The sequence below is a fragment of the Blennius ocellaris genome (assembly GCF_963422515.1).
Source record: "Blennius ocellaris genome assembly, chromosome: 13".
NCBI classification, from domain to species: domain Eukaryota; kingdom Metazoa; phylum Chordata; class Actinopteri; order Blenniiformes; family Blenniidae; genus Blennius; species Blennius ocellaris.
Window position 1 is genome coordinate 9,161,570 of NC_137662.1, and position 143,158 is coordinate 9,304,727.

Consider the following 143,158-nt stretch of genomic DNA (forward strand, 5'->3'; position numbering starts at 1 on the left):
CTTTAAGGCAATGTTTGTGGCACTTCTCCACGTCATGCCAGACATTTATTCAAAGCCCTTAAGTGAAGACCATGCTGGCTGCTGAGGAATGATGGACTGGGATGTTTGCTGCTTGATCATTCTCTACCCTGGGTACAACAATCTGTGCAAGACTACCCAGTCTGTCTCTCTGGGAACTGTGTAGGAGCAGAAGTTCACCCCCTGTTTCGGGATCCTGATGTGCTCCGTGTTTGCACACAGTGTTTCAACACCATGAAAACATGAACATATTTACATGTTGAACATTTGAGGTGTATTTCAATCAATCAATCAATCAATCAATCAATCAATCAATCAATGAAGGTGAAGGACTGGAAGGTTTGAATGGGATACATCAAGTTTTCCTTTTGGGAGCTTTGTTCATTAACTAATCCTCATCATCCATGTCACACCTCATCTCAACGTCACATTCTTAATAACTGAAAAACTTTGTGAATGAAGGAAACTCTCGCCGGGTGCGGTGGCGCGTGCCTGTAATCCAAGTTACTGGGAGGCTGAGGCTGGAGGATCGTTTGAGCTCAGGAGCTCTGAGCTGCAGTGGACTATGTTGATCGGGTGTCCGCACTAAGTTCGGGATCGACATGGTGCTCTTGGGGGAGCCCGGGACCACCAGGTCGTCTAAGGAGGGGGGCACCGGCCCAGGTCGGGAAAGGAGCAGGTCAAATCCCCCATGTCGCTCAGTAGTGGGATCGCGCCTGTTAATAGACGCTGTAGTTCAGCCTGAATAATACAACGAGACACAGTCTTTTAGAGTATGTTCATGAGTCACGTCCCCATTATGTCTATGTACATGTTCCGCTCTCATTTTTGGTGACATTTTTATAATTGCCAAAACAATTAATCAGCTTGTTCAATGCTACAATACGTCCACCTGGACCAAAGAAGAAACTGTGGAGAAGAGACATCAATAATGCATGTGGATTTGTATTCTTTCTTGAACAGTCTTTGCTCGTGGTTCTTCATCGGAAAAGGTTTTGCCTAACCAAGACTTTAACTGGGGAAATTCTCTCAATACTAACAGGACATCACCAGGTGACATCTCTTCAGACTAATATTGGAAAAAGTCTGTGAATACTAAATTATATCTGCAGCATTTTTTTCTCATCACCATTCTCATTGTATAAACTATGATACAAGTATGAATGTGTTTTGTTTTATACTGTTATATGCAAAGTATGATTGAAAGTGATTACATATATTTACAAAAAAAAAAACACTATAACTCACTGTTATAGTAATAAACAATTAAATAAATAAATAAATAAATAAATAAATAAATAAATAAATAAATAAATAAATAAATAAATAAATAAATAAATAAATAAATAAATAAAATCTACCATGATTTTTCGCACCTGTTCCTTGAACGCCTCAATTCAGACGTCATTTACCCGGCCATCTGGCTCTCCACTATGATTGGTCTGCACCTCCGTCACTCACGCAGTCCGCGCTCTGATTGGTTCACACCTCCGTCACTCAGGAAGTGAGCGGGGGTCGTTCCAGTCCAGCTGACAGTTCGTGTGGGGTCAGTCTGCCAGTACCTGAAGAAGCTCCAGCATGGCGGGACGTGTTTTACTCCGAACCTGTTCTGCGGCAGTGCAGCTGCGGGGCAGCGCTGCGGCTCGGCCGCTGCAGCGGGCCATGGCCACAGGGAGAGGTAAGAGTCCGGTTATGACCCAGGAAGAGAAGACTTTGCGCCGAAATACTTTTTTTCCCCCTCCCCTTCATTTTAACGGAGGGTAGATCATGTCTGTTCAGACGAGTTAAAAAGTTTAGGCTTTCACTCGCAGTATTAAGACGTTGTTTGTGCCTGGTTTTAAGTGTGAGCACAGTATATGAAATAAACAATGAAGGTCATTTGGACTGTAATGCTGAGGCCTTTGGTGGATCCACCTCCTCTGGGTTGATGCCAGGTTCCTGATAGGGGACGTGATCGTGTTGCTGTGGGAGGCGTCAGCTTTATCACACGCCATGTCATAGAAACATTACAACATGCAACAGCTTGGGGAAATCAGCCTCCGTCTTTCATTTGCTTAAAAAAAAAAAAAATCTGTCCAAAAGGCCTACAGGTAAATGAACTTTAACTGTAAACACAAGAAGTGCTGGTTATATAGTGTGTGACACCCCTCCCATGTTTTACAACTTTTCAGGAATACCAACAGATGAGGAGCAGGCCACTGGACTCGAGCGACGTGCCATGCAGGCCTTAAAACAGGGAAAGGTAAGGCCACGGTCGATGCACGCGTACTGTATTTAAGCGGCACATGCACTGATGTGCTCCAACTTTCACATTGCAGGACCCTTACAGTATCCTGAAACCCAAGCACTATGCTGGGACGAAGGAGGACCCTCACATTGTGCCGTGCATTGGAAACAAAAGGCTGGTGGGCTGCCTTTGTAAGTAACGGCACCAAACGGGAAGGATGTGGTTTTTATATCAACTAGAAACACTTGAGAATTATATTTTGCAATGGGAAGCCAGGCGGCAGCGGGGATTTGTGTGTGCAAATGTACATTTGAAGAGCACTTTCAAATACTTATTTTGTACCTATTGTAGAAGGTGACGTAACCCAACTTGACACGTGGGCGATGATTGTGTGAGGAAACTTTACTGTTCTCCGTTGCAGGCGAGGAAGACAACACTGCCATCGTTTGGTTCTGGCTTCACGAGGGGAATGCCCAGCGCTGTCCTTCTTGTGGTTCCCACTATAAACTGGTCCACCACGAGCTCCCCCACTGATCCCGATCCGACTACAGCACATAAATCTTCTGGCCTATTTCTTGGCCCTATACTGCATCGTGTGCCCATCATGTACCCTGTCCAGTTTAAACATTAAAATGTGAACCTGCACTGGACTGTCTTTATGGAAATCAAGTCTTCAATGAGTGAGAAAGGGCAGCTTGTCAAATGATTAAGGAGCAGCATTGCCACCTTCTAGTTGACACTTTTATGGCTGAAGTAATGTGTTTCACCAACTTTGTTCATGTTAAAATTTCTTTAAAGACTAATGACTCGACCAACAGGATCTTGCCTTATTTTCAATGTTACCAGGTTTATTTTAGTGGCTGCACTTTGTTCGTTTGTGGATTATTTAAGGCATACAGCCAAGAACATCCACTCGGCATCTAAAGCAAACATTTCACACTGCTCTCAATCAACACAACTGGAAAAAAAAACAAAAGTTTACATGTCTAGATAAAGCACAAGAGGTCACTGCAACAGTTTGAATTCCTGTAAAATCCAGTGTGACTAACTGCTCTAGCCATTAAGAAAAACTACCAGAATCCAGCAGGAAATGTATTTTTGTTGAGACCGTCTTATTCAAATTAGCATCTTTTGCCATTCGGTCATGCCAGTTGTCAATCGGTATCAACAAAAGCACATCCGTTACATCTTGAGGTTCAGAAACTTGGTCTTACTGCATGTCAGTGCATTTTACAGGAGTGTGTGTTACTGTAGACAAGCCCCTGTGCTGTGTAAGTTTTGCTCCATCATAGTTGTCGTATCCAAACATGAATAAAACATGTCTACATATCTAATAGGAGCAAAATTGAATGATGTGTAATCTGGCATGAAATATCGTGACGTCAAAAGAAAAAGTGATTAAAAAAAAAATAATAATAATTTCATGTGAAAGTCAAGACATTCCTCAACGTTAAGTTAAGCTCTCTGGCTTATGTATTCAGAACCACTGCACAGTTCTCACTGCGACGTCTTCGGAACCAAACATTTGGGAATGGTGTTGCCGTCAACGGTCCCAACGGGGGAATTTTCTTGCCATTTCTGTGCACCGTTAGGCAAGATTGAAGCCTTGATTGTGATCTATAGCCTGCAGAAGCTTCTGGCTGAGCGTCTCTCGACTCGTGTACTTGGGCAGGTCCAGCAGGTTGAAGCAGGTGTGGGCAACGGGTAAGTAATGCTCGCCTCCACCGGTGGGTTGGATCACCAGCTTCAGGCTTTTCATGCCGAGGATGGGTATACGGTCGCTTCCTGTGAGGAACACTGTACAGGTGGAAGATTTTTTATTTTATTTTTTGTCATTTAAACCATTTACCTTTCTGAAGCAAATGCTTTTACTGTGATTTTTGAAATACTTACAGAGAAACTGCTTCTTCTTTTCTAATGGAAGATTGTGGAACACATCCCAAAAGAGCCTGATGGTAGGATGATCAGTCCAGTACTCCCCTTTATATTCGGTACTCTGAGGGGAAACAATAGCATTCAGTTTGTCATCTTTTAACAAAGCAAGACGAGGGTTGATCATTTCAAAACCGACCTTTTCAAGCTCCGTCCAGTCGTAGTTGGTGTTGCCAATGACCATGGCTTGTAGTTCGTTTGGTTGGAAGAGCTCCAACACCTTTCCACCGCACACTTTGTGGAATCCTGCATAGAAGCCATCGAACAGCGGCGCCACTGATGCGTTGAAGATGTAGTCCACGTAAGCACTGACAAAGTCCTGCCTAGAAGAAGAATAAACCTTATCAATCAAAAATGTTGGATCAGGAGGGGAGAACAAAGGTGATCCTGAAAACAAGTCATCTACTAATTAGCGTCAATGGGAAATAAAGAGCATTTTACCTGTTTGCCTTATTGACATTGATATCTTCCCCATTAGGCACAAGTTCCAGAACCTCTGTGGCACCGTAGTTTTCCTCTGTGATCTGTAAAGACACAACCACCATCTACTGAAGGATTCTGCTCAGATGATGGATTGAATGGCACAACTCATAGCTATGAAGGTTATCTCACCGTGAAATTAAGGCAGAAGGTTTCCTCAAAGTCATCTTCTGAGTAGTCCAGTAAATGCTGCAAACTCCTGATTCAAGCAGACAGTATTTAGTGAGTCTGATGAGGCAACAAGGTTTACATGAACATGACGTGTGGCAGTGCGACTGCAACGGCTGGAAGCTTTGTCGGCAGCTTCGACAATTCCAAGTTCAAGTACCACTCATGGGCATGAGAAATGGAAAACGCGGATGATCGGATCGGGGTCTGACCTTCCCACATCTGGCCTGAGCTCTTTCAGGTCATCGAGTGTCGGTTTCCTCTTCAACAGCTTCTTGTAGAGCGCCACCGGGAAGTTGAGCTCCACTATGGTCAGATTGTAGATGGCCAGCCCGCAGATGACCCCGATGAGGTTGAACAAGTCGATGTCCTCGAACGTCTAGGAGACATTAGAAGAGGCGTGTTCTACGACCTGCTGTCGTTTCATTTGCCAAGTATAGTCGAGCTTAGTAGTGACCGTATTCATGGCAACCCCACACTTTTGTCACAGTCATCCTGCAATTAACATCGACTGATTTTGTATATAGAAACTGAAAACCATCCAAACACAATGCACTCACAAAATGAGTTTTGAAATGTGATCCAACAACGATTAAATTCCCCCATCTCCAATTATTGTGATGTGTGATCTATAAAGTTGGAACTCGTCTCGTCTGGACTCATCATTATCACACAAAACATACATACAATACATATTTCCGCAACAAGGATAAAGAAAAGGGAACATAAATACAGGAAAGTACCTTGTTTGAAAACCAGATGAGCCTCGACTCCTCATAATACCGAAACATCCCGTATTTGGGATCCAGCAGTTCTTTCATGATCAGGAGGAAAAACTCTTTTCTCACGCCGCCGGCGTCAACGGCCTCTTCTCCCACAAAGATCACCTGCCATGAACGCAAGTCAGTGTTTGGAATACATTAAATACCAACTTCTGTATTTTATTTTATTTCATTATTTTTTTTTAAACATGACAATTTAGTTTTTAAAGCGTTCACCTTGAGGGGCTTCTTGTAGTCGACATTTTTGGACTTCCTGAGGACTTCCATGGTGTCTCCCACGATATTTTCCCTCCTAACGATGAGGATGAGGCACGGATTGACGGACTCGACCGCTGGGAGGAACATGGAGTTGAAGTTTTGCATCTGTGCCTGGTCCACGGCCATCTGTCGACACAAGTGGAGCGCATGAGCAATGAGCGACCACGCTGCTTTCAACGGAGCCGCTACGCATGAAGAGATCCACTGCGAACAACCTGCATCTGTATGACGGCGTCCGTCTGAAGCAGCGTCGTCTTCGCCGGCGCATCAAACACGAAGGGATACCTGCAGAGAGTCACCACGCCGTCATGGCCCTGTGGATACAATTTTTTGTTTTTGTTTTGTTTGAATTAAAAAGGTGACAGATGAACACATTTAACAAATTGAATCATGGTGACAAACGGCCGCCTCACCATCGGGTACATCTGCCTCTGAATCCATGTGACGTAGTCGTTTCTGATGTCGATCAGCTCATCCAACTCGTGAATGTAGAATTTGTCGTACTGAATGATGTGTCCTCCTCTTTCATTTACCTGAAGTGACCAGAGAGCAAATGTTAACGGTTTAAGGTACGACATTAAAAAAACACAAAAAAAAACCAACAAATCCAGCATGTCTCACCGCGTGCAGCAGCTCCAGGAGCCGCAGCGACGTGTCCAGGAAACAGGTGAAGATCCTCTGCTCCATCGAGGGAATGCCCACCTTGTGCATTTGGAGCAGATACACCACAACTTCCTTGTAGAGCTTGACCAACCGCTGGAAGATCGGTGGCTCGAACGTGGCCCACCAGTTCCCTGGTGCAAACACGACACGCGGCATACAGATGAACTGGCACCAAACTGCAAAATACGAGCGCTCAGCAAACCATCCCCCCCTCTTACCCAACACCTTCAGCGGAGCCTCCTTCAAGCTGATGAGTGATTTGGCGAATCGGATGGTGAGAGTGACGTAGTTATTCCGGTCGGTGAAGAGAGGGCATTCTGGGAGAGTGAGGTAGAGTCTCAGTGCTTCGATGTCTGGAGGGGAGCTGCTCAGCCGGGGAATCAGGTGCTTCTCCAGACTGGCAGCGATCTTTAACAGACAAAAGAAACGTGGGCAACCCGTTAACAGATTAAGCAAAGCCCGAACTGTATTAGTATATATGGCCACTCTGAACATCTTGCATTATAATCAAACGTCAATTTAAGAGAAGCTTTTTCAGCCAAGTTTTAAAATGGCATGAATATTTCTTAAAGGCAGTGACACTGATCTGCTGAGTCCAGTTTAGACGTACTATGGAAACAGCTGCAAGAAAGCTTTTTGTGAGGCCGCTGACCTGCTGGGTGAGCTCTGGGTGATCTTGTCGAATTAATCTGTGGAACAGTAGGCGAGCCATGTTCATATCCACCCCAGAACACTTGCTGCTGGTACTGTAGTGATCTGGATGACTGCGGAAATAAAAACAGAACATTTATACGCGGCTGCGTTGCAAGAACGTTCAACGCATCCATGTAGTCTTTACACAGGTTGATGTGACGCCACGTCACTTAATGCCACAGTTTACCTCGCAGGCTTATGACAGGCCGAAAATATCCCTTAAAAAGAGATTTAACATAAAATGAGATTACCCCGTTGACAAGAAGGAGCCGTTGAGGCAGCTCGCTGAGGAGAACATGAGGTCAATCTCACTAGAGGAGACATAAAAACAAGTTATTAGTAAAATTTCACAATCTAATTTCTATTGAGAGAATATGATGTCATGACAATACATGTGACCGATTTCACTCGGTCCAACAGTGAATTCAAACGAGCAGTAGCACCGATACGTCAAAGACTTTACTTGGAGACTTCTTGTGGGAGTCTGCCAGGTGAGCAGTTCAGCCACTTCTGTATGATTTCCTCATTCAAGGTGCAAATCTTTCTTTGGAGATCCTGTATCTTCACGTCATCTGTATTCTCAAGGTTCTACAATGCAGAGAGCGAGAGAGAGAGTTCATCTAAATAAACAATAAATTCTGTTGGTAGCAATGTTGGGTCAAAGACTGGTGGAATTGTTTGGGGGGGGGGGGGGGGGGGGGGGGGGGGGGGGGTATTTAAATAAACTCTGTGACACATTGAAAAACACTTACATTGGCAGTACGATAGTGAGCAAAGCTCTGGTCTCCTCCGGCATAAATTCTCTTGACAACACAGTGCGGGTCTGCGAAGTGACAGAAAGCACGAAATAGGTTTAAATACCTGGAGCGTAGCTGTACAACAAGTCGGTGTGAAAATACACCCAAGTAATGTGGTTGATTTCAACATTTCAAATAATAAAAAAATAAATAAAAATGTAAATTCTTTGAATATAAAACTAAGCGTTTATGTAAGCAGTGATGCAACGATGGGAAAAAAAAACAGGACTTCTGCTCAATATTACCAAAATAAAACACAGTCTCTACTTGATAAAGTAGTTCATGCTCTCTTGATCTTCAGAAACGTTATTTACCGGTGTGGTCTGCATCTGTTGACGCGCTGGCGCTGACCCAGGGTCCTTTGACCAGCGCCGGGCTTTTTCTGTTGCAAGTGGAGCGCGTGCCGAGCTGGCCGTTACCGCCGAGCCCGATGGCGTCCATCTTTCCCGAGGAGGGAGTAAAAGCCAGCGTATGCTGCCTTTTAGGTGCAGGGCAATTTGGAAAAATGGTAATTAGGTTAGTGGTGACATTTCAGTAATAACTCCATTACACACCTGATTAATATTACATTGTGCACAGTGGGGCAAAGAACGTGAAATTTAACGTGGAGAAAGTGAAGACAGTAAATCATACCTTCCGCACGCGATCTGCGTGACCACATTCCCCATGAGCTCAAACACTTTCCTCGGGTTGATTTCATGGTTTGTGGAGTTATGTCCCAGCTGCCCGTATCCCCCGGCTCCGAAGGTAAACACGCCGCCCTCCTGTAAGAACAGCAGCAGCAGATTGAGAAAAAGATACGAGCAACAAATAAAGCAAAAAAAAACCAAAACAAAACCCTGTGACCCAATTGCCTTCGTCACAACATCGCGAGTCCGTAAACTGTATGGATGTAGTATAGATTTCAAAATTAAATAAATAAATGGCGGCACATTTTATCCACAAGAAGCTGTAAGCTGAGAGGTGACAAGTCGGTGGATTGGTCAAAACTCTTCTCTGTAGAAACCACTTGGCCGTGACCACTTGGTCACACTGACCACGGCCATCGGAATAACGGCCGAGAGCGGACTTGTCTTCCATTACTTCCACTCCACAAGAATGAAATCTTCTCGCATTCGCACGTCGGAGGCAAATGGGGAACAGGATTGGGACAGAGATAGGAATCGGCGAATGTTGCAGTCATGTTAGTCACTTCAATCGACTCGCAGCCTAAAGAAGTAAATCGCTATAAGCTGCTAAAACCAAAAGGCAAAAATCCTCCTCTTCAGCCTGCCGCCAAAACACAAACTTACTGTGGTCTGGGCATGAAACAGGCCTCTCATCTTCCATCTATAGTGATATTAAATATTCACAACTTAATGATCCAAAGCGTGTTTCGGTTTGTGACCGACGGTGGCCGTTTAGCCAAAGTGTGACGAAGTGTCTCTGGTGACAAAAATGAAAGGATTGGATTTTGTTTCCATCAAACTTGCGTGTTAGTTCAATAAAATCATATCAACTTGTCCTCTTCACGGTAACGCCGTTATTCATTCATTATTCATCATCTCAATCACTGAGAGAAAAGTAGAAAACAAAACATAACACTGCCTGGATTTGCTTTTTTTACAATTTACAATGGCGACTCCGTCAGATCGGGTATCCCGCCTCCTCATTTCCTGATAATTGATTTTAATAGCTTGATCAGTTGTAAAGCCTGTCACTAAAACCTCAATTGATAAATATGCTCAACACTGAATGTTATATAATTACTCTCTCTGAAGTCTTTATAATAAAATGCAATAATGTAACTGGCCAAAAAGTTACTGTTGGGGGAAAAAAAAAGGTTGAGACACAAATCAAATAGCAGCTTGCCTTGGTCAGTGCCGCAGTGTGATCTTCTCCACAGCAGACGTAAATCACTCTCTGCGATCTCAGAGACTTCAGGAGAGACGGGTAATACCGATCTGAAAACGAGACCCCGTGAACGTCAGCGTGTCTTTCGGTTTTAAACCGGGACGGTCAAACATTCGGCCCGCCAGAGGGTCCGGCCTGCCGTTTTGTTCCGACGACCCACCGTTGCAGTCATTGAGGCCGAGCTGACCGAACTTGTTGCGCCCCCAGCCGAACACCGCTCCCGAGAGGGTGAGGGCGAAGCTGTGAGCGCCCCCTGCTGATATCTGAGCAAAGGGAATGCCCTGCAGGGACTGGATGAGCTGGGGCGTGGCGATGCTCTGACCGTTCGCTCCTAACCCGAGCTGACCGTAGCGATTCTGGCCCCAGGAGAAGACTTGGCCTCCTGTACAAAAAAAAACAAAACACAGACATGATGAAAACGGCTCAACGTTTTGGCACCATAACAAAAAAAACAAAAAAAAAACCTGGAATGACATGGTTACAAATAATCCTTACCTCTTGAAAGTGCATGGGAGTGCCAGTACCCACAGGCGACCTGAGCAATTTGTACATCTGACAAACTCTTGATGTTTCTGGGGGGGGGTAATTTAAAAAAAAAAAGTGTTTGGTCGGAGTTTAAATACAATTTTATATAAATCCTATCATACGCTCTATATGTGCAAGATCGCGTCATTCGTAGGAAAGATTCTTGCAAGTCAGGTCCAATGAGAACACAGACAGAAGAGACCAGCCTTCATTAGCACACAATATTAATGAAGGTTTTGGAGCAACATTTGCTCCCATCCACATCATGCCTTTTGTGAAGAAACAGCTTGATGTGTCAGTAATACAATCCTAAAGGCCACTCTGCACATATTATAGCATGTATAGAATGTCGTTACTAAAAAAAGAAAAAAAAGAAATGCAGCACAGATGCTTATTATTGAAAGACAAATATATTTGTAATTCGTCAGGTTTTTGAAAACAGGGTTGTAAACACGTGTCACAGTCCTCATGGTTAGAACAATTAATAACATATCTTCTGAACGAATAAATCACCTTCTTCTTTTTTTTTTTTTAGCGTTATGCAATTTTCTAGGCAGTTCTGCGGCAGAGACGGTGGAATTGTTTATAAAGGACACAGAAGATTAACAATTCAACAGATGTGGAATGAAAAACAAAGACTTTTGAAACACATTTTGTTTCGCAAGAAATCCTGTTATTCTGTGTGCCTGCCTCTTTAAGAGGCTAAGTGTAAAGATTAATATGCTAGGATAACAATAGTGTTCATGATACAGAAAACCATTTTGCAAAATTTACAAAAAACTGCTTAAATATTTGCCAGCCACAGTGGATGGGATTTTGGTGAAAAGCATTAAATGGAGCAGATACTGTTCATCCGAAATATTCTAAGTTTACACTATTATAATTATAATAACTGGACTTAAGTTGAATGAGCTCAGGCAGCATTAAAATAGGTCTTCTAAATAGGGTTGTTTAACAGAATACACCAATGCAATTTATTTTATTTTTTTTCTTCTTCTTCTGCATGAATCATTGAAGACAGTCTGACCTATATTCTATAATATGGTACAACACTGATTGTGTTCACTTCTGCAGCCTTCTCACATATTAAATCACAAGTAAACTTAAAAACGAAAAAACAAAAAACAGTAAAAGGAGTCAGTCCTGAATGTTAAAAAAAAATTGTAGAAATACTGACCGAGGCACACGAACACATTCTTCAAAGTTGTTCAAACCCAACTGCCCGTCTGAACCGAGACCCCACGAGAAGACCTGTCCCTTGTCATTGAGAGCCAGAGTGTGGGACTCTCCGCAGGACACTGCCACGATGATCTGGGCATCCAAGGCCACGACCTGCTCTGATGAGACGACAAAAGAACGTGACGCTGGCTCACGCGCGCCGTCACGGCGACCAAACAAACCGACTCCACAAAACAACAAGGAGCAAAACGTCACCAACCTGGTTTCTTTCTGGACTTCTCGTGTCCCAGCTGGCCCAGGTCGTTGCAGCCACAGGTGTACACCGTCCCGTCCTCCAGCAGGAAAGCCGTGTGTCTGCGGCCACACCCCACGTCACGCACTTGCTTGCCGTGGAAGAACTCGCATCTTCGCGGCTCCACCACGATCTCGTCATCAATCCCACCCAAGCCGAGCTGTCCGTAGGAGGCATTCCCCCAGCACAGCATGGTGGCTCTGCCCACTGGCTACAACACGCCAAGTCTCTGCAGAAAAAGACACTCCGAGGAATAACGCAGCCCCCAAAAAAGGAGCACGTTCACATATTCATAGTTTCTGTAGTTGCGGGATACACTTCGGATACTGTCGCCTAGCAAGGCAGCGGCCACATAACAGCACGGCTAGACACGCGCGCGCCACAGCTGCATGTCGGTGCGACCAGCTCCAGGCATATGCCTTCTTTTAGGGGGTCAGATCTTTAATAAATAAATTAAAAGAAAAAAAAAAAAGAAAAGAAAAAAAGCACAGGTCTGGACTCTAAGCCGACCTGGTGATGATGCGTAAACAGATTAGCCAAGTGAGCTACAGATAAATTAAGGGTGTCAGCGGAGTTGTGTTAAGTTGGAGAGGATGAGCCAACACCGACACATCCGCGGTGGGCGTCTAGGTTTACAAATTACAAGACACACCTAAAAATATGTTTAAACTCACGCGCTGCTAAAATTAGCACGTCACCGTCAAATTAAGATTCAGACGTTAGTACGATAACTCGACACTGTAATGAGAAGCTTTTGTAATGTCCCCAAGCTTCATGCAAGAGTGTTTTATTTTATTATATAAAGCGGAAGCAGAATGAGACAGGTGTTTCGGCTCGAGTGGTTTCCTTGTTAACTGGTGACCGACTTCCTTTATAACGTCCCTCATGGACGCTAATAACAACTTATGACAAAAACCCGAGAGAAGTCAATTTAATAGCATTTAAATGGTCGTACCTCTTGTAGGTCTTTAAAACAAAACAAACAAAAAAACATGTGCTGCTACAAGCAGCAACGGACGCCGTTCAAGGAATTCGGTCACCAGATAACAGGGAAATCAGATAATCCGAAAAACTGGAGGTAAACACGGATCCTCGTCGCGTCACTGAAGCGACATGCACCGACACAACTTCACCAACTCCATTTGTTTTAACTTAAACCGTGACCTCAAAGTTAACTAATGCTATCGACCATTTATTGAAACGTTTTAACAAAAATAAAGTGCTAGGCACGTGGTGACACTCCGTCGGGTGCAGTTAGCAAGCTAATATCAGCCACGTTATAATGTAATAATTGAGTATTTGATTAATATCTGTGGCCGTAAAACTGACGTATTTCTTACTAATCGTGCCACCGCGAGCTTGTCAAGTCACAGACAACTGCAACGACAAAGTTGAGATACAAATCTTACCAAAACCACCAGGTCTGACCACGTTACTGTCCGCCAGAGCTTTGCTTTTGTGAGCCGATGTGACAGTTAAAGAACCCCATGTCGGCACATTTTCATTACTTTAAGACACAGATCTACTGTAGACTAATACACGCGACTGAATTCCTCCAGTTTGACTGTCAACAACTGCTGCACGTCCACAGAAAAGCGTCAAGTGACTGGAACTGCCCCCTGGAGCAGCGCGTGAATAAAAGCACTTCCGGGAACAAAACTACGCGTTATGTGCAGATATATTCTTCAATTTCGGTACTTTACTTTCCGTTACTTTACTTAAGTGCTGGGGCCGCTCTCACAGTGGCCTGTATATTTTCCTAAGGTGACATTATCATACACAGTGTGGCGTATAGTTGCGAACGTTTCGGGTTTGTTTTTGAAGGTTCCTACTTTTAACCGGAAGTTGAAAATAAATATCGCGAACCATCCACAATGTTGGAGAGGGGCCTGGGCGCGCGCATGCGTGGACACACACACACACACACACACACACACACACACACACACACACACACACACACACACACACACACACACACACACACACACACACACACACACACACACACACACACACGGTTTATAGTTAAAATAAAGGAGATAATTTACGTAACATAAATAATTGTACTTGTTTTTCTGTACCACTTTGAGATTGTTTAAATGTTCTGATTTACAAATAAAATCTATGCTTATTGTTTTGTTATTATATTACCATTAGTTCATACTTAATCTCTCTTTCACTTTCTCTCCCAAGGTTTATTTCGACTTTGCTTCTGTAGCAAAAGTGAAACAATGAAGGATACTTAAAAACAACCACAGCTCAAACAGTTTCTTATCTAAATAGTCACTGAAACAGTAGAACGATAACAAAATGCCTTGATGAAGAGTAGAAGAACCCAAAGAAACACATACAGAGAAACAGCAAAAACAATAAAACAACAGCAGCAACATAACATCATAAAAAACCTCCAGATGCACGACTGTTTAATTTTGGTAAAGTAGGAATGCTTTCCTTTGTTTGAGTTTATGTATGAGTCTATTATGAAAAGGTTCACACTTCGTTTAATATTGTTTACTGTTGAAATGTACAAAGAAAATTATGTAACAACTTTGTGATATTATAAAAATACAACAATATATCACAAAACCGAGACGTGTATTTGAAAGCATTTTTCAGCCTCCATGTATTTACATGTATTTGCTCACAGTATGGTGGTGATGATACTTCACGAGCAATAGCTGGATTTCACTGCTGCAGCTACCAGATATTACAGTACATAAAATAATAGCAGGAGTTACCTTTAAAATACTCATTCCTATGGTCTTGTAAAGGCTTTCAGATTGTACAAATACACTTAAAGTAAAGAAGATAAGTCTACAAAACAGTTGCACTTAAAAGTACTTATACAACAATTGTACTGTGAGAACACCTTTAAGATGAATTAGGGTTGACATTAAATGTCAACAGTTTGATACTCCTACTCTTTATATACAATCAATCATACATTTGGTATTGTGTCGAGAAATGTCTCACTGGTGAGACGTTCCTGTGTACTGAATCTTTTTCAAGGTCAAAACTGATTTAAATGTTTACAGGATGGTAACTTCTGAGAACTTGTCACAATTTTATGTATTTGCTTTAAAAATATCTCCATTGTGTTGATCAGCATTTCACGTTTTAACTTGTATATATCATACTATCATTTTGAATTGTTTTCAGGCAGTTTCTCCTCATGAGGACACAAAAGACAGAACGGAGACATTCAAAGCTACTTTGTACCACTTTGCCAGTAAGATTAAGTCAGCTGTAAATCTTTAATATGAGTGAGTTGGTGAAAACATGCACACTGAAGGCTGCAGAATTTGTTCAGTGTGAGGAAACAACTCACTTTTGCCAATATTAGTTTCAATGGAATTTCAGGTTGTCCATAATAATAACTTATTGTGAGAAAGGCCAATTAATGTGAACATTTTTAGAATGTACTTGTCCTTTGCACTAGAAGAAACGTGAAAATACAGATTTCAAAGTGATGGGTATTCCCAGGCTATTATTATGCTCATACTACTGTTTGGGTCGCCTTTTCCCAATGTGGTCAACATGGCTGTATTTGAGTTTAACACAATTAGCGCCATCTTGTGGAACAGAGTGCGTAAAGGTTATTAAGGTAAACCAGAAATAATTTCACAATTCACCCTTGACAACGGATGAAGGAATAAAAACAAAATGGACTATCACATGATGTGCATGCCTTGACATATTTACTGAACAAAGTAGAAACGAGCAAACAGAAATAGACACATGCAGACCGTACTGTGGGGATAAAACAACATGATCTGCTCAACAAAGGCTGTCAAAGAAATATATCTTTATTTTTGTTTTCCCGGGATTTAATAGGAAATCACACATAATGACCATTCTGTCTTCTCTTCACTTGCTGTTTATGCATTTTAGAATTCATTTGAACATTATTTTATTTGTTTTTTTAATCTCTGAATGGTCTGGGCCCCGCCCTTCCTCTCTGAGCTGCTCATGCCATGCTTGATTGTGCCTGTTTTTCTTTGTTGTCAATCCTATTGTTTGTTTCACTACATTTTACTGTTTTTACTCTTCTATTGTCATTTTTGTTTTGTCTATCATGTGATGCACTTAGGCTTCAGCTACAGGGGTTTTAAAGTGCCATATAAATAAAGGTGACTTGACTTGAACAACGGTCTGTTTTGGTGAAGGCTGTTTAAATGATACAAAAAATATTAATATATAGAGGTAATCACTGTTCTTTGCTGCTGGTTTATTCCCCCCCCCCCCCCCCCCCCCCCCCCCACAAGACCCTCCAGCAAGTGAAAGTCCTGCTCAGGTCAGGACTGAGAAGAACGTGTTTGGAGGAAAAGAGGGAGCGGAGTCAAAACACAAGTGAACGCAGGAACATTCAACAGTTTGAATCTCCACTCTGCTGTGGTCGGCCCGGTCAGACAGTTATAGGAACCCCGCGATTGCACAAATCTCAAAGAGGGTCGTTACGCTCTTGTCCTGTGTTATGCTGTCATTTCACTATATGTTCTTGAATATGCCCTCGTTAGAGTTTGTTGACTGAAGATTTGGTTTTCTTGTGATTGTCTCATTCAGTGTGATCAGTCTGTACTTTACTTAGTTGTAGTAAACAAAAAGATGGATTGGCTTTGGACCAGGAACTGTACTCATCTTTTTTTTTTTTTTTGGTCACATATTTCAAGTCCCACAAATATAGAAAAACAAGGCCTTTGGGGCAGTGTGTGAGAGCATTCATCGTCTTTTTGTGAGTCACGTATTGCAGGTAATGACATGTTTCTGATGAAAAGGCAGTGGAATTTCCCTCCCATTTGATTCAAAAATGTACTCCTCTACTTTTCGGATCATTCAAACGACTATATTGTGAGGAAAAAAACATTCAATAACAAATCAGCATTCTTCATGCATATAATGCTTCGTACAGTCAGTGGGTGCAGTGAGTCAGTGGCCTCGATGTTCCGGAAGTATTGTTGAACCAGAAGTTTCCGGGTTTGAAATGCACTTTATATGGGTAAAGGGAAGGAACTGGTTTCTGATCAAGCTGCATGAGGAAGTGAATAAAGTGTAAACCTTTAAATGTGAGTCACGAGTAGAGCAGTTCATATGCTTTCTCTTTCTCATAGTCAGTTTGTGCATCAAGGGTCCAAGCCTAACTAAACTCAGGTGCTGTGATGTGATTAATTGCAGAATTTATACATTTTCAGTTAGTTGATTTGGAAATTGTATCTTTTCAAACTATGCAGGTTGAATAGTGACATAATAACGTTTAATTTAATCTTAAAAGTTTATCTTTGTTGTGGCGCAGAGTACATGTGACAAAAAATGTCTATCTTTTTTTCCCAAAACCAAACAATTACAACTGAAAATGACCACAATCTCAACATAAAGTCAATTTCCATGAAACCTTCTGGTGCAAAATAGTGTGAAATGTCCAAAAGACTTCTCCAATAGCTCTTGCATTATGCATGTTTTTTTCTAAACTCACTCTGACAAGCATAAATATACGGCTGGAGCTGATGAAAACTTCACTGATGTCTGAAACAGATTCAGACAGCACACTGATTGTTTTGTAGCATATAAGAATATGTATGTATGTTTTATAAAAAACAACAACAACAACAACAACATCCTGTTGAGAATGACAAGTACTTTAGAAATAACGAAAGCTGTCAAAAGCTGTTATGAAGTGCAACATTTCCCTCTGAAATGCTGCAGGGGTGGGAGGAGAAAGGAGACCAGACTGTAAATATTGCATTAAAACCTAAAACAGTACTGAACTGAACATACTTTAATATTCTACTTGTGGATGTATAAGAGCTGTGGTAATTATTTGTCATTGCTACTTGAAATTGTGAAGCGATGACCTAAGTATCTCTTTGTCTTAAACTGTTGCGATGAACTGACTGCGTCGAGGGATCCTTTTTAAACAATAACTCGCGTTAACAACAAAAGGAAATGATAGGCCTTTTTTCCTCCGAGTCTATACTTACTGGCACATTTACGTAACAGTGCCCTTGTCTTTTGAAAACCATCTCGCAGGCAGCTGACGGAGTGCGTCTTGAAAATGCGGTGTGTCCCGTTCAGCTGGTTCTGTGTGGGAGTTTTCGTCGTGCGACATACGCACAGTTTCCTCATGTGTCAGAGCCACAGGACCGACTTTAACTGACACCTCGGTAACAAAGCAGAGCACAGGCAGTCCGGAGCCGAGAGAAGCAAACATGCTGCACTTACTGGGGGTGAGTGAACGCCTGTTTCGTACGTTGTTTCGCTGTGAACGTTTCCCCCTGAAGAGGACTGTGACTTATATTATTCTGACATTAAGTCTCTACTGTGTTCAGGTGGTTGCTGGTCTACTTTTCATTATCGTGTGCTTTTCAAAAGGACTCAAAGAGGTGAGTTATCACGTGTCATTTCTATTGAAAAACACACGAATCCCCAGGAGACACCAATATATATTGACTCTACTTTTTAAAAACGTGGAAGAAATACTGTACGCAATACTGTTTATTTTTGTTTTTAACAGACAAATGCACCCCAGCCTTCTGAGTCCTCGGCAAACAACAAAAAGGTGAGTGTGTATCCAGATGAAACACTGTGGCTTGTTCCAGTATTGGGATGAAATATCAGACCTTTTATTTCTTCAGCAGAAAGATCTGACTGAACAAGACGTGGATTTGTTGGCAAAGATCCTCTCAGTGGGATTAGTGGATGCTGATCCCAACTACTTACAACATCTCAAAGCCTACAGGGACCTGCGGGGAGCTTGATCGCCTCCTGGAAATGACATCTGCAATTCTAGAACGAGTAAAACACACTTTCTTCCAGGAGTTTTCCTGGGACTCGTGAAGGCATTCAATCGAGCAATGCATCGTGTTTTGGGATTACGAGCTCCGAGCCCCTCCAGATGTTTCATCCTCTGTGGAAAAAATGAGGACTTTTCCCCGAGACGAGCATGACATCGGCAAAGATGGTGCTTATGTGAATGCGATAATGCTAAACGTGAACCTGCATGCTTTATTATTGCATGTATAGGTCATGGCTGTGCTGCTGATACCTTGTGGGCAAAGTTTGTAAAAGTCCACAACATCTCAAGAAATTTAAGATGGAAACATTAAAGACACAGAAAGTTTAACTCAGCCCATGTGAGCGGAATATGATTTATTATATATTTTTCATTGTGTCAGACACATTATACACTGGCTTTACAATAATAAATATACCCTTTGAGTTTTAATTTAAACATTTCTGTCAGATGTGTGAGCGTTTGATCTCGCCAGCTTCAGGATTCCCTGAAGGAGTCACAGAGCACACAATAGAAGAAGTGACATGTACACAGTCAAACTGAAGCCTGAATTCAGTCGCACCACATTTTATCACCTAATGTTTCTTCGTCCAAACATGGCTGTTGAGCTTGTCTCCCAGCAGGTAGAGCAGGGTCACCACAGTCATGTTAAAAAAGAAGAAGCCCACCAGGCCGGGAGTGCTGAAGCGCCCGAGAAGGGGATACACCCAAATCCCAACAGACAGATACACCCAGATAATCCTGCAGAACATGTTCGTACGGGAGAGAACAAAAGGTTTCAGAATCACTGTATCTATCAGGTCATCTCGTACTCTCTCATGGCTTGTGGAAATATTTGCTGTGACTGATTCTACCCTGATTATTGTAAAGACAAGCAAGAAGCGTAATAAAAATCTTTTAGATAACATGTGGCATGTGGTTGGTTTGTACTGTCAAACAAAAGAAGGAGATTTACAAACTACAAGCTGTTTGCATGATGCTCTGGGACATTGACATTTCTCTACTGGACTTGTCCAGGCTGGTTACAGTAGCAACATTCATACGCTGCTGTATTGAAATTAAGACTGAGACGGATTTGTGCATGTTACGTGTTAAACCTGCGCCTAAGGATGTTTTGCCATGATTGTACCACATGCTGAGTCAGCACTTACCAAGATAAATAAGCCAAACCCACGACTCCTAACGCTGCCAGAGCGTGTTTAGTCCGCGGGTAGGTGTGAGGCTGCACCAGCACCTCTCCCAGTAAAACAGGAAGGACTAAAGTGTGCTGAAAATGTAAAAAAAACCAAAAAAAAACTGTCACACATCAGCAGGACAACCAGGAACTACTGACTTCCAACAACTTCAAACGAGGAGTAATGTCCAATCAGAGGTTTACAAACCATTGCGTGGTTTATCCAGGGTGGGAAGAAGGAGTCGATGGAAGCTGGGTAGACGAGTTCTCTATCGTAGGCAAAGATTGACCAGAACAGAAGAACGACGAACTAAACAAAGAGCAATAACAGAGAGTTAGTGGATATTTCATTTTCATTCATTTCCCAAATCAGACAATTAAAATAACATGAACAAAACAAACAAACAAACAAAAAAAAAACTACATTTGAATTGGGAATATTGCCACTGTGAGGTTCTAACTACTAAACTAACTATCAACTAGGAGTTAAAGAACACAACGTTACAGTTATAAAAGTTTTCATTATAAATGTCCTCTATGTTGCACATCCTTTTTTACACAAGTTTGTTTCTGTCTTTAATCTATTAAAGCTACACACGGACATTCCTGTGGTGGGCTCTGCGGTGTGTGGAAAGCCGGCAAATAACAACAAACTCTTGAAATCTGTGTGTGAAAGCTGCTGAAGAAACAGTGTTGTTCCTAATACATCTAACGTGACAGAAAAAGGTTTAAATAGCGCAAGTTTATATTTAGAGAGACACTTTGACCTATCTAAATCTGAACTTTGCAGCTTGATGTCACTCAGTTGTCAGTGTTCATATAGTAAATAAAGCAAAGCTAAGTTACATCAAACTTTTACTGTAATTGTTTGAACTAATGCTGATTTGATGAAGTGATTTCGGTCAGAAATGTCGGCAGACGTGCCGACACTGTGATGTTTGGACATACAGTTACAGGAGGCCGAGTGTGATTTGAGCAATAAGCCAACGTGAACAAGAAAAACCAGAACCCTTCGTTAAAAGTGTGCAGGATGCGGTAAAAAGAGTTCCTCACCATGCCCACGGGGAAGGCAAAGACAGAGAAAAGAAAGTCTTTACATCTGTTCAGAGTGTGCTCTGCATTCTTCCCAGACTGGAGATCCAGCGCTGCTGCCAATCCAAAGAACACCATTTGCAACAACTGAAAGATAACATGTTGAAATTAAGATTGTTTTTTTTCTTCACACTTCTGAGGTCCAGCAGGGGGTCATAAAACTTCAGAGGCTAAACGCTGAAAATGTTCTCACCAAATTTAAAAAAGTGAGGTACTTCCAAGGTCCTCCATAAACAAAGATCCCTGCAGGCAGCTGCTCTCCTTCCTTCGCCAGGAGACTTTTTACAATAAACGCATACCAGCTGAATGCCGAGATGTGGTACGCTCTCCTCAGGATTGTTGTCATCCTGAATGCAACGCTACCGACTCACAAAAAGCTTCCCAAGAATTTTTTTTATAAATTAACAAGCAAAAAAAATGTGCCTGTAAAGTGGAGAGTTTCCCTTCAGGTGTTGAGGTTCTTCATGCAGCGAAAGTTCTTTAAAGATTAGTTTTGTTCAGCTCGAGCTTATCCTGGTATTTTTAAGCAGTGGAGACAAGAGAGCCACTGTTTCCCACGAAGCTTCTTTCATAACCAACACACTGTAGCATGTGAGGGGGGCAGCGAATTCATTCAGTCACAGCTAAAGCTGTTTGATAGAGTTTTGTAAGAGAAGCTTAAATAAGTTAGAGTTTAAATAAAGAAAAGTTTTGTTGAAAGACATTCGAACATATATTACTAGTTACATTATTACAACCACGAATGTGTTGTAACTACAGACTGAACTCAACAGCTGCAAACTTTTCAAGAGTTTCCTAATAGATCGTATCCTTTAATAAAGTCTGACAGTTATTAAATGTGCATTGCCTTTTGTTTTTTTGTCCTGGAGGTGGCGCAAGACGAGAGGCTGGGATTCATATAACTTTGACTTGTTGTTGATCTTTGTTAAAGAGGATTTATGGTTTTAATTACTTCAGCCGATTTTCTAAAATTAGTTTCACACAAATGTTGGATTTACTTCAACTGATGTCAAATAAACTTATTGTTAAAATCCTCAATGTTTTGCAATTCAATTCTTCTGTACCTTTTAATTTTAGGTTCAAACTGATGTTGATGAAAATGTTATTTGTTATCTTGTGCCGCTTGTACAATGTGAAAATCTCATTTCAGTATCAAAAACTCATTGAATAAACATTAAAATGTTAAGTTTATCAAACTATTTTGCTCAACTTCATCAGTTCAAATTAAAATTATTCAGACTTTAAGTACCTTGAGTATATACATGTATAAATCATCAACCAAGTTAGAGCAGACAGATTATATTGAGTGGAACAAGTTCTCATGTTCCACAGGGCAGTCACTAATACAATAAGCCATTACCAACGTTACCAAATCCACGAGTTACATATCTGTGGAATGGAAACATTACATAAAGCGGTCACGTATTCAGTTGTATAAATTGATTATGCATACATTTTGTAGGTTTGTTCATCAACATGCTGTAACTGTAAACAAGGTCAACATGTTTGTACACTTTAAATGTACTTTCTTACAATGAAAACAACCTGTGAAGCGCATTTTTCTCTCATGTAGAATGTTTCTATCTTTCTCGCACAAGAGGAACAGGAAAAGAGACCAAAAAATAGAAAAATAATGCAACAATAAATTTATGACATTTTATTCACAAATGGGCAGTGCCGCTGAAAACATAAATCTACAAAAACATAACTGTTGGAGTGCACACACCATCATGTAAATAACAGGAAGTTCCATATTTCAACATACAGACATAAAAACATTTTATTCACAAAATTGGCAGAGATAAGGCACATTCTTAAGACGAGGCTGCCTCCAGCAAATTAGAATCGTCATGCAGTTTGTTTCACAAATCATGTAAATGAAGTACTTTGGGTTACCTTCGGAATTTGTGTAACTAAAGCAGCCAGACGCAGCTGAGAACATCGACGTCCACCCTCGGTGACTTGCACGTTCAAAAGTGCGAGCCGAAATTAAACGACTGTTCCGCTTCAGAGTCCGATTTGTTCATCGTTTAACAGTTTCATGTTTACAAAAGTGACAGTTCGTCTACATCAGCACAGATATGAGTTTACATAGTCACTTCTTTCAAAGAAATGCATATGCAATGTATGAAAAAAAAACAAACACACAATCCCGCCATAATATAATACAAACTACAGTATATTACAGTGACTATATAGCATCAGGTGTCATAAAACCAGCCGACACTGCAGTCAGTGGTGTTAAAAATAAACAAAAAACAAAAAGGCAAGGACGGCCCAGCTCACAGTCACCATCTGTGGCGTGCATTGCACTTTACCCATGCAGTCAGTAAAAAAAACCCAAGTGAGCTCTTAAAAGTTTTTACACTGGGGAGGACACACCGATTTCATTTTAAGCTGGAAGCTCTTTGTCGAACATGGGAGATAAAACTGATTTATATATTACCGGTAGCTTCATTGATCAAATGTTCAGAGCTTCTGATACAGATGAAAAGAACAAATAGAAAAAAAAATCCCACTTCTATCAAATGCAGATTTTTTTTTTTTTTGTCGTTTTTTTTTTTTAAGCAGTTAAAACTCCTTTTTACACATACTGTGTCCACGCCATTAACATTTATGGAGCCATTGACGCAAAAGGAATCTTTACAACAAAGGTACACATTTCTGAAAACAATTGTGCCCAGTATGTTATTCATACCTCAAACCGACTGTAAACCTTCCTCTCCTTCCTCATACTCTGAATTCTCTCGAGCAGCTTCTCGCGCTCCGGAGCCGGCTTGTCCTGCCCTTTGTTAAGTGACCTGATGCCTCTTTCCTTCTGTATCTTGGCAAGTTTGTCAGCTTCGTCCTCTTTCTCGTCGTCGGTGACGGGCGACTCTTTAGCGGCCTCACTCCTGGTTTGGCTGTTGGCTGAAATCTGCTCCAGGAGCAGCTTGGTGTCGTCTCGGAGATTGCTGCTCGAGAGGACGTTGGCCGTTGACGAGTGGTAGCGAGACTGGGCTGATTTAGGCTGCTTGGCCGTCACATCAGCCGGCTCAGGGCAGATGATTTGCTTTACTTGGTCACTTGTTTTCTCACTACTGACAGATTCCCGACTACTATCTTCTTGGATCCTATTTGTGTTCTTAGTATCATTTGATTTTTGTTCATCGGTATCCAGCCTTGTTTTTCCATTTTCAGACACGACAGTTGGTTTTGAGGTGTGGCTTTCGGAAGCCTCCGATTCAGGTGTGCTGCACGGAGGATTAACCTTTATTGCTTCCGTAAAGGTCAGCTCAGTTGGGCTAGAGGGAGACTTTCCCGACGGGGGTTGTGGAGCTTCGGTTGAATCTGCTGGAGTCTCACTAGCATGGCGCACTGTGTCGGAGTTACTCTGCAATGCAGACTTGTTGGTTTCTGTTGTTTTGTCCTCAGGAGACAAATCTGAGTCAGTTGCCGTTGCACTGAGGTCAGATGGAGGGGTTGCTTGATTTGGTGCATCGAGAGAGGATTCAGTTGTTTCGGCCTGAGAAACCTTCACAGCTATGTCAGTTTGGACAGATGATACGGCTTCTGATGTCAAATTGTCAGTTGGCGTAACTTCTGCACTGGATACAAGAGTTGAAGTTCCTTTGAAGTCAGGTTTAGAAGTTGGGCTTTGCACTGGAAGAGAACTAGAGTCATGGCTAAGACCAGGAGACACGTCATCAGCCTTAATGTTTGAACCACGAGCCTCAGAATCATCTGCAACAGGATTTGGAAAGGAAGAAATCTCTGACTCAGAAGTATCTTTGCCTGAATGAGAAACAATTTCTTCTGATACAGAAATACTTTTTGTTTGAGACACACTGCCTCCTGATGGACACTCGGGACTCTCTCCAGTTGAAACAGAATCACCTTCTTCAGGCACAGAGTCACCATTATTTGATTCAGAAACATCTTTGCCAGATTTCAAATCTCCCTTTTCTGGTCCAGAAACCTTTTTATGCATATCAGAATCAAGTTTTTCTATTCCAGGAATGACTTCTGATTCGCAGACCTCATCCTTTGTATTATTTATGTCTCTTTGTGATTCTTTTGGTGAGGGTGCAGTGCTAGAAACCTCTTCAGGGTCTGGTCTTGTGGTGGACTGTGATGAAGATCTGTTGGGTTCTGAAGCAGGACCTGTAACCTGCACATTGGAATCTAAGGTTTCGGATTTTTGAGAGGTTTGCACAGCTGACTGAGCTGATTCTTGTGGTAAGGAGCTTGCAGACGCCGATGTTGTTTTTGTAGAAACAGTGGAGAGGTACATGCTGTAGGCAGGAGTTGAACTGGAAACTTTGGGGGTAATATTAGAAGATCCAGTTTCCTCTGGACTGGACACTGTGCAACATGTTTTATCAGAGGAAGATATTTCCACTGATGGGTTGGAAGAACTGACTTGTGATACAGTGTCTGGTTTATGTAGCAGAGAAGAGCTTACATTGGTGTCTGACTGAACTGAGTCTGGAGGACTGGAATCCAACACAGAGGATTCAATCGCCACTGGTGAACTAGATTCGACTGAATGACACTCCTTTGAGGTAGAATCAATGCTCAAGTTTTCACTTTTATCTGTACCTTGTGGAAGAGTAGTAACATTAGGGGGAGTCGAACCTGCTGCTGCAGGAGGAAGATCAGGTTTACTCTCTTTGCCTGTTGGGTTGGACAAGTTTGGTTGTTCGAGCGATTGAGAATTTTCCTTGTCTGGAAGAACTTCCGCTGAACTGCTGCTCTCCAGTTCAGTGATCTTTGAATCAGATGAAACCTTGGTTTGTTCTGCTTTAGCGCTTGAGGTGGCATTTGAAGTTTTTTTAACACAGTTATCCCGGTTCACCATCTGTTCAGTGGCATCTGAAGATGGACAATCCGATTTGTGTGCTTCTGCAGACACCAGTTTCACAGCACTCTCTGCACTGGCACATTTATCTAACGAACCTTCAGATGCCGAAGCCGTGTTTTCTGAGGGTTCTTCTGGAACAGGCTTGTCTTTATCGAGTGTAGAAACCACTTCCCTTGGACTCTCTGCACTTTTTTCTGTGTGTTTTTTCTGTGTGTTTTCTGTGGACTCATTTGCTTCTAGATCCTCTTTTTTGATATCAGCTGAAGGTTTCTCAGAGGACTTTCCTTTACTCTTTTCTGCTTCTGCAGCTTTGGCAGCTTTGCGTTTTGCAGCCAACTCTTTGAAAAACATGAGCCTGTTATCAGGATCACTCATATCTACAAATGGAGGCTGCAGTGCTGCTTCATCGCTTTTGGTTTGCTCTACATCGGGTTGTTTTATTGACTCTTGTGCTTTTGGGTTTTCTGAAAGCTCCTTGGAATCGTCTTCCTCGGGCAATTCTTTTTCACCTGTTTTACTGTCTCCATCACCAGGTTTTGAGGTTTCTGTGGACGACTGGTCAAACGTCGCAGATTTCATGAAACGACTCCATTCAATAGGTTCTCTCGCAGAATACCTTCTTTGTCCCAAAAGCTGGGAAAGAATGGGCAACTTGGTCTGTTCAGGTTCAGGTTTGTCACTTTCCTCATCTTGCTCATCTGATTTAGAAGTATTCTGTTGATCCAGAGAGCTGAAAATCAAAGAGGATCTTAACCTGGAACTTCTTGGTTGTGCAGCATTATATTTCCGACGAAAAGAATCCTCTCTTCGCAAAGCAGACACTTTTGGCTCCTTTTGCTCTGCCTCCTCCATTTTTTCTCCCTCTGTTGTGACCGATGAGTCTGGAGGTGTTGGCGTTGTCCTGGCGTCAGTCACTGCAGCAGGCTCCTCAGCCACTTGCTTTGGCGTCTCCTTTGTTATTGCTTTGATATAACTTGGCATTTGACTCGCTCTTGGTACAGCGGGGACTTTGAACTCTCGGACGTTAGGAATTTTCGGAAGTGACAAGTCAACTCTTGACGCCGGTTGCTGCATTGGATTTGAAGGCTCTTCGAAGGGATCTGATGCTTGGGGTGGGGCCATTGGAAGACCTTCTTCTCCAGGATTATCGTATGCACTGAGGTATGAGCTAATTCTCCAGTTTCTCAAACCGCGTTTCACTGCAGGATCTTTGCGGTCAGAGGTGAGGTCTTGTAAGAAACGTTGTTGTTCAGAGGGATTTGAAGGGGTAGGAGAGGTTTGACAGGCGTATGGATGGCCTAAACTCCGTCTTCTGGGATGAGGTGAACCAAAAGGCATATCTGCTGCAAGTAGTTTGTCCGAGTCCTGATCCAAGTCTGCAGGTTCGGTGGATGCTAAATAGTTAAGAACAGGGTCAAAGCCGTCAGGTGATACAATATCTTGGGGTAGACCAGGTTGAGGGTATACATCTGTTGAGAGATAATCTTGGTTCCAGAACTTGTCATAAGCACTGTAATCTGCTTCCTGCCCGGGTCCTGGATGAGGCTGCTGCCCCTTGGCAAAACGCCTTGCAGGACCCTCAGAATCCGGCATTCCCTGCTGCTGTAAGAATTGTCTATTGTATCTACCGTAAACACCTTCAGCATAAGAGGGACGTTTCAAAGCAGGATTCTCCATCATGGGAGTCCTGGAGGAACCCTGATCGAAGGGCGGATCCATCCGCAACTGCTGGGAAGGAAATCTATTGTATAAATCCGCTGGTCCATGCAGCTGCTCCTGCTTTTTAAGAGGCATCATCCTCCAATCTGGTTCATCGTAAGAATGTCTGATCCACTCATCTGGGGGACCTGTGTCCAGAAATTTCTTCGGCTCTCTGTAGAGTGACATTCTCTCACTTGGGTACTGCCTCTTTTGTGGATGGCCTAAGCTTTCCATTGGACCAGGAAAGTTTTCAACAATCAGAGGCTGAGACTGAGCATACAGGATCCTAAACTCCTCGTCAAAAGTCGTCACCAGCTGCCCAAGGAATAGATGTGCCAGACACCGGTGGAGCTTCTCATAAGACCACATGAAGCTGCACAAACACAGGATGAGTCAAATAAACAACAAAATCCACACAAAAATCTCAATACAGTAAGAGAACTTGATTATGAAGTTTGACACCTCAACATATTCACACATTTTCTCATCTAATGAGATGTTAAAGTACAACTTCCAGCACAAATGAGAATTTTCTCACCTGTAGTTTCCACTCAGAACTGCCCTGCAGTCAGTCAACAGGAAACGATCCATCATCTGACCTTTAAAGGATTTTCCTGAGCGGCACTGATACGTGATGCCAGGCACTGTTCTCACGCGTAAAAACTGCAAAACACACACAAAAAACCCAGGCACCAGGACATTAAGTATAAAGTCAAAGTAGCAGTTCTACCAACTGTTTTTAACTCTTATCGACTCTAGGTGGCAGCATTGCATGAGCATAGAAAGTTTGGAGGTAAAGTCTTAGAAAATGGCTCCATCCCAGTTCATAAAATCTCAATTGGTGCCATTTGTGGTACCATTAAGAGAGTAATCCACATTAATATGATGGAAATGGAAATGTTACAGATTCCTTAAAATATTTAAATTTCATTTTTGGTAGTAAAATATATGAAGTCACAGATTAAATAAAATGAATGAAATTAGTTCAGATCAGCTGTGGCTCAACGAGTAAAGCGGGAAGTCTTCTAATCCTAAAATTGGTGATTCGATCTCCCATCTCTCCATGTCTATGTGTAGAATTATCCATGAGTAACCGCAAGGCTTTCCCTGGATAGCAGCTGTCACCATTGATGTGTGTGAATGTGGCAAAGAGTGTAAAGCACCCTGAGACTGCTGAAGCTGTGAGGTCCATTCATTAAGTTACTATGTCTGTATGATAAAGTCAAATACACCAGCAGCTTCAATTTACATTAAAGTTTACAGCTCTAAACAGCATTTTTTTCTATGAACCACTCAGAAAATTAGAATGCAGCAGTTCCTGTGACAAAACAGTAAAGCAAGACACTTGTACTCACTTGGAGGCTCTGTAGATTCACTCTGCAGTTGGACACCATGTCCACAAAGTGATGTGCGTTCTGCTCGTCCAGAATGATGTACACGGCAACATTTCGCATGGCGGCATTGAGAACATCCGCAAACATGTCCACATCAGTAAACATGTCCATTGCTATTGCAATGACCTGAGGAGACGAAAGCCACAAACAAGACCAATGTGAAAACAAAACTGATGCAGGAGTCGGGAGTCGAAAGAAAGAAAGGAGGTTTGTCAGGTGTGTGACGAATGTGAGGCTCACCTGCTGAGCATTCTTTATAAGTCGCCGGGCCTGATCTTTAATGCTTGGCATGTCTGGCTCAGGAGGGTTTACCAAGGTTGTGACCTCTGTGGGCCCCAGGAAGTGATGCATCTGAGGCCAGCCGAGGTCCAAACCCGGGGCGTCCAAGTCGGAGTGAAGCGGCCAGTAGGTGTCAGAGGAGCCATCTTCCCCGACTTCCAGAACATTCTGCTCGGGGTGGCTGCTCTGGTGAGGGACGTGAATTGAGCTCTGAATGTGCTGGATTTCAGGCGTGCACAGAAAGTCCACCACATCTGCTTTTTGGAGGAACTGATAGTATCCCTCCAAGTCCTCCTCCACCAGTGCGTCGATAGCCAGGCGGTACTCTTCCCGATAGTGGGGAGGGAGATAGTTGGGGTGATTGGGGTTATCCCCCACAGACGAACACTGAGAGCGACGCGCCATTCTGTTGTCTGCGGAGAGGACGGGGACAAGACCAGACATTTAAATGGATTAGTAATTTTCACTCATCCCACAACAGCATCATTTACATCAGGTGCAACCAGCCCTCAAGCACCTGGTTGCTCGTAGCTCAAAAATCACTCATCAGAACAAAGTACACTGTGTGAAACTTTAATTATTCTGAAAGTTTGGAACAAGGAGGGTTTTGCAACACCGATGAAGTAACGCTCCGCTTCAAAAAGTATTTCTCCTGATCCCTGACTCACATAGCGGCAACTGATCATGCATGGCATGGTGAAATGACGGGTTGAGAACAGAAACGGCCAAAACTTCTCAAATATTTACATAAGCTGCTTTTACTTTATCTGATAGTACTTTGCCTGAAAACAAGACTTAAGAAGAAGTCATAACTCTGGGGCTTTGACTGTAAACTTTTCCTACAAATCCAACCCCTAGGTGCTCTCTTATAGTATGTGAATCTGTTAACCTGGTGCAGTAGTTTGTTTTATAGAGAGTGAATGGGTTTGGGTGTGATTGCAGGTCGTCTTTCTCTGTTGCCCCCTGGGATCTGCTGCTATGCTTTCTCTTCTCCAACAAGTTCCCTCTGGAATCAATAAAGTACTTCTATTCTATTATATCCTGCTCCATGACTTGTCAATTCAGGATCATTCGAATGAGACAATGAATGAATATATGATCACATCATGAAGTTTGTTAACAGAATGTTGTAGTTTAGGATTGGAAGGAGAGTTTGTGTCCTGTTGATAGTTTTCCCCGACATTTGTTACTGGGATAGATGTATAGAAATATCACCAGGACACACCCAACTCTGCAACTGGTGTTACATTAATCCTCATCATTGGATCTATAACAGAATCAGTGTTGAGAGAAAAGAAAGACAAATGAATGAGGGAAGAGTGAATGTAACCACAAGATAGATGGTTTTGGGTGCGGCTCCTCCCTCCGGCCCAAAAAAAAAAAAAAAGAAAAACCCGAAAAAAAGTCTCTGTTTGCACGTTTGTGTCATTCGAAGCTGCATGTAGCTCAAATGAGACATTTGAACAAAGACAGCAGGCGTTTGTAAAGACGGAGGAGTGGAAAAAACAGCAGGTAAATAAATGGCCGTTGGCTCTTCTTCCGCACAGCCTCGAAGTTCAAGTCAACTTTTTTTTTTCTTCTTCTTATCCGTCGCTCAGGAAATGAGGTGAGCCATATGTTCCACAAACTAACTCAAACTCTTCGGTAGTAAAAGTCAAGAGCACAGGTGGACCTACCTCGTTGATAGGATCTGCTTTCCGTCAGCTGCACTCCACGTCAGTCATGTTTTTTTTGCTGTTGCAGTTTTATTTATTTGTTTTTTTTTACTCCATGTTTGTCTTCTCCGTCCTCGTCTTGTCTCTCGGTCCGGGCGGCTGCTGGTCGAAATGTTTGCTGTCGCGTTCCTCCGTCGCCCAGATAAACCAGTTTTTGTGTCATGCTGGAGGCATGCTGACGACAGTCTGAACCTCGGAGCCGCGAGGGGAAGAGTGAGGACGGCGAGCACCGCTCGGCTGGCCCCGCCTCACCGGAGCTCCAGACACTGGAGTGTCCTCCTCTTCTTCCTCCCTCCTCTTCTTTCTCCCTCCCCCTCTTCCTCTTCATTCCCCCTGTTCCTCTTTCCTCTCCTCCTTCTCTTCTTCCTTATTCTCCTCTTTCTCCTCGTCCACTGACTCTGGACTCTGTTTTTAATTAACATATTTATAAACAACACCATTGATCATGCCAGTGGTATCCAAATAATATTATGAAATAACGATTACAGTAAAGATAAACAAACAAATAAACTCCTCTGGACTCTGCCCCCCTCTTATCTCACTGCCGACAGTCACTGCTCCTACTGATGTCATTAAAGAGAGATCATGAAACACTTGGGAGCTCCATAAAACACATCGCCCTTTAATTCACTTTGAAACATTGCTCTTTTTGTTGTTGTTGTTGGGGGGGGGGGCAGAACAGCGGAACATATCATCATTGCACAGGTTACAGTGGATGACTCAAAAATCTAATTATACACAGTGCTTTTAGATTCATAATAATCCTTAAATATTTGAATTATATATGAAATGTCTTGTGGGGGTGGGGGTGGGGTTGAGCTGGAACACGGGGTGAAGTTGGAACTTGATAAGTATTATTTGCCCTGTTGGTGCAATAAATGAAAGATGTGAACTAACCAAACCTTATTGTTCGCTTATTACCCATAGCCAGTGAGAATTTGGGAACACCTACACGCATGAAAAGAGGGTTTTTCACAATCACATCACAGTCACCTCAGAACACTTAACATATTCATAAAGTAGAGAAAGTGGCCGACACACCACCTCGCAGCAACATGCAGACGTCAGTAACTGAGCAAAGGGAAAAAACCCTTTCAAACAGGAAGAAGCCTCATGTGAGCCAAAAGTTAGAGGTGGCAACCATGTGCCTCTACTCTCGGCACGACAAATGTATTTATGTAGTACCAGTCAGACACAAGGCAATTCACAGCACATTACACTGAAATGAAAGAAATACATTGGCGCACGGCAATTAGCAAACTTAGTCTGAAGGGATTAGGATTATGAAAAACATTCAAACAAAGTGATTAAGAACAGCATAAAAGATGAGAATAAATAAAGTAAAAATCTTCATGAAGACAAAGGGAATAGAATAAGTAAAATCTATTGTATAATGGAAAGCAGGTAGTTTTTATGCCTGATTTAAAAGAAGTGAGAGTAGCAGGAAGTTTGTTCCACGTGTGACGAGTCTAGGAACTAAACGATGCTTCACCTTGTTTCTTCTGACTCTGAGAACTAAGTAAACGTCTTCCTGAGAACCTCGAGGGTCTAGATGTTTCATATTGTTTGAGTAAATCTGAGATCCATTGAGGCCCGAGACCTTTGAAAGCTTTATAGACGAGAAGCAGAATTGGAAGTGGGTCGTTTGACACTCAGGCAGCGAGTGCACAGGCTCTAGTAGTGTTAGTAAAGGTCGGGTGACCACATTTTCAAAATCAATCAATAAATGAAACATGATATCATCTTTAACAAACAAGCAAAGAAAACAAAACCCGAGATTTTTGATAGATTTAAAGTATGCCTCCACTGGGTGGGAGTAAATTTCAGTTATATAACAACCAAGCACACAGAGAGATCTAAGACTCTGGAGTCACATGCGGCTCTTCAGTGGCTCTCTGAGGGGTTCAGAAAATAATTTCTCTATTCTCACATTTTCTAAGTCACAAAAAACAACAACGTTAGGATTGGTTCTGGATGGGTTTGAGACGTCTGAATGGGCTGTGAGACTAAGAGAAAAAAAACGTGTTTTGAATTTCACGAACGTGTTAGAAATCCAACGTTTGTCTGGCTGTGCGACTTAAACAAAGACCTAAACAAAGCTATGCAAAGGTTTCAAAGTTTTTTGGAAACTCTCGCACGATATCTGAGACGTACAGCGAATTTTGCATTGATAAATCTATGCATGTTCTCCCTGTGCCTACGTGGATATTCCTCCTGTACACTCCAGCTGCCTTTCCACAATCCAAACATTGTCGGTCTGAATGCGTGTGGGTGATTGTTTGTGTCAGTGTGTGAGGCCTGGGAAAGGTTGTGACCCTCCACATTGGAAACACACAGAGAGGGTGCAGAAAATGAATGGACCTTTCAGCGCCACACACCGATCAGACTGACCGACCTGAGAAACAACGAACAGGGTTTACATGACGGGAAGCAGTGGACAGAAGAAGACAGAGCAGAGAGTCACCGACATCCTGCGCCACGAACTGAACCTGAACTCAGAGCAGCGATACGTTTGACGCTCATTGACTCACAGTTGTGTGTGCTTTTTCTGCGCCCAGTGTGAAGAAACAATGTTTACTCTGAGTAGATGAGGGAGATAGTGCCTTAAAAATGCACTGTATTCTGTCTTTTACCGATGGATGTATGATTGCTAATCAACAAAACAGATTGTGTTTGATCTTTGAGCTCATTACGCCTCATGTCATTAACCCTCCTTTGTGTCTTTGCATCTTTACTTAACTTCTCTGATCCTTCCAGTGAGCTTTTCCACTTTCCTGACTGCTAACCATGGAATAAGCAAACTATATATGCAGGCACCTACACTGCTTTTGTCTATGTTTTTGTGTTTGCATGGTATTAAGTTTCAGCCACAGGAGAACTGTATCGGATACTTTTTGCACAATTTCTGCTGACAGTTGGTTTTCCTGGCTTTTTTCTTCTAACTGTGCAAATTGTTTTCCATATAAAACTTGAAAGAAAAGAAATAAAATCAGTGTGACATGATTATGGACACATAGCGTGACTATCGTGCACTATTTTACTTGCATGAACACACACACACACACACACACACACACCCAAAATTAACTTTTGGGTCCGTCCACGACTGTTTAATCCCACCGTGTTCATGAACACAAACGCACCAATTTGGATCTAATAGTGGGTAAAATAGTGGCGCCTCTTTAAGAAATTAAACTTTATTGTGACAATGTGTGTGCTTATAGAGACAATTTCACTCCAAATATGACAAGAGTCATAATGAAGTGAGGCAGCTCCGGGAAATATTATATCACAGAGTAAACAGTGATGTTTTATGGCTGTAATGTACAGTGATAAGATTATTGGGTATCACAAAGACTGCCCTGCCACTGACACAGGTGCAGTTATGCAAACAAAAGAATAAGACCACACAAGGATGTTGGGAGTAAACCTCGAAGCCAGCAGGAATACATATATGACTTCCCCTTCCAACGCTGGGCCAGCGTTCATTTCTTTTGTTTCCTTTCACGTTGCAATAATAATCTCTCTTGTATAATTTACAGTTAGGTAGAATGTTACCATGTCAGACTGGATGTTACTCATCTTTCCTTTGTGTTTTGGTGAGAGCGCTCATGAGGAACTGTGTAGCCACTCACCTTGGACTTCTAAGATAGCTCGTGTTTTGTTAAACCTTTAAGGGAGAGAGAGATACAGTGAGAACTCAAGAGGTTCCTTTAAGGGTTGCCTCCTTACTCCAAACCTAAAATAGCTAAGTCAGGAGGACAGAATCTGATGTAACTGAACGGGAGGAAGTGAGGCAACCGGCCCAAGTGAAGACTTGAAGACAATCCCTCATTGTTTCCTTTAGGCACCACCCAAGGCACACAGAGGAGTATTCAGAATATAAACATCCAAATCAATGCTCACACAGTTCACCGCTAGTTGTTGAGCCACATACCAGCGAGTATCATTCAGCACTGCACTATTTCACCCGGCGTAGCTCTCCTCAAGATACATTCTTTGACCTTCCTTCTGGTTTGGCGACCGACAGCCATGATTATGAAACTTGAGGTTGACTAAACATCCTCTCAGAAATGCAGCTCTGAATACAGGAATAACTTTAATCAATGAAATGATGTGATAACACAATGTTAACCCAAAGCAGTGATTGTGAACGTTTTATCTATTGTGGCAAAAGGAGAATAAAATAAACTGAAACCAAAAGCCTGTATAGTTAATCTGGGGTTTGTTTAAAGTCTTTTAAGTGATACGCTTCATACTTTGTGCCCGGTGGACTGTGGCAGATGTAAGGCCACATTTCTGAGATTTAACTTTACTGCACAGATTCATTCGGAGCCTTTTCTTTTCGGAGAGTAACATATGCCCTATAAAGGAAAAGGGCCAGAAGGAGGGAACGTTTACAACAACAGTGTGGATTGGAGAGGCACTGAGCTGCAGCACCTTTCAAGAATGACGTGTTGCCGCACAGATTCCTGAACAGTAAGTGCAGCTCTTCTGGGCTTTGTGATGACTATTAACAGTGGAAATACTATTTTATTACTTTAAGGCAAGGTCTGACTGTAGAGTACTTTAAAAGTGTGCCGAAGAGCTTAGATTTAATTGAAGAGGTGGGGCTGGACTGGTAATGGCAAGTGTGTTTGTTTTTTTTAATGACAGAAACTGCATGTCCAAACCTATCATGAGTTTGGTCACACTTCCAACAGGCAACCAAATATGGCCAAGCGAGCCATTTAGTCCACATTATACAATCCCAGCAAAAATATTGATTTACATTGTTGGATGTATGTTGATTACTTCCACTGACTTTGGTGATCTGCAGTATCCACACGCTTTACTCTGAAATTCTAACACAGCCATTTCAAAGTATTTGAATTTAAGTTACAGTCCGACATGAGAAAGTTCTACTTGAGTGTAAATACTGAAGTATTATCATCACGTATACTAACACAGCCTCAACAGACACATACTAGAAGTCATGGGATGATTTATGGGAAATGAACAAAAAAAATGTTGAAGATTCACACTCAGTTCATTGAATCTTTGATTTTTTATTTCTTTGTGTGCTATTGTATCATTACAACACCATTCAAACAGTCTTTATTGAAGTTTAAATCACTGTTTTTTTCTATTATCAATAAAGAAACTGAAACTGGTCATATACAGGAAGTATGATGACTCATATATTTAGATGAAATGTGGAGTGGAAAATAGAAAGCTCCAGACAGGAAATACTAAAGTGAAGTAAAAGTGTTCAAAGTGAAATGTATCCAAATGTCCCACGATTTGTTGTCTTTCATCAGGTTGTTTGGCGGATTCCCGTTGCATTTATGTTCATCCAGGAAAGTATGTGTTCATCTTTTGTTCATAGCTCAATTAGGGTTATGCTCGTGCTGATAAAGAGAGAATGACAGGGGGGGGGGGGGATTGTCAACGGAGGAGGAAAAAGGATGGGAGGACAAAGGGGACAGGAAGAGCAGCAGCTGTAAAGTCTATTTCCGCGGCTTTGCTTGGTGAAGACGGTCAGGAAGGCCTGGCAGGCCTCAGGAAGGTGAGATTACCTCGAGAGATTACGAAGGTTGAACCTAAAGGGGATGACGAATGAATGTCGTTGTAAATGGAAATAAAGTGGGATCACGCACATTTCCCCACAAATGAGTCAATTACCGAGTTTGATTGAGAAGTTTGAATTAGCGGTCAATACATGACGGAGCACACATATCATAAGAGGAAAGCCTGGCTTCTCTATATTTGTCACCTCGACGGGGCGTGAGAAATTCCTCAGGCGACTGTATTCGCACAACATTTTGTGTCTCCAAGTGATGGCGAGCTCCCCTCAGCTCTCCGTCACTGGAATCACTCGGCAGGAGGTTCGGAGGAGGCCGAGGGCGTCCGGCCGGACATCATCACCTCGCTGGTGAAGAAAAGGAGCGGACATAAACACGCAGGTGACACAGAGCCGCAGCGGCAGAAACAACAGGCTGTTGTCAGGGGGGAATGTGTCGACACACAGCAGCAGGAAGGTGTGGAATGGCTGCGGGCTGTGTGGCGGGGACAGTGGAGGACACGCTGTGTAGGAGATGCATTATTCAGCAGCAGGTTGTGCATCTGATTTGAATGTCAGTTTTGCTCGTTGGCAGTGTTACGCAAGAGCTCGGATGCTTTTTGTAGGGCATGTGGGTTTTTTTACTTCATTGTATACAAGTGACCATATCTGGTAATAGGCTGTGGTTTCTTTTAAAGGAAATAAGTTAATGACTTTTTAAAGACACCCGTTGAGGATTAGATGTCATTTGGATTTAAAGTTGAGGAAAATCTTGTCATTTTTGTCAGTTTAGCACTTTCCAAAACATTGCTGTATTTATTTACACTGAATTGTAATGTCACATAACTTAAACAAAAATAATAATAATAATAATGGCACACCTAAGAGGACCGAAGCGTCTAAGGTTGACTTTAATGTAAAACACAGGCAGCTACCATAAGGTATGCAGATTGCCCTGATCTCTGACTTCCTAATTTCAGTGAAGAGGTTGAAGAGGCATAAGATATATTACACACTCTTGCTTCATATTGAGAAGATCATAGGTTTGTTTTAAAGCCACGTCTTTTGTGTGGATATTACCGGTACATGTTCTCCCTGTGTATTTGTGAGTTTCCTCCAGTTTCCTTCCATGGTTTAATAACATATCTCACTCTGATGCTGCCAGTAGTTGTGACTGTGTGTGTGTGTGTGTGTGTGTGTGTGTGTGTGTGTGTGTGTGTGTGTGTGTGTGTGTGTGTGTGTGTGTGTGTGTGTGTGTGTGTGTGTGTGTGTGTGTGTGTGTGTGTGTGTGTGTGTGTGTGTGTGTGTGTGTGTGTGTGTGTGTGTGTGTGTGTGTGTGTGTGTGTGTGTTTCTCCACTGATGGACTGGGATCCTGTCCAGGGTGTATCTTGTGTTTGCCCAGTGTAAGCTGGGATCAGCTGCAGTGCCCGACAATGCTGAACTGGACAAAGCAGTACAGATAGATGAAGATAGATTATTACAATGATCGCAAACACTGGCAGACACATCAACTCTACAACGCCCCAAACCATTGCATTTGAAATTAGATTAAGTGGTAATTTTCCAGGTCTTCTCTGATGTAAAGAAACTGTCTTAGTGTGCGTTTCATGTACATTTCTGACAACCACAGATCAGGGAAAGCCTTGCAGCCTCTGGTGGATCTCTGGTACGACTTCAGGGTGATCCTGGGCAATGTTGAGAAACACTCATGATGACAGAAGTAAATGACAAAAACAAAAAAAACCCCAACAGCTGAAATGCCACAAAAAAGAATTTCTTTGTTTTGTCTTGGTGGTGACATATTAATTTCCTCTCTTCCAGCATTAAAGACGATCTATCATGACACAGAGGTATTCATCACATTCACATGATACTTCTGTGTCTGTATTTGTCTGTGGCACGCTGCCATAGAAGTGGCAGTAAATAGAAACAATTGATATCACTCAATGCCACCATGCTACAGTGAAGGCAACCATAATATACGGGACGACAGACAAAACCTGAAAGAAAGAAAAAAAACAGACTCAACCAGTTCTTAGTCCAGATAAGACTGAAGCGCGTTGATCAAAGAGTGAGTTCACACAGTCGGGATTGAGTGGAGCAGTTTTTCCATGATGTCATTGTCGGTGTCTGACTGTACAAGCAGGTGAAAAGGAAAGAAACAGAGTGCAGCGACTGTGCTTTAGGATTTGCACTGCTCACTTGTTCACCTCAACATCTTATTTTAGAGCCATTTCCACTTCCATTGTGTTGTATGCTATGGCACATCCTGCAGCTGAAATGCATGCAGGAATGTCCTGGGCTGTGTCAGGGACACACACACATACACACGCACACACACACACACACACACTGGCAGACGTCATTTCCCCTCCCGGTACATACATCTGTGATGCACAGACACAACAATGTTTGCCTGATGGGAGAGGTGGTGGAGAGGTTGCATGGTTTATAAGGGGAAAATGCGTGTGACTTCCCGCTGACATCAGGGCACATTTTGTTCATGAGCTGCAGGACTCTGCAGCAGAGAAAACCTACAGAGGGCCGGATGGACAAACCACCCGGCCACATACAGTATCTGTCATTTGCCATTGCTGAGCTGACTTCCATTCATACTTTCAGTGACCTTTCAGGTTGCTCTTTTGCATGCCTTGTTTGCCTCGGCCTGTGGTGAACTGGTTCGTTGAAAGCTGTGCTGGCAAACCCTCAATCAAAAGCAAAAGCAGCATAGCGAGCTGCTGAGCCACCGAGCTGGGCCAAGATACCTGCCTTATGCTTCTGGGTAAAACTTGTAAAACTTGGATTATCTTACACACGAACGGCCCGCCTCAGGCCAGGCCAAAGAATGTGAAACAATGTCCAATATAAAGAAGAATGTTGAGTCAAAAATATTCTGTTACTGCATGGGAAAGCGAGCCGGGTCTATTTCTCACCTTGACTGAAACATCAACAAAACCTTTGTGAAGTTCTCAAGTCATGTTTGGTTTGACGACTCGGGTTCTGTTGCCACGGTTCTTTCAGGCTTGCGACGCTTTTTGAAAAGCTGCATGGCTTCTTGGCTTTTTTTCCCCCCCGTTCATTTTCATTCTTACTTGCATATACAGTTCAATGTCAAATATGATGAGAAAGTACAGTAATTAAAGTACACATGTGCTTCAGGATGCAATCATCTTTCACCTGTTGTCATAGCATCCCACACACAATGAATTATGACTGCAGATTAATGCTTAATGCAAGGTGGGATTAACTCTTGCAAACTCTGCAGCACCTGCTCTCGTCAGTTTATTTGTTTTTGCCGGCAGGTGTTTGAGGGCTGTGTTCTGACTGCTATTAATATTTTCAGGTTGGACTGCATTGAGACGGCCTGCCCGATATTCAAACAGCGCCGCTCCCCGGACGGCCTGTACTCGGCGTGTCATTGTCCTGATGTCATCCTCCCTCAGGCCAAAACCTTGTAACCTAGCAACATACATTTGGTAAGTTCTGTAATTATGACACTTGTGGTGCACAAGAGAAAGAACATGTCTGGGAGGTTTTTATTTTGGTCTTGCAGATTGCAAAGTAACACAGTTCTACTGAGAGAAAATAACAAACCTTCCCTCAATGGACATGTGGCTGTGTGAGGAATGCAGATGCAGATGTGGGTTTTAGCCAAGAATGAGCACAGCTGGAGATTATAGTGACACCTTCTCAAGTCAATACTCGAAGAAAAGAAAAACAGCACAACCAACAGTTCTGTTCATGACACCATTTTGATCATATTGTGTCTTTGCTACATCCTCAGTGGGGCATTTATTCCCCCTGAAAATCCTGGGGTATGCGTTTAGATTTTCCAACATTGGAAAGCCAACAACGATACAATGAAAATCTTGTAAGTCTTGTTTGTAACTAATGTAAGATCATCTTTCCCTGAACAAGAAGTGTAGTAACTTTTTTTTTTCATGCCTGCCAAAATCTAATTAAAGAAGTTGTCAACCAAAATGTGAAAAGTCCCACATCCACCTTTTTGGCTGTTGTGTTTTGCACAAGTTAATATCAACCAATACAGAAAAGTATGGCATTAGCCCAACATTATACAAATATACATATTCTGTATGTTCATTTTTTGTGTTTTAAATGATTCAAGAACAAAAAATAAACACTCAATAGAAAGTCAAAGTTTAATGGGTTAAAATAGTTGCATTTTATGTACCTTTTAGTTGTTGCAGATAAAAAAAACCAAACAAACATGTAGTGCTGAACTGGTTCACAATTTCAAAGCAATTTTACATCTTAGTGTAAATTGAATGAATACCTGGTTGTATCAGTATATGTTTAGAAATTTGCTCAGGAAAATCTTTCCAAGACCATTTTGCTGGGAGCACTCATGGTCCAGAATCCAGAATGATCTTATTTGAATTTTGCAAATCTACAATTTGACAATGTCAGAAGAGACATCATTCCTGACTCAAGGATGGGAACCCCTGCCTGAGGGGAGATTCCTCTTGATCGCATTATGTTATATCCATTTGTTTATCCTAAAGTCATCATTCGCTTGGATTCATGGAAAACTCTAGAAAATATCTAATTCTTTGGCATACATGCACACACGTTGTGTTTTTATACTTCTGAGGGCATAATAGTGATTTCCTCTTGATTCTAAAGTCAGATGTTTCTTCAGATGTTTCTATTTTATTTGCCTCATTCAAATGCATACCTTCCTAAGCACCAACTTTAACCCTTCCTTAACCTTACTCCAGCCGTATCTTTGCACGCGCGCGCACACACACACACACACACACACACACACACACACACACACACACACACACACACACACACACACACACACACACACACACACACACACACACACACACACACACACACACACACACACACACACGTTGGGTTTTCTATTTCTCAAACGTCACCCTGAGCTTTTATCCCTCCAAGCGGCGCTGTGCTGCAATGTTAAAAATAAATACCCACGAACAAGACTTTCAGCCAATGACGCTGAACTTCCGGCCGGATTTTGTCAAGCCCCGCCCCTCGCGTCTTCCCTCTTCTCCCCGCGTAGTGATCAAAGATCGTCTACGAATAAAACGATACATCACTTCTCGCCAGAATAAGACGTCCCACATATTTAATGACATAAACTGGTTGAAAACTTGCACTGCGATATAAACTAGAAGGAAGGTAATCCAAAGCAACACTTTTTCTGTTTTTCATTGTTTTTTTTCTCTGATCTCCTGAATAGTTGGGCTGTTTAAGTGACCTGGTGGAGATGAACTGTGCTCTGGGGATTCGGCGAAGTGGGACGTCGTCTTGTTTTCCCGCTCTTCTACACACGCGTGGCTGGAAACTCTTGCACGAGAAGATTATCCACATTTTTAGCCTTGAATATACATTTCATTTCGCATGCACGTGAAGTCGCGGCGGTCAGTTCACTGGAGACATGGCGGGAGTCATCCGGAGGCTCGACGAGACTGTCGTGAATCGCATCGCGGCGGGAGAAGTGATCCAACGTCCCGCCAACGCTGTCAAAGAGATGATTGAGAACTGGTGCGTGAGCATAAACACCTGTAATCTGACGTTAAGGTGGAACGCGCTCCACGTGGAGAGACTTAAATCAGCAGGGTTGATCCTCATAAAGTGTGTTTGACAAGTGACTGTTGACGTCCTGTCAGTCATAATAACACGTTGTGTCCTCACTTGTTTCAGTTTGGATGCAAAGTCCACCAACATCCAGGTGACTGCGAAAGACGGGGGACTGAAGCTCCTGCAGATTCAGGACAATGGCACAGGCATCAGGGTGGGTGGTGACAGTGGGGAGCCCCTCCTCCATTTGTTTGGTGACTGTACTCTGTTTATGTATCATCACATCAATTATAAATAAAGCCACACATTTCCCACATGATGCATTTCTTTCCACCGAGATCAGGAGTGTTTAAATGTTCTTTTTGAGGAGCTGTCAGCCCCCTGACTGAGATTTGTTTCCATGGGGCAGAAAGAAGATATGGAGATTGTGTGCGAAAGGTTTACAACCAGCAAACTGCAGACGTTTGAGGACCTCTCGGGCATCGCGACCTATGGCTTCAGAGGAGAGGTGAGCAGAGATGCTGTCTCAAGCTGTAAAACTTCACCTGGCATCTTGGCAGTTATTCCCTAATTGTGGGTCACGGCTTCTGGAGGAGGAGGTGGTCGGCGTCCCCCTTTGGGTCAACCCAATATTACAAAAAATAATTTCAAAGCTACTAAACCTGTTTGATTTTGCAGGTTGGATTGTTATACGCTATTGTTTTTATTTCTTCACTGTTACACGATTACTTACAAAATGCAAAGTTGCTAATAAATAGCATTGAGTGGGTGGAGAGGTTGTGAAAATTCCACTTTTCTGCAGCCATTTTTATTTTTAAATCATAGTATATGTATGTTACAAGTTGTGTGTTTCAAACCTGTGTGTTAAAGCACAATGTATTGCGTCTGCAGGCTCTCGCTAGCATAAGCCACGTTGCCCATGTGACCATAACCACCAAGACCGCCGATGCAAAGTGTGCTTACAGGTAGGATTTCATTTCAAACCTCACGTCGACGTGGTGAGGTGAGAGCTCTTTGACAAAACGACGCCCCCCCCCTTTGTGTTTTCTCGCAGAGCCAACTACAGTGACGGCAAACTGAAAGGGCCTCCCAAACCGTGTGCCGGCAACCAGGGAACGCAGATACTTGTGAGTCGCTTAAACACAACGGGAACTTGAACGAGGACAGTGACTGATGCTGTATTTTTAATTTTATTTGTTTCTGCAGGTGGAGGACCTTTTCTATAACATCTCCACCAGGAGGAAAGCTTTAAAGAGCCCCAGTGATGAATACTCCAGGATTGTCGAGGTGGTCAGCAGGTCTGGACTTTACCTTCCACGCGTTTCCTGCTTTTTCCACCGGTGACGTCTCGTTTCCATTCAAGTGTCTTGTTTCTCTCCAAGGTATGCCATTCACAACTCAGGAAAAAGCTTCTCCGTTAAAAAGGTGAGATGACTTTTTTGTTTTCGAGCAAGAAAAGTACACTTTTGTGCAGAAGACCGTTCAATCTCTACCTTGAACCTCCTCTGCTTTAAACTGTGATACTTCACTTTCTTTCCCAGCAAGGAGAGACGGTCGCCGACGTGCGGACTTTACCCAACGCGTCTGTGGTGGATAACATCCGGGGGGTTTTTGGCAACGCAGTCAGCAGGTCGCTCCTGAAAATATGCTCTCGCGAGTTGTGCTCCTCGGTTCCGTGCCGTCGGCTCACGGCATGACTGGTTCTGCGACACGTTCCCAGGGAGCTGATCGAGGTCTGCTGCGAAGATCAGAAGCTGGCCTACAAGATGAAAGGCTTCGTCTCCAATGCAAACTACTCGGTCAAGAGATGCATCCTGATCCTGTTCATCAACCGTACGTACCGCGGGACACCCGGGGGGGGGGGGGGGGGTCTTTCACCCTGCGCTGAACTGTGGTTGCGGTGTGTGACGTCTCAGATCGTCTGGTGGAGTCGAGCGCGTTGAAGAAGGCAGTGGAGACGGTTTACGCCGCGTACCTCCCCAAGAACACACACCCCTTCCTCTACCTCAGGTAACCCGCGGACGGACTCGTGCGTTTCTTTTGCGTCGGCTCCGTCGTGGTTACGTTTCTCTTGCGTTCCCCCGGTGCAGCTTGGAAATCGCCCCGCAGAACGTGGACGTCAACGTCCACCCCACGAAGCACGAGGTGCACTTCTTGCACGAGGACAGTGTCATCGAGAGCGTTCAGAAGCACATCGAGAGCAAACTCCTGGGTTCCAACTCCTCGCGCACGTATTTCACTCAGGTGGGGCGCCGCTCGCGTCAACTGATGAGACCTCTGTACTTTATTACGTTAACCTGTGACTGCGTCTCACGGGTTCACCGTCGTTATTGCATAACCTCCCGATTGTGCCGCTCCTTAGTCAGTTTTTCAATAAAGCAGTTGTTGCAATGATTTAATCTGCTTCTGTACAAACATTGTCGCATTAAGACTTTTCATAATGACATTTAGGGTCTAGCTGCGACATGTGAGCAGGCATTTGTTTGGTTTTATCATACTCTGCTATAACCGTTGGTTAAACCAACAATACAATAATGAGTCATTGGATGCCCGAAACATTGGCGTGCAACTACACAATGACGGCACATGAATTCACTGATGGTTAATCCAAAAGGTAAGTCGCATAAGCTGAAATTCCAAACAGTGAATAAATGCTAAAAACGTTTTATATGAAAACAAAATGTTCAGTTACTACAGTTTCTCGTTGCACGTCTGTTTGGATTTGTTTATCGATGAGGTGTATAAACACTTATTCTCTGACAGATCTCTTAGGGCTCGAAGGAACTTTCACATTGACCCCCGACTACAAAAGAACTAAAGTCCCCACACAATTTGGACATGAGCTTCTGTACTGGACGGGGGCATCATGTGGCCCTTTGGCTCTGCTTGACCGGCCAGAAATCAAATTAAAATGACTATTATTGGCTTCATTGCATCTAAAATGGTCACATTTTTCATGTTATTGGCTTTTATTACGTTGTTGGCTGTGTCTAGCACCATGGCAACCACGGTTAGCTCACAAAATGTGTGTTTTATGGTGGGCAAAGAACACCATAAACTATATATTTTTTTATTTTGTCATGCACATTTAGAGAACCCTAATTATGATTTCCTTACACAGACTGGAAAGTGATGCAGAGCAACAGGAGCTCATACAAATCATTAAAAAGAATAACTAAATAACTGCTTCTTATCAAGATGACTCTTATTGAGCAAAACTCAGGCCTTTAATGGTCGTGCACATTTTCCATGTGGCTATTTGTGGGAAATTATTTGGCCACTCCTGTTCCAGGCTCTTTTCAAACATTAAATTAGGGACTTGGATTAGCAGCTCCTGCCCCTGACGAGCCAAACGTGCCACTGCACATAAAGACTCGACATCGACTTGCAATCATTGATAATGACTTTCTATCCCGATTTTAAAACTGCAGACGCTGCTTCCAGGGCTGTCGGTCTCGGGCGGCTCTGAGGTCAAGGCCTCCAGCGCCGCAGCGGAGTCGAGTGAGCGAGTCTACGCACATCAGATGGTGAGGACCGACTGCCGGGCGCAGAAGTTGGACGCGTTCCTACAGCCTAAAGAGAAGCCGGCGCCGGCGCCGGCACCACCCGACCCCGAGCCGGTCGGTCCCAGCAGCAGCAGCAGCAGGGAGACGGAGAGCAGAACTGTGGAGATGGACGACGCAGACGACATGGAGATGCTGGCGGCCCTGGGCAAACAGGAAGAAGAGACGCCTAAAGGCGAGGAGGAGGAGGACGGCGACGGCGGTGGCGCTGCAGCTCCTGAAGTTCAGAGGTGATGGATTTATTATCTGTGCACATTTTGAGTGTGTGAGTCAGGATGAGGGGGTTCAGCGAGTCACTGTCATCATGAGTCATCCTCACAGTCAGATCTGGATGTATGATTGACTCGACTCGGCGAGCGGCCTGAACATTGACCTGCAGCGAAAGAGTTGCGCAAGAGGGCGAGAAGAAGAATGTCAGAGTAAACATGACCATCCTTCACGACTGCCATCGGCGTCCTGAGGGCCAATGAGTAATAGCCGCGTATATCTCTGACTGACGGATCACAAAAGTACTTCTCAGGAATAGATTACAATAATCCAAGAGATCAGGTGTTGCTTTAAATATCATAAAAATCACAATTGAAACCTGAAAAATTGTTGAAACGGTTTAGTTTGTTATGAAAGTTTTAATGATATTCAGATTTCTTTGAGCTGTACCTAAAAAAAACAACTAACTTGTTGAAGCTTGTCAGGTTAGAGGTGAATCATCTCCAAAAGCTTCACGATCAAACTAAATGTACCAAGGATGTTCACAAAGTGTTGACTTCACTAAGAATCACCTGAGACACTTGACTAATGAATAACCGAGCAGTTTTAAGAGGCACTTTGTCCTCGAAATGATTGAAGACTGTCCACATATTGATATTTTGAATTATAAAGTTGCTTTGTCACAGTTTGGTAATTTTTCAAAAACATTTCCCAATATTCAAAATCTTGACTTTTTTTTAACAACTGAGTTTCTTCTGCCCCCTGGTGGCCATCAAAAGAATTCCTCCTGCCCTTTTGCTTGTTGGAGTACGAGCTGCTTTTTCTGCCTCCATGACGAGACAAGAAATATCCGCCTCTCACTGTGTGTTTAATGGTGAAGCAGGAAGCGACCGAGGAAGGAGCAGACGGAGGAGGAGGAGGGGAAAGATGAGGACCTGGCAGACGCGTCCAAAAGACGAGTGATCAAACTGAGCAGCATCAAGGAGCTGAGAGCGGAAGTAGCGGAGAACACACACAAAGGTCATAACACAGCAACACACACTCTTCAGTAGTGCGTCTTGTAGCTGAGGATTATTTCCATTAAGAACGTTTCTTCCAGAATTTTGAACCGATTATTTGCTTTGTTCTTGTGACGAATAATATTTTCATCCTTCTTCAGGGATTTCACACAAATGTAGACCCAAACAGTAACATTTTAGTGTGAGCTCCTCAAAAGCTAACACAGTATATATTATTTTTTTCTGACGTTTCAATGGTCCACATCGAACTTTCACAGCGGATGACACGAGAATTGCAAGCTTTTTATCATCGGAGTAATGAAAAGTGACTTGATTCCTCCAGGAGAATTTTCTCTAAATTTGTGATTTGGATGAAAGTTTTGTAGCTGCCGTGATCGTACATCTTGTATAAATCCTCCCTCCGGTGTGTTTTCTTTTTTTCTTATTGGTTTTGGCTTTGCCCCTCAGGCCTCCAGGAAATGCTCCAGAACCATTCGTTCGTCGGTTGCGTTAATCCCCAGTGGACTCTGGTCCAACATCACACGAAACTCTACCTTCTGAACTCCAGCAAACTCAGGTCAGACCGCAGCCGACGCACAAACACACACGTCTCGTCTCAACCCGCATCTCATTTCTTCGTATTCCTCTTCTTGCAGCCAGGAGCTTTTCTACCAAATACTCATTTATGACTTTGGGAACTTTGGAGTACTCAGATTGTCTGTAAGTACTTTAATTTCCTGTCTGGATATAAATACTGTTATTTTCCGTTCAGACACGAGGCAATTCACGGTGCTGTATAAAGAAATACATTAAAACAAGCTCTTATGACTCTTAAGCGATTCAGAGTATGAAATTCTTTAAAATCTCACACTCTCATCCTTTATTGGGTCAAGTTTATGTTGTGCTTTTCCCGTTCGACAACTCATAGAAATAAAAAATAAAAAAGTGCAGGTCTGTGACGGCTTCCTGTGTGTGTCCAGACTCCAGCACCACTGTACGACCTGGCCATGTTGGCGCTGGACTCGGAGGAGAGCGGCTGGTCGGAGGACGACGGCCCTAAAGAGGGACTGGCTCAGTACATCGTGGACTTCCTGAAGAAGAAGGCGGAGATGCTGGAGGACTACTTCTCCATGGAGATAGACCAGGTGAGCAGAGACTTGTTGGAACATTCTTCTGAGCTCCACTTCGTGGTGTAGTAAGACTCGGCGGCGCTTCACAGGACGGAAATCTAACGGGCCTGCCGCTGCTCCTCGACAAGTACAGCCCCATCATGGAGGGTCTGCCCATGTTCATCCTGCGTCTGGCCACCGAGGTAAACGCCTTCCTGATGTTTACATTCTGCCAACGGGACCGGAGCGCTGAAGGCTTGTGCGTTTTTTTCTTTTGCCGGGCAGGTGAATTGGGACAATGAAAAGGATTGCTTCAAGGACTTCAGCAGAGAGTGCAGCATGTTCTACTCCATCAGGAAGCAGTACATCCTGGAAGCAGAGCCAGGAGAAGAGCAGGTGGGACGTCTCGGATTTTTAGTTTCTGACAAGGAGTAAAAAGGGGGGAAAAAAAAAAACCTAACGAGTGTGAATCGGTTTCAGGATGCCGAGGTGAACTCCTGGCGTTGGAAAGTCGAGCACGTCATCTTCAAAGCTTTCCGAACCCTCTTCAGTCCTCCAAAGAGCTTCAGCGACGACGGCACCGTGCTGCAGATCGCCAACCTGCCCGACCTCTACAAAGTGTTCGAGAGGTGTTAGCGTGACCAGTCAAGTCAACCTGCTTCGGCGTTAATGTAAGATTTGTTTGTAAATAAAACCCTTTGTAAGAAATAAGATGTCGTACCTCGGGTCTTCACGAGTGGAAAAAGTCCCGTTCTGAATGGCCTACTTCAACCCGTGCCAAGGCGCCACATGGTTTTCTAAAAGTAAGACTCTGGACTCTGAGCCAGGAAACATAAAATTGGGTCACGAGTCCCACAACGATACCCAAAATCATGTGCTCAGCTTTAATTACGCCTATGTAGGAATCTCCCTTGACCCTGAATTTTAGAAAAAAAAAACTTGAGTGAATTTTGAAAATGGAAAACGTTTTTAGTCACAGTGACATCTTCCTGCTGCTACAGTCTTTTATTCCTGCATTTGCACGTCAAGCTGTGATACAGGTCAGTCATCAGAATAACTCATTTGGTCATGTGATTATCTCATATCGCACTGCTGCATTGTAGTTCATACTCTAAAAATATATTTCTTCTGAGTTAAAATCTGCCAAAAAAAAGTTTATAAAAAGGATGGATAATTTAGGATATAAACAAATTAATATATTTTTCAGATCATCCATCTGTCCAACCGCAAAATACTTTTAAGTCACACTAGTCATTTGCACGAGTCGGCTGGTTAATCCAAACCGGTAGAATTCTTGACACAGCAGGTAAAAATGTTTGCATCAAATTGTTGGGGAAAGGGTTAGGGTTATTTTCATTGTACTGAGCTTTTTTTTAATTTGCATGTTTCCACTGAGCCACCAGATGGCGATCTTGCACCGTCAGTATTAAACTCTTAATGTTTCTAATCAAGCTTTTGGGCTGAATCAACAGACTTTTTCCATCTGATTTGGCTGAATTGACTGAAGGTGTAAATTGTCGAGCACTCAAAACAAAAAAAGCAGAGGTTCGGCTGATATGCACAGTTCTGTAAATTACACGTTTATTTTCAAGAAATCTTTTAAATATTTGAAAAATTTCAAAGAAACCGCAGCAGACACAGTTGCTTTCATAGATTTTCAAATAACGGCCGCACCGGTTTTTTGTTGTGGTTCTTTTCTTTAAATACATCATACTGTACCTGTTAAAACAATTATTATTTGATGGAGCGGTGCAGACTCCCAGTCTCCTAGTGTGAAAAGGCACTTCACTGTGTGAGGGGGAGCTGGGAAGGTGGGAGGCCGGAGCAGCCGCCTGGGTTTTAAAAGCATTCAGTATATTCATTCATGCAACTTATCAAAAAAAGACACAAAAAAAAAAAGTAGTACAACCAAGCACCCAGCCAGAGGGGAAAAACAAAATCATCTCCTGGATAACAAGATGTAGTGAAAAGCTCAGAAAAACAAATCACGTCTTCAGAAATGTCTACAGGTGTATCTCCCAGCAACTTTTTTTTTTAGAGTTCTATTAGTGAGGTTTTTCAGTCACTCCTCGGCTGCCAAAACCAAGTTTCTGGTTTAAAAACAAAAAAAAAAACAAAAAAGTGGGGACACAGTTCAGTTTTTCACCTGTGCTACAACTTTTTTTTTCTTCTTTTAAGTGTTTTTGGTTAGCTACGAATCTTAAAGTGTTACAGCGGGAAATGGAAATGTGCTCCAGACGCAATATGGCAGTCAGAGGTCTGAGGTGCGAGTTTTAAGGGCTTCTGCGGTGACGCCGCCTTGCCTCACTGCTGCGACAGGAGGGCGTTTCTGTTGGCCTTCATCTTCTCCAGGCGCTTGACTAGGTGGTTGTTGGTCATCTCCATTTCCTCGATCTTATCCAGAGATGTGCGCAGCTGTGGAGGGCGTACAAACAGAAAATGTGAACATCTAAACCCTGCTGATGATCCATTTTGTAAAAAAAAAAAAAAAATTATAATAATCAGGATTCATCACCTCTCTTTGTAGTTTTCGTTTTTCAGCTTTCAGTTCGTCTTCTACTTTCTCCGAGTTATCTGCTGCATTCTTGTACCTGGACACTTGCCCTTCAAGTCTGTTGATCTGGAAACGGACACACAAAGATGAGAATATGTCGACTCAGTCCATTTTATGTTTTTAAAACTTATTCTGAACTTTTTTTTTTCCCCTTTCAACTTACATTTTGTTCCATCGTACCCATTTCTTGCTCCGCCTTCGAAAGCTTGAACTTGTATTCACTAATTTGTCGGTTGGCATCTCCTACAAAAGAAAATCGTGATGCGTGAAACTACAGAGCTGTTCGAAGGGTAAACGATCGTCAAGGTAAGGTCGGAAAGTCCCTGCTCACTTTGCATCTCGATGACGTGCAGGTCTGTACCGTTTTCCATCCTCTCCCCGTCTGTGTATGTGCTGTCCACCTTTGAGTGTTTCTGTCTCTCCTCCTCCAGCTGGTTCTTCAACTTCCTGATCTGAGCCAACAGTTCATCCTTCTCCTCCGCCAACTTCCGTAGCCTGACATCTGTGAAACGGAGAGACAACACACTGAAACACACTCAACTGTTCACGGTGGCCGCTGCTTTTAACCGCACAAAAGTAATCAGTGAAAATCTTTAGTAGCTGTAGATCGGCTAAAATCCTTCTCTCCTCATGACCGCCATGCTACAACATGGACATGCATAAAGGGTCACGATATGTCGATTTAAAGCTGTGATATTAGTTTGAAATAACCACATCTGATATCTCCTCTGCCTCACCGCTCCTTCCAAAACATCAGTGACAAATATGTAGAACTACAGAAGGTCAAATCAAAACGTTCCCAACGAGCTGTCCAAGGTCTCCTCAGTGTTTAAATGTGCAAATGCAGGCCCAAAATCTGGTTGCAAGTCCACTCTTGTCAAGAGTTTTGTTGTTTAACTTGAAGGAAATTATATCAAATTGAATGCCAGGACTCTGAACGATCAACATACGAGACACAGCCTGAACACATCCAGTGGATTTGGGCTCAGTATGGAGTTGTGCTCCGCTCCGACTCACCCAGTGGACCCTCTCCGGCAGACTCCAGCACCTGGGCGGCCTCCTGGGAGACTAAAGTGATTCCTGAGGACAGAGGCTCATGGTTGACGTCTCCGTTCGGCGTGCCGTCTGGGATGATGACCATCCCGTGTTTCTGTGGCGTAAAAACAGGCGTCACTGAGCACTTCGTCACGTCGCAAAGTTCAAATTAGAAGTCTATGAACGAACAAAGCTATGCTGTCATACAATAATATACAATACCGGGACAAATATAAAAACAATGAGCTGAGCGTCATACAGTACATGATAAAAGACAGTCAATAATCTGAGATAGTGAAATGAAAGTTGATTGGGAGCTTGTTCTGTGCTCGTCCGAGCCCGACGGCGCTGAGCTCAGCTGGTATTTAAAGTACTCGTTATTCTCATCAGTCAAACGAAAGCTGGGTTGTGTTTCAACATGTTTGTACAAACACTCATGTCTGTAGAAAACGGGCCACTGCGATATTGCTTCATGCTGCTCATACCTACTTTCACTCTGAAACTGTTTTCATTTAAATCTGTTGCTCAAACATTAGCACAAGACATTTGAAAGCCGTTTTCTATGCCCTCTTTTCCCCTGAATAGAAAAACAGCAGCTGGTGTCACCGAGTATCTGCCGCAGGTGATGTCTGTATAGTAAAGGCACCTATTTGCATATCCTCTATAGACAATATACCAGTAATTTGACACCGAACTCTCCAACCTTAGTCGCAAACACACTAACAAATTAGAGAAGGCACAAATGGTAAAAGGCAGGAAAAGTGAAAGTGGAGCATGGAAAAGTGTAAAAGGTTTTTGTTTGTTTTAGCGACCAGCTCTTTCCTCTTCTGGGTCAAGTGAACCTACCTGTCCTGCTTTGGACTTCCCCTTGATGTCAGCGAGCTCATCTCTGAGCTCGTCCCTCTCACTCCTAATGCAATCAAAGTACTCTTTCTGCCTCTCTAGGGCCTGGCCACACGGATGAGAGGAGACAAGGGAGAGGAGAAGAGGGAGAGAGGTTGGAGAGGCTCTGGACAGACATGCAGGCAAGACGTGCTGCGTGCACAAACATGCACTTCCAGCGAACAAGAGAGGGGAGGAGGGGAACAAACAGCATGCAGAGACAAATGTTACGACGGGGAGAGAGAGCACAGGGACTGATGGGTTTGTAACACTGGGAGGTCATTTCGTCTGCACTTTGGGAACAACTACAGTTATTAAGAGGGTTCACTTTATTATCGAATTAATCATCTGATCCACAGGTGGAACATGCATGTCATGCTAGAATAGATTGACCTTTGGCGTGACTTTTTAAGAGGCGGGCCGTTGAACACCAACACAAATCCGGTGCTCTCTTTTTATGAGCTCACATCATAGGATTCAAGCTGAAAACTCTTAATTGTGACATGCAAATATCCAAACTGTGCATGTGAATGGGTTTGGTTAATGTTTACAGGTTACAGGTCTCCATCATGCAGAGACAGCATGAGAGGCAATGGAGCTGCAGGGTCACTATATGTACAGACAAAAACACAACCACTGATTGCCTCTCATGTCCTGTCAGAAAGTCTGCGTGGGACCTCCTACCCCAATCTTTTTGTCCTTCCAGTTTATCGTTTCCTGCAGGTCAAACACCTCTCTGGTGAGCGCATCTAACTTAGTCTGCATTCGCTGGCTCTCCTGGAGTGGTATTGAGGAGTGACACATCATGATCAGAATACAGAAGCAAAACAGGAAGAGTTGAATACAACCAAGAGATGAAGCACAGAAATATGCAGGTACAGAGATAATAGAAACGGCGTGAATCGGAGCACGTATGACAGCGAAGGGAGTGAATGATAGGAAACAGCAGATAAGACAGTGGAACAGAGTGAAAGGTGATTAACTAGAGGAAGGCCGGTGCCAATTATTCCATATCAACTTCCTGCACAACGGCAGTCTGAACACAGGTACCAGCACACATAAACCTGTTGAAATTGGTTTCCTTTTTGTTAGGTGGAAGTGATCATACCTCTATAAGTTCATCTCTCTGGCGGATTCCCTCTTTCAGTTCTTCTTGTTTATGCTGCAGAACTGTACACGTGTGTTTTTGTCTCTCTAGTTCCTGAAACCACACAAATCATTTGTGTAACTTTGCCAGAAGGACATTTCAACAGTTGACGGGACGGTTTTAAGCAGTGTAGATTTTCCACCTTTGACTTTTCTTCCAGCTCTCTCCTCATCTCTGCCATTTGCTCCTCCATCTCCTCGATGACGTCCTTGAGCGTGTCCACTTGATAGATGAGGTTGGCTTTGTCGTTGTCCAGCTGTGCGTTGGACACCATGGCTTTCTTATACTTCTCCTCCACCTCTGTAAGTGACTCCTAATGAGGTTTGAACCCACGTCAATGCAGTAGAGTAGAACGATGGAGAGCACAGCTCACCTGCATGCGTCAGGTGGAAGTAACACATTTCACACAAACCACCAAGTACAGCAGACACATTCTGAGATGTCAAGTTTGAGTGCAATTCTGTGCATCTTTTATGTGATTTTCCAAATACAAACAGGTCTATCGACGTCCGAGCGGTGACATTCATCACATAATAAAATGCGTTGAATCACTTTCAGGAGTGAATCAAGGCAATGGTCTGAGAAGGGGATCTGAAAGAGAGAACTAGTCTACCAGCAATCATGAAAAAACAGTTAACATGCACCAGTTGTTTCAAACACTACCAAGAAAAAGTCAGAAGTTAGATTAGTTAGTGAACTACTCTAATCAATACAATGTCCTTCTTAAAGGAACAGGTTGAGAGTCGGTGAGCCAGAGGGCCATCCAACACTGTGCCAGTGAGAGTCTGAGTGGAAGAAGTACAGACTGCGAGCAGGGCCGTTATCTGTCAGCAGGTGGAGCTTTTTGCTCTTCTTCTTGAAACTTTGTACCCAGCAGCACTGTGGGAGTGGTCTGTAGTTCTGATCACAACAGGAAGTGAGAGAAAACCATGCAGGAGCAAAAAGGATCGTTGTGCAACTCGGACTGGGAGCAGGCAGAGACACGGCTGTGGTGTTAGCGGCTATGGGAGGGGGTACAGGGGGGAGGGTGTGAGTGGGGAGGCAGTGGGGGTTAGAGATGCTGTACTGCTCCCAGATGACAACAGAAGGCATGCTGTGAGCTTAAGCCCCTCTACCTTCAGCTCTTTAAGCCCTTGCATGTATCGCCCTTCTACATCCTGAATCTGGTCCTTTAGTTCATAGATATCCTGTGGGGCAGATGGGAGGAATGGTTGGGGTGAATTGGAGCACCGGGGGGGAGGGGAGGAGGGGTATAAAGGAGAGATAACAAAGCACCCGTGCTGCCATCTCAAAGACTGAAAGACGGACCAGCTGACATAAACATGACCACCCAGACACAAGAAGCAGCTTCACAGGACACATGTCACATCCAGTCCTCCCGTGCACACAGAGAGAAAGTAGACACTGAACAGCAGGGGGCGCACAACAGAGGCAACGCTGTGGGAAGGTGGAGAGAGTCATATGCAACCAGAATGTGCGTTTACCGGCTCAAACATTTATCTATAATCAGCATTTCAGGTTTATGATACATCTAAAAGTCAGGTACAACTTCATGTAGGTGTGTTGGTGACAGCGTGTGTGTGTGTTTGGAGACCTTACCTTAAGTTCACTCAGACTAGTGTCGGGGTCATAGATGCTACCCGTGTCCGTGCTACCCCGTCGAGATGAAGTACCGCCGAGTGATGCCAGGGTGGCTGCAGAGAGGCCCGGGGTGGCACATCGGGACGACGGCTGGGGACAAGGAAGCAACCGGGTAAGAACAAACCAAGGTAACAATATTCCACCAGGTTATTCAACACCACCATCTGATACAAGACAACCATTAAGTGATCCTTCTCTGAAGAGCTGAGCATTGGGTTTGAAAGAAACAATGTGTTGTGGTTACATGGACATTAACATGGCACAGAACACAAGCTCATTGTTACTTTTATGTGATTGATCACTATATTGACATATGTGTCATTGTGCATTCATTAGTGCTCCATTACTGTACACGATATTCATTCTGTAACGCATGACTGAAAGGATAGAAAATGGCACAGGATAGCCTTGTGAGACAGAAAAGTGCCTGTCCTTTGTGTACTCCACACACTGCATGTGAGAAGTTTCGTGGTTTAAGTTTTTAAACATCTAAAAATGTGGTGCTTACAGTGGATACATGAGACAGAGGCTCTAGAAAGTGTCTTTTAAAAGTCATCTTTTTGCAATATAGTGAAGCTTGTGTCGTGGAACTAATGTATTTTTTGCTTTTTAAATCTGGTGACTTGCATCAATGTCAAAACTGCGACAATTCAAATCTGTATCTCGCTGAATAAAATGAGATTATAATGAGTAACGTACATGTCAAGAAATTTAAAACGTGTGTACTTACCCGACTATAATCTGAATACTGTTTGTCACATTTTTCATCCAGCTGCAAGAAAAGAGAGGAAACATAAACAAAATGTGCTGCAGACTGTTTTGAGAACTTGCATCCTGTACAGTCATGCTCCCATCTGCTCCTCCACCTGTGAATCAAAGAGTTAGTTTCCAAGTTAAAATGAGTGCTGCATGTTCACACACCGTGCGGAGTGGACAAACAAACCCACCACATATTTCATTATTGAAAGATTATACCTGTGACAGACAGTAAAAAGCACTTCAGTTAACCTTGCGGGACGCCGCTACGTCGTGAGGCCGACTGTGGGAGTGTATGAATCAACGCTCATTTTTAATCATGCGTCAGTGTTTTACTTTGGTTTCCACTGCAGACCCAAGCACACTGCGGTGAGCTCGGTTCGGTCACTTACAGCATCCAGATCTGGAATGCTCAAATCGTCGAGGTCAGACACGATGCTGCCCCTTCGATTGGAGCGGCTGAAATAATCGGCAGCCGACTCGCTAATGTCCGAGAAGTCAGAAGACTGCGGACCACACACGGGAAGAAGTGGAAAGAGACGGAAGGAAAAGAGTGTCAGAAAGTAAAAGGAGAAACAAAAAAAGTGAATGTTGTGCGTTGGTGAAATACACTAATGGAGATTAAGATCTCATCATCATCCGCAGTGACCAGCTACAGCGGCAGAACTGGACTAGTCTGGATTTACTACGGCTCACCGCACTGTCCCTCCGGCCTCTGCTGAAGCGCTCCTGGGACACACTGCTGACAGTGTCGTCATCTGAGGAAGACTGAAAGGAGGATGCACACATGATGAGGAGCCAAAGTACTGTTGGATGGCTGCATGCCCAAGGCTTTCTCTCTCGACACACACACACACACACACACACACACACACACACACACACACACACACACACACACACACACACACACACACACACACACACACACACACACACACAAACACACCGCTTATTCAGACAGCAAACCATAGACACCCTAGTCCTTGTATTAAACAGATTATTGGATTACACTCGAGACTAAAACCCGATAAGTAACGCTGTGTCATGCAACTAGGATGACGTGGTCAAATGCATCATTTAGAGCAAGTCAAGCACGACAACTTTGCTACAATGTCTTAGTCGCAGAATGGTATTTCTTCATTCAGCACAAGGTCTATCAACAACTCCTTAAACAACATCCTCCCTGGCAAAAGGGAGGTCCGATGGTCAGTCGGGGTGTGAAGGGGCATGTTATGGACGTCTGTCTGTGCAAGGTCATGCAAGGAGGTGGTGAGGGGTAAGGTGCTCACCGCAGGGCTGCTGCGGGTGGAGCTGGCTCCAGAGGAGTACCAGCTGTATTCAGAAGGCTGTGCATGGCGGAGGAGGAGGAGGAGGAGGAGGAGGAAGACAGAGGATTAAAATCAGAGTAGTGATACAACAGTTAGCTGTTGTGGGGTGATGGTTTAATAAAAAAAAAAAAAAGGCGGGGGGGTGGGGGGGGGGGGGGGGAGGTGAAAAACTGTGGCGGGCATTCAGAAGACTTACAGCTCTGGAACTGTGGCCGGAGCCATACAGAGCAGTGTCGTCATAAATAGAGGCCTGAGGGCACATGTGGGAGACAATGCAGGACTCAGCAAAACCAGAGGGAGCATGAATCTTTAATGACCTTGTAGTAACTTTAGTAATAACTTTAGCACAATTACTTTTCTGTGGCCCATGCAATAAATACGAAAGCATTGCATTAAAAAGGTTGTTTTTTATTCACTCGTCTGCAACAAAAGGCCGATCTATACACAAAGACCCGTCTTATCCCACTGAGGTAAAAGCCTTTGCCCCGCAGCCAATTGCTCCAAGTGTCCAGGAGCTAAATATAAACAGACCCCGTCACCCTGGGCATCCTATCACATGTATGTGGTCACAAGAGAGGAGGGGAGGGTTTACTTCTGAGGGGAGCACATGCAGAGAGAAGCTGGCTCGTCAGTGGACAGAAACTGACCGTGCTGTAGCTGCGAGACAGCCCTGTGCCAGAGGTGGAGGATAAGGGAGTGGTGACCTGGTGGAGAGGTGTGTCAGGAAAGTGTCAGTTTGGAAGGCAGAGGGAGGCTGCAGTGGGAATCTGGTGGAAAGCAGCTTAAGTTTGTGAAGACAGGGTACATATTGCGACATCTTGACACAAATTGCACTGTTTCGTTCAACCTTTGTTTACATGAAGTCAAATGGTGATACAAACTGCTGAAGTCCAGAGAATTTTATATTTATAAGTCAAACGTTGGCTCTCAAAAGCACAACAAAGCTATCAGACATAACTATGATGTTTTTAAAATACATGGATTTTAGATAATTGGTGCATTATAGTGTGGAGATGGGAAAATAAGGCCTAAGCTGCGTCTAGCTTCACTGCGTGTCTCGCACTGACAAGACAGGAGGACCAACCCGTGGTTGATAGGTGGAAGTGGAGGACAGGGCTGACGGTTTGGTCTTCGTTAGGCTGCTGTAGTTCCTTTGATCATGGTACAGTCCAGTCTGGAAGGGTGGCGACAAAACAGCACCTCAAACAAGCCGACATGATTTCTACATTCAAATATGAGACCAACAATCGTTTATCAATGCGCAACTTCACAAAGCATGGACGAGCCATTCCTATTAAATAAAAAAAACACAGTAAATCCACACTCCCAGCCACTATCTCTTCTCAACGGCACACTGACCAGCAGATCCTTCTTGGATGAAGCCTTTTTATGACCATGCAGGTCATTGTACACAGAACTCTAAACATAAAAACAGCCACAATGAGAGAAAGGAACATGAATAAAACCTCACAAAGGAGTAGTAACTTGATATTTCACAAAGAGTTACATACAGTGGAGCGGGAAGTCTTGAGCGCCGAGCTAGTGGAAAGGCCGTCAGACTAAAGAGAGACCAAAAGTCACAAAATCATGATCAAGAGAAGGTCGTAGGTTAACATTAGCTCACCTTCATTAGCCACATGCACATGGATGCATGTATAAGAATCTATTCACCACACTCGTGTATTAGTTCACTCGATGGCTTCAAGACAGAAACGGCTTTGTTTAAATGTTTAAAATGTTCACAGCAACTCCACATCACCATCTAACCCCCCCCCCCAAATAAAAATGAATAAATAAGTGAAACTGGATTTTGCTCTGTTATGATTACACTTTGCAATAATCCATGGATCACATGTGTGCTGATCTGTAGGCATCACAGCTCATCTGTTACACCACTAATACACACACAAACAAAATCCTCTTTACCAACAGCTATTGGCAAAAGCCTGTTCATGATGGCACAGTGCTGCATATTTTAAATATCTAAAATTGCAACTGGTTGTGCCAACAGAATTATTCCAATGATCAACACAAATATAGTCAAAGTGGAGAAGTCATTTGCAAATCTCTAATGTGAAAACTGTTAGTAAACAAACAAACTGAATACTGGATGCAACAAAAACATTAGGGGTCCAAAAATTGTATATTTCTTAGTTAAGCTCTCAGAGTTGTAGGAGTTATTTAGTCTTCTCACTACAAAGTCAGTTGAGTTCAAGAGGTCATGCAAAGGGATCCAGGTATTCAAGCGACACCATGCTTTCACAAAAATGCACAAACAACCCACCAAGCCATCTTTTCTACGGGAACTGGAGCGACTCTTGCTCGAACCCAAGTCACGGATTGAAGAAGAAGTTGACTTCATAAGAAAAATTAAACAAAACAACATGAGGAGTAATCTTCTAAAAAAAAAAAAAGCAACACTGAACACATTTATGAAAGACTCTTTCAACAATGTCTTTTATTACAAAAAAAAAAGGTTCCCGACAAGACTAATGGCTTTAACACACATATGTGTGCCCCTCTGAAAGTGTGGTCTTAATAAAACTGCCAGCAGTGTATTATGTACGCACCCTGTAGCTGCGGACTGACATGACATCATCATCCAGCCCCTGTTAATGTGGAAACATAGAGTCACAGTCGAAAGGCAGACAGACAGAGAGAAACGTGGACGATGAGAGATTAACCGCAGGATTAACGTGGAAAGGAAACAAAGAGAGACAAAGAGGAAGTGTGCAGGGGAGATACAGACCCGGCGATGACGGCTGCTGGATCTACTACTACTACTAGAGGCTCGGGCTTTGTCTGCGTCAGCCTGGAGTCGGGAAGGAAAGTGGGTAAGAATTATGGAGTGAAAGTTCAAAGGCCAGAGAAATACGCAACAGTTGCTACGCACAGCCCAAACCAAGCAAAACACCATCTGCATGTTTATCACTCCACGACTCGCTAATGTTCACCACTTCAAGCACAGCTGAAGAATTATTGAGACGCAAGAGCTGCTAATATATTTAAATAATCTTGTTTAATATGACGGCACACAATACAAAGGCGTCTTCTGTGCCAAAACACCACCACACATACAGATTAATGCCATGCAAAAGTGAATCACAGCCATCTTTATCCTCTGTGGAGTGGCAGCAATTTGAAGGAGTAGAACTCAAAAGCCAAACCGCCTTCTTCCACATAGACTCACCCACCCTAAATAAAGTCAAAGGCCTAAGCCTGCTCTCCAAACACACGCAGTCGCAGATTACGGTGTCTCCAAAGCAAATACACAGCCGAGGCATATTTCCACAGTGAGGTACAGAGCAGTCTGTGTAGCTAACCGGTCAGGGTTGACTGGGACTCAATCCCACACGACAGGCTGTGTTAGTGGAAAATCGAGGCTACAACACTGCCGTCGCTGGCCTACCATCCACTGGTGGATCTGGCCCCATTTTCTGTTGCTACTGCTGGATGAGTGGTAAGAAATCTGGACAGAGGGAGGGAATGCCAGGAGAAACATACAATCATATTTCACTCAAAACTGCTGAGATGTTAAAAACGAGGTGACATTTATGACAGGAATAGAACGTCTGGTTTGATGTGTGGACACGCAGCACTCTCATTTTTCTCTGCGGGTATATTACTGTGCATCAACTGTCAGATTAATCTATAAATTCCTTTCACGGCATTATAGCCAAACCGCTCCTCTGCAGATGGAAGTATGGACTGAGATGAGTTTCTTGCAAACTCTGGAGCTTTCAGGAAAGAAAGTAGATGAGGACGCCAATCGATTAAAAATCCATTTCCACTCTCGGTGGATGATCGATGTGTTGAGAGCAGAAGTTATGAGGCTTTGCGCAACCTGGTATGAGGGACTGAATTATGGTCACAGTGACTCTCTGCGCCACCAGGGTGAATGTTGCATTGTTTACCTCTTTTTGTTGCCGTTCCAGTTCCCTCATTCGAATGTCCCTGGCCTCTGCCCGAGCCGCCCTCTTTGCTGCCAGCCTCGCCTCCGCCTGCAAGACAACATGAACACACCTGTCAGCCATGAAAGGAAACTCGTAAAAGGTGCCCTTCTGAAAGGACCCGCCCAGTCGCAGGTAGGTATTAACAAGAAAGGAAAACACTTCAACTAAAATAACAATCATACAATAGTATATATGAATATGACAAACATCTGTTTCTTATAAGAGCTGACTAACACCACAAAAGATACCTTGAGGCCGATTGCATATCTTCACACTTACTTGTTTATAACTTGCTTTATCAACCTCTATAGAAATCCAATTTGCTTTAAGCTGCAACCTAAAGCAATGTTTTGATGAAGTCATGATCAAGACATGAAACCAACCACATTCTATTAAATATAAAGAACCCTCCCCCCCTTTTTTTAACATCCTGAGAAAATCTCTTGAATACCTTTTGTGCGGGCACCAACATCTTTTATATAAGCAATACTGGTTCTGAGACTATGTTTACACATAGCCAGGTATTTACAAAAATGGATAGGTCCTCATCTACATTTTCAAATGAAATTTTATTTACACAAACCTGCATAAAGCCACTATGAGAATGATAAACCTATAGGTGTAACGAGAAGCATAAAGACACGCAAGCCAATCAGAATCCTGGAAAACAGAAAACTGTTAAACACAGGTTGCACATGATGCCGATAACGCTTCTGTTGGTAACTGGCATACTGTGACATTCAAACTCTCTCTCTCCTTAAGTGTCAACATGCAAATGGAAAGATGGAGTTTGTAATGTAAGAAGTAGGACTCCATCTGACTGGCCAAATACTGGAGGTTGCCCAGAGCACAAATATACAGTGCATGTAAACATAATTGTAGTACATTGAGTCTTTTTCTCCCCCCCTGAAAACATCCTAATTCTGTGACTTTATCAAACAAGCTTGATTATCTTGTGAATATAATACAATAAGGCTAATGTGTTTTTAAGTTAAGGATCGCTGAAACATGAGCACGAGCTTGGAAAAGCTGGTGGAAGAATCTCACCAACCCTCACTGCCCAGTTTTATCTGTGAACCTCGGCTCTGTGGTCTCTCCGAGTGCCTGGGATGCCTCCGTACCATCAACATGTGTTAACCATCAGCTTCAGGAGGGCTAATTTAAAGCCCTCGTGGGGGAGATGCCAATAGTGCACAAACAAATGCACAGAGGAGCTCGACGTGGACGGAAAACAACTTTAGTTAAGACAGTTTGGTTCTGCTCAGCTTGTGAAACACAGTGTTTCACAATACCCAAGTAGCGGCCCCTCGCACACAAACAAATCCAAGTAAAAGCTAAACGAAACCAAAAAACTCTACACTGGGGGGGGGGGGGGGGGATGTAGGAAGGGTCTGCACAATTTCGCCTCAAGAAAGTCAGATTATGAACAGGAGCTAATTATAAAGGGTACCCCAGCAGAGGAGGGTAATTTAAGCAACATACACACGGGGGCGGGGTGGGGGTCTTTAAGAGTAACTCAGGTGACTGAATTCTTCCATTACATACATTTTAACCAAATTAAATAATGCATCTGATCGTAAACGCGCATAACAAAAATAAAGTACACCTGCCCATGAAGCCTAGAGCTTTTATCTCCAACTTAGAGACAGTCCATAAATACTGCGGGCAGTGTGTACAGTATCTCGCTGCAGACCAACACCGTCAGCATTCCAGCAATTTCTTATCTGCGCTGCCAGAATAGAAAGCCTGTGGGTATGGGCTATTCTTCTTTCAATAATAGCACGGCGTGAACAAACACAACCTTCCACTTCTATCTGACACATTGACTTATATTAAAATCCTGGCAACTGATGAGAACAACAAATATCTTCAGCCTGCTCGGTGGAATCGATCACCAGCAGCTACAATTAAGCCAATGAAACCCCTGATCTTTTCTTTATCGTTTCCACTGTGTTGTGTTTAACTGAGGCCCGCTTGTGTTCCTGTTCAGAATCAACAGTGGACAGGAGAGTGAAAATTAGAAGTGTGAATGTGAAAACTGACAACTCTCGTGTGCGAATACAGTCAATCACCAAAGTTAGCTCATCTCTGATGGCGACACTGCTAATGACATTATCCGTACTTTCTCTTTCCTCATTAGTGGAGATTAGTGTGTTCAGGGCATTCGGGAAAGAGCTCATCATTGTGGCTGATGCTTACCATCACTTTCACTATCACGACCTGTTCCAAATGAACCTTTTAATGAGTAACTTGATGACAGGTTAAAAAAAAGCTTTTCATAGTGTCAGATTAAGGTGATCTCCAGTCTGAACAAACAGGTAATGAGGCGAAGAAAGTCCTTCTGTTGTGCCTAGAGCTTCAAGAGCCTTTGAAAATTTTAAGTTTCGTATTAAAAATGACAACCGCAGCTTATAAAAATCAATATTTTGTACAATCATTGAAAAATCATAAAAACAAGACATGACCTCCAGAAGAGTCCAGGTTATATATAGTTTATTAGACACATGCTGAATTAAACATTTGATTCTAATCCTGTCACTGCTGAGAGGATATGTCGTGTTTATTTTTCACCACAACTCCAGGTACTTTTACCCAGAAAAAACTAAATACAAACAAAATATTCTGAGACATATAGTGTTCTAATAATTTATTATGGCTCCTCAGCACCACTAGCTAAATGCATAGTCTATTATTTATAAATCTACAATAACAGAATATAAATAAAGCAAATGTAAATAAATAAAAAGTAAATGACTCAAGTCAGGGTTAAGATGTTAAGATGAATGAAGACCTTTTAACAGATGTCAAATAGTTGAAGCCTCAGGTCTACTTCCTTGGTTTTGGCTCTTCCACCCAAAAAGTAGGGAAACGAACCCAAAGACGTGGCCATCTATTTCAAATCTATGAAAGTGTGACACACAACGATGACTAATAAATAAGTAGAGACATTTAATGTGATTTAGAGGACGGTAGTGAATCACCAAAGTTAAAAGTTTAAAAAAAAGAAGTCACATGCTAGTTTGTTGCCCCGTATAAAGTATAAACACAAGTTTTCATTTTCGTGATGACAAAACAAAATGTGAGGAAAAACAAGTACGTTCAATGGGGGCTGATCTTATGATGCAGCATACCGGTACATATCTACATACTTGCATTACTGCACTGCACCGTGTATGTGATCAGAAGGAAAGGAAAGTTGCGAGTGCATTTGGGGAAAGGCCGAATGAGAAAGCAGGAGAGACTGGCTGGCTATGTGCTCTGCACCTGTTGAGCTGTCTGACAGTGTGACCTGGTCTACACAGCGGCGCAGCTGAGCTCTCTGTCTCTGTCCTATCTATAGACCGGCCCATCCGGACCCGGCTCTCTTGACAGCGACATCACAGGCCTGAGAAGGTAACCTGAGCAGAGGCGGTTCATCATTAAACACACCTCCCACACTGTGCCACTAAGAGCCCTCTGTTCTAACATATGATTAGCTGGGATAGTGCCCGAGTAGTGACAATCGCGTGCTAAATATTAGCTGATACATCAGATAGGACTGTTAGAATAACATCTGGGGAATGAGAAAATGTGAGAAACTGCATGACTTAAAATCATATTTAGATAAAACTGAAACCCCCCCAAAACACTGTACACACATAAAATACAATATTTCATTACAGAAATGTGGAATTGGGCTGTTCAAGCGTAATAATTTCTGTAAATTCATCTGTAAATGAATGCAATTTATATGAACTTAAGTGTTAAGTGTTATTTACTGACATATCAAGAAATAAACAAAGCTATCAATAGGACTTGATCACCAACTCAACAACTGGTCCAAATAATCATTAGTAGAGTTGTGTAAAATCACAAGTGATCCACAAAGTAGGTCTGCACATTATGCAGTGCTCTGCTAGTTTCAGTGTCACTTTTGTCAAAATGAAAGAATGTTTAAAAGCTTATTGTATTAGAAGCTGATCATGAATAACCTTGCTTGTCCTCTTTTATGACTTTGGAGACGATTCAGGCCGCAGAGAACAAAGCTACAGTGTGGCACATTGGAACTGTGACCTGAAAGGCTCCCAACCATAAAGTAAAGGTGAAAGTGCAACACTTTCATTGCATAAGTGACTTGATATCGCAGTATCAAATCATATGGACCATAAACTATATCTTCCTCAGAAAGACGTGCCTTCTGTTCACTGCAGAAAGTCAGTCTCTGTCTTGTTTAAGTCCCTGAGATCCTAATCTGAGACAACAGGTATGAGGAGATCATCTACTTCCAACACACGGTTTGTGTCACATTTGGAGGCGACCAATGGCATTCGGAGACTCGACTGCTCTGTAATGTAGAGGCTTTAGAGCTTGGCTGGTGACGGTGCAGTCTCAAGTTTGCAGTCGTTCTCTGCAGCAGGCCGTGCCAAACACAGACAAGCCTTACATTGGCTAAAACGTGAGGCTGAAGCTGCAATGTTTTGGAGATCTGCTTGTATGAGTGGTGATGTGCAACAAGTTTATACACTGACCCCATGAACTCGCTGCACTGTCAATCTAATCTCTGGTTTGCTCCACAAAGAGACTCAGATTTAGGACGTGACTGGGAGGGTCAGATGACTCATGTTTCTATGATCAGCCTGCATGACTATAAAGAGCAAACGGACCTCTGCTCTCAGAATGAAACGGCAAACTGCTTTCAAACAGCACAGATCTTAGTTATGAAAAGGAGTGACGAGAAGAATGGGAAGAGAGGTTTATTTATTTAGCGTTAGATAACTACTTTTAGGAGTAAACATCCTTTGACTATCTTTTTTTTCTCCTTTTTACAGAAAGGCCACCTGTGGAGGTATTTCATCTATGCCTAGCAAACATTGGACACCTTCAAAATCTGAAAAATTATCACTGTATTTTATGGTTTTTGACAGACTGTAAAAGAAAAAGCAAAGGAATGGAAGGTCTGCTGTGGAAAAAAAAAAAAACGGAAAAATCCGAGGGCATGTTGCTACAGGCCAGGCAGCTCCTCTGCTCTGCCCATGTTTCTCCCCAAAACAAAAACACCACGAGTAAAGTCAATTTCTCTGCAGTCCAAACCAGCCGTCTTCACTCACTTAGAGCTGAAACACAAAGTAACTGGCCAAACCTGAAAGTCCACACATAAATGTATGCTTAAGGTCTATTTTCTGACACAACTTGGCCCACCATACCTCAGATCAACATCATTTTCCAAACAAATGTATCTCGCCTCTTCAACCTTGGCTGACTCAGCAAGTCGGTGTTTTGCTCTTGAGCTTTCTAAACAAGCTTAGAGTAAGTTCAATCTAGGTATTCAAAGAAAAAAGCTGAAAAAAGCTAAATATGTGGAGCTCTTCTGTGTAACTTAATGCGGACAACTTTATGCCATTTCAATAGATGGTGGCTTAATACTTTTCACAATCATTCAACAACACAAGGTTCAATCCACTTTGCAAACGACAGGACAACAGAGCAATAATCAAATATTATTGCAAACTTTGTAAGCTTCAGACAACTGAAAACCGCAGACATCGATACACTTGTTTTGGAAATAACACAGTAACAGCTGTACACAGCGCTGGAATACATCTGCATGCACTCTAATGCATCTCCAAAACATTTTATCAGCTTGTTCAATTTGAAAAGTCTCTTAAAAGTGCATCGCTGGCCAGTGTTATGAGAGCTGATAATGGTTTGAATGCATTTTGCATTTATTTTAAAACGTGAGGGCGCTGCTTCCCAAATTAACAACAGACAAATCAATTGTCCAGCTAAACTTAAAGAGCCCATTATCAAGGATCAGGTTAAACAACAACATTGGAACTGGAAAAAAAAAACATGTATTTGCATTGAGCATAAATACGAGAATTAGAAAGATTGTGTCAAAGAATGCTATAAAATAGATGTGATGAGGGTATGAACTTACCTCCCGAGCAATGCTACTCAATGCCTCATCCTCTGCTGAAAATCGGTCTTTCACAGGAGCACGCTTTCTGCCAGACCCTTGTGTCCCCATGTTGCCACTGCGCTGCCGCCACTCTTGTTCAAAACTGGTAAAAAAACACAATTGTATGTAAATATGTAGACACAGGCAAATATAACGCCTGCAAAAATTAAATAAAACATTCCAAGAGATCTATGTAAATAAATGCACACACATTGTAGACAAGGCTCTCTCCACCACCAACATGAATTTTTTGGCAGTCTCCAACTTCCAACACATTTCCCTGTGCATGGTTTCATGCACACTAATCTTACTATCATCCCATACACTCGCTATCTATTACTTTCATTCCTGCAAAAAGCAGAAGGTGACTCATGCATGGCACCAACAAGGACTTTGGATAAACACTTGTGGCTGACATGAACCAGATTTAATGTGACATGCAGCACCACAGCAACCCTGAAATGATCTGCATTCAAGTCCTAATATTGGAAAGCCAGGATATTATACATAGAAACATATACTATATAAAGTCAAAGGTGCCGTGCACATCTAAGTGTTTAAAGACAGCTTGCAGGAGTAGGTTTTGCATGCAAGTTAATGTGGAAGTTTGCAGCCCAGTAGACAAAGCCCTCAGTAGCAGGCTGGTACAGACACTGGGGGGAAAACGCCTAGTTTTTAGGACCCAGCTGAGTCAGAGGATCCAACCCAGACATGAGCACTCCTGTCTATGTTTGATGGTCTAACCATGTTGATTCAAAATTCGAACCCTCAAGTCTGTACAATATAAAAAAAAAAATCAAACCCGAGTAACAGCTGTGTGATGAGTTGTTATGAGTATCACATTCATGAATCACTTGGTCTAAGTTACGAGTTGTTTTTACTTTGGTCGCTTACTCGGGCAGATTTCTGTCCTCTAACAAAGCGAGGGCTACTGCCGCTACAACCATGTGGAGCGAGGAAAGAGAACAGTAACTATCGGAGCTCGTTAAAATCTAAAGTTACAGCTCGTTAGCGTTAGCCAGCTAAATATACTTAACGGGAGCGTTAACCAGCGTTAGCTATGGGCTAACTAGGCGTGCTAACTAGCATTCCGCCGTCTCAAAATTCAAACTTTAAAGTAACATATCACGCTCCCACTAAATCCACCACTTTGGTTAAAAACAGAAGACCGAAGCCGCGTCCTTCCGACAGCAATGACCCCGACACTGACGACACCCTGCGGGAGCTCGTTGTCGGGTTAGCTGGGTGCTTAGCTCGGATAGCCGGCGAAGCTAACCTCGGCTCTCCCGAGACAGACAGGGCAAACTGGTACTCCTCCACCCGTCACTATCTCCCCCGCCGCTCACCTTTAAATCAACCCGCGATACTGCTGAGGTGTGCGCCCGTTTCTCCCGGAGGTTCAAGGGCGAGCCATTCGGCCTCTCTTCAGAGATTGTTAGTGTTTTTGTCCGCTCTGACAGCTGTCATCAGTCCGCCTCTGCGCCGCTCTCCGCTGCCCTGCTTACCCACTTTCCACACACACCACACCGCTCCCAAGGCCCCGGATGTTGGGAGAAATTAGGGTGTGATGCTGTGTTCAAAGACCGTCGGACACAACCATTAGTCATGAGGCGCTTTTACACTGACTTATTATCACGTGTACATTACAAGATTAATTAATCATTACACAGTACGATTATTAAATATCCACTCTATGAATAGCCTAATGTTTCGCACAGGTTCTCGCTTTCATGAGTTCAATGACAATTGCTATCTCAATTAGAAGCAGCTATCACTACAGTAAATGCTTTGTTAAACCAAAGGGAATTTCTTTTTCATTGTTGACCCACATGGAATAGAACACAGAATATATAGAATAAAAATTAAATATCAAATAAAACAGGGTAAAATGTATTAATTAACATTGCACATCAATATCTACAGGCTTAATCTAAGAATGAAATTAACAGAGAACTCAACAAAGACTCTTTACAAGAAGAGTTATATAGTGTCCACAGGAAGGAAGGGTGTCCTGTGGTGCTCTATAGTGCATTTGGTTGGTATAGAGAAGTCTGTTGCTGAAGGTGTTCCTGTTGTTAAAGTAAAACATCATGGAGGTTTGAGAGACATTGTTCAGGATGGACCTCAGTTTGGACTAACACAGCGATTAAAAAAGACACATGCTACTCACAAAAAGCATTTGACTTTCAGGTAAATTTTTTGAACAATGTAAATAGTTCATGCTACAGTGACGTTATATTGTGAAAATAGGGCATTTAAGTAAAAGTATCCAAATGTTTGATATGACACTTGGTGCCTCTCACCTTCTTTAAATGTGACTGTAGTTGAGAAGAATTCATGATCCGGTTCCACAGTCCAGTGTTCACCTTGAAGAGGTCATCATTGTGGGATGTAGCCAAAGGACATCCAGTCCTAAGTCTTTCTGTGACTCTTCCAGTGTCTCTATACCTCTTTTCAACCTGCTGACAGTCTGTGATACTCTATGCTCAGTGGACACTTGTGTATGAGAACATCCTGTTTGAAGCTTCAATGTTGAGGCACCGTTGACTGGATGTCCTTTGGCGACATCCCACAATGATGACCTCTTCTTGGTCTCATGATGTCAAGCTGTGACCAGCATAAGGAGGAGGATGGTTTAATGACAATTTTAACTGAGCAGAACATTTATTGGACCAATGATGGCTCAAACCCCTCTTGTGAATTTTACCGTTCACATCCTTGTTCGAGAAGAGTTGTGCAAAAAGTACTCAAATATTGAACATACATTTTAGTTTCATGCTGAAATTTCACCCAAAAGCTGAATATCCCTAACTTTCTGTGAGTAGATCCAAAGCAATTTCCCAAAAACGTTATTATTATTATTATTGTTGTTGTTGTTGTTGTTGTTGTTGTTGTTGTTGTTATGATTATGATTCTGACCATCATCACTGTTTGCTTTAGATAATAATTTTTCTCTCTTTTGTCCTGACTTATTATTTCAAAATCACCAGAAAATCTTGATTAAATTACATGAAATCATAAATTCATAAACCAACATACCATTACATGTACTAAAACCAAACTGATTTTGAAAGAAGAGGATTTTAATGTTGAAAAAGTTGTCACATGAACATTTTGTAAGAATAAAACGCACAGAAGTATTTCTAGTTACTTTCATGGTCAGTATGCTTTTTGTAGAATTTGGATTTTAGCATTATCAGCAGGAAAATGTACGATAAATACAGTATGGTATGTTAGTTCACGCTTCAAACTAAAGGTTGATATCTGTTGTTTTATTCAAAGACCAGGTGTTTTGACCCTAGTTTGCCAGGAGAGGCGCTGATGTCTACTGTATGTGCTGTAAAGACTTTGTCCACAAGAAGGCAGTGCTGGATAATGATTGACTAAAATTGCGTGCACCTTTATGTTGCACCACGTGGGCTAAAATTACATACTGTGTATTCTGGTTCAGTTGACGCAGCTGGAAACATTTGATTGCAATTATTTTGCCATCATTCCAAAGAACGTTCAGTTCACAATTAATGTCTGTCCAAAATTATTACAACATTGATGCATGCATCAAAAAGGTAATGTAGATTTTACATAGTACTCACAAGTCAGCATAGTCAAGGTTTTTATGAAAGACTCGCTTGGGAATTTCCTGACAGATACCGACAACACTGACTCTGTACCAGCAAGTACACTCAATCCGGCCTCATACACTTCCCAGACTTCTGATCCTGAAACTAATTTTCACATTACATTTTTGACTTATAATTGGGGGAGGGTGGGGGTAGGAGATTTTTACATCATAGTGTGATGTCTGGATGACACACACACACACACACACACACACACACACACACACACACACACACACACACACACACACACACACACACACACACACACACACACACACACACACACACACACACACACACACACACAGAAGTTTCATTCCCTCTCGTTACAGGAAACTAATGCTAATAACTGTTTTGTCTCTGATCAGGCCTCTGTGTTTGCTGCCGTGCAGACGGGGTTTACTGGAGTCTTAACCCAAAGGCACTGTCAGCCACACTGTCTCCATGCTACCTCTCCTGATTAACTTTCTATGTAGTCATCACTTTAAGCACTAATCGCAGTGATTAGGGATCCCATCTAAACAGAAAACAGATGCATAATGTTCGATTCCATGAGGCAGCTGCACATCAAACTGCAATAATACTAATAACAACTCTCTGCGCTTTCAGTAGCTGTCCTTGCACATCTAAAACACTTCAGAAGGAAATCTATTTAATTAACACACCTATTATTAAACCTTTTGTTAAGAAGATTGCCCCATTGTCTTTGTTCAGACTTGTAACACTATGAACTATGGTGCGAAGAGCCACAACTAAGACAAACTCATTGGAGTGAGATTATCTGCAGTCTCGAGTAAAATATGTGTGAGTGAGAATATTCTTATACGGCACATATGCAGTGGAGAAAAACAGAAGGCCCGAAGACAGCCAGACAGCATTTAAGTGTGTTTGTCTAGTTTTATGGCCCTTTTAACTCATAAACACTCAAACACTTGGCTTGTTTTCCTGGGATGGACAGGCGTGTACTCAGCTGTAGCTAATCCGAATGTCACTCTGTTTGTATCTTTTGTCCCCACTAGTGTTTGTTTCTCATTTGTTACTCTCACCTAGTAAACACTGGTCTACAGCACATGTTTTTTGGTTGCCCACAAGGGTGGATTTGTATAATTTTGGTTTGCTTGCCCTACCAGTTGGTGATCAGTGGTTGGAATAGCCTCCCACTGCGCTAACAGGACCGGCTGAATTGTTAACTGGCCTGTCTTTAAGCCTCAACTGTCCATAGACGGGGAGTAGAAACCTTGGAGCCCCAACTTGTAATTACCCCATGGAGAGCAATGCTTCTCCCTCAATCTCCTCTGCAGCCCTTTGAAGATGCTCCATAGGGAGCTGGTTGTAATCAGGACACATGACTCATTGATTACTCCTTTGCAGGAACACAGCCCCAGCGGTGGACGCAGCAGGGGGAGGGAAGCCCCTTCAGACTGGACAGATAGACCAGAGGTGTACGACTCAGACCTTTGAGACAAATTAGATCCCATAAACAATCACATGCACATTGTTGTTTTGTCTTTTGTTAGTGGTGGCCAGCAACATTGGTCTGTTGAAGAAATATGATCATATCTTTAGCAAAAAGATGTGACTATAGGTGACAAAAAGCTATGAAGATTACATACATTATTTATTTATTTCTTTTCTTTTGTTAAACTAGTACAATGATTATTCAAACAGTAATAATCACTAATAGCTCTTAGGTGTAGGGTTTGGAACAAGCAAACCATGCACATTAAAAAAAAACGAAAACAATCATATATGTGCCATTTGTACTGTGCAATCTAAATCTGATATTCATATTGGTGGGAGATGAATATATAAATAAAAGTACATTATATTGGTTTTAGATTTAGGTTGTGGGGGATTTCTGACAAACAGTATGTGCCTTTTCTCTTTATCTGTTCAACAAGTTGCATAATTTATTAATGTTATATCTTTCATTGTACACATTTGATCATTTGTTCAGTCCTCTGAAAATGCTTTTAAATCTTTCATCAGATTTTCATCCCTTCAACACTCACGTGGGCTTTCTACCTTTGTTTCAGAGCATTTATGCATCTTTCTCATCAAATTGAAGATTACATTGAAACACAAAGAAGATGTGGTCTTTATGAATGCAACCAACATACCTAAACAAACCATAACAGACACAAGAGGATAGATTTTATTTTTGTACTTTCAGTTAATTCCAAAGGCAACAGTTTTAGGTAAATTAAAAAGTTAATCAGGATTTCTGTTTTTATTAGTTTTTCTGCACGCAAGTATCTGTACTTCCACTTAACTAAAGTGCATAATTACACTTCCAACATTCTGGGAGCAGTTTCTGCAATTAAATGTGGTGAAACACACAAAATGAGTTCCTGTATCTCAGTCGTGGGAAATAGTTAACACCAACACATAACATGCTCTTATACTTTATCTACTTACTTTCCTGCAGTATTTTCCAAACTTTATTGTATTTATTGTATCTATTTTGTGATCCTCAAGCCTTTCACAAAATTTGCAATGATTGACGACCGAGATGACTCTGCAGCTGGACATGCAAAAGATATGTGGAATAAAATACAACCTCCTGTATCGAGAGAGACATCTCCGTAAAACCAATGGGCAAACTAAGCAGACCATAAAAATGGCTATAAATGATGTCTTTTGATGTGTCTGAGCTTGCACTCTGGACACCTGTGGGGTTGAACCCAGTGACTGGCTGTCCAGTGTGAGCATGGTGACTGGACATAATTGGGTCATTACATGTCAAGAAGCTGAATTAAAGGCTGAGGTCATGCTTAAAGCATCAAACACTTGTTTTAGTTGCTTTGTCCATGAAGAATCTATAGATGGATTTGCTTTCCTGTAAATCCACAAATTTTTTTTAGATGAATGTGATAATATGATTGTGCAACTTTGTCTCTCACCACGTGCACAGATAGAAAGCTTTTTTTTTGGTCATCTGTCATGAATGAAAGATGCTTTATGGCTTTTGTTTGTACTGATCTGTCTGATTGCAGTCAAGCGTCCAAGATATCTTGGTTCTCTCATGTCTGTGACTGATCCACTCTCCTGTCTTCTCTGGGGCAGCATTAGTGACATGGGGTGTGTCGTTCAGGCCTGTTCAGATAGCAAAACAAGAATCAGGGAAGCGTGGAGCTGCAGACACGCTACATACACACCCAAGTCATTGTTGATGACCACACCGGAACAAGCCTGCAGCAGCGAAAGTTTAAAAGCCATAAAAGGAATGTTTTCCACTTAGTGGGGTCTTCTAGAGAGGTTCATGTGCTGTGTAGTGTCCTTGGCTTGTCAGAGATGAGCACCTTTTGAAGTGCAGATGACATGTTAGCATACTTCCTCAGCTTGTTTGTCTGCTTTCTTATTGCGATCGCTGGATGATAACCTTTCAAGCTTCCAAAGTCAGTTTTCTTGTGGGAAAAAGAGTACCATAAATAAGACGACTGTCACACAGTGGTCCTGGGCTTGCCTTGTGTATTTGAGTGCTCTCTGTGTCTGTGTGCTCAGAGGATTTAAAATGATTAGAATTGTGTGAGGTGGAAACCATTTAAGGTCTATAATTCTTTATTTGCCTGTGTTTAGCATCTTCTTGCTTGCCGCCCTTTATAAAGAAAATGGGTCTAATCAGGGGGCTTCTTTGGGGGTAGACTTGGGCTTATTTGCCAATTGACATTTGGTGAAAGGGTGTTAGATGAAAAAGCACCTCACACCATGAGGTAGAACCCTCACACCAAAGCTCATTCAGACACGTTGTGTTTGTGTGTAAAGAGGAACTCGTTTTGACACTCTCTGCTCAGAGCGTATTGAACCGAGCCCGCACTCTTTCTGCAGCAAGAACTTTTTTAATGCGAATAGATAGGCCGAATAAATTTGACGGTTTGCTTCTTTTCAATGTTTTGACAGCATAATGGGTGTAATTACATGTTGATAACCAGAAATGGGAACCTGTTATCTTAGCATTAACATTAGAATAGAGCAGGTTAATTACACTGCTCACCCTGTAATTAGTTTAGGGGGACAACAAGCTGAGGGTGGCTGTGCAATTTTGCAGAGTTCAAATCGGGAAGGTTTAGCAGTTAAAACGCTGTCTGTAAAAAAAATGATTTGTTATGATGGTTAAAAAACAGATTTACAGTTGCATCAGTAATTTGTGGTCAATTCTCAACTTTCTTCAAAGGTCGCGCAACATAATGTCTAAGTCAATGGTTTTTAAAGTATGGGGCGGGACTCCCCTGGAAGGCCACCAAGGTATTTCTTTTTAGGGAGGGGTGATAAAGACTTGAAGCCATCTAACTAGCAGGGGAAGAAGCATCCTTTTATTGCCTCCAGAATAAAACATCTGATAATGAGAAAGATCTTCAAGCAAAAGTCACAATTTGGCAGGAGACAATGCAGGAGCGCTGGGGGTTTACAATGTTCATCTTCCAATATGTGCACCAGTCTGACTTGGAAAGATAAGTAGGAAATGAGTTTGAAAAATAAAATAGCAGCAGACAATGTTTGCTTCAGTGGTTCAGAAACAGTGAATGATAACCAGCTGAACACCGGACCAGTTTGGAAAGTTCCTTGTCATGAACCATGAGAACGTTTTTAATGACATTTTAAAATATGTTGCGTCGCAGTATATATATATCCATCCACCGTTTCGAGTTTATTTTTGGACATCAAATCCAGTTAGATCAGGAATAAAAGCACTCCTGTAAAATTACGCTCAGGCCAGAGGCCAATAGAGTTAATAAGGCTTTAGTGGCATCACGCTAGATGCATCAGAACTCATGACGAGGCCCTTCTGAAAATAAAACGACCCCAATTTTCAAGATTATCAGTGTGCAGAGCTGATGGGTCTCTCGCTGACTTTATTTTGAGTGCTGTGGTGAAACCATTTATCTGCGTACACCAGTGAGACCGGAGTTTAGCCTCCTCTTGAATTCTCACAGCACTCGCTTTTCAGAGCACTTTGAACAGTAAAGCAGGAAAGAAGCCAAGCGCAGATAGGCTGCACAACATGATGGAAAAGACAGGCCCTGGACAGTGATGAAGTAATGGCTGGGATTCTAAGTCCCTCATTAGGGGCAAGTTTCATCCAGGGATGAAGGATGGGACACTGCAGGGGGCCGCGATGTCAGATTTGCCATGAAGAAATGGCTCAGCGCTGTGAATGTGCAGCAGTCAGCTGACTGTTGTTTCTTTCTCTTTCTCTTGAGTTAACACAGCTCTGTTTTTCACCCATGGTGAAGTTTTCATGACACATTACAATATAAAATTGACATTACTTTTATTATACATTGGGAGATTTTGTTTGCCTCATGATTTTAGTAGAAATACTCAAGAATTGGTAAGACTTCTACAATTTATTTTCCCAAACATTTACTTAGTATTGGTGATGGTAGTAGTAGCAGCAGCAGTAGTAGTAGTAGTAGTAGTAGTAGTAGTAGTAGTAGTAGTAGTAGTAGTAGTAGTAGTAGTAGTAATCATAAAAACCCAAATATATTTGACACTGATTTGTAATTTAGATCAAAACTAGGACTCAGAAAGCAACTGAGTAAATGACAAAAAGGTAAGAGGTGCTCAGCCCACTTACATGTCAGTAATTGTTACCGCATTACTAATTGCATAAGTGTACGGTAATCAGTTGTTAACACACTAAGACATACAACAGTAATTATTACGCAACAAATTACACAACAGTAATGCCAAACAATTATCTGAAACTGAAATAGCTACTGTACGTACCAGTAATCTATTGTTTATTAAAGAGTAATTACAACTTTTCAACTTTGTGACAACATCTTTTTTACTGAAAGGTTGCAGCGCCGTCATATTGACTCCCGCAAGTGCAAAGCCTGGACAGTAAAGATCCTTTCATCAACGGTGCAGCAGACGTGCCCTTTCATTATGCTAAACACCAGCTCATGTCACTGCTTAATTGATCAGATGTTTACAACAGGTGATTGATGACAGTTATTCCCCTGCTGCCGCCCCTCCAGCAGACTCAGTGCTACACAGGATTTACAGTAGTCCATTACTGGTGCATGTGCGTGCAGTGAGTAGAAAGGATGTTGGGGGTGAATTGATGTCACACCTGGAAAAGCTACTTAGACTTTCAACCCAGATTGCAGGTGGCTATATATGTTGATGTGAGGCTAAAATGGGTCGCTGTCCTCTTACCCTTACTTAGATCCTACTATAAAAACAGCCTGGCTTCCTGGTGGCCAAATCCACTTATGAAGCACAGACATCCTGGCCCGTGCATAAGAATGTGTCAAATGCTGAGTTCAGCAGTGTACTGATGTGGTGGCTGAGGTAAGTAGTGATGAGAAGTAAGGGTAAGTGATGGGCGGATGTCTGTCATTAGCATTCTACCCACAAGACGGAGAAGTGACGTAACAGCTCAGCCCGAGCGAAGTATTGTCACCTCAGATTAGCTTCCCTTCTCTGGCTGTGTTTCTACTCTATAGAGTTTTAGTAGACTTCACTGTGGCCTGTTGTGGAGACCAACCTCCTGTGCCTCACTGCAGGATTGCCCAAGACGCTTGGTAAACACAGGAAGTACAAAGCCCCTAAATACATCCCTACTGTGTTTGGAGGACTGCCATGACAACACATAGTGGATCTCCTGGAGAGCTGGGGTGTTTGTTAGGTGGATACACACTGAGATATGCCCAAGCCGTGCCCTTCTGTGCAAGGGCGTGCAGCTTTGGCTTATGCGCTGTCTGTCACACCACTGAAATAAGAAGCCTCTCTCTGCAGGCACACATAGCTTGCTTGAGACAAGAATCTGCTCCTGGCTCGAGCCTACCTAATTCCACAGGAATGTCAGGATAAAAATCTCAATTTAATGTAAACACTCTAATCTGCTCCATGGATCTCTGTGCTGCAGACTTTCGATGAGGCCAGATGAGTTTTTCCTTTAGTTCTCCTTAGTTTTTTACACAGCGTATACCCACTCTGGCCTTTATGTTGCATGGCTCAGGATCTCTACGCGGCTTTAGATTAGAACCTTCTCTCTCCCCCTCTCTGCAGAAACAACTGCCAAAGCTAATCTGCTCTGTAAGCACAGGTCAGCTGGACACCAGATACAGACACAGAGCCGGCATCAAAGCTGGACTTTCTCTCTACCATACTGCCTTTACTTCATCCTTCTCCTTCTATTCTTTCCCTTTTATTCCCCTTTGGGCTTTAATAGCCTTCCTGTCTGGAGAGGAGGAAATCCAGATCTGTACACCCACTCCTGCACAGGATGTCTTTGCTATCATCGATCTCTCCGACGGAGGATATGAGTTTGGTGGAGATTGTAAAAAGCGGTGAAAAGGGATGGCCATTGATCCAACTCAAGCACACCCAACTTTAATCAATAGAATAGATCTGCTTGGGAGCCATGAGTGTGGCGCTGTCAATTTATAGTGAGCGAGGTCAGACGGCTGCTGGAGTGCAGTCTGACAGGAGCCTCTGAGGATGTGTGTGTCGCCCTTTTGTCATCTTTTACCTCATCTATTAAATGATTACGGCATTTGTCGAGTGGCGCCTTGAGATAGCGTGACTCCATAATCCAAACTGAGGCCTCTTTGTGAAAGGTTCCCATGGAAAAGATAATGTAATTGTTGTTTTGAAGCAGAACATCTCCCTAGCTCGCCTGTTTTGTTTAAAATCAGCTCTTTATCTGAGAATAAAACACTCTGTTTACTTAACATGTTTCAAAAGCTACAACATGTATTCAGTCACTGTGCTTTGCACCAACACAGTGTTGGCAGGGGTGTTTTGGATTTTTTCCCCCCTTTTTTAAGCAAACCCATGCTATACATTTTCTGTGAATAAATCTGTCATGTTACAGGGGGTTTTATCAGTTACCCTCCTCTGTATGAACCGTGCAGATAGTCAGGGTCTATCATTGACAGTTCAGCATATGGTTAACTGAAGTTAGATAGCGTGTCAGCGATTCTTTGATGTTAAAACTTGACCTCGCTGGGCTACAAGTGAAAAATAGAGTCATATTTTACTCCCCAATGGGAATTTTGAAAGATGTGAAGCTCAGCTGCTTTTATTTTAATGGAAGACACAGGGAAAAAAAGGATGAGAGATCTCGGTTGCAATCCTCCTTTGAGACAATTTAAATCCTCCGTCCTTCATGTGCAAATCCCCCAACAAACTGGCCCAGAGTGTCACCCTGGGTTGTCCTGTTCAAAGGACCTCTGGGGTCAAATCTGCCAGGTCAGCCTATTTCTGAGTGACAGAGTTTACCCCCAAACTAGCCCCCTGCTCTCTAAAAACACATGGGGCCCCAGATAGGCTGTCACCCTTCCTTACACTGCAGCCCTGTGGTGATTTACTGCCTCAGTACACACACCCCATATAAACATATCATCCACATGTCATCATCCAGGCCTGTGGGGGGACTTTCATGGAGCTGCGGTCCAGATCCACAAGATCTATCCACTTTTCTGCTGTTTAGATCATGAAACATTAGCCATCGCCCGCTCATGATGGCCTTTCTTCTGAAGTCCCTTCATCTTTGCCAGCAGGGCATAAATCAAAACACTAATCTTAGTTTATCTGGAAGCACATTCACTGTCAGGTGCTAATGTTTATCTTAAGAGCCATAAAGGGAAGTTCAGTTGCCACCCTTTTAACATATTTATGCCAGGAAGCTGTGGTGCTAACAGCCAGGAGCGATAAAGGAAGGGCCACCATATGTTGTCTTGAAGAACCACTGTGAAAACACACTTGTCCACACATTTCAAATCAACATAAATAATGTAACTTTAAACTTTTTACTCAGTATTTTGCTGAGAAATGTCCTTTCTTATCAGCGGAACTTTCTCCATGGTCCACAAGGTTAAGGAGGTTCAAGCATGAGCAGAAAGTTTGTGTCATGCTTCAAAGGCTGAAGCACTGCACCGATCCAAATATGAAAACACAAAAAATACTGATCACTCAAAATGTTTATCACCCCATTCTCATTGAAAAATAACTTTCTTGTCACATGTGAATGTATTTACATCAATTCTTTCTTTTTTGTCCCTTTGTTTTAATATTAATTTACCATGTATTACTTAAAAATATGCCAAATTGTGTTTTGATTATTCTTTGCATTTAAGTTATTACAATTACTGTTTCACTCAATAACTTGTGCCCTTCTCAGAAAGTGTGGATTTGGTCAGTTTTGCACTTAAAAACTGATCTTATTATATATGTAAATATAGACATATTATATGTTATTATATGAGTGGCCTAAAAAATTTGGGTTTTTTTTGTTCAATTTTAAAAAGTCACAGAAGTGAAAGAAAATCCTACATGGACAGAAAGTAAGGAAATGTGTGTAAATATAATATAAATATTACTATTATAATATAAATGTTATACTTTTGTAATCCCTAAGTGGTACCACATATTTAGAAATAGACAGTTTTGGTATAAGCAGCAAATCTGATGAACAATTTACTTGTCAAGAAGTGAAATGGAAGAAAATTAATAAAAGTATTCTACTTTTACTGTAGTGAGCTCCCTGTACATGGTTAATACTTCAAAGTCTTTTGCTACATACATCCATGTATTTATTTAACTTATTTGAGTCATGTACAGATTGTAAACCTTTGTTGTTGTTTTTTTTTTTGTATTGCTGGTTGATGTAGTGGTGAAAACAGTTGGAACCTGTCTGTCGTCATTATGTTTCCCATAGGTGCAGTGACTTGATACCACACAGAGGATCAGCCGGTTCTCGGCACGACCTCTGACCCCGGCGATGAGAGAGGGGCCGCCGTGTCCAAATCAACTCAGAGACAAGACCTCAGGGTGTCCTGCAACGTGTTAGTGGAGCCAGCTGAAATTACATTTGTCTGCTCCGCAGTTTTCTGTTTGTTTGCTTCTTGCCTCAAGACACGCAGACAAAAAAAGAGGAAGAAGAAGAATAAAAGCTGAAATAGAGACTATTACAAAACAACAGGATACAAAGAACAGAGACTAAGTCGGGGTGTGCTTATTCTCTTCCACCATTTCTCAGAGTTGGATCGTTTCCACCTGCGAGCTGGGACCTGCCTCTTATGGGGGTGCGCATGCTAACCACTAACTATACCTGGGAGACAAAGACAAACAAACCCAACAGCAAGTTACTGACCCCAAGGAAATGTGGCAGTTTCCCACATAACGAGCAGTTTCCCCCAGCTGAATCAAATTTAATTGGATGACCTCCCATGCTCTGGAAAAAAAAATAATGTGTGTGCGTCCCCCCCCCCCCCCACACACTTTTTAATTTGTCATCGTGTCTACACTGATCATGTTTTTCCTCATCACAAGGAAGCAATTAGGAATAAGAAGGAAAAGCATGGACCTGGGCAAAGAGCATAAGGAGTCATACAACGTTGAGTTTACCAAACAGTTTAGTGCTCATAAAATTAACAGAATATTGACAATTCACAACATGCCAGCTGCAGCCACCTTTAACTGGAGCACATTAGCTACAACGAGACAAGAGGGAGCCTTTGCCCAAAGTCTAGGAGATCTTTATAGGTGTTAGACTAAAGGGCATTAGGTTTGGAGCTGTAGGAAGCAAGTGGTCATTGAGAACACTCCCAACTGCTTTATGGCGTCCTGCAGGGGGAGACCAGTCACACGTGAAGGGCAGACAAATAGTGAGCGGTGATAACTGAGATAACGGGAGAAAAGAGATTACAAGCCCACAGAACTCTCTGCAAGAGGGAATGAATGCATACTTGTAAAAAGAGCACATGTTACAGATGTTTCTGTTGAAGCAAGAAAAAGCCTGAATACTTGGAAGAAGAATGATATGTAGATAGGTGAGGGTCTTGATAATAGCCATATGGAGCAGCGAGGAGAGTGCTGGGGTGGGAGGGAGGTACCTGTTGGGTACCATGTTCCCCTGTCACTCTGATCTTATCAGGGGGCCAGACCAAGAGGAGGACCAGCTGTCACTCTCGCCCCTCTTTTGATGTCCTCCTCCAGAGCTCTCGAGCCGCTTCACAAGGGCTGAGCCTTGTTTTTGTTCATACTGAGAACTGGTGTTTTTGTTGGTGAAGCCAGTTGACAAACCCCACAGAGGCCAGAAAATGCAAGATAAAGCAACTTAGTTAAAGCTCTCTGAGGATATGTGGGGCCAGGGAGGTTCAATTTAGCAGTTTTAAAGCCTCGGGGTTGACAAAAGAGGGGCAGACCTCTGAGCTGACACAGGACATCCTGCTCATAAAACTGCCAGGACATCCTCACAGAAACACTGCCACTGATAAAAGAGGAAACAGCATTGTTTACCTGAAACGTCTTCACGAATGCACTTGCTGGGCTGTTTTACCTCATGAGCTCATGACTTTTTTGAAATCTGCACACCTAGTGTCGTGTCCCAGAAACCTACAAGGGGATTGTGGAGCAATTATTTCTGACTACCCAAGCACGAAAGCTTGTTCTATAAGAGTCAGCTAGTTATTTTGTTGTTTTTTTTAAACAAACTTTGAGCTTCAAGAAACAGAAGCGTGTTTCAGCCAAATAAGGACACATTTTAAGGATTACTGGATTACTTGTCTCATTTTTTCGGGTCTCACTCATTTGTGTGGTCACGTGGCTGCACTGTTTTTGGTTGAGAAAGCTTGTTTGTCTGCAGATTTATTCAGACCCTTGCTTTGTCTTTACCGTGCAATGCTCTTGTCCACTAAAAGTACACACGTTAACAACATTACAGGTCAATATAACCTCTCCTGGAACCTTATTAAGACTGCACTGGTTGTCCCTGCAGACATTCCTTCTCGTCGCCGGATGAACAATCACTGTCTTCATCCTGAAACATAGAGACTGAATTGCAAAAGTCTTTGTAAAAAGAAATGATGTGGATTGACTCATCATCATTCAGCGCATGTAGGGACACATTCAGATGCCAGGTGTCAACAGGCTACTCAGAGCTGTCCACTTACGATCAGATCACTCGATATACATGACAGTGGTGGGTGTTAAGAGGTCCTTATAGAATTTTTTCTCCCAGTGTCACTGTGGCATTCATGGCTTTGAGTGGTATGTTCCAACATGTATAGGCTGATTACCCGCAACATCTTTGAAAAAGAAAATTCTAAATCATTTGAATGGCTGTAAAATCTTCCCCTGACTTCATAATAAAGGTTGAAATGTATAGAATTTGTATATCTACTGTTAGGTTACCAAAATCTGACTTCATTATAAGTCATCGTACTTTTATAAAAAAAAAAAAGAAAATACTCAAGTTACAGTAAAAATTGCTCCTTACCTACCTAATGCATTTGTGACTGTTTAATGGTATCTAATTGTATAGTACTTCATAATTCATAAAAACTGACATCATCCAGCTCCTTCTTTTTGGTCACTGGGAGAAAAAAAAATACACATTTTCAAAATTAAGTATTGGTTTACTTCAGCCAATTTTATCATAATACGTCAGGAATGAAAAATACGTTCTTAAAGTGGATCATTTTTAATTACTTACTTGGGCTGGGTCCAGCCACATTGTCCTTGTGATTTTCCAATGCAAATGTTATTTTACCAACAATTCTAACGAATTCTTCCTCAACAACATAATTTGTTTTGTAATTTGTTGTCATTGTATGATGCTAACATTAACAATGAGAATCTGTGTATTTGTCATTATTTATGCTGAGTTATCTTCAGACTGATTGAAACTCAGAGAGGATTATAGTGCACTACAAATCAGTGTAATTATCATTCTAGCTCTGGATTGTTCGTGCTGAAAAAAGTAACTGATGCTGGCCTCAAAAGCAAGAACCCCAAGACCCCTTCACTTGCATGCAGTCTCCTTCTATGACCTACACAATTGCTTGGCCGGGGGCGAATGCACTCACAATGCCCTCTGTTACCCCGAGTGCGTGCTCTCCACACACTGCGAACTTTTGAACCACCTCTTGACCACAGCTTGAAGGGAGTTGAGACAATGGTTAGTAAACACACCGGAGTGAATGAAGGGATTAGGTATTAAATGACAGGATGTGCTTAAAGAGGAGCAGGTGGTGCTTGAGGAAAGGTTCAGCTTAACCTCGCAGGAGTCCGACATTGTACGTCTCCCTGTGCCCTTTTTTCTCCATTTTATCCGGCTTCATGGTCTGTCTCTTGTGCTTTGGATCTTTCACACTCATCCTCAGTTTCTCATCTCTTCCCGGTCATTTCTTCGACTTTCTATCGCCTTGTCTCTCCATTCTTCATCTCCATTGTCCACTTCTGTACACGCAGAGAAGCCTGCTTCTTAACCCAGGCCCTCAAGACAATTGACATTCATGAGCTTGGACATTCCGGTCCAGCCCCATTCAGATGTACAGTAAGCAAAGGGACAAAAGGCACCACACACGCTAAAGAGCCCATCCCCCAGGATCAGGGCCGCAGACAGAGGATCCGGGTGAATCTCACTGTTTTCACTGGAGGCTATCACACCATGCTGTAAACTTAATTAACTGTGCAGCTTAGTCACTCTGCAACACTTTAGTTTACAACCAATTATGAGTACGTTTTGGTTCCCCAAAGTGTTTTCTTCCTCGTCTGTGTCTGCATTAAAGAGCTTGTGGAAAACAGTAGAGAGTAACCTCAAACCCAAATCTTATGTGCCAATCCTTATAAATCACACAAAGTCTACTGAGACAGCATATACATTTGTAAACTGAGTATCTTAAAAGCATGCACATTTATTTGTCAACACACTCATCTCAATAAGAGTACGCAGTCACTGAAGTCGACTGCGTACATCCCTGATCCTTTCAGATGTGAATTCACAGCTCACAGCTCAGAATTCCAAGCAACGGTTGTTTGAACATTTTAACATTTGCGAGGAAACTATGGAATCAGGAACAGCAAGCACCGCTTTTACAACCATTGACTGAAACTCACCCATGCAAACAAAATTCCCCATGTTTAAACAGAATTCTGCTATGTTGATGTCTTTTTTTTTTAGCCTATATTCTCAGTCAAGATGTAGTTCAGTAATATTGACAAGTTTCCTGTGGATGTGTTGCTGTAAACTTGAAATAACTGTTTTGCATTAATACTCATGGCGGTGGCTTTGTTAATACTGAACCATAATTACATGTTTTGGCCTGTTGACATAAGGACAATGCCTTCTTCTGGGAGGGTTTACTCTTGCACTGTATTTAAAAAATACATTCTCTATGTATCAGAGCAAAATAGCTTCATAGTAAAAGACCTGTTGAGCCTCTGAAGTCCTTCTTCACACACAAATTGGTAAAAAAACAACAACATAAAAACACAACATAGATTAGACGTTAGATGTAAGATTGATGTAATGACATCTTTGTCCGTTGGTTTGCATTGTTGATCTTGGCTGTCTGAGTTTTATTGGTTTTTAGTTAGAACTTAGTTGATTCAAGCTTGCGCCATCGTCGTCTTTACAGTTATATCTACAAGTGCAGATGTTTGCGCCATCCTTTCTTGTTCAACCGAGAACAAACTAAATCCCACAGAAGACTTGGCAATTGTAGAGTCCACAGATCAGATGGAGACGCTTACGTGACCTCAAATAAGAATCAGTGTGCTCGATGTATGCACAGCTGACTTGCCCTCATTTATAGTTTTACTGTATTAAGTTTGTGCTTGTGGACGCCTCGGCTAGCACACCGACAAACCCTGACCGCAACTGAATTTTGGGCTCCCAGTAAAAAAAAGGAAGATTAATTCACGAGGCTGAGTTTTTAGAGACATGTACACCCATGTATTTTATGACTGGACTCAAAAAATGAAACCATTTGTAAATTCTTGTGTTTGGGGATTTAAATTAGACTCTACCAGACAAAACATAGTGAGAAATTCAAGACTAACTCAGAACTTTAATAAATCCATGTATGGAACTGCTTTTCATTTGGACGAGTATTTTTTATTTTTTTTTGTCAAGCAGGTCTGAAATCAATTTATTCCACCGCAGTTATAACTCATCCCATGGACACTATTTCAAATGAATTGTCCTAGAATGACCCACTGCATCAACTTGTAGGAGAAAGTAGTGCTCGGCGAACAATCTGGAGCTAATTTGCAAGCTTGCTAAACTCAGTTTCAAATTCGTGTTGTACAAAGCAATCTTTTAGATGACAGAAATTATCATGTGTTTACAGAATCTTTAAAAAAAAGTCATATTTCAAGAACTTTTCTTTTATTGTTTCCTCATGTCCCAAATGTTGTATTATAGATCAACTGATGCAATGAAGTGGCCACAGCGTTTCACACACTTGGTTATAATCAAATTCAAAACAAATCAAATTATTCAAATTTCAAAATCCTACAACATTTTATACAACATCCAAACGGTTATGTGATTGTGGCTGGGGTTTAAGTGGTATTTATTCTGTAAGCTTATGTCAGAGCTGAAATTGTGGCTTGCAAAAAATGTCCTCGCATCAGCAAAAACCTGCGACTCTGAGTTGCAACATCTGCCTTTGACTAAGTCTAGCTGTAACTCTATATGTTTTTATGAGCAAATCTGATTTGGTGGTGATATTTAAACATCTTAAGACTAAAGTTAATCCTTCTTGCAGCACGATGGAAAGGCATGACGTCCCCCCCCTCCGCTTTCAGGGTTGCATTTTGGGTTGAAGTGAAGAGCTCCTCTCATCAGGGAAGTAATGAGTTTCTGAGCTCAGACTTGTCAACATAGTAAATCCACATCTTATATCAGAAGCCCAGAGCTCTCGCTCACCAGGGAGGAAACACCGTCTCGACAACATGCAGAGAAATATTTAAGACTACAAGGTAAAGTATGAGGACCAAACATGCTCTGAGGGACATGTTGAAATGACTGACGCAGAGATAACCCAGAGACAACTCGGGTATTATGTGTTTTGAGTGTGGAGACAGACTGGGAAGGGCTGGGTGCTTGTTGGGTTTTGGGATTACCTCATGCACACGTGAGATGAGAGCCCCTCCTCCCTCTGTCACCCGATGTGAACCAAGTCAAAGTTTAATTAGTGTCTCGCCATGGCGCACCCTTTGTTGTTCTAGCTCCTTTCTCTGCTCGCACTTACAATTGTTCGCAGTGTTTTTTCTTGTTTTTACAGATATCACACGGTCACAAAACTTACATCTTGAGAACAATGTCAAAAGGTCAAATTTTTTATAAATCCACAGTTTTATTGTAAATAATGTGGTTATGAATACATTGTCAGATAAGACACAGTGACCCTATAAGAAATAAGATCACTGACCAAAGCAGCTCAGTGTCCCGTTCCCTGCTTTAGCTCACCTGTACTGGTACCGAGGGCAGATTTACACTTACAGTAATTTAAACCGCACTAGACGCTGACCAGCAAACTGGTTTCAAAAACACATGCAAGGATGAGTAATCTGTTGATCTTCAGGTTCCTTCAGTACCTCTATCAATTGAAATAAATGGAAATGTAGTTTTTGTGAAAAAGTAAAACACATCCAAAGCACACGTTTACCTATCGTATGTGGTGATTAAATGATCCAACTTGCTGTTGTGGGTTCATAAGGAAAGATTTTCTTTAAATGTGATAATTTACCATTGGCCCGAATCAACATCTATAGTCCTTCAGTGGGAAATCCATCCACTGGGACTTTTTCTATAAAGCATTGTGTCTGTAATCTGCCCTCAATTTCCAACAACAACAACAACATTTATAAGTGAATCCTATTTGCCAGTGAGTACCTGTACACCTGCAATTGAATTCTCCGAGGTTTCACTCCTAAGCTGTATCCAGCATCCAATTATACAATGTAGTCACGGTACAAATAGATCCGGCATATTTATTTTGAATATCAAATAGCAGCATGGGGACTTGCAGTCGACAGGTGGATTCACCCTCTCATTAAAGACCCAAAGTGGGGGGGGGGGGGGGGGGGGGGGTCAAAAGAAAGCAATTGAGAGCCTTGTTAAACACAGAGAAATACACTTGCACAGAAACAAGAAAGGCGAGTGTACAACGAGGCCCCTGACCTCTCTATTATGAGGAGATGCTCCCTCACAGATGAGCCAGCTCTACAACTGGAAAGGTCATCAGGCACGCAAGGTCAAGCCGACACAGTCCTTCTATCCACAACATCAAAGACAAGTCCAGTGCCCATCACGCTCCCTCCGAGCTGGGTCGACAACAACAGCGCTAATCCCACCAAAGACTTGCTGTCTGTCTGACGGAGAGGACAGAGGTCATCTGGATGTACCAGCCCTAATAAGCCCCTTCCATTGTGGTTTCATTTTAAGTTTCAAAACTTAAAATGATGTCTATTGATGTGTTAGAGGGGTTTTTGCCCTTTGAACCTGCCTTGTGTTTAAAGAAAAGAGGAGTGAATGCTTCTGAATTAACATATGTTCTTTTGATAACACTTTTATTTGAAAAAACAAAAAAAAACCTTCTCTTTTGTGAAACCAGTCTGAAAAGTTCTTACTTATGGAGCAGAAGAGTTTGACTAAATAAATGATTCATGAGTCTTAAAATAATGGTCTCCACAGTGACGGGATCCCTGCAGGGAAGCATGACTTCAAAGCAAAATTTGATGAAATGCTGAAAATGTTTATCAGCCCTGTAAGCTTCTTAGTAGGGAACTTTAAGGTCATGGTGGCTGTGTGATGAGAGAAAACATTATTCCATATGACCGAAATGGAGAGGACTGATGTTTGGGCCGCTTACCTTCACGAGTGTCCTTTTCTTCACCCCGCCTTTGAAAGAATTTTAATGGAAAGATACCAAGGCAGATTTTGGGAATGAGATTATTGGGCAACTCTGTGCAGCTGCCCACTCACTAAGCTTCTCATGACAGCTCAGAAATGAGGAGCTTCTTATCATCTGTCATTCCTTCTAAATCCTGCGCGTCCTTTTGCCATACACACTAGCTGTTCTATTTTAAACTGTGGCTCTCCTCAGAAACCCCAACTTCTGCTGCCATCCTCTTAATGTCTTGCTAGACTGACTGTGTGTTTACAAGTGCAAGTGTTTACTTGTGTTTAAATGAACAAGGCAGATAAGTTACACCCTCTAATTAAACAAGCCTGCCCGGTTTGATTGCTGAGGCTGCAGCTTATTAAACCAAGAGCTGCAGTCAGGAAATGAGATAAGGAGCTGTGGAAGCTCTCTATGCTAAACTGGTCAGTCACAGTAGGACATTTGAGAGGATTAAAAATGAAGAATTATTTTCCCGGAACATGTCTAATAGGTCAATGAAATAAGGATATACTTGGAATGTATATTAAAATGGGGAGAAACATGTACTATAAGATGCTGGAGAATGATATTTCATTTATATTATACATGAAGAAAAAACAGAGCAAACTGCCTACATTTTCATTAAATATGAGTTTATTCTAAGGAGTGGAACATGAAAAAATTATATACAATAAGCAAATTCAAAAACAAAATGGAAAAGTAATTTGCCATTAAAATGTAAAGATTGTTGTTTTTTTTTAAAGTACAGACATTTTCATTGCAGAAATGTCCTTGAAATTGACAAATGCAGCCACATGCAATTAAAAAAATTGATTACAGCACACAAAAGTACTATTTGTCTTTAAATCAAGATTAAATGTGACAATTTTGCTATACATGCTTTAAAGTAATGAACAATTTTGCACAGTTTTGGTTTAATTCTTTTAGTTTAAACAAATCAGTCCTTCCTGTTTGCTTTAAGAGTAGGCAAATGGTTGTAGCAGTTCCCACAGATCTGTTTTTTTAATAAAGATTTTTCCATCTGCCTGGAGGAGCTTTTTACACCAGGGTCATGACCTTCAGGGAGGCCGGCTGGAACCGACGGATCTTTTTCTTCAAGGCTCGTGAAGCTTTGATGCGGCAGGCTGCTGGCTCGGGCTGGGATGGGAGCTGCCTGAGGGGTCGTCCAGCGGCGGTGGGCCCCATTGCAGCGTCAGCCCAAACCAGGCCTCCCTCCTCCTCGTGGCTGTCCACCTGGTCCCCGTCATCGTCCAGGGACAGGCTGCTGTCAGAGTCTGAGAGGGACTGGAAGCTCTGGCTTGACTCACTATCTCCAAAGCGATTGGTGGTGTTGTCGCTCATCTCTCCCTCGCTACTCTCAGCAATTGTGGAGTGGAAAAGTGAGGCACATTCAGCTGAGTACTCGGACTCGCACCTGGGCGGGTAACGGCTAGAGACCTGAAATGGTGCTGGAGGATATCTGGCATTGAGACTGTGGAAGAATGAATTGGACGAGATAGAGGAGTGGAAGGGGCGTGGAGGTCCTCCCCACTGACCTGGTTTGGCACTCACACTGCGGACCAGCTGCATTCTCCCTTGGGCCCGAGCTTGGGGTTCTTTTGACCGCTGACACTGAGCACAAGAGGCTTGAAACATATCAACATCTGGTTGCCATTTCATGCTTGTCTGCCTCCTCCTCCTTTGCTCGACAGGCTGCTCAAACTCTACACACTGCATTCTGCGACTTCTGCTGGATTTGGTGGCAGTCGGCAGGGGATGCAGCTTCAGTTGGCCCTTGCGGGTGCACATGAATCCTGGACTATGGGGGCAGCAGTCTGAGCCTGTACCATGTCGGTGTTCCTCTGTCTGTCCAGTGGCTAATTTCTGGCTCAGCTTTCCCTTAACCAATTTTCTTAGCTCCCCCTTAGCGACGGTGTCTCTGGTCCTTTCACCAGAAGAGTAGCTGTGATGATGCCTCATTGCTCTTGGCTTGTCGCTACTCTTTCGCTTCAGTTTGACAGCTTTAGTTTTGCGGTCTGCCTGCCGAACCTTGACCTTCTGAGATCCAGCAGGAACAAACTTGGCATGGACAAACTCAGGTGAAGCTGTATGTCCATTGTGAGTTTCATAGCATTGGCTCTCCTCGGTGCTGGAACTGTGAATCATTGCTGCTCTTTGTCGATGACCATTTCTCTCATGTGGTCTTGACTCTGGATTGGCTGCACATCTTTTCTCAGACCAGTTTTTTTCCATGTTGGTGTGGCCTGGTTTTGGTTTATCATTCTTCTTTAATGACGAGTAGGTGACCTCATCAGAGGTATACTCTTTCATGGCAGCAGGATAGGAGTACCGGTAAGAAACCTCTGGGCCTTTCTGTGGTTGTTTGTGGTTTGAGTTATCAGCTGACTCCTGGCTGGAGTATGCCATGCAGTGTCTTTTCTGGTCATTTTCATGAGGGGTGGTGTTTGTGGTCTTAGTTGGAAGAGGCCTTGGTGTAGATACCCTTTTCTGAGAGACATCAGACAACACTGTTACATCTTCAGCTGACTCTCGGCAATAGTTGCTGTGTGCATCCAAAGTATCTGTATCTGTGTCACTTTGGATTTTGCTCATGCTGCGCTGGAGGATCTTGTCAATGTAACCCAGGGTTTTTGACTCGTAACCATTCTGTGTCCTCTGGAGAGAATCATAGAAGTTTGTGGGGGGTCCTTGCCCCTCCAGATGTCCTGGTGTGCCTGATTCTCCTCCATGGTAAAAGATTGGACTTTGGAGAGCAACAGCATGCAGTGGGCTGGGGTAATGGTACACTTCATTCCCGCTGCGAGATTCCAGATTACGCTGGAACTTGGGGTCCATTACAGAAGTCTTCAGGCTTGGACACATTGGAGGTTTCTTTGCATCCACAGATTTGTAGCAGCCCAGCCCCTGAGCCATCATTCTGTCAAGATCACCTGATAACCACAAAAACAGTCATTCAGTTTTCAAATCATGAACCCACTGAAAGATTACATGTTATTATGGAGCAAAATATATGTTGAGTTGCTTAGTAACAATAGTTGTTGGTGGTTCTTATCACTACAGGAGAGTCTGTGGCCAAAGAATGAGAGTTGCGATTACCTGTTGACACAGGTCTCGGTCGTGCCTGTTCGGCGCCTGTAGCACTTGCTCTGATCCTGCTGCTGCCCAGATGGAATCCTGTGCCCCGTGGGGGGTTGGGATGGGTGCTGGTCTCATCAGCAGAACGTCGGCGGCTTACATCAACTTGCAGTGGTGGTGGGCTAATGTGACAATTAGCAGGACTCGTGGGAACCAGAAGAAGGCTCGTCTGAGAGGAGGATAAGCATTCACTGTACACGGAGGTGCAGGAGTTGGACAGGGAGCAAGAGCCGCCATCACTGAGCTCAAAGAAACCTGATGAAAGGAGAAACAATCTCATGTGAAGTGGTGTCCAATCACCAGTCGGGTGCATGTGGCAACAATTGTGATGAAGGTAAACAACTATAGTGTGTTTTGTGGTCACATGTGCACCTACACACCTGAACTTGGCCTGCTGTCACTCTCCAGCTGCTCTGTGGAGGCTTTGTTCACATCCAGCTTCAACTCACTGATCTGCTGGTCAAGCTGTTGCAAGTGGGTCTTCAAGCCTACATCCTGTTTGCGAAGACGAGACTGCAAAATAAGCAATAAAATCTCAGTCTTAATAAACATTCTCAGCCAAGAAGGAGTTGAAAAGTTTCAAGTTACACTCTAAGACTAATTTGTGCAGCTGACAACAATAAATGCTGTATATTGGCCTGGTGCACAGATGCAAGCGTGCCAAAGAAATATTCTGCAAAAATCTGAATATATGTACAATAACATGGCCTGTTCTTTAGATAAATGAAGCTCTAATGTACATCACAGAAACAAAAGCAACTCAGCTGTGGCTGATGATTAACCCCAGCAGGACATGGGGGAGCAAGGAGGAATAAGTGGTGGGTAACTCATTTCTCCCCCACAGCGAAGGCCTGGCCATTGTGTAAACTACTACAAGAGGAAGGCTTGGGGGTGGGGGATGAAGGATTGCTTGTTTCGCAGCATGAGCAGGATCTTTACTGTTACAGTGGTTCCTAAAATAAAATCTGGACTTTATTACATGCATGATGCGCCACTTAATTAATGCTGCAGCCTCTGTGCACACATGCAGGATCACATGGTTTCTATTAAGTTTTGATAAGAAGGGTTCTTTTACAGCTGTTGGTTAAATCCCCCCCCCCCCCCCCCCCCCCCTTAATATAAGTTGGCTTGACAATCAGCAGCAACTCTATTTTGGATGCATGGGAATGAAATGTAAACCTCATGTTAGTTGAGCACTTCACAATTCGCCCTTTGATGCTTTTCTCCAGTGCTGTACGACTGCAAGGACTGGCACCTTAATCCCTGTGCTTCCTCCAAATGATTATAACAGCAGTCTCCCTGGAAAAAGCCTGTCATGGAAAACTTCACAGAGCCAGCTGTCTCTGACACTCAGAGGCCTCACAGGAAAGAGATCCTCATCCACAGCAAAATTCACTTTTTTTTTTTTAAGTGCATTTCCTGACATTAGCCGTTAATGATTGAGGTTTGCCCTCCTACGGTCCACATGCACTCAGTGCGCGTGCATAGACACGACTTAAACCTCTTGTGAGCCCTGCAGTGAACCTTGATTTATGACACCAATCTTACTTCCTACCCCCAGCTGAGAGAGAAAAAAAAGTGTGTCTGGTAATAATTGAAAACGGAATGCACATGAGCATCAGCTGACGACAACAATCAAACTGGGGGGTTATTCTAAAGAGAAATAATCTTTTAAAATCTGAACATACAAGGAAAGGTGCGTTTGTATTGAATCAAAATTGCATTGGACATAATGTTCATGGCTGAGAAATGTATTTTCCAGGTTTTTAACTTTAAACATATATGAAACATTGCCCTACCAGCTGTTGCTTCAGCGCTGACAGGGTCGCCTCCAGCCGCTGCTCCTCAGCCCCCATCTTCTTCTGCCTCTCCGGCTCCGCGCGCACCGAGGTGACCGGCTCCTCTCGGTCCACCCGGAGTGCCCAGCTCACCATCTCGCCCTGTCTGTCCCGGAGCAGATGCAGCTCCTGCAGCCCGGCCAGAGCAGCCTGCAGCCTCTCCCCGACCCTGCCTCGGTCCATGGCGGGCGCCGCGCTCATCATCATCCCCGCACAGGAGCCCTTCCTGCTCAGCATGGTGCGGAGCGCTCATCCACAGAGGCAGCACGACTGAAGAGATGTCCTCTGCCTTGCTGTTCTTGACCTGTTTGGTTTTTAAACTACCTGTTAGAATAAATTTTCTGCAGCTTACACACTGGAGACTAGTCCCCTCCCACAGACCAACCAAACGACCCTCCTACTTATTGGCTGGCAAACTGCGTCCCACTGAACATCTGGTACTAATCCTCCTCATTCAAGCCCTCACTGAGAGAGAGAAGCTGCCCAGGCATGCACTAAGTTCATCTGCATAATACCGCATGGTATGATGGGCATTAGTCTGTTTCCCCACTTTCTTTTGTTGTTATTAATCTCTCCAGTATCAGGGCGTTCAGGGATATGCGACTCTGTAACACCGTCTTTGAAAGTTTTGAGGTGAAGTGAATGTATGAATAGTGTCTCTCATCTCAACATCAAGGGGCAGCTATTTCCACATGTAAAATAAAACCCTTTGATTACATTTGCATTTGCACGCTCTGGCATGTACATGGACGGATTGTTGGGAATTATAGCTTTATATTGGATAGATCAAGTGCAAATTAAATGTTGTGAGTTTTTCCTATCATAGTGGTCACACTCAATCCAAATGGTCTGTTACCTCATTGCAAATGCAACGTATTTGGAAGCTGTATTCTATTTTGGACACAATTTTGCATTGGGGCGAGAAAAAAAAAAGACTCCTGGTGTTGCAGACCAATAATAGGTGAATATCGCCTCCTTGTGGTTGTAAAAAAAAAAACAAAGAAATGAAACTACGGCCAGTAACGTTGTATTAAATGTTTTTGTGGGTAACCGATTGAAGGATCTACTGCAAATAAATAAGCAGTGATAAAAATGACAGCTTCTTTAGATGATTTTAAGAAGTCTTGAGAGCTTTTATCTGAAAGTGTCCTGATGGTTGCAAATACAATCTGAAATTCTGATAGCAAATAATTGGTAGCTATTCTACATGGCATTTACCTGTAACTGAGACTTTCCAACAAAGATTAATTTCAGTGGTATTGATTTCAAAACTTATTTAGTATTAGTACTTGATTACAATTACCATTTAAGAAGCATTGAGTTACTTGACTGATAATGAAAGTAACTTGGAAATATAACTTGTGCATTATTTATGCTCTCTGTCGTATTAAAGTAAACACAACTGTATGATTATAGTGTAGCTGGGACACATTAGCTAAACTGTCAGCACTGTGTGGCTCAGTTTAATGACTGAGTCACTTATTATGTTCAGCCAAAGTTACACAAGTTTGGTAAAAGAGCAATGATGGTGCATGCATGTTAAATTGATGTGCTTTCGTTAATCAGTTTTTAATAAAGAACTGCTCTGCACAGGCTCCCATGAGGGGATGTACTTTGTTGGCAGTGATGCAGCACTCTGCATAACATCTGTAACTGAAATACATTAATCAAGAAATGACAACAACAAGGAGCAGCAGCAGCGGCAACAGCCGCTGCAATAAAACACCTGAGAAAAACTATCAAGAAGTTCTGATACAGATAAGCAAGGTGTTAATAGATAAACGAGGTCAATAAGGTGTCAGTCAGTGAATGAAAATCTAGACTTTAAACAGCACCACAGGGCGCATGATAAAGAGTTTTACCAGCAGTACATCAATCAAAACCAATAGGCAATAAGCTCACATAAAGAGCAATATTTGTAACCGGAATATTAACATCATAATCACAGTCAGCTACTAATGCTTTATTTACAAAGGTAGTATTGAGAGAGATATACAATCCCAGATGCACAAATGTGCAAATGCACAAGAATATGGAATGCCACACAGAAAGACTGCTGCCCCCACCACAGTGAAACTTTAAAACTGTTAGCAAAAATATCTGCCTGAATGCTTTGAGGCTGTTTAAAAATGAGATCAAAACACAATACCACCTATTTTACCTAATAGAATAATAACAGAAAAAAAGGATAAAACTGTTTACCTCATAAATTAAGTGAGATGACTTGCTCTGGGCCATTCCATCATGTACATGATGCTGGAGTAACACTGAATTAAACAAAACCAACAACAACATAATTTTATGATAGCAAGCGAGCCAGCAGCCCAAAAGTAGCCCCATGGAGGTCCTACTTTGCATCTTCCAGAAATGAAACTATCTGCTGTTAACACACTGGAACAGGTAAAACACCTTAATAGTATAATAGAGTGTTTACTTTTGTAACTCAGCGCCATATTGGCTGCAAAAGGAGGGCCTACAAAAATATTAGGCAGGTGGTCATAATACTATGGCTGATTGGGGAATAACACTAGTCTAACTTTCTAAGAGATCCATATCTAAATGCAGCAATTGCCTCACAGAAATATGACTCACAGGACAAACATTTGTGTCCTTTCCACCTGAGCTGCAGTTCATCAGACTGAGACGAATGAAGCACTTGTTCTCATTGTCAATCATCTGATAACAAATAAACGAGGGATGCCTCAGCCCTCATCGCAGGGGAAGAGCAACAGCAGACGTCACACTGCTGCTGCTGCTGCTGCTGCTCACATGGTATCACAGGTGGGGAGGTCCTTTCGTGCTATCTGCTCCTATCTTGAAGCCCCGAGTTCAAAGGAAATACCAGAATACCAGGAGAAATGTACACCTGTGTGAACATATCTCTCATACACACATATAAACACAGTCCGATTAAAGATAAGATGATTAAAGACTTTTAAATAACAGTTTCATTATCATTCTAGTCACTCAACAGGTTGGGTAACTTTAACACGCGTAATACTTTATAATAAAAATATAATTGTACACATGACTTTATGGCTATCTCTCACTAGAGGGCAGTGTCACACTACTTCCCACTCCAACAGTCAAGTTGTTTTTCTAATTTTAAAGTATTTATGCTCGACAATATGAACCTTTTACTGACACTTCATATCAGTCTTTCCTGGAAGCAAAATAAAGTCATTTCCCTCTGTCATTACGCAACTAGTCATAGAATGAGATTTATTTTTGAGATAAAGAACTAAATCATTTGTTTACCTATCCCTGATTGCACGAGCACATCCCCATCACTTTGATGGTGCACTAGGGATGGCCCCTCATCAAGGTACACACATTATAGCAAATATACAGTGCATTGTGCGGCCCACTCCTCATAGGAATAGCGTCATGTCAATGCGATGGTGCTGGCATACAACACTGCATTGTGATGCCTGGATGTCCCTCTGCCCCCATCCACCTTCAAAGCACTTCCTTCACTGTGACATCAGCTGAGGTGCTGCTGCAAAATGTGCCCTCTTTTCTAACAGTTATTTTTTTTGTGTGGTTTTTTTTTTTTTTTTTTTTTTTTGGTCATCTGATTTCCCAGCACTCAGGAGGGAAAAAAAGTTTCTTTCTTACCTTCGTACTTATCCTGACCAAATTCAAAAACAGATTTTCTCACTGTAGGCTTTCCTCTTTGTGTGGTTTGGTCTTTGTGTTCTGGATTTATCAGCACATTTTTCCAGCCTCCTCCTCCTCCTCTTTTTCCATCCACTTAAGAAATGATAAAGCAGACAAATGTTGATAACAAAACAAAAGCACATGGGCAGGGAGGGATCCCCTTGGCTGTACTGTGTCCTCCATACTTCCCCCAAACAGCTGCGGTGGAAAGTGTTTGTACCTGCTCAGGTAGATACAGTCGGGGAACAATAGGAGACGCAGCCACAAACAGGATGCGTGCGATGGAAGTCACTGAGGTAAACACTGAGTGTTGTCATATGTGGGACCTGAGTGGGAATGAAAAGAGCAGAGGAGTGAATCTGTTGTCAGCTCTGCACATGAAGGGGGGGAAAAAAAACCTCCCAAAAAAACAAAGTCTTGACATGTAGACATTTTGAGCTTTGGAGTTCAAAAGGAAGAGAATCTGATCTGATACAGAAGTGCTCAGTCAAAAGAAAATTCCTGTAAAGGGTGTTGCTGATTTTGAACTTCTATATATATATATATATATTTTTTTTTTTTTTTTTTTCAAAGTTTCTGCAACTCTGCTGAAGTTGTCAGGGGATTCCCATGCAGGCATACTCTCTTTTTCAGGTAGTATAATTGGGGAAATTTCTGGGATCAAAGCTCTTCATCACATGTCTGACAACACAGGCCCGCTTGCTCTGATATTTCTGACCAGTGCAACACAGATATGACTGAATTAATCATAAACCAGCGAAACCCATTACATCTGTCCTCTATTTGGTTCATTCATCCGGACTCACAGAAAAGCTCCAGGCGTGGAGTTGAACCCACGGCTCCCTCACTAGTAGGGAAGAGTGCTTCCCACTGCATCGTCCAGGCCACTAAACCTCACACACAGAAAGATACTTTTTGATGTCAACATGCAGCCACTCTGCAGTCATCCTCCTCTGAAGGTGAGTTACGGGGGGAGATTATGGAATTAGATTTTATTTCCAAGAGAGTTTTATTGGCGGTGAAGTGCATCTGTTCTTTATCTGTTGCTTCTTACAGAGATATATCCTGTTAAAAGAGGGGTTTGAAGTGGATTCATATATGTGGTTTTCGATGTTTGAAACTGATGACTTATTTCTAATGCCCCAAGTGATTTTTAATCTGCAAAGATTCAGCTCTATCTCACCCGCAAGATTTGTTAGGGACCCCTGCAAGAAGCTTGGGAATTCCTCAAAGTTCTCCAACAGAGAGCAGAAATGACGTCCATTCCCATTTTTCATGGGTGTTCAATGAAAACGATAGTCAAAGCTGAATCCAAGAAACACAACGCGTCCCAGCTATTCTGACAATTACTGATATCGACCTCTCCAGTAACAGTTCCCAGGCTTTTACAAGGTATTTGAGATATGTTCTGCTTCGTAACTGGTAGCGCCTGCTGTTGCTGTCAAACCTCCTTGAGAGCAAAAGCTCAGACAGTCCCTTCACTATCCACCATGTCGGTTTCCAATTCATTGCCAGTGGAGCAGCTCCATGTTTTATCTCTTGATGAAATCCCAGATTAGAGGCTTGTTTCTTTGGACTCCTGCTGCAAGTCATGATAAAATAAATAAATAAATAAATAAATATATATATATATATATATATATATATATATATATATATATATATATATATATATATATATATATATATATATATATATATATATATTTATAGGAAGAAAGAAAAAGAAGCAACCTGTTTATTGTTAGAAGGGTTAGTTCAGCGATATTTGATTTAAGAATTAAATTTGATGTCCAAAGAATTGGAAAATGGGTTAATCCAGATATAGTGTTTGAAATTTAAAACCACATCATTGGTTTATTGAAGCCAAATGGTTTAAAAACCACATTTTACATAAAAAAAAAAAAGAAAAAAGAGTATTTTGATGGCAGTTTTTTTCCCCCGTGGTGAACCTGGCCAGTCAGTCATATCTTCCTCCATCATCTTGTCCGCTGTGTGTTGAACTAACTCCTCAGACTTTCATTTGATTTGCCTTTAGAGCACGGCTACCCTTTGCATGAGAGAGACCTTTATGCTGTTCGCTCGCAAAATTATCTCCTCATCAAATTTTATTTGAGCTGAACAAATTTCTGTTTATTCAGCAAGTGAGCGAGACGGGCTTCCATGCTGCACTCCAGCAAATCATAAAGACATCAGTCTAAATTAACTAATTTAGCTTTGCTGTTCTTATGAATGCAGGATGCCGCTTTCAGCCAAGTTCCAGTCCATGGTCTATACCTCTTGTGTGACTGGGAGAGTTGTTTGGAAAAAGTTTTATTTTTTTCTTTCCTCTGTGTAACCTCAGGGGGATTTGTCAAGGGGCACAGTGTGCAAGGCACAATCGTTGTAAATGTGATGTCTAATTTCTATCATATTTATATGTTTCCATCTGATTTATGCAGAAGGATTTATTACAGGTTTGAGATTACTTACGCGTGTCCAGTATACATGTCTGTTGGGTTTCTGCAGGGGAAAAACAGAATTAACAAGACGTAAGTCTGAAAGACAGCATTTACCTGAGCACTGCCGCATTTCATGAGTGGATATAAAAGTGTCACGGTCCCTAAAAGGGAGACTTATCACGGTGTGTCTCATATCTTTTCACAGACATGGGGGAGAAAGATGTCTGGCTCGGACTTAGCTGACCTTGTCTGCAGAGCCCAAGAGACCAATGCAACTTCACAGTCGGTCCAGTGATGGATAAACTGTAGTTCTGCATCTATTAATACAAAGAAAATAAAACTATTACTCCACAGTGAAGCAGACGTGAAATGATAAAATAGTTTTGGACTGACCACACATATTCATGGTCCCCTATGGCATTATAATACCAGACCAAGATAGGCAGTTCATTTTTTATATCATTGTTTCTCAATATGTGGTAATATTTTACTTTCGTACTTATTTCAACAACTGTCTGAGCATAGCCAAGTAGGACATACTGAAGGATACCAGCATTTCCTCACTGGATTAAAATCATTGCAAAATAGAAGCAGATTTGGGAAATTCTTTTTGGATCAAAATAACACTAAAATAGACCTAAAAAGCAAAGTTGAAGAATGTCATGATAATACATATGCTAATACAAAGATCTCCTGGTTTTGGTGTCCAGGTCAACTTATGATGAGATCAACACGTTTCAATGTTGCTCTATAGCTTTTCAAGTTTAGTGACTTGTGATATTTATGCCTATGCGTGGCCAGTTGTTATCAAGTGCACTCAATTTCAGTCATCATGCAACCCCTGAAGTTCGGCTTGGACAGAACTGTCACTGAAAATACTGACCAAGCCCAAAATCTGACTTTCTGTCTACTGACTGGCACTATCAACAGTATCTGTTCGTTAGATGTGATTAGGATGCTTCCCATCTTGCCTGGTCCAGAATTATGACTCCTGACCTCAATAACGTAAAAGTCGAATGAAATGTGACATAACTTTTCAAACTGACGTCGCTTTGACAAGCATCACCAATGTGTCCGATTTAGGACATATGAAAGTGGCCTGGATCTGATTGGCGATGAATCAAAATGTAGTTATCCATGCTATCATGAGAATAACATAGATATGGTCCACACATGTGCTGCGTAAACATCACTTCAGAAATAAAATGAAACAGACAACTGCCAAATGACACCTTTCAAAGTGGGTGCTGCATAAAGATGGTGATCATTTTTGCCAGAATAACCTAAAATTAAAGAAAACAAGTAAGGCAACAAGAATCATGAAACTATTTCAAAATTGCACTATATTACAGGAACATCATTTAATGATTGAAGGCACACCAACAAGCCTCGCCTTGTACCTTCTAGAATCACGTTATATCAATACATGGTGTCGTGAGCCACTCTGGTTTCTATTCAGAAAGAAAAGAAAAAGCACCAGAAGCCAAAAGAGAGAGATATAAAAATACAACAAAGTAATAGTTTAAGATTTCAACACCTAATTGTCAAAACTTTGAGGATGGAGGGAACGCCATAGTAATGAAATGCATAAACTAGTCTTAAATATTAGACTCTGTACAGTGAGCATTAAGTGAAGAAATGGAAATAATCAGTCCTTTATCCATTCTCTCTGTTATGCACATCCATGGAGGAGGATGTCTGTCATCCATACTGGTCTCTGTGATCGTCATCTAGTGAAGGGAAGCTCTGTTGTCACAGACAACCGCAGCACAGTGCCATCTGTTCAACCTTTGTCATGTGTTGTGCTGTTTATGTACGTTTATCAAGATGGTGGCGCAGACAAAAAAAGAAAAAAAAGAAAAAGAAATTGCAACAACTAAATCTCCTTTCCTCCTTTGGAGAGACAGCTCTTTTGACAGAGCAAGTTTCTTCTTGTACACAGGAACAGCAGCAGACGTGGCTTTAGACATTCGCCAAGCCATCACAATGACGTTGCAACACAAACTTGGGAGAACCAAACCCGCCTTGTCTAAACCTCCCTCATGTCTGATCAGCATCTGATTTTGACATCGAATCATCACGAGGTGAGTTTATGCTGAGCTCTGTGGCTGTGCTCACAGGAAAATAACCACAGGCAATACAGTTCCACTTCTGAAATGCTGCAGCCTCTTTGCAGGTGTGCAATTTTAAGAGGCCTCTTTATTTTGTAGAATCACCTAAAGTTTTTCCGCCTGCGAGGAGCGTGACAGACATGCTCATGCCCTTAGGGTGACATTACAATACATCTGTCCACACAGAATTCATCAAGAGAACAAAAAAAACAAACCCCTTCCGACCACAAAAATAGAAAAAGTCTGTATTTAAAGTTACTACAACTCAGTGTGCTGTGTGGTTTGTAGCAACCACCCCCGACTCTCTCCAACCCGTCAACTCAAACCAAAACAACCCACGGCTTTCTCCCCACGCAGCGGGAAAACACAAGACTCAGGTGATCTCGTGCCCCTTGAACAGACTGAATCCCCAGTGTGCGCCTGGACGTGAGCAAATTACACTTGATAGGTTGACGAACTGAGGCTCATATCACTGCGGGCAGGTCCAATCAATATAACACATCAGAGCACATTAATTGAGGAGATCAAATGTAAGACCCCGGGCTGACCCCTGAACACTTGCTGCTGAACCCTTCATCCCCTCCTCTGGTGTGCTAATCCTCCTGGAGCCCTCCATGGGAGGCTCATGTGGCCCAGAGGAGATGGACCAGAGGCCAATGAGGCTGACAGCACCAACACAGCTGGCCTGCTGAGTCAAAAGCTGGGATTGGGACCTGCCTCGCACGCTCTTTCACACATACGGCGATCCCCGAAGAGACAGAAAAGTACCACTCCTGCCCCTGATGCCTGCCATGTGCTCGCCCCTGTCGAAACCGCACTCCGTAGTTAGCATTGTGTGCTGGCCAGTGATCTGATGGCTACGAGAGGCGTACATGAGTGTGTTTCATTAGACACAGGACCACACAAGACTGTTATTTGGTATTTCCATAAACATTTGAAATAAAAGGCAACATCTATCAAAAGCAGCAGATTAAAGTTTGATTTTGTACAAACAAAAGCTCAGGGCCTCTTTCCCAGAGCCACCATCGAGCTGGGGTCTTCTGAAAAATGTACCTTTTGTTTCCGAGGCGTTTCCCCACAACCTTTTGCAAACTTGCATGTCATTAAAATTATGAGCAGACATTTACTAGGGGGCCCATAGGGGGAGGACAAAATTGCTCTTGAGCATTATTGTTTCCCAAGACTTACATTTTCTTCATTGTATTTTCATCATACTGGCCAATTCGCAAACATAAAGTCAACAAAGTTTGTCTGTCATTCAAAGTACAATGAGTCTGGGAAACAAAGTGCGGCACAATAAGAGAAACAATTGCTGAGAACTTCTCCCCGAGGAGGAGTAATTATCTTTCCCTCCTATCAGGGAGAGAGTGAGGATTAGGAGTGTTTGCAACAAGATAATGTGCAGCAAATGTTTGCAAATTCCTCTGCACTACTTCTCACATATTGAAAGAATGAGAGCCCTAAACTGTACGAGCAGGCCCTTAAAGTCCTTTCTTAGACTGACTGATCTCCTCCTTTGACCAAGACTTGCCACTCTGTATGGAGGAGGTCAGAGGTGAAGCAGTGGAGCACACGGACCCATTTGTAAACTGCAGTGAAGTGGTTTGTTCGAGGCTGAAAAAGTTTTATCTGCTGGATGGATTAAATCTAAAATCCCTGTTTGTCTTTCCTGCTCAAAAGGTTCAGCTCACTTTATGTTTGGGGAAGCTGGAAAGAAAAAAAAAAATCAAGGCTCTTCCAGTGTAATACAGGAGAGATACTGGGGATGCTACATGAAAGGGTGGTCAAATTATGTGCTACATTTATTACTCACATATTTCTCCTAACAAGGCCTAGAAAGCATGTATGTAAATGCCACTTGTATCGCATATCAGTTCAGGTATGTAGAAAGGCACACCCCAAATATTATTTAAATCAGTGCCCCAGCCTATGAATTAATTTATCGCTGTGTTTGTTTAGCAAACAGATTTTGATGGAGTGGCTGATAGCACAGACGCATATGTAGGTGCTGAGTTTCTCTGCTGCTCCAGCCAAGAGCTGAGACACGTGATCAGACAGTACAAAGTTTCAGGTGAAATAAAAAAAAAAGAAAAAAAAAGAAGGAAAACTCCATCGCTTGACATTTTCTCATGGTGAAAAAGCTGTGAACTACAGGGGAGAAGCAGGGGCCAAGGCCCTATAATATAGCCCTTCTCTCCAAGGCCAGGTCTGACGCATGGAGCCCGGTGCTGTGCAGGTCGGGACAGAGCGGGTCTGTGTGGAGCGCCAACCACAGAAACTCTGTCACCTCTCAGCGCCGCGCTGGAAACCCCTGCATGCTGTCGCTGACAGCGTCCCACGACAGCCACAAGTTGACTCTGTTAATTTGTGAAGCATCAGTCACGCATTTTGTTTTGCACATAAAGATGTTTACAGACTATCACTGCACTTGATTTAAGAATCTGTTAGTCAGTGCATCCATGAACTAAGTGATTAATGAATTCATTTCTGTAAGCAAACCCAGGCCTACAACCAAATCGTTAAATAAAGAGTTTGACATCTTGTGCAAATATGACTGTTTTCCTAAAGACCCCAATGTAAAGATCAACTCCTTGTTATTTTCAAGTAGCGGATGGTTCCACTTGTTTTATCTTCACAATTGGAAACATGGAAAAAGAAAAGTCGACTCTGTCTATCAGCAACAACGAACGGAAACCAGTGTCTCCAAAGTTCACTCATTAGCATGTCGTGTTTTCACAAACCAAACTATTTCCAAAATGTCAAACTAAGCCAATCTGAGCCATTGTGGCTGGGTATTTGGCCATCAAGGCAAAAATATAGAACCTATAAATACCACTACATGAACATAATTAAGTTCATGTGCAAAAGCGGTACAAAAACTCAACCGTATTTTATAGGGGAAGTCACATGGCACGTAAACTCCTGTTTTGCTACGGTAAACACTTAGAGGGTAAAAGCATTTTGTTCTGAGGACACTTTAGGACAGGAGGGAAGTGAACCTCCAACTCTGAGATCAAACAAGTTCTTTTCAAAAATGTCCAAACACATTGAAATCATGGGGGGAGATTCATGAAGCATATGCCAAAAAGGTCAATTCACATAAAGTTTATCATCCTTGCAATAGACTTGCCAAGTAAAAACCAATCAATCAATCAATCAATCAATCAATCAATCAATCAATCAATCAATCAATCAATCAATCAATCAATATATAAAAAAAAGAAACTCTAATATTATTTTCATGTGTGTCCAAAAGCTTGGGGGTTGTACAAGATCTGGTCACCATCAGTTTGAGTTACACATGTTTTTCATTAAAACTGGCTCTAAATCTTAAACTAGTAACATTTGTTAAATTCACCATTTATAAATGTCAGCCTCCATGTGGAGAGATTAAGTTGGAATTCATACATCACTGTTTCTGGGAATATGTTTGTCACTGTTACATCTTGTCAGTGTTTGGGGGAAACTTTTAAGAAAGAATAGTTGCTCTTGTACAAATCTACTTTCACTGGTTGAATCCAGACGGGGATGTTTATCACTTTTACTCTGTCCCTACGAAACTGTGATTTTGCATGACATGCAGAACAGATTTTACTGTTGTCTTGGTGAAATAAGTGAGTATTTTCTGGAAAATGTGTAATAATGCAACAACCATGCAGATGGATTGGAGAAATGTATCACTGTCCTCTCAATCCCTGAAACACTCCACATCTTTATTGGGATTCTTTATACATAATACCACCACTGTCCATTTGCCAACCTTTAAAAGTTTTGAATAGTTGAGCGTCACATAACTTGTAGAGATTTTTCAAATTATTTCTATACAGACCAGAGAATCATTTATATTTTGAATATAAATCTGTCACATTTAGCATTTGATAGATGTATTTGATTCACCTCTTTTAAATCAAATAAAGTGTTAAAATGTTTTGTATATTATTGATTCCAAAATGTTTTCAATGACTTAGATGTATAAGACTATTCAATGTTTTTCAAGCCTTAGTTTAGTTTACTTTAGCATTACATCTTTCACATTATAAAAAACATCTTATCAAGCACACCTTAGTAATTACCAACCATTAATATTTACTTTAATCGTCGCTCTTTAATGACATTTGTCATTTGAATAACCAACTCTCGACTTTATTTGGAATAAAAACACATAAATTGCATAATGCAAAACGTTTTGACATGCTATAATGTGAACTGTATTCAAAATGTATTCTCATTCAAATAATTGCTTATTGATATGAAAATGTACATGATACTAAAAGCTCTAAGAAAGACTTCACACAGCGGAAGAAGGCGGGTTTCATTGAGATAGAATCTGTCTCCCGTTCAGACAACATGGAGGAGATCCTGTGAGGTCCGGCTCACATCAGATCCCTCTGCCAGTTAAAACCACGATTCCTTCCTATCTGCGCTGTGTGTGACGAGGATGTGCACATTGAAAGGTCGGTGTATCTCCCTGAGTATCTGAGTTATGTAAACTCACTGCTGTGGGTCACGGTGCAACAACCCAGCACTCCCCCGACCCCCCGACCCTCCCCCCCCGCCTCCAAACTACAGGATCCGTACACGAAGGCAAAGTTAAAGACTCAAACCTTGTGATAAACAAATTCATCATCACAAAAATTAACCAGAAGTATAGTCATTACTCCACTTTTCACCAATCCTTTTCATGTTGAGTGACATCAGACTTTTTGAGCTGTTCTGATGCATATTTCAAAAAAACAAAAACTAACCTATGAAGTCATCAGTTACACTATCTCAGTTCTTTATTATGGGTTGGGTTTATTTGAAAACTAAGGCCTTGTTTACTTGGCAGCATTATCAAGTAAAGACAGAAAACTCCCACTGTATTTTGGGTGTCAGTTTTACACAACAATGATGTTTGGAGCAACTAAAAATGCAGGTTTTTGAAAATGGTTTCCAAGCTGGCACTTTTCAAAAATGCTCTGACTCCATGTATATGGGCGAAAACACAACTTTTGGAAAATGCACCGATTCAGAGTAAATGGGGTAAGATGCAACTTTTCTGAAATGCTGCTGTTGTGTATGTGCACCACAGCAGCATTTAATAGTTTATCTGCCCAAATGGTGAGTCGCTGGACAATAACAACAATGGCGGCTTTCTGACTGCAATGACTCCAAGTTGATATTCTCCCGGCACCTGATAGTTTTATAGTTTGGAGTCACCTGGAATAACAATCCAACTTCTTCATCTGTCAATAAAAATGCCTGTGTACTCGCCATTTGTTGATGTTTATCGTTTATTGATCTCTGCACCCATGTGTGGTTCAATTACTAAAACAAGAAACAGCACCCACTGGTGGACTCGCATTCTCAGAGTCTGAAAGTAACGAATTACATTTACTCACATTACTGTAGTTGAGTACCGTAGGTTTTTTTTTGTGAATTTGTGCTTTTTAGAGTCGTTTGAAACTCTGCTACTAATGTATGTTTAAAAAATAAAAAAGTATTGTACTCCACTACCATTTCAATTATATCTCAGTTACTGAGCAAACATTTAAAAAAATGAAATCATTAGATTAAAAACATTGTGGCATGCAAACAACAGTGAATGATGGGTAGGAGGACAGCCTGCCACTCGTGTCACAATAAAGAATGAGACTGAGTCGGACGTTGGTGGTACAGCTTCAAATTAATTAGATTTTTTCCACTTCTGTGCATGCCAACTACAAACGATGGTGACAGTGTGAAAGTGAAATTTTTAAGAAAACTTGAAAACGTATGAATTTTCACTTGAAATGTTGCCGTGTAACCGGGCCCTAAAACGAACAATCTTACATTGTTTTGCAAAGGTGTAATTAAGCAATGTCTACATGTACAACAGAACATCCAACCTAAATATTCTGTCAATGGTCAACAAATCCTCGTACTGTGGAAATGAGACTTAAAAAAAAAAGATATATTATTACAGTACTTGGCAAGAAAATGTTTCCTAATTCTGATTCTGATTTCTGAAAGGACCTCTGATAAATTCACTTGGTTACAAGATAGCCAAGTAGTTCCTGTCTGGACTGTAATGCCACTCTGGAGCACCAGGTGGTGTTTCGCTGCACGTTCCAATACTGGTATATTTCTTTGTATGTATTCTTTGCCATGCAGCATGGTATGTATTAAAGTTGACAAATTACATACGCTAAAGCTAAATTCACCGTAAAATGTTTTTAAGAGTCAAGTCCTGATCTTGTAGCAAATTGTTAGCACAAATTACAACTATCAGAGATTTCGAGCCAGCCTGTCCCATAACTGTTTACTGTTTCACTGAGGTGAAACTATTACACCACAAATTGAAATTGTAGTTTTGTGCTTGTGTTGAAGCCAATTTGTTGAGACAGGGTGTGTTAGCCGTGGATCACTGCTCTTGCTCTGACTCATCGGCGTGCCACACACTTTGTGCCCTGTGGTACTGAATGGTTACATCACACAGTGAGACTCACTTGGCTCATGAAGAAGGACATTACACTTTTTCAAAGGTGAGTTTCTCTGCCTAGAAGCCATATTCACGACGACAGCAATCGGGGCATCGCTCAAGGCAATAGGGGCTCGTGTTTCCTTCTGGATGAATGGACTATAGCAGTTCGCTCCTCACTGGTGAATAAGTGTTAAATGTAAATCCTAATGAATAAGTATTAATGACATGCAAAGAAAAATATCAGAATTGGATGCAGCGTGGGGAACTACACATAATTAAATCACATTTAAAAAGCCAATGAAAACTTAGCAAAATGAGCCATGAATGCTGTCTTGTGCTACAAAATATTACATGATGCAAGTAATCCTTTCAGTCAGTGATGGCTTGGAATTCGAGGAGGCATCGAAGGCCAAGTCGTGTCAAGCCATCAGCTCCTTTCGCCAGCTCATCGCCACGCCGTTCCCACTGTTTGTGATTGATGACCATGGCTTGTTCATGACCTAGACTCAGTCAAGAGCTTTCCTACCACTCACCAACCCAGAACACAACCAGACTTAGTTTACATTATGGTCGAGAAATTCACAACGCGGACCCATATTTCTGGACTGTTGATATTTTCTTGAACGCAAAACAAGCGCTTCACCTTGATATGTTGCGTAGAGTCTGAGAGGACTTGTAAAAATCTTGTATCCGGATGGATTTAGTGGAGAGTTGAACTTGGAATAACATATCTGCGTTGAAGCTTCTTTCATGGTTTTTAATTCCAGCTGGTTTTGCCAGACATTCATGAGTTACAACATTGAGGTGTTTTTTTTTTTTGTTTGTTTTTTTTAACATTTAAATAATAAAGATAAGTTCTTGTTCTGCAGTATGGCAGCATCACAAGTTCATCTTCAGGTGCCAGCTTAATGTGTCACACATGATGTTTTCTGACAACTACAATGATTACATTTTAAGTATTGTGATTTCAGCACTGAAACGATTTCGTGAAAGCAAGAGAAGGTGCGAGAGATAAACAAATTACACCCACAATGGAAGGTTTGTGGGTGAAAATTTTGTTAAACTTTTGTTTATCCTGAAAATCTTAGCTTCCATAGTTACAGTAAAATTTACCTGATTTACTAAGGTGTTGGCATAAAGTGTGCTAAAAGGCACAGATTGATTAGAGTTTTAGTTTGCACTCATTTTGAGGGTCATTTACTAGGAATAATACTATGAGTGAGATCACATGGAAACAGGAGTATTCAAACAAAAGCGTTTTGCTTTAGAAGTTGTTTATGTGGGAACGATTTGCTGGAAACAGTATCGTGTCGATGTTTATTTGCTTATCTTTGCAATGTGATGATTGAATGGAGTCCTGAGCCTCCACAAGTACAACAATCTGGAGTTGGATGTGTTGGTGAAGGAAGTTATGAGACATATTGGAGCCTTGCAGCAAACAAATTGGAATTTTAAAAAAAAGCATAAATTGAGATATAATATAGAAAGACGATAAACAAAAGTCATGCTGAGGCAGCAGAGCAAAAATATCTGACCACACAGTTGAAGACTGGGCTTTGCACCTCTTTTAAAACAGTGTAAACAGAGGACGTAAATCACATTTCAAGTTGTACAATAATCAATTGTCATAAACTCCAAATATGTATTACACAGTGTTGGCATTCAGAATTTAGTGTCTTTACTTGGCCCTGTGATGAACTGGTGACCTGTCCAGGGTGTAACCTGCCTTCACCCACAGTCGTCTGGGATCAGCGTCAACCCCCAGCAGCACTCAGAGCCTGATTATTACTAAGATCCTGCAAAGCACGCTAATCTACAGGCTCTTGCAAATTGATTGCACTTTGGACTTGCATGTTGTTTTGGGGGGGGGTTGGGGGGGGGGGGGGGGGTGATATGAGTAACATCATGCTCAAAGGAGGGCTTCTCATGCATTAATGCTTACATTTGCCATGCAGTAATTGGAGGGAGGGCTGAGCTTCCATACATATCAGTAGTAGCGATCAAACATATCAGTGTTACAGCAAATAAATAAAGTCTTGCCTAAGGCCCTGTTTACATGATAACAGTTTTGGGGGTTTTACACATTTTTGCATTTTACTCATTTATTAATTAGCTCAGAAGATTTTACTAGTAGTAACTCATGCATCAAATTGCTTTTTAAAGAAGAAACTTGTTACTGAAGTACTTATTCTCACTGACCCTCCCAACGCTGTTCATACCATATAGCTTTTGTTTTGAATGTGCTCATGTAGACACATTTAAAGATGACAAATCACCATCAGAAGACACAGACGGAGGCAGAGCGATAACAGAGTGGCCCTGAGAGTGTGGGAAGGGAAGACAAAGTGAGAGCGTGTGGGTAGGGCCTTTCAGTCTATCTGAGTGCATATAGACCTTTCGCTGTGGTGGGGGCAGCTTGAGCTCTGAATTATCTACATTGTTTAAAATCCCCATCCCTCTTGTGTCTTGGCAGACGAGGCACAGGCCGGGGTGTCCATGTGGGTGACTGTAAATGAAACATTCCGAGCTGGGTTCAGGACGGGGTTCCTCTTGACTCGTCGTCCGTCATTGCGTGCAGCTCCTCGCTCTGCGGTGAAACGGCCTATTCTTCTGCTCGTGGAGAGACTTGCATTAAATTCTCAGGGCCCTCACTGTTGAAAGCACCATCACCTCCCCTGTATACTTCTAGCTCCCCTAATCCACCTCTTGTGAACAACTGCAGTGATGGACCACAGCGAACAAAGTCATCCTCCACAGCTGTTTTTTTGTTTTTTCTGGACTAAAAAACTCTGGCTAAAGTGTGTCTTTGCCTCAGCTCCACTTTTTACAAACCCATGGAGATTATCTCATAAAATAATCAAAAGCAAACACCTGCATGAGTTTTTTGCAACAGATTAAGAACAAATATATTTGTGTTATCCCAAAACTTGCGTCCAAGTTCTTCAAAATCAAATCAAAAGCCATTTGGTCAAAATTGTAATGTGTTGGTCATCTTGTGCACAAATCCATACCTGAGAGCTTTCCAGAACAAACACAACTGCTTTTCTGCATGTGAACTTGGGTGATTTTATTTTCAGCAGCTTTCTTAGTTACACAAATCTGAAAGGCAGTGAGAGATACACAACTCCGAGGCAGATCCAAAGATGGTCTCAGTATTTGGAGTAAACCATAAACTTCTATGTGTATTAGTTTGCTCTTAATTTGAAGGTGTTTATAAGGCTAATTCTTCATAATGCATTTTGGAGAGGAGTGAAAAGCTCTCCTCGGGGAGAGAACGTGCCCAGGTTGCCCTCACATCTGAAAAGCAGCCTAATGGGAAAGCAAACAAAGTGATTACCAAGGTCCCTTTACAAGGAGCAGCCTACAGCGGGAGCGCAGTGCTGCGCCACACCTGAACAAGCATTTGTGTGTGTGTGTGTGTGTGTGTGTGTGTGTGTGTGTGTGTGTGTGTGTGTGTGTGTGTGTGTGTGTGTGTGTGTGTGTGTGTGTGTGTGTGTGTGTGTGTGTGTGTGTGTGTGTGTGTGTGAACCTGGCTGATTTTTGGTGTCCAGTTTTGTCAATGGACAGTACAGCTACATTTCCCATCACACTCGACAACACTGATAGTTATTTATTTAAGTGTTTCATGTTGCTGTGTCTTCCAGTCGTTCCTTCTTTGATCTTTGTTTATTTCTTTCTTGTTCGACCCAGAAGGAAAACCGTTTTCGTTCACTGAAGTAGATTATTCATCTGGATGGTTTGGAAACATACTAAATAAGTGAACACTGACACTGAAAATAAAATGGAGAAAGTGCTCAAATGACTAAATTGCCTCAAACTGTCCATTCATCACATATAGTAACACTCTGTAGCTTATAGCATTGGTTTACCCTTTATACCCTGACTACCAAAATTGGTATCTGATGTGTTTGTACTACCGTTTAACTTCTAACAACCTGATGTAACTTCAGTTGAGTTTGATGATAGAATCGGTCATGAGACTGACCCACACAGTGCTGACGCCAATGATACAATACACAATATAATTATTTGTCTTTTTCTTGCTGCTATTGACTTAATTTGATTAATTTTGCACAATATCAAATGTTTTTAGCTTTTAGTCAAATTTGGAAATCAATATGTGATCTTGCCTCTCTGTGCCTCTCAATCTCCAGCTAATTCAGGGAATTGATTGTTTAAGCTGTATTACTCATGCAAGACAATATTTAAGCAAGTATTTGGGTAGTTTCTTTTTTTTTGTAGTCTGATGAAAGTCCATGTCAAAGCTTAGATGAGGATGCTTAATTCTGATTGGAGTCATCAAGTTAGATTATCCAGAAGGAGACAGGAAGCAGACAAAGACCAAAATGATGCATTAATAGCAGTGAGATTTTACTCCAGCATGGAGTCTTTATGATGGTTTGCATGTCCTGTGTTCAATATATTTAATATTCATGACAATATTGACATATTGAATGAAAATATTATTTTGTTCAAATAAACGACAGATTAAAAACATTGTAACTGCAATATGTACATTTTCATGTGTAAGAAAATATACACTTACTATGTGTATTTATTGAACGCTTTGGGAGCCAGGCTTGAAATCATGAATATCATAGAAATACACAGGTATCCCAATGTAATAGTTTGTAGAAGAGGTTGCCCTCAGAAAACATTGAATAAGTGTGTGAGAAAGTGGCCATTTGCATGCTTTAATAAAAACCTCAAACACGAATGACTAAATATTTATCATTTTATTGACATTTTATGTTAATGCAACCCCCCTTTTCTTTAATAAATGATTCCCAGCATGGCAGCCTGCTCCTGTGGTGTGCCATGTCTCCTCAGGGACCGAGGCTGGAGCACAGAGGGGCTTTCTCTGAAGCACACGGGCCCTCTTCACTCTGTGTTGACTTTGTAAATTACTTGGGATGTCAGGGCCCAACCACAGCTTATCCTCAACGGGGCGGGGGTGCGCTCTGTGGCTGTGAGAAAAAGGAGTGTGTGAGGGAGAGAGAGAGAGAGAGAGAGAGAGAGAGGGAGAGAAATCATTGTGGAGGCCCAGAGAGCAAGAATCAGACATTGAAGGTTTCACCAGGTTGGAGTCAAAGTGTGCATTCAGGAACAGAGGACCTCAATGCACACTTTGACTCCCACCAAGCTAAACAAAAAAAAAAGGAGTATTTGTTGTGTTTGCGTAACAGTATGTAAAGAAACGCAGTCTTGTGTTTAAGCTTCAGCATATAACAGAAACTTTTCTTTTCAGAGGAATCCATACCATCTGTCATGTTCCTAATGAGTCAACATTAAGTTTTATTTTAACCTCTAAATTTGGTTAAATGTCCTTTTTTTATGACCTCTCGAGGCAGTTTGGTGAAGTGAGGTTTTCCAATCATGAATCCATCATATTTTAATACTTATTTGCAAAGCATTAAAATGGTGGATGGTTTAGGTGACGGTTTCATGACGAGTGGGAAGCCAAAACCCTGTGTGACACTAATAAAACTAAAAGTACAACTGTTATTTAGTGACCCAAATAACACAGTTATCCTAGAAAACTGTTTTTTCCATCAACTAGACTTATTCCACTAAATGACCCATCATTTTAGTTTAAATTGTAAAACCCAAATGCACACAAACATCAAAATATGTCACACTGTTTTTTTTCATTTCATGACCTTTAGTCGGCTTTGTTTCTTTTTAAAACCAACTCAAATTACTTTGTTTTATTTTCTGATCGAGACGCAGAACTGCAGTTTAAAAGTTCATCAGAAAGGTTACATGTTGTGAGTTTTAGGATTTATGATACATGTTATAATATTTTTGGCATTGCAATAAATGTATGGCAGAGTCAAGTCTGACAAAAAAAATAATATTTACCACATTATTATGAGACAAAGTCTGTGTGGTTGTAGGAGTTGGCAATATGGTTCAAACTCTGGGTAAGGCTCATCCTCCCACACATAATGCATGCCTTTCAGCTGTTCCTGTGTTGCCGAGTTTTTACAGGTCACAACATATATCTTTGTAAAAAAAAAAAAAAAAGAACAAATCCCCACGAAAAACCTAGTTTTCCCCATTTTCTTTTTCCTTTTTTGAATTAAGCTAAGATAATATTTTTCCATCTGCCTTCTGAAAATGAAAAAGTTGCACTACATACTCAGAGGGAGTGCAGTTGCCATTTGTCAAACCAGAAAATCCTCCATGGTTCATCTTCATCTACAGAACATAACTTTGGATAATTGATCACATGCCAAAAGTTTTTATGTGGAATACTTACACTGACAAAAGTCATTTATAATCGCTTCGTTATGAAACATGAATTTGTTGACCATTTATGGGACAACAAATGGGCACTTGTAGACTTTTATTGCTTCAGAATACATTGATTTAGTAATAAGAACACACTTCCTCGGGTCACTGGTACAGTGTGGTGATCAGGAAGACATTTGTGGAACTTTTTTTGTGCAATAAATTACATTTCATTTCGATTATTATATATACACAACATGCACATGTGTTCAAAACAAACCTTAAGTGTAAAAAGTCTTAGCATACCTTTTACATTTCCAAACACTCTAATGAGAGCCCTACAAAGGGTTAATGGAAAAAATAAAGCTTTTGTAATGGGTCGCTTCATTTTTTTTAAAGTGTTGAACCTCAAAACAAAAGTTTGATGTTGGGGTTTTTTTCCCTCCTAACTGGCTGCTCCAGGTGGATGGAGGAGGCCGGTCAGAGAGACTCCTTCAGGGCACACTGTGGCTGTGTGGTATGCACCCTGGGAGCTCCGGGCTGTCTGCGTCTGCAGTCAGGTGCGCAGACCTCACACCTGTGGCCCCTCCGCTCAATCCTGTTTGCTTTGACATCTCGTATGCGGCCTCCTTCAACAACACATCCTTCACCCTCGCCGTCTCACTTATCAGGCCTCCCCCTTCCGCTAAACCGAGCATTTCTTTTTCTTTAAAAAAAAAAAAAAAAACTTTCAACAAAACACATTCAGCTGTTAACTGAGGAACTGGTCTTTTATCAATATCCTTTCCTCAGGCAGTTTTTCCTATTCATATAAAATAGGGTCAGCAAATAGATGGAAAATATACAACATCTCTTTCTTTGAGAGTTGTTTTTTTTTCCCACCGTTTTTCTGTGACATGTACTGAATAATAGGCTGAAACAGGGTTTTTCTTTCATAATGGCCTACTTCCATCAACACTTGAACTTGGTTCCCTTGCACATCAGTGGCTCAGAACATTTTTTTTCCTCTTAATTTTTTCACATTTCCCCCTTCATCTGTCTGCAGACCGGGGCTAAGCCTTTGATAGAGATGGTGGTAGAGGGAGCATGGGAGCGATGGGGGTGGGGGGTTGATGTGTGATGGTAGGTCGGGGTGTCACTGGCTCCCCATAACCTACTCTGAATAGGATGTGAATGAATCTCCGGCCATGTGACGAGCAAAATGGTTCAAAGAAGAGCTCTGTGTGTGTATTCATCGAACCATGATAGTGCTACATTAGCCTTTGTCCAAACATTTATGTGGTGTTCTTAACATCTGACTGATGGACGGCGAACATATTGTGAAATAAAGAGACAGAAGTTTTATGTAATACTAAAATATCTGTCCCGTGATGCAAAAGGTTTGTTAGATAACATTAAGCAATGTCATGAAATGTTAAACAATCAAGAAATGACGTATGATTTGCAGTGGAAAAGTAAAACTTTGTGATTGAACACAAAATTACTGTGAAATATGGGAAAATTACACGGAGGAATGCAAAAGATTAGAAGAAAATGACGAAGTATTGTGAAGTTACACAACATTACCAGGAGGAAACACGATATGAACAAAGCTCTCATTCATAGTTTCTTTTTTTTTTCATTTACATTCTTTAATTAGGCAAAATCACAAAAGAGGGCATGCTGATCTTTGCAGTTGTCCTCATATTCATCATAATAGCATGACTTAGACTGATGTAGCTTGAATACAATAGTTACACTAGTATTATCTACTTTGGTAGCGAAACGCTATAATTTCTTTATTTACACCTCAAATAGTGCCACCACTGAACCATTAAACGATTGTTGCTGAACAACACAAAAGTATTTCTTTGTTACCAAATTTAAGCTGCTATTGCTTCTGTCAATATTAACACTCGCCCAATCAGATTCTTCTTCTGTTGTTGCTGTCGGATAATGCAAAATGAGGGGGGAGTTGCAACATTTTAAAATAGTGCTTAGCTTTACCCTTTTAATTATGGAAATATTTTAAAAACATATAAAGCTAAGCATTTTAGAAAACACTGACCACATTTCAAGTAGATCACTGCAGTGAAGATTGTGCTAAACAGAGTCAAAAAGTTGTTATTTATTTTTTACAGCACTGTATTAATTCCCAGAGGGGAAATTCCTTCCCGAATTGATCCATTGGTAGCAGCCACACAGACAAGCACTTGGGGTAGCTGGGGGGTCCAAGGGTCAGGATGCATGCATTTCTTTTTTTTTGGGGGGGGGGGGGATGTGGGAGGAAACCGGAGTGGACATGCAAACAGGGAGAACATGCAAACTGGCTGGGTATACCACACTTTCAGTGCTACCAGAGAAAGGATGGATTTCCTTCACTGATATTTACTTTTATATGATATGATCTTTTTGCTCAAGTCAGGAAGGCTAAGTTGAAAGAAGCGGTACAAAAGCTGAAAGCAGAGATCTGTGGCCTGCGATGTTTTTCCAAGACGACTTGAGTGAAAACTGATTGCTTCATGTTACAGCTGGGGGAATGGAATTAATCATTCTTGAAATGTTTTGTGTTTGTGAAGCATATTTCAACACAAAGAAACTATTACAATAGCATGTTGTGAATGGACTTTACTTGGATTTTTACTGCTTGAGTAGCCAGTATTAACATGCTGATCAGTGGCATTGAGCAATTCATGCACGCACACACCATGCAAGGTGGGGTTCAGTTTCTTGTTTCTTGTGCAGTGACACTTCGACGTATTAGATTGAGAGCCGGAGGAAGGACAACCACAGTCACCCCAGTGTCTCTTTTGGACGAGATCTGTAAAAATAACATTGTACAACTAAATGTGAATGAGCAAAGATTTCCTTCAGACTTGCAGACACATAAAACCCTTTCTTCTGTTTGATGTAATGAACTGAGAATGAATACGTTTTCTGGCCCTGCAGCGTTCCTGCTTCATATCCCTCTTGGACACTGCACTGCACACAGGTCTTTGCTCTGATATAGACATTTAAAACTAATGCCAGATAAGCAGCCTTCTGACAACACACATTCACATAGCCTACACTTCTAATGTTTTCCAGCCTGGTGAAGGGGAGGGAGGGCAGTAACAACAGCCTCTTTCAGGGGCATTTCAGTGCGGATTACAGGGGCTGGCTGCTCCCCACGTCGGAACAATGTGACCACATGGCCTCCCTGATTTGTAGCTTTGCTGGATTCGGCAACTCTAATAAATCATTAAATCACCTTATCCGCCACTAAAAAAATCATGGAGAGAGAATTGGATCAGAATGTGAACCTTGTGCAGGGTAGGAGGTTTTAACAACAACAATAAAAAAGGACCCAAAACAATAGGGTTAGGGTCTGAATCAGATTACTGTCTTAGTCAAAAATAGGAAAAATCTGATTTATGTGCGCACGTAGTTAATTAAGAATTTGCATGACTTAAGCCTAATGAAGCAATACCATTAATAAAGCAGTACGGTGACAGCCATGCTTCAGTCAGCAGTGTGCTTCAGTTACAGATGTGAAGTCCATCAGAGCTCGCAGGATTAATGAGGGAAAGAATCAAGACACATGTTTACTGTTGGCCTGTGGACTTGGTTTTCCTGTTGCTTCTGGCTTGCTGGTGAGTCGCGTGATTTAGCAATCTCTCGGTGTGCCTCTTGAGTGCACCGACCGACGCTAGGAGAGCTATGCGATGACTTTGTCTCAGCGTTGTTTAAAACCGGAGCTCAGGAGTCAGACTCCTCCAGGGAAAGTACAAAGCCTTGCTTGGTGGTCTGCACACATGCCGAGATGATCTGCCCAAAACAGCCTGGATGGTGGCGTGGCAGAGACACACCTGCTTTGTCAACACCATCTTCCTCACTACTGCGGCCAACTGAAAATCCATCCTGTATAACCGCAAAGACTGTGCGGCACCATATTTAAAGTAGACTTGACTTAACACTGAATACTTGAAGAGAAAACTTAAAAAAAGGGGAGAAACAACAACTTTGATCCACATCTTTTCTAAACTCAAGTTGTTGATTAGCTCGATGAAACCACAGAAAATAAAACAATTTATTGTAAAAAGAGAGACAGACTGTCTCACATGCTTATGTTCACAATTATTGTAGACTTACAGTCACCAATTAGCCTCACATGCATATTTTGGGATCAAACTAGAGAACTTGAAAAAAGAAATGCCTTGCACACATGGAGAACAGGCAAACTGCACAGAGAGGGATTTTAGTACAACTTGGTCACTGCGCTGTGTGTTACTGCATTGTATTAGCATGAAAACTAAACTCCACCAGATGCTGAGCTACGACTAGATACAGGTTTCCTGTCTGTAGCTTGACAACTACTTGTAACAGTTATTTCATGTTTTTTTCTACATGTGGACTCATCATTGTGTGTCTCACGATGCTTTTCAATCAAGAAAGACACAACAGGAAGGTCTGTGTGCTTAAAATCCGAGTCACTCTAACATATTTGCTCAGTTAAAGAAGAGTTTTGAATAATGAATGTGTTGTGAGCTGAGAGCTTTGGCTCACACCTCACCTGTGTTTCTCTTTCCTGTTAACAACTCAGAAGCCACCAGTGTGTGAAGTTCCCGACCCCAACCCACCTGAATGCCAGACTGACCCCGCTCCGTCACCTTTGACCCCTGGGAGACTGGAGTCGCAGCACCTGAGCGCTGTGGCTGTCCCTCCGGTGTTCACCTGATGTTTGGATAGACTACCTGCTTCTCAAAACAGTGGAGACATGACAGGGCAGGTCACCAGAGGGAGAGCAAAACAAAGAGTCAGATTTCACAGACCCTCTATCAATCAAACATCTTAGAAGCACAATCACACTCACCCTACCTGAAGGAATCCCACCGGCTTCAAAGGGAAGCCTGTGAGGGATTTTTCCTCTCTTCCGAAAATGGGATTCTTGTAGATCAGCGGCGGCATTTATTGTCCTTTGTTGCTACTCAGCACAAGCCGCGGATGTTACTAAAACCACCATGCACTTACCGATGTGGAATTAATACAGCATAGAGGTAATACGACCGAAAATTAATCCTTTGTTGCCCATTTTTTGCAAAGTAATACTTAACACTGTAGCGCAAGCATGGGCAAGATCTCGTACATTCCCAAACATAAATTATGGCTTGACAAATGAATTCTCTTACTGTTGTGTGTTACTAAAAGCTGCCATGTCTGCTTTGTATACAGCACGTCGATGAAATGACTGGACTGAGATGAATGGGCATTGTTCGCAGAGGTTGGCAACACAGAGCATAGTGTGTTAGATTCATCTCAGACGCTTTCAGAGTATTAACTCAAGGAAATGTTGGGTTTCAGCAGCTAGTCTTATCCCACCTGCCGTGCTACCAGCTTTCTAGTTTTCAAGGTATATAAATCCAAGAAAAACCTTTTTTCTGTTAAATAAAAAATTATTTAAGACGTATGCAGCATAGTGCAGCTCAGTGGTTAGCACTCCTTCCTCGGGTAGGGACCTTCCTGTGAAGGGTTTGCATGTTGTCCCTGTGTCTCCAGGTGCTCAGAGGTATACATTTTCAATTAGTTTGATTAGTGACTCCAGGTCACCTGGTGTGTCTGACTCTCTGGGCTCATTATTTCCAATGTCAGCTGGAACTGGAACGAGCCTCCCAAGAAAGTTAGATGAAGGCAAGATGAAAAAATATGGAGGGAGACAGTTTTGGGGGCTTTTAATTCCATCAAAATGTAAAATCCAGTTTTAAAATATTTCTCATAATTCATTTAGTGATTATTGTGGCAAGCAGAGGTATGATATAATGATATAATATAATAGTATAACGGTTTGCACAAGAGATCATACAAACTTTGTTCAACCTTAGTCTACATAAACTGTGTGCATTGGCAATAGATAAGTGGATAGAGGGATGTGAATGGGTTTTTAGTTTTTAAATATATTTTTTTGAATTTAATTTGTAACATTATTTTAACTATTTTATTGTGTTTTTAATTCCTTAGTATTTTCATTTATATATTTTACATTATATCTTGCGTTATATCACACTTTAATGTCATTTTTTTATGTGGTTTATGCTTTAATTTATTAGTTTCTCATATTAATCATTATTTAGTTGTATGATTTTGAATTGGATGGATGGCTGGATGGATGGATGGATGGATGGAAAATATATTCTTTCCTAAAAAGAATATGAAAGATTTGAGTCAATAGCAACATACAGGGAAAGTTGCAGATTACATCCTGACTGGCTTCCAGTCAATTGCAGAGTCAACACATTGGGACAGATAATCCCCAGTCCTATAGTTACACCTGTTTGTAATTTGGAGTTCCCAATTATTCTAATTTAACATGCATGTCTTTTCTTTTTGGCAGGGAGTAAGTAGTGAATGTTTGGCCAACCAGATACACAATACAACCAAAAAACTGAACAAGAAACAATTTCTGTCAACTTATTTTGCCAATGAGACAACATCCTAACTCAGAATTCTTGACCAAAGGGTTTAGCCTGAAGTTAAACCTATTCTGTCTTACCCTGTGGGAGCACGAGTACCCAGAAGAAAGCCATGCACATGAAAAGAGAACATGAAAACTATACACAGCCTGAAAACCTCAAGAGGTTTATTTTTTTTTATATGGAGACTTTAAATCATCTTCATGAATAACAATATGCTTTAACTAATAAAGATTGGTTCAAACATGACTGTCATTACTTTGATGCACGTCTCTCATATTTGCACACAGCAGGAAGGTTTAACGTCCAGAGGAAGTCGCTGATTGTTGAATCTTTCATTGTGATTTAGAACTCTGTGATAATCTCTGCACTGTAATTGGCTGGAACGGATTTCAGTTTTCTGCTTGTCGATGTCACGGCTGCGGTCGATAAAGTGCTTTGTTTTGTTTCTTTTAATATACTCTTCGGTCTGTGTTTACATATGGAAGTCTGCTTTCTTCCCTAATCACCTCAGCCACCCTGTCTCCCTCACACATCCACCCACCACCCGCCTCGCCTCCGCCGTGCACCTGTCTGGTGCAGGCAGCTGTGGGTGGGCGGGACTTGGCTGTCAGTGGAACATTCCAGAGGAGAAGTCACCCCGTTAATCCCCTGGGTTTAGGCCCCGACAGCTACCCACCTCCGTCCCCTCCTCCAGTACCCCCTCATTGCCTCCCTTGCTCAGTCTCCCACACGGTTCTCCCCCTCAGCCCTGGTCAGGCTCAAATGGGATACCGCTATGTCAAAGGTGGACACTGTGAGAATGAGATTAAAGGACGAGTACCCTCCACATGCACACCCACCCTACAGCTCCCAGGCCCAGAGGTTTTAATCCCCACAAATATTCAAGAATGAAAGCAAATATTATGTTCAGATCTGCAGGCTCTGAGTTGGATGGGCTCTGTGGGCACAGAACATATCGCTTAACGTTTGTAGGAATTGTGATTGCTCAGTGGTCTCTCAAGAGGTTTTTCTTTTCCTCCATGTGTTTCTAATAATTGCTATCGATCTCAGAGTTTGTAACAGGTATTTTCAGAAGGAATTGTGTGTCATTAATAGGTGTTTGTTGGGGTGAAGGCCTTTTACACATTCATAACTCTTTCTTTTGTCTTGCTCCTCTAATTGCCCGTATCACTCTCTCTGCATCACCTTTTTTTTTTTCTCTCCCTCTGTCTGTCAAACAAGAACCTCTTTATCACCTTGGGAAATTCTGATGTCAAGCCAGATCCTGAACTTGGCAGCCACTCCATTCAGCTGGTTCACATAAATGAGAAAATCTGCACAATACTCCATGCAGAGCAGAAGATGACGTTCCCTTCAGTTTTCCCTTGACACTGTAAGACAATCTATCGCAAGCGGAACATTTTATCTTGCTTGGCTGGCTGTTTGGCAGAGATGTCCAATGTTGTATGTGTCCCTCTCAAACAACGAGGGATAAGAGCATTGTGTAGCAGTCAAGACAACATAACAGCCATTGTATTTGAGGCACTGATGAGGAAAATGTTAGCTTTATGGGCGAGGTGAGATGGTCGGTGGAAGCAGATGACTCTGATACAACAAAGTGGAGATTGTGAAAAGCAGATGTTATGCTGGAAGTATGCTTTGTATGTTCATTTACGTGTTCATATTAAACACAATAAAACTGCTCATGAACAATATTGTTGACAAGTCACAATGAAGGGCAGAAACACAGTTTTCCACTACAAGATCACTGGACTGATGAGGGATTGAAGCAAAGCAGATCATGAACAAACTAAAGTCTCTGGAGAAAAAACTAAACAAACAGAAACAAAAATGAAGGGCCTTATTACCAGTTTTCTCAGAGGATTTATTGCATTTCTGCTCTTTCAACACTCTCCACTGCACCAGGGGGTTGTTTGTCTGAACCTGAGTTGGCCGTCAATGCAGTGCAGATTCAGACGCTCTTGCAACATCGGCTTAGTGGGTCAGCTTCAGTGTGGAAGTGGTCAAGGAATTAAAGGTTTACTTAGCTTCTAAATTCTGCAATGCAAGACCTAAACCTTTTAATTTCTTGTCACGTTGTCCGACAACTTTTGAGATAATTTAGAATTCGGAGCCCATCTGGCATCAAAGACCACATTTACACTATCAGTGTAATGGGACCCAATTCCGATATTTTGCGCTTATGTGGAACAGATTGGATCTGCTTTTTGGACAATGTAAGCAGGAAAAAGAAGCATGCAGATAGTTTCAGATATTTTGAGATCACATACAGGCCTCATTCATATGTGCAATAAATCAGATATGTATCGGACAATGTGACCGCTGCATAACCAGGCTGATCAGATCTTCTTAACATTGTGAATCTGGCACTGGTCAGTTGAGTTGGTCACATGTCTTCAGAAGGAAATAATTGCAGCATATACATAAGATGCAATTATATCCCTTTTCCTCCATCTCTGCCTAAAAGTCTGGGCAATATACGGTGAACTTCTCATGCACTGCAACATTAGTATCGTACACATATGTCATCATCCATGGCTTCTCAGTTAGCGCTTAGTTCAGAAGTAGTCTGAGGTTTGTAAACAATACAAGTACTATATGTGATGTTTCTGACATTGTAGGCAAGTGTAATCATGAGAATCATGCGTCACTTGATTAAATAAGTGTAACCGCATGGTTAAAAAAAAAAAAATTGTATTTAGGCTGCAAATCTGACCTGGGCATCAAGACTTGCAGTATAAATGCTGCCAAAGGCTTTATTCTGTATGCATAACAGGGAGGGATATAGTTGCCTGGTGCTAGAGGTTTTGTTTTATGCTATGATTCTTACAAGTTGAGAAAATTACAACCTCACAGACTAAAGTAGGGTTAGCGATGCTGGTTGGATCTCTACAGTCTTTGTGTGCCCTCATATTTAGCTGATGTGACATGACTCAAAGCATCAATCTCCTCCTTTACCCAATGACAACAAAGGTAAAGTATATTTCTAAAAAAGTTCAACCTTTTGCTGGCCGTCACAATAACAAATGAAATCATTTTCAGGGGAGATAAAGTTTATGAAAAGGCTTTTTGTGTGTGCACGCTTAGTCCTTCACAACACTGCTTGTTTTTCTTTTGCACTCCATCCATTAGAAAGTCACACCTCCTCTAGCAACTCATTTTCTTGAGTGAAATGTCTCACAGTGGCCCGTAGTGCTGACTGGGCTGCTGGGGTGTTTGGGCCACACCGGGGGAAGCAGTAAGAGAGAGGGTCCCAGGGTGCAGGCTGTCCTCATGCTATTTACCTACAGACCAGAACCCCTCCGAAAGCCAGGGGGAAGCCGTGGCTTGGCCAGAGGCTATTAAAGCCCTGATGGCTTCTGACAGTAATTTCTTCATGAATCCACAGCCCGCGGGGCCTGCCAGCGGTGAGATCGGGTGCCTCCTCTTGCCCATTAAAGCACACAAACTCTGCCCACAAATCGGCCTCAATGGTATCTCTGTGTTCAGGGAGTATGTTTGCGCCTATGTGAGTAAGAGAAGTGAGGAATCAGAACTAAGGAGCAGGAGAAGGAGGGAGTTTGCCAATCGTGAGACGGTCCTGGTTGTTGGGCCAAAAGGTTTGGATGCTTTTCTTCAGCTACTCTATCAATTCAGGCTGGAGTCCAAGCCATCAGGAAACATACTCAGAAAAGCAAGCCTTGACGTGCAGCCAAATCATGAAAGGTGCTTGCATGCATCTCAGCCCACGGGAGTAGAAATAAAAGACGACAAGGCTCAGGCGTTGTGTTGGGTGGAGGTTTGTGCCGTAGTAGCCCTGAATGGGTTGGCTGCAGATTTAGCTGCAGGTTGTTAAGTTTGTTGGATGCACAGTTGCACCTGCCAGCGGTGTGGCAACATTGTCAGATTACATGACTGCTTGGTAAAAGTAAATGTTGTTCTGGGCGCAGTGCTGATAGCACATTGAAATAGATTTATGCCAGGAACATAGGTGGAAATTTGAAATGGAGATTTTGCAAAGTTGAATTGTGAGTGCATCATTAAAAGACAGTCTTTCAGCAAACAAACATCAATCAATAAAGTTGACCTACGTGTCCTTGAAATAATTAGATTCAGATGTACCACTTTGACTTGGCATCATAAGCAAAGTTTTTCTTTAAGTTAAATAATGAGTTTCTATTGCTGTGAATGGAGAAAGTGCTTAAAAAGGATGAGTTTTACATCGCTAATCCACCATCACTTATAATCTGTCCTCTGTATTCCCTAGGGGTGTTAAAACCAGACCATTGGGCTGGATTATATCACAGAAAGGAGACTTATGTGTTAATCATAAATTAGACGCTAAGCCTGGGTGAGCAGGTCAGCGGGAGGTCAGTCGCTCAGACCTATAGAGGACTTTATGTGTGAAAAGCCACGGCTCACCACTTAGTAGCCCCAACATAATCAGGCAGGAACAATGTACAGTAGTGTAATATGTCAAGGCCAGTTTGAGCTGAATGCTGCTCGTAACAAAGAATCTATTCAAAACTGACTGACTGTTAAAGTTTACATGCAGCATACAGACGTAAGTATACCTTACGCAAATACACACGTCCACGCACAGGCACTGCCCCATATAAGGCTCTTTTTAATGTGTAGTAATATGAGGCACAGCTGAGACTGGCCTTGTCATTTGTCTTCAGTCTGTGTGAGAGATCTCTGATGAGAACAGAATTAAGTACCATTCGTTTTTCCAATTCTAAAATGTTGCCTTGGGGGAATTGGCAAACCGTCTGAAAAGGGGGATGATACATGACCTTTGCTATGTATGACTAATACTTGGCTCCTAAAAACTATGTCAACAAGGTGTTTTATTGAAGACACAGCAAGAAAACACAAAATGGTAAAGACATTACAAGATTTATATAACGAGAGGAAAAACAGAGCACTAATTGGATTAGAGAGAAACGGCAATTTGCAGACATATTTAAGCTTCTTGGACACATTAGGCACATCCAAAGAGCCAAATGTATAAAAGAGATCTTTATTTCTAATAAACATGAATATATGAAGACATGTAGGACGTTTTTATGACAAATCTTTAAAAACATTCTCACAAACTGCTTTAAAAGGCAGGTCAGTACATGAGTCATGGTACGGTCATTGTAACTGTGTTGCAAACTCTACGCGCTGTACTATTAACAACATGGGAGCAAAAGGGGCACAAAATTAAACGTCAGACATGAAAACTTGTACAACTTTGAAAAGTACACTTTTTTTTTAGACACACAAAGGACACATACATTGTATGTGTTAAATATCTTTTGTTTGTCAGAACATAAAAAGCTAACTACATCATTCACAGATTCAGCAGTCTGTTTAAATACCTTATTTCTACAAAGTGAATTTACATTTTTTTTTCTTTTAAAGTACAAAGTGCAAATACTATGGTTTCCATTATTGCCGATTGGTGAGGGCACATTCTCCACGAGAAAGGGGGAAATCTCAGTTGTTGATCTTAGCCTTGCTTCTTCGAGGGATTCTGAGGAGAAGAAAGTTTGACTTGAGCTCTTATTTCTTTGTTCACCTTTTTGAAGATTCTGTGTTTCTGTTTCAGTCAACTTACTAGCTTACTGGAAGATAAGCCTTCGCCTGTTTTGGCACCTGGAAGACAAAATGAGAAAAAAAACTTAAAATCAACACAACTTTTTATTCGGAAAAAGACCCCATTTATTCCAGTTCTACCAAACAAGTAATGCTGGCCATAATCATTAAATACGAAATAGAATAGAAATAATTAACTTTGTTTAGTTTAATACTCTTGAGTGGAGGTTTTTGATAGACCTGGCATGTAAGAGTTGTATTTACATTGACTTTAAAGTATTGAATCACACAATAGTATTGAAATTTCCTGAGTGAACACTGAGGATTATGAGACCTGCTGAGATCAATACACTCTGTCTCATCACTGTTTCTACATGTCTCGCTGTCCAAACACGGATTGTTTTGTGTCGTACAGATATAAGCAGGCTCTTTTGGGTTTTGTAAGCATTTAATTATTAGAAATTATATAGATAATATTAAATTGCTACCCCACTGGGATAAATTGTGCATTTTGTTAAATAAACACACAATTTCATTAGAGATGTGCTGTAGCAGTATATAGATGTGTATGTTTAGGGCGTGTTGTTTGGCTCGCCTTCTTCCTTGGTCACCCCGAGGCACCCCATCAACTCCTGCAGGGACAGCGCCTTGTCATTGCTGATGTCACAGTACTCCACAAACTTCTTCACGCACTTCTTCGGCTTTGATTTTTTGCGCAGGAAGCGTTTGAAAGGCTTGATCTCCTTCTTCCCGATGTCTCCACTGGAGTTTTTGTCCAGCTGACTGAAATACCAGTGGACCACTCTCTCCTCCAGGGTGTGACTGGGGTCAGGCTCAGCCATCCTGAAGGTCAGATATCCATTCATCAGGTTATCAAATGTCAGTTTGGAAGGTAATGATTCATATTCAATGTAACAACAGAGTCCTTGCTCCCTCAGGTAACAAAACAGCTGTGAATTGTTGAAAAAAAAAATTAACAATAAGACATTCTATGTAAAAAATAAGTCTGAGTTGTTAATGACATGAATGGAACACAATGAATGTAGCTAACATGTCAATTTTACCTGAATCTGGATCTTTTCCAAAAATTAACCACTCGCTTTGGTGACTAATTATAGCCACACTTTAAATTTCAGAAATGTAATCCTGTAAACCTTATCAGGACACAGATTGCTTCTTAAACAAGTTCATAGTGTCCAGTGATAAAATGTAGATTTAGATGAGATGATGAATCGATACTAAATGAGATGCTAGAAATAATTGAATCATGCCAATTTGCTCATTTCCACACAGTTGTATTAGTTTGAAGCCACCAAGCAAAATCACAAGCAAAGATGACAACAGCTTAAAATATGTAGGACAATATGGAGTTTAGCAAAACAATTACTTTATGCTGTATTTATGAAGCAACTACAATTCAAGCCACATATATTTTAATAACAGTCGTTTGAGCTTCTCTTGCTTTTTTCTGTGTTTAGCATTTCAAATATTACCTTCTGTTTGCTAATTTCTCTATATGCAACAAATGTTAAGGTAAATCAACATGTTGGTATTAGTCATATTCAATATATCTGCAGTGAAAGGAAGGTGTCATGTCAGGGCATTATACATATTTCAGTTGACAAATTATTGTTTTTATAATTTAAGTGTCAAAGATGCACTGATGGCCCAAAAAGGAAGATTCATGACAGTTTTAATCCTGACGTGTTTGGGCATGAAGATGTATTGGAAGTCCTATCAGTTTTTAATGAGTACAAAATAGTGGAAAACATTTGTTCCTCTCTTAGGAATGGCTGATAATAGCACATCAGTGCTTTTATGCATAGCATATCAGGTGAACGTGTCCAAATGTCATACCTTCCTGCAGATGCTGGATCTGTGACAGCGTGCACCATGTCTGTCGACAGAGCGTCAAGTACACTTGTCAGGAACTCTGTTTTCTTTGCCCCAGGACAGCCTGGAAAATAAACCACAGATACCTGAATGAGTGTGTGAAAGTGTGAATTATCCAGTTCATATAGAAGTAAATATACGTGTGTGCACGTCGACGAACAAAAGAAAAAAATATCCTGCAGTCAAAAGCATTGCAACAATGAGGAATTCTGCCGTCATAGGTGGGCCAATAAATGTTTGGAGGAGGGACGTTGTGTACCAGGCAGGGTGAACAGCACATAAAAGCAAGAGAGGATAAAATGGGCTCGAGACTCCCACAGTTGTCTTCAACTTGCTCTCATAAAGTGTTAGACCTCCCCTCATCTGGAGAAGGAAGAGGGTACCTGACAATCATCCTGGAGGCCCCTGAGTGGTTTTGACAGCTGCAGCCACTGAGGATGTTGTGGAACATTGTACGTATGAACAAGTGGCCATATACAACACCTGAGACTCACCTGAGACATCAATGAGACAAAATCCATTCCTGACAGACCCATTGTTAGTCAAGATGTTGTGTCATTTAAAGGTATGCATTCAGACACAACTATACAACCATGTGGTGGGATTTCTGTATGAGACGACTGACAGGGGAAGGGTGACGTCATCAGCCGTAACCCTACAGAGCAAAATCTATCATTACTAGTCCTCCGAAAGATAGCAGTGAGGCATTATTACATGCAGAATGACGGGGGGAAAATAAAATGAGGGACAACGGTGGTGCTATGACCCTGATGACAGTAATTATCTGTTAAGCCATACAGTTTTAAGAGTCGAGAGGCCAACTCTTCCTTTGGGAGAGCTGAAGGCTACGAAGGCCTGAGAGATTCCAGTCCGGGTTCCTCTCTGCTTTCTCACAGTCCAGCTTCCCTGTGCTATTGTGCCTCTGGTGGAAAAGAAATTCTCCACAGTTTGCTGCTTTTATGGCCCAAGCCTGCGGGGCCAGATTCTCCTGAGCTGGAGATAATAGCATGCTTTGCACCTCTGTAACAGGTGGCGACCAGCATTGGTGTAAACACCCAACTTCTGCTCCACCTTTCGGGAGTCTGCAGCGAGGTTGAAACACTCACATGTCCAAACTGTTCCATACTCTCCTTTACACGCTGAACAGACTTGCACTTAAGTTTTAGGAGGCCTCCCTTGGCCCGATTCTAGTAAAAAAATCTGACCCATCTGGTAATAGCCAAACCGGTGCTTCTGTGGTAAATTAGTCTAGACAGTCGCACAATTGCACCCTCAGAGGGCAAAGTGTTTGTATCTGGCTGGTGACAGAGGAGAGATTTGTGGGATACAGTAGAGGCTTAATGTTTTTCATGGAGAGCACTTGTGCTGTATCCATAAAGCAACAGAAAGCTCAACGTGTCTCCAGTCTATTCAGATGGGAAGCCATCAGGTAATGCTCCAGTCCCTTCCTCTTGGCAGTGAGGGTTGTTGCCGTGGGGGCGGGACAGATCTGGTTCTGTCTGTCTGGACACTGTTTAGCTGAGGGGCACGACGCAAACGCGCCTGCTGTCATTCAAAGGAAATTGGGTCTGGCTACTTTCCGTTCAGTTCAAGGCTGAAGCAGTAAATGGTTGCTGTCCTCATTCGTAATGATTACAATTACGTAGTTCTAAAGTCTGACAGATGCAGATGAAATCAACTTCAGAAAGCCCAAAAAGATTTCATTTTTCCTATTGAGAAGCAAAGAGCCCTACAACGTTTCACAGGTCTCCACATATTTGCAGCCTTTAAAAAGTTGGCAGAGTAAGTGCATGTTTACATGTGTATGCCTGTGTGTTACTGTCAATAAGAAGCCATGTTTTTCTATGGAGCCACATGGGGCCAAGCCCTGTCAGCACTCACAGCCACAGCTCCCAATGCCTGCCCCGATGCTATTCCATGATCCCGCTCTGGGGAGAAAGCTAACCAAATACTCAGCTTTCCTTCCCTGCCCCTTTCAGGGCAAGCTGCTCCTTTTCTTGCATCTCGCCCCATAAACCTCTCAACACCAGCGCTTCAGCAGCAAATGGGCTGCAGCAATGTGAAGGCAACGCTTATAATTATCCCTGGTTCATACAGTAACAAGCTTTCCACTCATTGACGCAATTGCTCATAAAGAAAACAAGATGCTCCTTTACTACATCCAGACACATTTTAGAATGGGAGCTTGATAATAAAGAGTATATTGTTTCTTTGGCAGGTTTCGACTGAAGGACTCAAGTGTGCGCCTTCATGATTGCACGGCTGAATGCCTATATTGTTTTTTTGTTCAACCGCAATGTGTTTAGCAGGTGCTCAGTTGAACTCAAGATCTTTCTCATTGAATAGTTGTGGCTGTTCTCCACCTCACACTTTGTGCTGACACTTACAAACTGCAACAATCTGTCTGTAATGTAGCAATGATATACACCAGTTGTGCCACTGGAAAGCACAGACTTACAACACATAGCGGTCTAAGAGCTTTATGTGTCAATCGGTCTGTTTCATATAAAATGTAAAAGAATGCTGCTCTGCGTGCTGAATGCAGCACCTGCGACTGCTGCGAGCAGCGAGCACCACTCTGGCCTGGCACAGTGTTACATAAACAGTTGCGAATGAGACGGGAACAGTGGTTGCTCTGTTCACATCCTGCTGGATTATTAACATGTTTACCAAACCACCCCCCCCCCAAAAAATTTTTAAAAACCCAGCAAATTTGCCAAGCACTGTTCAGCTACAAAGTGTGATTTGATTATAGACAGGCACTTCACCTGCCATTTGTCTCATGACAAGCATAAGCTATGCGATTAATAGAAAAACATTGAATTGCATTTTGATGCTTTGTCTGGGCAAGTTTTATTTGTACTTTAAACTAGTGGTTCTCAACATATTTTCCATGAGGAATTCTCAAATAGCCAAATGGAAATGCTGTCTCCTATCTCTGTTTTGCCATAAACATTACCGTGAAGCCAAGCGTTGACCAGCACACCAAATGTCATGAACTCGGTGCGTAACATCAAAGTCGAAGTTTTCTGGGTCAGGATTAGAACATCAAAAGCACCTAATGATCGTTTTCTTGAGAACTGTGAATCCAATTTTGACCATCTGGAACCGGGCAAAGCCTCCAACACCCTCTGTGATATCAGGCGCACAACTTGAAACTCACACAATAAAGTTCAGTGATATTACTAATGCAGTGAAGAGCAAAAATACCTTCCAAGTTCCTACAAAACTGATTCCTGGAGATTCCTTGTTAGGAACTGGTTCTCACAGAGAGATTAACACACAGACATTTGGTATGACAGTTCTCTTAAAAGATATTTTGATCCATCCATTTTGTTTGGGTTCAAGTAAAGCTAGAATATTATAATTTACAATTTCTCAAAAATCACATTCACCCATACATTTCCATCCTGTCACCTACCAGAAGGACAAGAAATACAGCTTTGTGGTGAAACACAGAGCTTTTTCACAGTCCAGTCACAGACAGATTCAACAGCATGTCACATATTTGTAACATGAACTTCTCTATACTGTCAGAAGCACACAGTAATATTGAAGCGTGTCAAAATTTTAAAAGTTGGAATTTATAGCAGACAAAGTTGCAGAGGCTCTTACACACTTATTTTGAGAAATCTACAGTATTGACATCAAAATTAATCCACGTGTCCTGGTCATGAGAGTGTTAAAGTCATAAGGAATTTCACTACTTTGTGAATCTCTTTGATATCGTAAACATAAAGGTCAAAAGTGTCACATGCTGAACAGGAAAATACCCACCACTCATTAAATAACAGCCTCACCTGTTACTAAACCCACCAAATCAACCCACTACAGATTTGCTGCTTTTAGTCTGGTTATCTACACCGTTATCAGTCTTCGTATCACTACCTGTCTCTGGCATCCTATTATCCATTATCTCCACCCCACCTCCCCGCTGTGCTTTCATACCACTGTCCTCCATCTCCCATGTCAGGAGAAGATTAATCCTCAACCAATACTGTGGTGGCCTCCTAGCTTATTGACCACTGAAGGGTAGTATCTGGCAATCCTCAACTCTTTATCACACATTTCCTTGACCATCGGTGCTAATGATGTCGACACACACAAACACTCATGCATGCACACTCTGTTATCGCAGCCTCGGAGGTGCAGCACCAGTTGAAGGCTGACGGTTGAAGCACTTCACCATGTGGTCTGAACAAAGAGGAAAAACAGAGACTGAGTCCAGTCTTCAGAGACCTACCTTGAAGATGTCTGCTCCTATAGTGGTCTTTGGGTTTAGTTGGGTGGGCCCTGGCATTTCCGTCACATTTTGGCTGTTCATATCTGTGACAGAAAATACACCAAGAATGAAAATCATAGTTTTCTCAAGGTGAAGTGGATAAAAGTGGTTGTTTATGCCAGTGAACCGATTATCATTGTAAATTTAAAGAGGAATCCCATGTTTTCCAAATGTGCCTCATGGTTAAATCTTAGAGATTCAAATAATTGTTTTGTGGCAAACCAGGGGCTATGAAACCCATCCAAAAAGAGAAAAGGGATTTGGGGCTGGTATGAGTATAGACATGGGGAGGGAGGGTGAGAAAGAGAGAGATAGAAGAAGAAAGGCAGACAGGGAGCGTGGGACACAAGGAAGCTTTCACAGCCGCCCTCAGAGAGACAGCCCCAATTGCTGCTGTGCAACTCCAGGCCAAAAGCTGGCCTGAGACAAGGAAGAAAATCCATGCTTCCATATGTGTGCTAATGTGCTGTCTGGCACTCTGCCTGGAGCCTTGTTAATCTGATACCCAGCCATGCTGCTTACTGAGAGTGTACCAGTGCCCCACTCTGCCAGCCTGCCTGACCTTCGACCTGCCACTCTACCCACCACTGAGTCACTCTGTGTCATGGGCAATGGAGATGTTTATCACCATTCTTATTTCAGACCTGCGTTTTCTCAAATCTTAAGCAAAAAAGCTTGTTGCCACTTCCTGAGGTTCGTTTCTTGCTTTTATTTCTTTATTTGTTCATTACGTTAAAACATCTGTGTGGCTACAGCTTTGCTGATGTCCACACTTGTGGGAGATTGTGCGGAAGGTTGACCATTTTAATGCAAGGGATGTCTGCCATATTGCATGAAGTGGGTCATTCAGTGGAATAAGTTTCTGTCGCAACATGTTGGTCTGTTTGCCACAGAAAACTGAGCAATAAATGCTGGGAACATTTCTGTGCTAGAATGTCACAAAATAAGTAGCCCTCAATCAGATGAGGCGAGATAGCTAGAGGACTACACATAATATTGCCTACCTGGTGGAGGTTCCTGGTATGGGCCGCCCAGTATCCACTAGCACACACCAGCAATATCCAGTGGAGGGGTGGCACTGGACTGGTTTGTAGAGCCCCCCCTGGGCACAATCTGGGACAAATACGGCGTCATTTTTGTGCTGCCTCGCCTCTTCCTGGGCAGACTGCTGCTCCTGGTCACAAGATGAAGCTGGAAAACAGAGTCAGAGGTCATACAGTGATTGGCAAAGGCGTCAGTGGATTGGTCTCGGGACACAAGAACAATGGGCAAAAGAAAAAAAGATCAGCATTGACTTTGGTGGTCCAAAGGAATTGTGGGACCAAGTACATCAGACAAGTCAAGTCTGAAAGGGAAAGACGGACATTTTTGAAGATGAACTTGGGGATTGATGCATATTTAGGTTCATACAACATGCTGAACATTTAAGATTTTTTTTTTAAATAGCAAAAGACATTTATCTACCATCTCATAGTATCCAGACCACTGTTCGAACACCAGATGAGGGGAAAGAGAAAAAAGGGGTGGGGTTTGAATGCTTGGAGTGTGTGTGTGTGTGTGTGTGTGTGTGTGTGTGTGTGTGTGTGTGTGTGTGTGTGTGTGTGTGTGTGTGTGTGTGTGTGTGTGTGTGTGTGTGTGTGTGGACTGCTGTATCATCACCCCACCCTGCCGTGGCACTGTTTATGGACATTAACAGGCTAATGACTGAGTATAGCTCCCTATGCCCCAAGTTAAGTAAATATTTGGACAATCGACTGCCCTCTGAGGATATGTGTGACATGGAGAGAAACAGACAAGACAAAGGCAGAACACTGGTCATTCAAACACACACACATTGAAACACTACTGCGGGATACCCTCGAGGAGCCGAGATCTATGTGCTTTGCATAATATCTTTGTTTTATTCATACATGCAGAAAATGGCATGGGAGAGAGAGATTTCAGATTTTGCAGAGCCTCAGCAGGATCTAATCAGACATTTTTTCCCCGATGCTTTCTTCAGTAGATATCTGCGCATTAAACTGCTGAATGGAAGCAGAGCTTCTCTGGCCTTGAGCGCTTTCATCACCACCAGCCTCTCTCTCTCTCGCCTGAGTACTCCTCTCAAGGTTCGGAAGCGACTGCCGCTGGATTATGGATATCCCTTTTCTTTGTTTATTTTCATTAGGGATTTTTACCCACACAAAAGAGACCAAATGAAATGCCTCCCCGATTTCTTAACCGACTCTCTTCGCTCCACTTCCTCCGTATGGGCTCTCTTTGTTGGAGCGCCCCCCCCCCCACCCCAATACCCCAAAGAGCACATGGTAATCAAAACCATCAATGCTGCATTTCTCTGGCTTCTTATTGGCAGTAAATTATGATAATAAGATTCACAACAAAATTGTATACATGCATAGAGGGTTGCCGTCTGGCTGTTGTCCTACAAATAGAATAGTTTTAGACAGAAAAATGGAACCAGGATCAAAGAGGCAGCTGGTATAGGACATCAACATGCATGCAGGCATGCAAAAAAGAGCAGCTCAGAGCATTCAGATCAATAGGAGATACTCTGCTTGTGCCATGTGGAGATAATTACAGATAGGTTGCAATGCGAAGAACCACAAAGAAGCAGATCCTCAAAGCCTGACGCACTCCAACACCAAGATGTATTGGTTTCACAACCCGCCATCTGTCCTTAAAAGACAGGAACAGCCTCAAACCATGATTGCACACATAAGTAGGAAAAAACACAGTTCGTGCTTCCAGTTGAGGTTTGCAAACACCCGATCGGCCATCATTAAGCTCTTTGAAACTCACATGGCGCTCTGGTTCTATTGTTCTGTCGGCTGCGAACCTGCTCCGTCCACAGAGTGGGGTACTGGGAAATGATATCTGAAAGAAATCACAGAGAGAACTTCATTGGCTTCAATTGAAAACACACTTGTACATCATCTGAGCCAAACCTGATGTTTCCAAAACTCATAGTCTGTAAAACACACATCAAGGTTATCGTGTCTCATGCTGCTGGAGTGGATATGGGCAATAAATTGCCTGTGACAGCTAAGACTCAAGAGAAAACATTTGAATGGCAGAGCAGTTGAGTCATAATCTGTCACTATAGCCTCATTAAATGATTAGCACACTGTCATACATTCTTAAAATAATAACTGTCTAACAAAAATACTGAAATACAACTTGATGATCCATTTATTCCGAAAAAAAAAGACTTGATTTTCCATTTGGAAATCAATGATTTAATGACTCCAGTCTACTTGTTCTTCCATTACACAACGTCTGTGTATTTACAACAGTCTTCTAATGTCTCTGGAAGCCTCAGGGGCTAATGTTAACCAAAAACAGTAGTCGAGCTTCAACAACAAACGTATGTGGAGATTAACTTTCTTTTATTGTGCTAATGACCCCATTTGGTTGCTCCAGCATTTCTTTGGCTTCTTTAAAATGTATACATTTGACAATGTTTGACAAAAACAACAACAAAACATGATTAAATAGTTTTGGTAAGCATTGAGATAGGTGCTGCTATGCTTTCCCCCTTTCCACTAAAAGGAAGAATGGCCTATTGCCAATTGCCAATTTCCTACTTGAAATCCAGTAGGAAATGTATCCAAATTAGGAAACTTTTTATACTGGAAATGGTGAGTTGTGTGCCATTCTCGTCACTTTAAAGCTTTTCAACAGATTTGATTCCATACACATGTCACCTGCATGTATTTATTCACACTTGAGAATCTTGAAATATACTTTAATTAGAATCTTGGATTGCACTTCACATTTTCCAAGTGTTTTCGGGAGTTTCATTTAAAGGGCTCAGTGGAGACTGTGGATTTGAATGCTAAATTATGAGTTTTATCTATTTTTTTTATGGGGCTGTTATCAGTAATTTTGAATGACTTATTCCAGACCCCAGTGTGAACTGGCCAGAGCCCCGATGTGAGAAAATAACACGATGTCACACATGACTTAGTTATCATTGAGATCCAAAAATGAAGCATGAGTGCATGGAAAGTTATTCTTTTTGTTGTTATACAGAAGAAGCCAACAAAATTACATAATACATAGACAAAATTGAGAAAGAAGATGACGAGAAAAAGGGAACAGTTTCAGACTATGTTCGTCTTTGGTGCTAACTCTGAAAGGTTGTGATGTTGATCAAAACAACAATGCAATTGTAAGGACTGTCAGTCCACAATGATGTAATTCAGATTAATTGCAACATAACTCAGGTCACAATGAAAAGCATCAGATCGGGAAGATATTTCTTATTAAAAAACAGGGACACATATGAAAGGTCCAGGTCTGATTTGAATTAAATACATTTTATGTCGTATGTGTTATTGAAACAAATATCAACTAATCTAAGTCACACATCGGCCAAAAAAGCAGATTTATTGTACTTTTACTCACAGTCTGAACAGAGACTGCGCATTCCTTTAATGTTTACATCCAACATTGCACATCTTATCATTAGAAAGACTGTTTTACAATCACATGTTCTCCAGTGACTTTTTTATTGAGGCATGGTGCTGTAACTGCCTCGTATGCAGTCTCCCTTTTACCTTTTAAGGATGTTTTGGGACTATACTTTTGAGTCAGTCAGCAGTGTCTCGGTAAACACAGGGTGCACTATCAAATATTTTGTAATTCCTGTCTGAAGACAAATAAAAAGGCTCACCTTCTTCGTCTGCGGGAGGGTGCGGATCCACCACTAGGCCAGTCTCATCTGCATTTAGAATGGAGAATATTTGCAAGGAGACTACCATTACGAGAGTAAGCTAATTTAGAAAAACACACAACTGTGTGAGATTTGCACATTGCCCGGTGAAGAGGGGTGGAGGCAGAAGAGGATGTAAGAAAATTAGATGAAAAAGAGCACGTTTATGTTCTGAAAACAGCAAGGTGACTTGAAGTAAAAGATTGGAGGAGGAAAACTCAAAGTATAGTGGTCACTTAATCCTGTGGCTTCACATCATGCAACACAGGACAACATTATGAGAACAGATTGAAGTCAGTGATAGTCAACGAAGAGTTGTTCCTGATGTCCATCTTCATCCCTTCATTGCCTGTGTTTAGGTTATGAGAACGTTGGAGAGAAATAAGTGGGTTACAAGTAGTTGCCTGGAATGGATCAATTAACAGCAGGAGGAGCCGGTATGTTTGTTTGCTCTCTTGTTTGATTAGCAGCAGGAGGGAGACAGGGATGAAGGTTTTGAACTGCTTTGGGTAAAACCACCTCCATAGGTGTGGTTAACCTCAGATTGGGTCAATCCTCCTGCTCAATGTGAAGGTTGGTTAATTTGTGTGCCTTCACTGGGTGGCTCCATAAACAGGGATTGAGCTTAAAACCCCCTTTTTTTCCTGTAACAATGAATTTCCAATACAAATACAAGAGTTTACATTTGGAGCAAATTTGCAATGCCAGCCATTCATTTTCCCAAGCACATCTTGTGGATAAAAATATCTACAGTCAATGTGACTGAATGACTGAAGCAGACATGTTATTACTCAGCTCACTTCAAGGATGGAAATGCCATTTCGAAAAGTGTATTTATGATTTGGATTTATGATAAACCACTAATGACGTATCTTTACTTTGTGGCCTTTTACATGACTGTAACACCTCTTTTAGCATCTGCCAGGAAACCCCCGTGCTATTTGTGGTCACACAGCATTAGTTTTACTGCTGTTTGTCAGTCATCAGTCGCACGTGATTCGAGTATGTGAATGAATTTGTCAGGTCAAGGCACAAAAAACAGTTCAATGCATGGCATTTGGTGTTTTAACTTGCCCAATATTCTGATAATAAAAGTCGAGCAATGACCACAGGGAAATGCTTAGGTACTGATGGGATTCTGCTGAATCAAAATATTGATGCAATCACTGCTATTTTCAGAGCTGGCACACCACAAACTTTCAGTTTATTCTGCTTTTCACCACCCTGTTTATTCAACCAGTTCAGTTTGAACCACAACCCAGCCCTCCACCCCCTTTCCATCCTCTTTCCCTCTCCCACCATCCCTCCTCCTCGCTCAGATTTTGCATTCCCACTTGATCTATGTGTAATGACTTGGCTGGGCTCAGGCAGACACTATACCGAAGACTGTTTACAGAGAGGAGGAGAGGCACAGACGTAAATGTCACACTGACAGGAATAACTCATGTGACAAACACAATCATGGATTTGTGAGCACTTTCTCTGTCTCTTGTGCAAATGTATGCACATACAAGCCTGCAGGCGCCCACAAATCTGAAAAAAAAAAAAATGAAACAACACAAACTGGACACTTCATGAGAAGTAACATCACATTTGTTAAAAAAAAATGTACTGAGAGCAAGTTCTAAAATTGTTAGAGAAACTTAGTGGTTCAATGTCTGGAAGAGAGGACAAGTTTGATTTGAAACAATATGAAAGTGCAATGAAGAATGAAGGATTAAGTGTGAACATTTCCTCGTATCTTGTGGCAATGTGGCTGAAAAAGAACTGAGAAGAAGAATTCAAGATAAGATAATTCAGTTCCTCCATTCTGGCTCCTCGTAGCAGCTGCCTGGTAAAATCAACAGGTCGTTATTGTAATAACGCTTGCCACACAGAGTGTGTCCTTCAGCTTGTTTCTGAGAAAAACAATGCTTTTATATCAGCCTTCAGACTCCTTGTGCTCTCGTGAATTGACAGAATATTAGAGAGGCAAGCCTTAACAGGTGACCCGTCGAGCAAACGTCTGATACAGATGCAGGCAAATACACAGAGATACAAATTAAATATAGACACACACATACATGCAGGATTCAGTGAGTACAAACATGCTCAAACACAGAGGCCAGCATACATTGACCAGGAAATAATGAGCGTCTGAGAGCTCAATTCCTTGAATGAAAGTCTCACCTGCTTTACCTGGCTCTCTGGTCGTTGCTCTCTCCTGTTTGGACCCTGAAAAGCAACACATTCATGATTAAATGTTCCACACTCCTGGCTTCTTCTGCAGTAGCAGACACAGATTTAAGATCATTAGCATTGTAGTATTTAGTTTCCAGGTGTTTTACAAAACAAACAAACAATTAAACTTAATTAAAACACATTAACTCCTCAACATCTTTTTTGTAAATGTTAATTTACTTCTAATGACACTGGTCACTTACACGCTGCATTCTAATTTTAGTTAATTATCATCACATTTCCATTTAATTACTATCACATTTATAAATCTCAGATGCACAGCAGTGATTAGATTACAGGTGGTAGCAACAGTACAGATACTGCTGCATACTATTGACACAGCAGCAGCCCCACAGAGATTCACTGGGAAGACATGTGGCATTGGTTATTTGATTGTTTGGAAAACACTCTTCTCCAAGAACACACACATTCCTCACAGTTAAACTTTGTTGCTCAACTCTGCAGCGCTGATTTTCTCCTTGGCTTATTTACACCACAGCCCTTGTGCCTTGAGCAATGCTCAGTCCTCGGGTGGCCCTCAAAGCCTGTGGCCATCTGTCCATGCACTGACCACTCTCCCACAGGACTGAGGACTGAGGAGCCCCCCCCCCCAAAAAAAACCCCCAAAGCAAAACAAAAAAAAACACCAAAGGCCTAAACTTACTGTGCTGATTTCAATTTATCATCATAGCTTCATGAAATCGCAATTACAGGGAACAAATATCTCAGTTCAAGCGTGTTATAAAATGAGACGCCTTTTTCGAGAGCAGCGACCTGCAAATGCAGCACGCTTGATTGCGTAGTATTGCAAGTTGCTCGTTTTAGAATAGGTTGCTGGGGTTTCACCTACCTTGGCATCGAGGCTTTTTATTGGCCACTGCTGAGCCACTGATGGGTCGGCCATTGGGGGTGACACACCAGCAGTATCCAGTGTAGCTGTGACACTGAACCTGCAAAGTGTAAACACAAAATCAGTACAAGTTGAACCAGCAACGGTGAATTTGTAAATAAAACCTAAAGCTACAGTGTCAAATAATGTTTTCAATTATGTTTGGGAAGAAGAGAAGTGAAGCTCTGGTTAAATATTTACTGTTGTTTTGAAAGCATTTTCTGCTGTGGCTTCTTTTGTCAAGTGCTTGGCCTCAAAGTCCAAGCAAGTATAAATTATGTTTTTTTTTTTTTTTTTTTGTTACCTCACTGTACGTGCCATCAGGGTTGCATACAGGCACAAAAACCTGCGGGAAGAGCTTCTTGGCCTGCTGCTCTGTGTACTTCTTCTCTGCTACACATCTGGATGTATCTGAGGAAGCACCACAAATCACCAGAAATCACTAGACATCACAGAAATCCGTAATTCAAGCCACAGCTCAAGTATTTTCTTATGGCTGCACAACTACCAAACCAACCTACTTAAAAAGTCAGAAGAAGATGTGGAATCTCACAAACGATGAAGGATGGTGAATGAAAAATACAGAGAGAGAGAGAGAGAGAGAGAGAGAAATGATTCAAGACGGAAGTGGTGGATACCCGTGCGGCTGGGATAAAAACCAACACCCCAGTCCAATTAGGTGCATGCCAGGCAGGCCTGCAGAGTGCCTGGTGGTAAAGCCATTACCTAGTGAGGCAGCTTGTGCTGCTCCCGTAGAACATTCCAGTCACCAAAGAAAAGGGCTGATGCACAAGGAAAACCTGACCCTTCCTTAATGTCTGAGTCTGTCTTACTCTCCTCCGAAACCACAACTGTCTGCGAAGTTCGGCCCAAACTGTTGCACCATCACAGTGCTTGTTGACATAGATGGGGGTCGTCAACTTTTCACCTGTGCGCATCTCAAGTTTTTTCACATTTCCAAGTCAAAACCGCGGCTCATCTTCTTCAATCCACAGCTCCTTCAACTCACCTGGCCAACAGTATCAGCTGTGCAAACTCTCAGCAACAGTTGGGATTTTGACGGTAACTCGGTGTGACACTTCAGCTGCCGCTCAGCCCTCGTCTGGCGGGCAGGTTCAAATCACATTAATACAATGACTCATGCAGGGCTTAAAAAACGTTCACCGCTATGGTCACCAGGCCGCATGTTGCTGGCACGGCTCACAAAAAGACTCTCCGTTAGATACATGCAGGGGAATTTGCAATGGTTTCCTTCAGTCTGGTGTGTGTGTCACTGACAGCAGAGATGAGACGGGGGCAAGACGCTGGATGTTCCGCACAGAGGAAAACAGTGCGTTGAGGAGCTCTAAAGTTAGCAGCAGTGGAAAAACCCAAAACCATCGTTCTTCTCCAGGGGGCTCCGACCGAAAAGCTGGCTGGAAAAAATGACAGGACACTTGAATCATCTGAATGCAGTGATAGAAAACAAATGTGGTGCCACTCTTGCCATCCTTAAACACAATCCCATCTCTGTGCTTCTAAGGGCCAGAGCAGCCCTCTGCTTTATTTCGGCTACTGACTTTGGTTGCTGCTGCTGTGTCTTTCACTCCTCCCGTCCAGAAGCAGAGGGGGGTCCGAACTCTTATAGACTCCATGTTATTGACGCTTACAATACGACTTTCATGGACTCTCGTCCCTTTCAGCTTGCTGGTTGGAATCCTCTATTCTGCGTCCCGGGCGCTGTCCACGCCACATCCAGATGTCCGCTTAGAGACGCTGCCATGGAAACCCAGCGCGGGCATAAAATCGTGGAATGCTTTTCCGTGATACGAAACTTCTTTTTAAGCAAACCTTTCTGCTCACATTCCCTGCATTACTGGTCCAATGTTGTAATGTGGTAAGAATGGGGCATTGTCCCCAGTCTGTAGAGCGATGAACTAGCAGTATAGAGTTAGTGAGCGGGGCGGGGGTGAGAGGGTTCGGGGCCGAAGCATTGGGGTGTACGGGTTCTTCCTTCCAACATCAGCAAACAATGAAGGAGTTTGTGAGATGTCTGACCTCCCCGGCTCTCCTCATTTTCCTTTTCATCCTTGGTCCTCTGTTCAACGTGTATGTAGAGCTTTTCATCTAGTATCATGAAAATGAGACCATTAATTCTTGTCAGGCAATTTATTTCAAAGGTCCTTGTTGCTGCATATTAATTTGGCTTCTGTCGCTGCAGTTGGCTGAAAATAATGAAGATCTTGTTTGTCCCATGAAGTTGTGACGCATTTCCGATGTAAGAATCTATGAAATCTCTGAGTAAAACACACCATAATCTCCACTCAAAACAAAAAAAGAAAATGTTGACAATCCCTACAACAGGGAAATTATCTGAAATTATAAGAGCTGCCAGGAAGGGGTGCCCCCACCCACACCCGCTCTCACTATGTCAACCCCACTTGCCTGCCCAGCACTCAAAGAATCAATTATGCCGAAATGAATTTAACCCACAAGCCTCTACTGTGACCCCCCTCTGTGCATTTGAGAGCATCAGGCGGCGATGAAGCGTGACTCATGACCTGACCTTTGCATGGCCCTCGGATGACCTCCAGCTGGGGGTCGCGGCACTTGGCTCGCTGGAACTCGCAGCGAGACGTGAAGGTCCTGCCGTCTGAGGCGCACAGGGGCTTGCGAGGTGCTCCGCTGCATTCCATGTTGCACTCCTTATCCTGATCCACCCGCAAGAACTGCGAAAAAGTGTAGAGAGTCGGAGATAAGCAGAGACAACATTTCCTAAATGAGCCATTTGTAGGAATAGCTGAGCTCGACATCAAAACATTTTAATCTCAACATGACGTGTGGTTCTTATAGGATTTATGAACACAAGGAACAGGGGCTGCTGCAAGGAGCAACAGCATGTCATGACCACAGTCAGTTTG

At 42.1% G+C, this 143,158-nt stretch overlaps 8 protein-coding genes across 16 annotated transcripts in view; 2 read left to right on the forward strand and 6 right to left on the reverse strand.

Annotated features, from left to right (window-relative positions):
• The first annotated feature begins 1,539 nt into the window (after positions 1-1,539).
• Positions 1,540-2,890, forward strand: cox5b2 (cytochrome c oxidase subunit 5B2). Its single transcript, XM_080507994.1, has 4 exons — positions 1,540-1,696; positions 2,190-2,260; positions 2,337-2,436; positions 2,667-2,890. The coding sequence occupies exons 1-4, from the start codon at positions 1,597-1,599 to the stop codon at positions 2,777-2,779; spliced, it is 384 nt and encodes a 127-aa protein (XP_080364120.1). The 5' UTR covers positions 1,540-1,596; the 3' UTR covers positions 2,780-2,890.
• Positions 2,891-3,065: 175 nt separating this feature from the next.
• On the reverse strand, positions 3,066-13,473 carry herc4 (HECT and RLD domain containing E3 ubiquitin protein ligase 4). Its single transcript, XM_080507993.1, has 24 exons — positions 13,317-13,473; positions 11,875-12,136; positions 11,614-11,773; positions 10,407-10,483; positions 10,072-10,293; positions 9,870-9,961; positions 8,652-8,782; positions 8,333-8,496; positions 7,974-8,044; positions 7,685-7,809; positions 7,473-7,532; positions 7,181-7,292; positions 6,747-6,936; positions 6,487-6,659; positions 6,279-6,398; positions 6,081-6,179; positions 5,824-5,991; positions 5,569-5,712; positions 5,038-5,204; positions 4,790-4,856; positions 4,619-4,701; positions 4,317-4,500; positions 4,139-4,241; positions 3,066-4,042 (listed from the first exon to the last, which is right to left on the reverse strand). Exons 2-24 carry the CDS (start codon positions 12,098-12,100, stop codon positions 3,834-3,836), a joined length of 3,147 nt encoding a protein of 1,048 aa, XP_080364119.1. The 5' UTR covers positions 12,101-12,136; positions 13,317-13,473; the 3' UTR covers positions 3,066-3,833.
• Positions 13,474-19,267: 5,794 nt separating this feature from the next.
• LOC308138860 (androgen-dependent TFPI-regulating protein) lies at positions 19,268-21,309 on the reverse strand (the record flags this gene model as incomplete). The annotated part of the gene is made up of 5 exons (XM_080508139.1): positions 19,268-19,438; positions 19,849-19,964; positions 20,080-20,181; positions 20,925-21,050; positions 21,157-21,309. 5 exons carry the CDS (start codon positions 21,307-21,309, stop codon positions 19,273-19,275), a joined length of 663 nt encoding a protein of 220 aa, XP_080364265.1. The 3' UTR covers positions 19,268-19,272.
• A 1,296-nt stretch (positions 21,310-22,605) lies between these two features.
• fam83ha (family with sequence similarity 83 member Ha) lies at positions 22,606-31,076 on the reverse strand. The gene is made up of 5 exons (XM_080508002.1): positions 30,857-31,076; positions 29,142-29,593; positions 28,863-29,027; positions 28,046-28,170; positions 22,606-27,880 (listed from the first exon to the last, which is right to left on the reverse strand). The coding sequence occupies exons 2-5, from the start codon at positions 29,583-29,585 to the stop codon at positions 23,656-23,658; spliced, it is 4,959 nt and encodes a 1,652-aa protein (XP_080364128.1). The 5' UTR covers positions 29,586-29,593; positions 30,857-31,076; the 3' UTR covers positions 22,606-23,655.
• A 10,799-nt stretch (positions 31,077-41,875) lies between these two features.
• Positions 41,876-48,531, forward strand: mlh1 (mutL homolog 1, colon cancer, nonpolyposis type 2 (E. coli); the record flags this gene model as incomplete). The annotated part of the gene is made up of 19 exons (XM_080508095.1): positions 41,876-41,982; positions 42,142-42,232; positions 42,428-42,526; positions 42,910-42,983; positions 43,073-43,145; positions 43,225-43,316; positions 43,401-43,443; positions 43,560-43,648; positions 43,739-43,851; positions 43,935-44,028; positions 44,109-44,262; positions 45,450-45,811; positions 46,672-46,808; positions 47,255-47,363; positions 47,443-47,506; positions 47,767-47,931; positions 48,006-48,098; positions 48,181-48,291; positions 48,376-48,531. The coding sequence occupies 19 exons, from the start codon at positions 41,876-41,878 to the stop codon at positions 48,529-48,531; spliced, it is 2,226 nt and encodes a 741-aa protein (XP_080364221.1).
• Positions 48,532-49,449: 918 nt separating this feature from the next.
• lrrfip2 (leucine rich repeat (in FLII) interacting protein 2) lies at positions 49,450-68,649 on the reverse strand. Of its 7 annotated transcripts, XM_080507058.1 has the most exons (27): positions 68,479-68,649; positions 67,112-67,235; positions 61,156-61,242; positions 60,651-60,710; positions 59,991-60,053; positions 59,812-59,850; positions 59,526-59,597; positions 58,753-58,800; positions 58,601-58,660; positions 58,326-58,415; positions 57,889-57,945; positions 57,438-57,491; positions 57,203-57,259; positions 56,607-56,678; positions 56,303-56,416; positions 55,885-55,926; positions 55,113-55,244; positions 54,629-54,700; positions 53,656-53,826; positions 53,475-53,567; positions 53,051-53,143; positions 52,331-52,432; positions 51,467-51,599; positions 50,781-50,951; positions 50,613-50,692; positions 50,411-50,515; positions 49,450-50,310 (listed from the first exon to the last, which is right to left on the reverse strand). In XM_080507058.1, exons 2-27 carry the CDS (start codon positions 67,199-67,201, stop codon positions 50,200-50,202), a joined length of 2,268 nt encoding a protein of 755 aa, XP_080363184.1. In that variant the 5' UTR covers positions 67,202-67,235; positions 68,479-68,649; the 3' UTR covers positions 49,450-50,199. The 7 variants fall into 7 exon arrangements, with proteins under 7 accessions (XP_080363184.1, XP_080363185.1, XP_080363186.1 ...); XM_080507059.1 differs by lacking the exon at positions 54,629-54,700; XM_080507060.1 differs by lacking the exons at positions 52,331-52,432; positions 53,051-53,143.
• Positions 68,650-89,060: 20,411 nt separating this feature from the next.
• dact2 (dishevelled-binding antagonist of beta-catenin 2) lies at positions 89,061-93,619 on the reverse strand (the record flags this gene model as incomplete). Its single annotated transcript, XM_080507472.1, has 4 exons — positions 89,061-91,339; positions 91,506-91,799; positions 91,925-92,057; positions 93,344-93,619. 4 exons carry the CDS (start codon positions 93,617-93,619, stop codon positions 89,448-89,450), a joined length of 2,595 nt encoding a protein of 864 aa, XP_080363598.1. The 3' UTR covers positions 89,061-89,447.
• Positions 93,620-125,686: 32,067 nt separating this feature from the next.
• Positions 125,687-143,158, reverse strand: part of smoc2 (SPARC related modular calcium binding 2) — a 22,958-nt gene continuing 5,486 nt past the window's right edge. Inside the window, exons 2-13 of one of the 3 annotated variants that reach the window (XM_080507027.1) lie at positions 142,804-142,966; positions 140,563-140,669; positions 140,220-140,319; positions 139,328-139,363; positions 137,111-137,158; positions 135,235-135,309; positions 133,440-133,626; positions 132,397-132,479; positions 128,118-128,217; positions 126,856-127,103; positions 126,283-126,320; positions 125,687-126,198 (exon numbers count right to left, since the gene is read on the reverse strand). In XM_080507027.1, the coding sequence (XP_080363153.1) occupies positions 126,175-126,198; positions 126,283-126,320; positions 126,856-127,103; positions 128,118-128,217; positions 132,397-132,479; positions 133,440-133,626; positions 135,235-135,309; positions 137,111-137,158; positions 139,328-139,363; positions 140,220-140,319; positions 140,563-140,669; positions 142,804-142,966 (1,209 nt within the window). In that variant the 3' untranslated portion in view covers positions 125,687-126,174. Of the gene's footprint in view, positions 126,199-126,282; positions 126,321-126,855; positions 127,104-128,117; positions 128,218-132,396; positions 132,480-133,439; positions 133,627-135,234; positions 135,310-137,110; positions 137,192-139,318; positions 139,364-140,219; positions 140,320-140,562; positions 140,670-142,803; positions 142,967-143,158 lie in introns of all 3 variants that reach the window. The other 2 variants (XM_080507026.1, XM_080507025.1) reach the window with 2 other exon arrangements.

Bases quoted from the DNA above. Each gene is read 5' to 3' on its own strand.
- fam83ha (XM_080508002.1), bottom strand. From the start codon at position 29,585: ATGGCGCGTCGCTCTCAGTGTTCGTCTGTGGGGGATAACCCCAATCAC. The intron at 28,171-28,862 runs GTGAGTACAAGT...TGTGTTTTGCAG, and splicing joins TGAATCTACAGAGCCTCCAA to TTTTTACGCGTGAGAACAGT. The intron at 27,881-28,045 runs GTGAGAAAATTC...GTGTTTGTGCAG, and splicing joins GTTCTGAGTGGAAACTACAG to CTTCATGTGGTCTTATGAGA.
- cox5b2 (XM_080507994.1), top strand. From the start codon at position 1,597: ATGGCGGGACGTGTTTTACTCCGAACCTGTTCTGCGGCAGTGCAGCTG. The intron at 1,697-2,189 runs GTAAGAGTCCGG...ACAACTTTTCAG, and splicing joins GGCCATGGCCACAGGGAGAG to GAATACCAACAGATGAGGAG. The intron at 2,437-2,666 runs GTAAGTAACGGC...TCTCCGTTGCAG, and splicing joins AAGGCTGGTGGGCTGCCTTT to GCGAGGAAGACAACACTGCC.
- lrrfip2 (XM_080507058.1), bottom strand. From the start codon at position 67,201: ATGGGGACACAAGGGTCTGGCAGAAAGCGTGCTCCTGTGAAAGACCGA. The intron at 57,946-58,325 runs GTTGGTCCTCCT...CCTCTCCACCAG, and splicing joins CTTCCACCTATCAACCACGG to GTCACCACTCCCTTATCCTC. The intron at 55,245-55,884 runs GTAAGTACACAC...CCTTGTCCCCAG, and splicing joins AGTATTCAGATTATAGTCGG to CCGTCGTCCCGATGTGCCAC.
- herc4 (XM_080507993.1), bottom strand. From the start codon at position 12,100: ATGCTGTGCTGGGGGAATGCCTCCTACGGACAGCTCGGCTTGGGTGGG. The intron at 7,533-7,684 runs GTAAAGTCTTTG...TGTCTCCTCTAG, and splicing joins CTCCCACAAGAAGTCTCCAA to TGAGATTGACCTCATGTTCT. The intron at 4,043-4,138 runs GTAAGTATTTCA...CCACCTGTACAG, and splicing joins AAAGAAGAAGCAGTTTCTCT to TGTTCCTCACAGGAAGCGAC.